Source organism: Barbus barbus, assembly GCF_936440315.1.
Source record: "Barbus barbus genome assembly, chromosome: 5".
Lineage (NCBI taxonomy): Eukaryota > Metazoa > Chordata > Actinopteri > Cypriniformes > Cyprinidae > Barbus > Barbus barbus.
This window is the reverse complement of record NC_136733.1, coordinates 1,860,382-1,990,623: the sequence shown is the minus strand read 5'-3', so window position 1 is coordinate 1,990,623 and position 130,242 is coordinate 1,860,382. Positions and strand designations below refer to the sequence as shown.

Here is a 130,242-nt window from a genome sequence, read left to right as displayed (position 1 = left end):
TGTGATGCATAATTGTCAGTCATGTATATAAATGAAACAAGAATGAGATTACTGCATTTTAAATAAACAATAAACATTATATATTTATCATCAGAAAATTTATCATACTTTCGTGTAAGCCAATCTCTTATATCTTAATTAATTAAATCTGGTTGTTATACATTTAGCCATATATAAATATGTTCAGACTTTTTAACTGATTAAATTTCATTGTTTTCACAAGTGACCCTTTTATGCTGATTCTATGGAATTTGAATAAATACAGACTTGAAATATGATTTAAATAAATTGAAATAGAGGCAAATACTTAAAGGAATAGTTCACCCAAAAATGAAAATTTGCTGAAAACGTGCTCACCCTCAGGCCATCCATGATGTAGATGAATTTGTTTCTTCATCAGATTTGGAGAAATGTGTCATTCCATCACTTGCTCATCAATGGATGCTCTGCAGTGAATGGGTGCCGTCAGAATGAGAGTCCAAACATCTGATAAAAACATCATAATAATCCACACCACTCCAGTCCATCAGTTAACATCTGGAGAAGACAAAAGCTGTGTGTTTGTAAAAAAACAAATCCCTCAAGAGAAAAAGTCCATCTCCTGTTGTCTCTCACATCAAAATACAGCCACATATTGGTTTTGGCTTGTAAACGCTGCTTGATCTGTGCAGGTCTTCTCTCCTGATTCAGAACACTTTTTCACTGGAGGAAGCATTATTATGGATTTTAGTTAAAAATGTCTTAATGATGGATTTGTTTTTTACAAACACACACCTTTTTTTGTAATTTGCTGAAGTTTTCTAAATCGCTCACACCATGAATCTGGACTCATGGGAAGCAGACAGCTCTGACAGTAGCTAATATTTTGATCTTTTTTTATTTTTCCCTGTGATGTAATTCATGTAATTTGAGGACACTGAAATAAGAAAAAAAGGATGAATTATTATTTCACGAAGAAGTTACGTAATCCAGGAACTAGTGTGATATCTGGATTCACGGAATGTCCTGGAATATAACACTATTTCCTGGATTAAGACTTTCCTTTTGTGTAGTTATTGGATATTTAGTATATTTTTGTTTCCTGATTTGGCATAATCTGATGTTTCATAAACACTGAAATATAATCAATTCACATGTACAGTAGTTTTCATTGTAAAATGAAAAAATATTTACCGTACAAAGAAATGGCAAGTAACACAATGAATTAGAGGTGAAATTTTGAAGTAGAAAGACATAGAATATTTCTTGTAAACCATACAACTATAGTGTATTAGTACCAACTATTTCAGATATCTACCTGATATCTGAGTCTAAACCTGTTTCGACTTTTTATTTCACAAATCAGATTTTTTTCTTGCAATTTTGAGAAAAAAAAGTCATGATTTTTTTTCTTGCAATACAAAAAAAAGTCAATTGTGAGATATAAACTCAGAATTCTGTCTTTCTTTCTTACAATTCTGAGTTTAAATTTCACAGTTCTATTTTTTTTCATAGTTCTAAGTTTACATCTTGCATTTTTCTTTGTTTTGTTTCCGCCACAAAATAAAATAAAAGTAACTGTGATTTCTGAATCGCCAAATTCAGACTTTCTCACAATTCTGAGTTTATTCAATTCAATTCAATTCAAGTTTATTTGTATAGCGTTTTTTACGATACAAATCGTTGCAAAGCAGCTCTACAGGAATATAAGTTTCCACAATATTTTTATATATTGCAGAACCTTAATATTTTTTATAATTTTATAATATAATTTAATAGTTTATGTACAGTATATTACAATTCAGACTTCGCACTTCTGAGAAAAAAAACTATCAATTCGGAATTCTGACTTTTTTTCTTTCTTTTTTTTTCTGAGTTTACATCTCGCAATGCTGTTTTTTGTTTCCACCACAAAATAAAAAATAAAAAAGGTCATTAAAAAAAGGTATCTCTTGCAATTCCAAGTTTATATTTGTATTTATATTTTTATCTAAATGCTTAGAATTTCTTTTGTAACTTTTTATAGAAAAAAAGGTCAGAATAAATGTCTGAATTGTGAGATAAAAAGTCACAATTAGCTTTTTTTATTTTGATGTCCTTTGGTGGAACCAACGATATCTGCCTATATAGGATTACAAAGACACCACAAACTATGATTGGCCGTCAGTCAGACAGTCTTGTTTTTAGTTTGTACTGCAATTATACTAAAAGTGAACTTATAGGTATACTTACTAATTAAATACTGCAAGTATACTCGTAATTTACTTTAAGTGAACTTTACATCATGCTTTAAGTATACTGCTATGTCCCAATTTAGACAATAATTGGTATATATTTTGCTATATGAATATCTGAACATACAAAATATCAAAAGAAAGAACAGGGTAAACAAAACATTTTATTCTAGCTTCATGCATGTTTTTTTTTTATTTTTATAAACACTTGGATGTAGGTAAGTTTCATAAATAAAATACGTTTTTATAGCATCAAATTACTAGCTAAAATCAACGAACTACTGAACATATATCATCTTAAATGACCAAACCATATTTCGGAAAATTGTATTATTATTGACTGAAGTCCCATTCGTTTACATGCAATTTAAAATAGAGAGAGCCGACCCAAGTAGCTGGAGTTTAAAGTTCAAATAAAAAAATAAAGGTAAAATAAAATTCATGTCTTATTGTGCTTCTTTGTTACTTTGACTTTCACGTAAACACTGTTAAATATACTGTATGTGTATATATATATATATATATATAATTTTTTTGGAATTGAATAAATAAAACAAAGATTACTAAAGAGTGTGTTTTATAGGAAAATACTATTGCATACACAATTTCATGTTTAATTCACTTGCTTGCTGATTATTTGTGACATTTACTAGCAATTGTTGCAGCGCCAATTATAATATTTCCCGCAGTAGTAAAGACAATTTTTGTCAAATAGCTTGTTATTTTGTTATACTGTTCAGGATTAAATCTGTATTATTCTGCAATGTGAAAATGACCTGACTGCATAAACTGCGACTTGTGCGCTTATTGTTTAGACATGTTTTCTCTGACACTACATTTTTTAACGCAAAAGCTTTTATAATACTTAAGGACTCATCTGTTTGTTCAGGGTGTTACTGGATCGGTGTGTCTGTTGTTTAGTCAGTATTCAGGTTGTGGGAACATTGCTTCAGGGTGACAGTATAGCTTTCCATCATTACGTTCTCATACAGATCTCTCTCACACCGCATTAACTACTGTACATAAACTGGAGATGTACATTAATAAAAAATCACACATTCAACTAGTCTTTGCTGACAGCATGAACATGGAAAGGACAAGTCCACTGCAGTAAACCACTCAATTATCAGAAAGATGCTTTGATTTGATGAAGTCCTACTGAAATCTCACAGCCTTCTCGTGTGTTTGAAGGTCAACTTGTGTAAGATTCTCAGTGTCTTCTCATGCGTTATATAACAGTCACATGCACAGATATGCATGTCATGAATCCACACGTTCCAGAATCCCGTGGACTTTTATCCCGTGGACACACGGTTCATTTTTATATCTATACTGTAGGTCTAGTGAAGTGTTACATCCCTGGTTAGAGAAGCTTTGGTGAATCACGATGACACGCTGGTTTGAATAGATATTAGATGGCTGACAGTATGTCTGTCAATTCTGTATTTTTTATTTGTTTTATTTTTTATTTTTAGACAGAATTGTATGTTCTGTATTTTACACGAAAATTGTCAATAAATAATGATAGCATGCAGGGTCATTCCATGTCAAACCAGCCAAATTTCACTTGGCTTAAATTTTTGATTTTGTTAAAAAAAAAAAATTCTGTGGAAAGATAAACATGTACAGTGATGAAAGCAATATATTAAATCTCACAGATACGGAATAATCCACTATTTTGTAGAGGGTGTGACAATTTTCACCTGAGATTTTGAGCCAAATTATATAAAAAATGACTTTAGAAAGATCATTATATTATTTTACACAGAGATTGACAGGTCTATTAGTAAAATCTGTTGACTTTAGCAATCTTTGTAGCATTATGTGTCAATTCAAATATGGGGAAAAAGCACTCTTCGAGTTTTTTCTCCTCAGTTTGCATGCCTGTAACTCGTTAAGTATTAAGATATCTTAATATCCTTTTAGATTTTGGGTCTTGACAAACTTTCCATTTGGCATGTTCATTTTTATGGCCCTGTATGGTTCAGTACCAGAGATATTGGGATCTAAATAAGGCTTCAAGACTAAATTGATAAATTGACTAAATTTTCAGTGGTCAAAACCCAAATGCGGGTCACTTTGCATACAGATGATACTTCTTTTATTTTAAAGAGGCATGTCTGAAGAACATATAACATTGAAATTAGAAATGTATCTTGCTTCCCCCTATCAAAACAATAGCACAGAACATACCTGTCTGAGTGCCATATATATTTGTTTCCCAAAGTGTGCATGCCTGTAAGTCAAGAAGTATTAAATATATTCATTTTCAATTCTGATTATTAAACTTTTTTTAAGGCCCTATATAATTCAGTCCCAGAGACATGGGATGTCAGCACCATATTCAGATTGTTGAATAATACCCATTTTCAGTGATTGAAAACCAAATGTGGGTCACTTTGACTGTTTATAAAGAGGAAAATCTGAGGAATAAATATAAATATTTTTCCTTCTATCCTTCTATTAGATCAAACATGTCTGAGTAAAATTTATTAATAATGTATAATACTTCAACCAGAGAATAGTCATATTTTTTTTCTTAATTTGACTTTCTTTCAAGGACTTTTTATTTATTTATTTTTACTACATTTATAGCAGTTTCTACTAAATTGTAGCTATGATTATGTTCAGAATAGCATACTACTCCTATAGCAGTATGTACTATATACTATGCCAGTATGGGTATTTTTTGTATGCATTGGAGAAAATGTGCAGAATGTATCCCAGAATGCATTGTGTTTGACCTTCTATCTCCAGTGTAATGAATGAACCAATTGTGATTTTTAGCAATGCTTTCCTGTTTAATTGCTTGTATTAAAAAATTGGAAATGCAAACTTAATATTTTTCTGAGATGATAAATGGATTATATATGCAACGTAATGAAGTCATGTGGCAACAATGTAGCATAATACTGCATGAAATGCATATTGGTAATGATGCATACTGTTTCACTTCATATTTTTAGGCCAATCTCCTATTGTGCTTTTAACCTTGAATATGATGTCAGATATTTGTATTTCACAGCATATCCAGTGCACCTGTGATCTTGAAGTGCAGCAGATGCTTGTGTTTCTGTCGTGTCAGACTCTCTCTGGGTGGTTCACACAAATAAAGGAGCGGATTAGAAAGGAAGGGACTCAAGTGTCCTGGAATGAAGACGTGTACAGTATGTGAGATCACAGCCTGAAGCTGCAGGATCATCCGTCACGAGGCTTTTGTTGGACTCCATGGATGAATTGATAGCAATTACTGAAAGTGTAGCAGCTCCAGTTTGCCAGCGAGGATCATGTTGTAGCTTCTGGGTTTTATGATTGAGAATGAAGTATCAAAACAACACAAATATATGCATTTGGCTACGTTCTGCTGACAGTTTGAAGATATAGTGTCAAGTATTATTCTTGCAAATCTTTTTTTAAGTTTTTCGAAACTCTAGTATGAGCTATAATATGAGAAATATATAAACTAATCTGATATAATACAAATTATACATTTTAATCTCTAAAAGTTTATAATTTAAATACAAAGTTGATTGCTGAACCTAAAAACCATCAAAGAATCGACTTCTGATTTTTATTTAAAGGAGGTTTGGGAGAAATTGTTTTAGGTTAATAGGGATTTATTTTGTCATCTTGGTAATATTAAAAGTAATGAGAGTAAGTATAATTTATGAATAAAAGCTATTACTCTGATAATAATGAGAATAAACATTATTTGTTATGGGGCGAACGAGACGTGAGACAAAGTCCATGTGCAAAGTTTTATTATTAAGAGACGTGATCATGAAACAGGCATGGATTCAATAATGGCAAACAGGTACAACACAGGCAAGACAAAGAGTAATCCTAGGACAAGCGTGGGTCTTCGATCACCGAACAATATTAGATAAATATGGATAATAATGAGAATACACATTATTAATAAATATGGTCCAATTAGATGTATTAATTCTGATAATTATGGATAATGAAGTGAATAAATAGTATTAAATATTACCTGCCTGTAAGAATTTATTTAGATAATTATGGAAGGAAACACGATGCATTAAGAGCCGGGGGGTGAAAACTTTTTGAATTTGAAGATCAAGGTAAATTATACTTCATTTGTCTTCCAGGAAACATGCAAGTATCTTCTGTCGCGTCAGAAGGGCAGTACTAAATGGAAAAATATGATATTTCAACAAAATAAGAAAAATTTGGACATCTTTATCCTGTTCAAAAGTTTTCACCCCCCAGCTCTTAATGCATCGTGTTTCCTTCAGGAGCATCAGTGGATGTTTGAACCTTTTTTAATTGTTGTGTTTGAGTCCCTCAATCATCCTCAGCGTGAAAAGGTGGATCTCAAAATCATACAGTTACTGCTGGAAAGGGTTCAAATATGCAAAAGATGCTGGAAAACTGAAGATTCTGCAGGACCTGGAGGATTTTTCTGAAGAACAGCGCTCAGTTGAACTGTTCAGAACAAACAAGGGACTCATGAACAACCATCACAAAACAAAAAAACAGTCGTAGATCATCCAGGTAACCACACACAGTATTAAGAACCAAGGGTTCACAAACTTTTGAATGTGGTTATTTTAATAATTTCAGCTATTTTTTTGTCTTGTGGACTATATGTAAACATCTTTTATGGAAAATATCTTACTCAGGACAGTACTAAATAAAAAATAACATGCATTTTGTATGATCTCTCTTATTTTGGTAAAATTATCCACATTTTCACAGATTCTGCAAGGGGTTCACAAACTTTCGATCCCCACTGTAAATATTTTTAAATATATTAAATTACAAGCATTTATTTAGATGATAATGTGAATAAATATTATTAATAAATATTGTCTAATTAGAAGTATTTATTCTGATAATTATGGGTAATAATGAAAATAAATATTATGAGATAGATATTTTCAGTTTAGAATATTCTAAATAAATTCTGATGACTATTACTATGAATCATTATAATTATTTATTAATCACTCTTTAAGATCATTGCCTCACAAGTTACTGTCCAATAAAAATAATGATATAAATATTTGAAAACAAAATAGACACAATTCATGGCTCTCAGTCATTCATTATCTTTCCCAAGGCCTAATTCTGTCAGAAAACCCTGCAGAGTAAAAGGGGTTTTAATGTGGGTGAATCCTAATGTTTCTCCATAGAGGAACAGAACAGTACTGACAGTCTCTCTATGTACATGTTCTTTGTTGTTGACTGACACGTGTGTTCCTGTAGGTCCTGTAATACAGATTCATTTTCCTGGGAATGCTCGTCAACCTCCTCTTTTTCTAATAAAGCTTCCTCTTTCCTTTTCTTTCTTTCTTTTGTGTTTTTTTTCTCGTATCATTCTCCTACTCCTTGTTATTATCCATCAGGTTTCTATGCTTTATTTGTTATTTTGCTCTTCCTCTGTTGTTTTTGGGAACACCTTAATCTTATGACTTATTTGCTTAATTATGTGTTTTTTGTGACAAATGAATAGTTTGCAAAAAAAAAAAAAAAGACAGAGAGAGAGAGAGAGAAAAAAAAGGAATTACTATGTAAACCGAAATCGAATGCTCTGGCATCATACTCAACAATAAACCAAGACTTCTAAAACAGTTGTAATATATTTTATTGCTAACACTTTACAATAATGTCTCATTTTTTAACATTATGCATTAACTAACATGAACTAACAATGAACAATATATTTTTTACAGCATTTATTAACCTTTGTTGGTTAAAATTGCTCATGTTATTGCAATGCATAAACTAATGAAACCTTATTGTAAAGTGTTACCCTTTTATTATGCATAAGGTCACTGTTTAAAAAAAAATAGAGATACAGTATTCTCGTGACCAAATTAATTTAAAATATTAAGAAAAATGCACATTTTAATATTCCTCATTTAAATTTTTTTTAATTAAATATATATTAATTATAGAACAAGTCCCAAAAATAGATACATTGTGGTGATCAAATTAATAAAAAATATTAATTAATTAATTTAATGATAAATATATATATTTATCATTAAAAGGTCAGTGTGGAGAAAAAGACCAAAAACATTAAAGAAATCCCAAGTGACCCAATTATTTGAAAATAAAAGGAAAAATGTGCAAAGCAGAAAATTCCTGATTTTAATACTTTTAAAATATATATTCATTATAGATTAAAAGGTCAGTGTTAAGAATATGCCACAAAAAAATTTAAATATTTCTGGTGACCAAATTAATTTAAATATAAGGGGGACAACTGCAAGACAGAGTTTAATTTTATTTTATTTTTTAAGTTCTTTTTTGTACTTTTATCATGTATATTTATTATTGATTAAAATGTCAAATATTCAATCAATCAATCAATCAAACTTTATTTATATAGCACTTTAAAAACACCTAAGTGGACCAAAGTGCTGAACAGTACTGAAAATAAACAAGCATAAAATACAATTAAAACAACATTAAGAGGAGAAAAAAATAAATTAAAAATTAAAAGGCCAAGGAAAAAATATATGTTTTAAGAGACGTTTTAAATAAAGACAATGAAGAGGCAAATCATTCCATAATTTAGGAGCTGCCACAGCAAAGGCACGGTCCCCTCTAAGCTTACGCTTTGTTTTTGGCACATTCAGGAACAACTGATCAGCTGACCCGAGAGAACGGGTGCGCATGTAAGGGTGTAGCTCAGAAATATAAGGTGGGGCAAGCCCATTTAGGGATTTAAAAACAAATAGAAGAATTTTAATCCTACAATATTAGGAAAAAGTACAAATCAGAACAATTTTTAGAATATATTTTAGAATATTTGAACACACATGTATTATAGATTAAAAGGTTAGTGTATAGAACAAGCCCAAACACAGAGGAAGTTTTGCAAATAGCACCTTTTAACACTTTAAAAAATTAGGAAAGTTGCACTAAATTATAAAATATTGAATTATTATCAATAATGTTTTTTGTTTTTTTTAAATCCCCTAAAATGATGAACTAGTCAAGCGTGCAAACACGGGTGTTGTACTGTCGCCGGGTGTCCAGCAGCGGTCGCTGTGTCCTCAGTGAATCTCTGGTGTCCAGAGCCGCAGCCGGACATTGATGTGGTGCAACAGAAGCAACTGGTGCTTAAGACGCCTTTACATCGACAACAGCAAACAACGAGTAATATCGCGCTGACGCGGTTTCTAGAGGATTAATGCGAGTTTAAACGCGTCTTGCGGAGGTTTCCAGTGGAACTGAGCAATATATGAAGCGCATCTTGAAGTTTTCCTGAGGAGGAAGGTCAGTGTTTATATCCCGCTCGTTTATTCTCTCATTAAAGTCTCTGTGGAGATCTTGACACGCGTCTGAGAAGAGACTTATACTGTAGCGTGACACTTCAATGTTTTGTTTTAGGGACACACGATACATAGTATCATAGAGTTTGTATCATCGCGCTTTTGTATCTTTGTATCACCGCGTCTGTGTCATTGTATCACTGTGACTGTGTGTTTGTTCAAACCAATAACAGATTTCTGAGGGACAGAGTGGCTTTGGTGTTTTCTGTGATATATTGGTGAGATTCAGCATGTATGTGTGTGTGTGTGTGTGTGTGTGTGTGTGTGTGTGTAAAAGGAAATGAGTTGTCAGTTGTCTTGGAATATGCCTTCATGACGCCAAATATATTTACAGAAAAGTCTCTTTATACACACCCAGTCAAAAGTTTTGACACACTTGTTTCTCAAAACCCTTTAATATACAAGTTTATGCCTAAATATTTGAAATAGGTTTCTAAATAAAAACATTTTGCTGCAAATAAAAATTTGCATCACGTTTTGATCACTACATCATTACCATATTTACATTTGTGTTATTTTATTGACTTTATTATTATTATTATAAAACTTTGAAATGAAATATAACCGGATGTGTTCAAACTTTTGACTGTCAGAGTAGTTTATTTAGCATGTTTAGTTATGCTTGTTCAGACAAGGGCAGTATTGGTGCATTCTTCTTGAAAGTTGGTCACGAGCTGTCACTTTGGTCAGAGCAAGATTCAGATGTTTTTCTACAAAGAAAAAAAAAATTATTTTTATGTCTTGTGCAGTTTATGAAGAAATACTTGTGTATGTTTTTTTATATCAATATATTATTTTTTAACATTTATTTTAAATAAAAAAAAATCTTTTTTTTTATTAAAATTCAATTTACGAAGTAAACTGGATTGTTATATTATTCTATCGTAATTGTACACTACTGTCATATTTTGTACATGCAACTTGCTAGATCTATTGTAACTGAAAAATATCTATAATTTTAATAATTGCATCAAATTTACCATGAATACAGACTCTGCATCTATTTTGTCTGCAATGTTTTCTCAGTGACATGCCACAAACTCAGGAATTGGAGACTTAATGAAAGTTTAGAGTTTCCTATAATTCTGACTTTGTGATGACGTTTATGTAGGGTGATCATAAGTCTTTTTTGCCGGATATGTTCCTTCTGGGATTTCTAAATTGCCTATAATGTCCAGATTTTGGCTTGGTTTTCCTATTGTTTTCACATTTGCTGAAGGCAATGATGACATGCGAGAAGGTGGAATCTAGAGAGAACGATCAAAGCAATGCAAATTCACATGCATATGAGGAGGACTGTGGAGAGACTCTCTATAGGAAAACAAAGCTTGAAATCCTGTCTGGGAAAAAGACCATGTATGGTCATTCTAGTTGATGTGCGTAAATACGATCTTTCTGACTACTTTGACTTGAGTGCACTATATTTCCTGAGCTCTTCAGTGACTGATTGCATTGTGTATCAGTTTGTTTGTAAAGATGGTGCATGTGATCATAACAGCAGTGTTGGGGGAAACAATTACAAGTTACGTAATCAGATTACTTTTCCAAGTAACTAGTAAAGTTGTGCATTACTTTTAAATTTACCTGAGTTACTTCAAATACTCAGATACTTCAAATAAGTAATGCCAGTTACGCTACTTTGTTGTCCCATTTATTGACTGACAGACTCCATGTTGCGAGAAATCAGGAGTAAGTGCAGAGGCGTTGTGTGCGCTGTAGAATCACGATGTTACTGTAGTTCTAGAATACATGCCAACATGTATTTACTCATCTCACCTGCACAAATACAGATTCAGTATTCCTCAAAATGAATAAAAACTGTGAAAAGCAAACGCAGAATATGATGCAAACCTGCAATAATTAAATATGTTAAATAACACAAATATCCTTTATGTATTTAATCCAATTTTATTAACCAATGTCTTTGCTGCTGACCTTCGATGATCCAATGCAACCATATTAATTGATCTTATATAGAAATTAGTAAAAAATTTTTATTACTGAAGAGAGTTGAGCTTTCCTCTCCTGCGTTCTATTCTTCATGGAATCCAGAATGGCAGCACAGTTGAAAAGTTTGTTTGAGCTGCTGTATGAACAGCTCTACTACAGATGTGAATTTACATTTCCTTAAGCCTGAAGCTTATTCGTTTCACTTTTGATGTGAAAAGGCTTTTACGTTTGCCAAAAATATAACAATTTTTATATTAAAAACAAACAAGCCCAGCCCAGATGAGAAAAAGTAACACAAAATAATGTAATGCATTCCATAAAAAGTGACCAAGTAACATGATTAGTTACTTTTTTAGGGAGTAGTGCAATATTGTAATGCATTACTTTTAAAAGTAACTTTTCCCAACACTGCATAACAGCTTTCTGAATCTTTCTGTCGGCATGCTGATAATCATCTTTCATCTCTGCTCTTTTCAGCTGGCATGTTGGATTGTGTGTGCATGCTGTCTGCTGTATAACATCGTCATTTTCATCCCACCTGCATGCTACTTCTGTGTGTCCACCATTAACACCATCATGGGTGAAAACTGTGATAACCCCCCGATTCTCTCCTCTAAGAAGCACTGCAGCTGCAAGCGTGATTCCGGCTCCAATCCGTGCCGTGACGTGGAGCGTATCCGCGCGGCGTTAGAGGTGGAGCGCAGCCGCAACCATCAGGCCCACCGGCACTTCTCTCTGGAGCTGCGGAGGCAACGGGAGGAGGCGCACGAAGAGCGGGAGCGAGCGCTGAGGGAGCTGACCTACCGACACGAGCAGCAGAAGACGCTGGAGCTGCTGAGGCAGCGGGAAGCTCTTGGCCGGGAGCGTGCAGCGGAGGTCCGGCGTTTGTTACGCTGGCGGAGTCAGGAGTTGAAACGTACAGAGAACTTGACACTCAGGCAAACCCAAGAAGTGCATCGTCAGCTAGCAGATGAGATCGCCGGTGGATCTGCGTTTCAAGCTCTCAAACCTGGATGTAAAGGCAACGGGGCGGCGTATCGCAAACTTGAGGAAGTCTTAAAGACGCTGCTTGCTCAGTCAGATGGACGGCAGGTCGCAGTCCTTCAGCGTCTCCAACAGGAAGTGGAATTAGAGAAGAGCTACTTCCTGTGCCACCTACTGGAAGCCCATAGCGGGGCGTCCTGCGTGGTGAAGCGATCCAGACCGAGGTCGAAGAGTTGCGTGCATCTTCTCCCGCAAGGCCAAAACCACCCAGACTCCTGTAAGGAAGGAAAACTCACTCTATTCCGGTCTCGTTCGCTATCTCAGACGTCCCGAAGCGATTCTTCTCAACCAATGAAGAAGAAAAAGAAGCAGGATTGCAAAATGTCTCCCCTCAGCTCATCTCCAACCGAGGATGGAGATCTTCTAGAGGATTTACCTGAGCCTTGTTCATCTGATGAGGGATTGGAGAAGTGCTCACCATCCAGATGTTCAGAGGACAATATGGATGATCTGGTAAGAACTTTATGGATTTTTGTTGTTTTCTTCTTCAGGGTTGCCCTGAATGTTCTTCTAAGTACTCAAGCTGGATTTCATGCATTGCTCATTGGGTTCACTTGCTTAGTTCCAGGATAAACATGGGTTTTGTTCAATTAACCAAGCTTGACATTTATCCAGCTAAATTGGATAATCCAATTATTGCAATTCCTGAAAACTAAATATGCTCAGTATTGTTTTGGTTTGGTTTTACACAGACACACACACACACTTTATTATTTTATTTGGATCCAAAAGACAAGCAACGAAAACAGAATCCAAATACCCTGGGAAGTCATCTTGCAAGATGAAAGGTATACATGGCCCACATACATTCACAAGCCCTTATATTTCTAACATGTAACACTAAAGGATAGACAAAAATCTTTGTTTCCATATTTGCATGCATACAGTATATATACACACACACACTCTCTCTCTCTCTCTCTCTCTCGCTCTCTCTTTCTACCATTTAAAAGTTTGAGGTTTTTTTTTTTTTATTCTTTGAATAGAAAGTAAAAAAAAACGGATTTTTAAAAAAAAAAAAAATCTTTATATTATAATTAAAAATGTCTTTACAGTCACTTTTGATCAATTTAATGCATCTTTTCTGAATTAAAAAAGAAACATTAATTTTTTTTGTTTTTATATTACTGACTCCAAATTTTTGAATGCTAGTGTATTTTGTATTTTTGAACCACAAATTGTTTGTGTGAAAGTGAGTTATGAGAGCTTGTATGGTTGTGTCCTTCCACAGATTTTTATCAGCTCGCACGTCCTGCAAACAAAATAAGCCTTAATTAGATTCCGCATATAAAGGCACCTCTTAAAAAGAATCCCTTGGCACATTTCGGCAGAGCTGCTGAGTCTTTAACCTTCTTTAGATGTGATCGATTTTGACAGTGAACGCAATCAGTCAGGAAGTGTTCCCTAAACAGTCAAGTCAACTTTACTGCATTTCAGCCCACATGCTACTTTTTAGTTACTAGATTCTTTAATGTTCCCTTGGTCTTTAAAGAAATAGTTCACCTAAAAATGAAAATTAGCTGAAAATGTACTCACCCTCAGGCCATCCAAGATGTAGATGAGTTTTCTTCATCAGATTTGGAGAAATGTAGCATTGCATCAGTGTCTCAGCAATAGATGCTCTGCAGTGAATGGGTGCCGTCAGAATGAGAGTCCAAACAGCTGATAAAAACATCACAATAATCCACACCACTCCAGTCCATCAGTTAACATCTGGAGAAGACAAAAGCTGTGTGTTTGTAAAAAAACAAATCCATCTTTAGGATATTTTTAACGTCATAATATTGCTTTCTCCATTGATTTTAATAGAGGAAGAAAAATACATTTTTGTGACACAGATATTGTTTTCATCAGTAGTTTCTTTGCTAAGAAATACATCACTATTGATTTTGCTCATGCACATTGTTTTAAAGTTCACAGTGAATTTTAGAGTCTTCAGAATATGCAAAAAAATTAATAAATCTAGTTTTATTGTCTAATGCAAACCATGAGGAGAGAGTGAATGAATGTGGTCTGCTGGTGCTATGAATAATTCAGAAGTACAGAGAATAACTGTGTGAAACTGCAGACTAAACTGTGTTGTTCAGTCCTCAGAATTGATGTTTTTTTTGTGCCCTGTGCTTGGAGAGAAATGGATTGTGGCTAAAAGTTGAACCTTTGTACATTGGCATTGTGTTTATGCACTGAACATTTTTGCAAGGGCTCTTATGATGTTTAAGCTCTGGATTATGGGATCTTGGTTCAATGAAAGCACCAATTCTTTCTGCATCTATTTCTCAGTTGGCTTGATTACCTCACTTACAATGATTTAGCTCAATTTATTTGTTTTCATCTTATATAATGATGATTATGTGCACATTTCAGGTCTAGAGATTTGATATCTGATTGCAAATGCACAGTCATACGAATCAGAAAGATATCTGTTAGCTTGTCAGTCCTTGTTTAATGAGACAATAGCTCTAATAAACAAAAGTATAATTATTGTGTAAATATTTGAGGGCAAAGAGTTGCCATTTCTGTATTTTAGTATCATTGATATTAATATTTTAAATTAATTTTAGTTTCTATTTCCAATTAAAGTTTTAGTAATTTTAGTAGCTTTTGTCATTTTTTGTCAAATCAACTCAGAATTGTGGGGTATAAACTCAAAATGGTCCGATTAAAAACTAAGATTTGCGAGAGATAAACCTGTAGGTCCATACCTATTATACTAATGCATCAGTTTATGAATTATTGTCTGTAAGAGTTTGGCCTGTAGAGCTTTCAGTGTTAAATAAATCTCTGATGTCCTCTGAAGGATGCTGGTTCCTGAGCTTTGTAGGAAGTGCGAATCCATGTTAACCATGTTGTCCACTGACCTTTCTGACCTGGAAGCAAACTGCAGTGGCTCCAGTGAGGTGAAACAGTAATGACTCAGAAATCTGCATGAAAACTGAGTTTAGAAATGCTTTGTGTTATCGCTCTGAGGTCTTGCTTGATAGCTTTATGACAAGGCTTGGCACAGATCAGACCACTAATTTCTGCTTTTAATATGTAGGCGGCTTCATTTGAGTCCTTCAGTGTTTCTTGCAGTTCCAGTTCTTGCAGTAAACATAATCAGCTACTAATGAATTCTTTAGGATAATGTGTATAATCGTGTCTATGTTTGTGGGAGTGAGCGATCGACTGAACGACTGTTTAAATGAGTTGGAAGTTTATAGTCATTTAATTTGAAACCGTTAATGGCACGTCTGTCAGAGAAACTGAAGGACGCAGCCACACAAGTGAATCACATTACAGGAGACAGCTGATATTTAATTAGATCGTTTTTGGTCACTAATGTCTCTAATTGTATACTGCCTACTGTTTAGAGAAATAGCATGTGAAGTAGCATGCAATAAGCAATGATAAACATTTGAAACAGTAGTATGCTTCTTCTTCGTCACTTGACCTCACAATGTTGTTTGTTTAATTCAGCATTTAATTTAGATTTTTATGCAATTTTGTGGGAAAACAACAATCAAATTATTGTCATAAGATCTAATATCACATCTGGTTCATGAAAATGAAAGGTCAGATTCAGTGCATTGACTGCACTTTTAGCGAATGTAGTAGCTCATTTGAATATTTCATATTTTCATAAAGTATACATGCATATATTTAATTGTGCATGCTTTAATATTTTCAATATGCAATTGTGCATAGGTATGCATACTGTATTTCGCTTCTATTAAAAGTAGTGGTGTGATATTACATATAAACTGTGTTTTGGTGCTACGAATCTCAGTGACCAGATCAAAACAAATAACAATTCTTGTGTGCATTATGTTCTTGCATTTAGCATCTTGTACACGTATTTGTTTTGAAACAGCAGCGTGATTTAATATCGTTTGACATAAACAGACAGCATTATGTTATATTCTGATCTGTTTAAGAAAGACTTTAAATAGCTTTGAATAAACTATGGTATTATAGGTATGCAGTGCAGCTGGTGGGATAGAAGAAGCCACTGGCATGTGGTGGGTGTGTGTTTATTTTAAGAAATATACACTACTGTTCAAATGTTTGGTAAGATTTTTTTTAAGTATTTTGGAAATAAGTCTTTTCTGCTCACTAAGGCTGTATTACTTTGATTAAAATACAGTGAAAACAGGAAAATTGTGAAAATTTATATTCCTGTGATCTGCAGCTGTATTTTCAGCATCATTACTCCAGTCTTCAGTGTCACATGATCTTCAGAAATCATTCTAATATACTGATTTGCTGCTCAAGAAACATTTCTGAATATGATCGATATTGAAAACAGTTGTGCTGCTTCATATTTTTGTGAAAACTATGATTCATTGTATTTTTCAAGATTCTTTGATGAATGGAAAGTTCAAAAGAACAGCATTTATTTGAATTAGAAATCTTTTGTAACATTATAAATGTTTTACTGTCAGTTTTGATACATGTCATGCATCCTTGCAGAATAAAAGTATTAATTTCTGTAGTTTGTATTAGATTCAGATATGTTTTTCCTTTTCCTTTGTCCTTCACAGATCTCTTTGACGCAACAATACATTTGATTAAATATTCATGAATCTATATACTGTTAAGTTATATATGTTTGGAACAGTTTCACCAGCACAAGTCTACTTTTTGTTTTCAATATTTTTGGTCAGTATCACCCACCCTTACTTCCAACCATATACATTTTGGTTGTCACTGAAATGTAGTGCGAGAGATTGTTGTTTTGAGGTAGTGTGTTGCTTATGTTTTATTTTGAGCTAATAGAGTCGCTGGGGTCTTTTTTTGGCATAACTGGGTCACCCCCTCCCAAAACTGGTGCGAGGTTACACAGAGCAGCTCTGAATTATTGATATTAGCTTGAGATCAACCCAAACAGCAGTGTGACAGCGGCAGACGCACGTTCATGACCCGACAGAGCATTCATGTGTCTCAAGCTTTTTCATGCTGGAGAAAATAAAGCCGCTCTGTGTCTGGAAGACCTGCTTCTGAACTTCATGTCTCTTTTGTGAGTTTGTTGTCTAGTTTTTGGTTTCATGAACTGGTTTCGCGGAATCATCTTACTCTGTTTTTGCCTCATTCTTTCTCATGTTTTTCTCCCCTGTGTAACATTGGGTCTTTGAAGTCAAATTTTATGAATCAAGAAAAAATGTGTACAGATTAAAAGACTAAATATTATCGACATTAAAAAAACAAAACAAAAGCCAATAAAAATGTCAAAAACACAAAAAATTACTAAAACTTTTACTTAAATTAAAATGAAAACAGAAAATCTTAAAATAAAAACCAATCCAAAATATTACTAACTATAGTAGTATCTCAATCATACTAAAGTAACACTGGTGTAATCCAAATGTCTCGTTTTTATTTATTTTATTACATTTTTTTTCATATAATTTATTTTAATTTGTTGAATACATTTACATTTTTATTTTATTTTACTCATTTAATATTTTGTTTCAAATGCAATATTTTTCCTTTCTCTCCTCTCTTCTCACCACATCACATTCATTGGTCTCTCCAAACAATTCTGAGTTAAATTTGTTCATTATGTTGTATATATGTCCAAAACGTTGTCACATTTATTTGTATAATGCTTTTCACAATTTTGTCCATAGCAGCTTCACAGAAGATAATGGTGTCAATGTTTATAAAATCCCAATATCTTCATGCCTTATAGTCATATTTATCAGATTAGAGCTGGGCGATAATATACATTATGTGACAACACATGCAATCAAACAGTTGCTATATAGTATATTGCCTTACGTGAGCGCACTGTAATTATGTGGAAAAAGTTGGATATATTATATGTGACCCTGGAGCACAAAACCAGTCTTAAGTCGCTGGGGTATATTTATAGTAATAGCCAAAAATACACTGTATGGGTCAAAATTATCCATTTTTCTTTTATTCCAAAAATCATTAGGATATGAAGTAAAGATCATGTTCCATGAAGATATTTTGTAAATTTATTGCTGTAAATATATCAAACTTAATTTTTGACTAGTAATATGCATTGCTAAGAACTTAATTTGAACAACTTTAAAGGAGATTTTTTTGCTCCCTCAGATTCCAGATTTTAAAATAGTTGTATCTCAGCCAAATATTGTCCTATCATAACAAACCATACATCAATGGAAAGATTATTTATTCAGCTTTCAGATGATGTATACATCTCAATTTCACAAAATTGACACTTAAGACTGGTTTTGTGGTCCAGGGTCACATGTCCATATATTTGTATCTCTCTGTATGGTACATGAGTCAGCTTGTTTAGACTATTTGGCAAACATTCACTGCTGATCTCATTTTCCTCCCTGCTTAAGCCAAGACACTGATGATAAATCTCATTTATATATTGAAAAGAAAAGCAAAACCTCTGCTGTCTGTGCTTTTGCTCTTGGTTTTGCATTGAAGCTCTAAATTAGGACGAGTCCATCCTTTATGCTGTTCAGTGCCTGAACTTCCAATTAGGAAAATGGTTTCAAAAACTTAAAAGCAATTGCGATTCAGTTGGGATGTCTAATGAATTCCCTCAATAGTTTTTCATTGCATGAGATGTACCTCCCGAGCAGTACAATCCATCTGAATATAAACTCGTTGTAATTGACGAGGCAGCCATGAGCACCGCAACCACCCCATGAAATTGTGTCTCTTTGTGTGAAGACCTGACGTCTAATGAGATGTTAATGGAGCGTGTGTTTTACCTCAGACACACACGCACGGGGGGGGTTCATCGGCCTGAGTTGGGTTCTCCTCCCCGTGAGGGTTACACTCTATCTCTGTGTGTGTTTGCTCTGTGGAGAGGCAATTAGCGCAGCGTTTTTCCATATGAGAGCGAGCCAGTTGAACTCCACAGAGGTGGATAGCATTGCAGGATAATTAGATTTGAAACCACTGGGGTTTTCAGTGCGTTTAATCTGCTTCTGTATGTATTTGTCTGTCTGTCATCAAATTACATGACTTCCATAATTATAGTTTTTATTAATATTTTGAATCATTTCTTATTTTTAGATTTTCTGTTTTCATTTTTATTTTAGTTAAATATAATTTAATTAAATATAATAAGTTTTACTATTTTGTTTTGTTTTTGTCACTTTTAGTTTTTTGTTTTTTATATATATATGGCTATATGGCAATTAGATAATACCAATTTCGGGCAAACAATTACCAAGCAATGCTTAATTTTGTTCAGTCTGTGGTGTAAAAAGGTTGCATGAGCAAAATATAAAGTGTCTGAATAGTGTTTGGTCTGTACGCAGAATTTTGGGTACAATATGTCACAGTTTACTTTATTTTGCTATCCTCACCCACTGTTAAAAAAATATAAAAAATTATATCTGGTGTGTGAATAATTTGACTATGTATGTATGAATAGTATACTAGGGATGGGACGATACACCTACCTCCCAATTCGATACAATCACGATACTTGGGTGCCGATACGATATGTATTGCGTGTTTTTTTTTGTTTTTTTTTAAGAATTTCGATTCTACAAGTATTGCGATTCGATGTTGCGATATTGCTTATGATTTTTGTTTTTAACTCTAGACCATGGGGAAAAAGTTTTTTATTGCGATTCGATATTACAATTTGTGATTTGTGTTTGCTTATTAAGACTAGACAATGGAAAATAGTTGATTATTCCCTTAAAAGAGACTGTATATGAGTCATATTAACGAAAACAATGCATCACATCTTTCTAAACTTTTATTTCAGGAGCATAAACATACACAGTGTATATTTAAACTACCAAAACCCTGAACTTGCACATGAATATAGTCAAATGTTCAACAAAATGAGCAGAAAAAAATACTTTCTGAAATCAAATAAAGTGCTATGTTACTTTGCATACCATTTTAGTCATGTTTTCCCGGCAGCTGGGATTCAAAATGTGAAGGTGCAAAAATAATTGTGGAAGAGGTTTGATCCTCTGCCTCCGTCATTGTTTTGCTTTCATGTGCCGGCTTTAAACGTTTATGACATCATCTTCTACAGCGGCACTCAGATCGATCGGTGAATGACATCAAAGCACCGCATGCTTTCGAATCGCTCTCGCGGTACTTTGATGTCATGCGCTGATCGTCTGCGCGGTGCTGCTCCAAGTCGAACACACCTATACGTTTTGCCCTCTGTTGGAATTACAAAGCACTAACTAATATATAATAATATATAATATATTATTTCAGTTAATATTTATTTTATTTCAAGGAACAAATGTTTTTTTTTTATGGTTTTAATTTTAGTTTTAGTTAACTATAATAAAACTGAAATATAGCTGCGAGCAGCGATGACGGGCCCAAGCCGTCAGCATACGCCACCCCGGTGGCATCGATAAAACGGTGCCCAGCGAGCACAAGCATCACAGTAACCCTCTGGCAGTTTGGTTTTAAGGGATACGGCAATTAAAGGGTTAATCCAAACCATCAACTCAGTGAAACACACACACACAGAACAACATATAAAACTTTAAATTCTGTGAAAATATATTTTTCATTGGTAGTTGATGTTAGTTAATGCATTTACTAATGCTAACAAATGAGAAATTATTATAGTTACCAAAGGTTTTAATGATTTATAAGCTTTTTTTAATGATTTATTTTTCCATTAACTAACATGAATAATTTTTTCTAACACAAATTAATAAAGTAAAAAATATATTGTTAATATTTAATGTTATTTGTGAATTAACCAATGTTAAAAAACAACATTATTTAACTGTTGTTAATTTACATCATTAATAAATATATACCATTTAATGTTTATCAAAATCAATTCCAAAATGTGTTAATATATTATTACATTTTAAAGTTTTATTTTTTGAACATGACTATTTTTCTAATATTAAAAATATTTTGTTCATTGTTAGTTCATTGTAAGTTCATACTATCAATGAAGAATTAACATGCTGTAAAAAATATATTTTTCATTGTTAGTTCATGTTAATTAATGCATTCCCTACTGTTAACAAATGAGACTTAATTATAAAGTGTTATCAAAACCTTTAATGCTTTATAAGCATTTTTTAAGGATTTTATTGAGAAGTTTAAACAGACCCTCTCTCTCTCTCTCTCTCTCTCTCTCTCTCTCTCTCTCTCTCTCTCTCTCTCTCTCTCTCTCCCTCCACACTCACTGAACTCACACACCCAGTCACCTACCGCACACATTAGAAGCACAGAGACAGGAGAACTCTGATAAGTTTGAAAATGTTCTCCTCTGTATAGTGTATTGTAAATTCATGGAATTAATAACATATCCTCAGACTGTATTGTTCTGTGTATTTAATTTTTTATGAAGTGTTTTGAAGCTGCTCTTAAAAGATAAAAAAAAAGAAAAGTGTTATTTTTTACTGTGACTTTAATAAATTGCCATTAAATCACCGTTCAAGATATCCTAAATCCGTCCGCAATGTAGTATCTTCAGTATCTTGGAAGCATGTGAAAAAATGTTTGGTGTGAATTGTTGGTTTCTGCTTGGGAGGAGTATGAATTTGTTTACGGCCCGTTTAAAAAAAAAAAAAACACATAAAAAAAAAAAATAGCCGATTTCCTGTTGGTCGTAGCTAATGACTGTAAATTAGAAAGTTGTCCGGATTAATAAGAACAATTTATGTACCGAGTTTGGTGTCTGTAGCTATCATTATATATATATAATCATTAATAATTATATACCATTTAATGTTGATGAATATTAATTCCAAAATGTGTTTATATATTATTACATTTTAAAGTTAATCTTTTGAACATGATTATTTTTCTAACATTAAAAAGATTAATAAATGCTTTAAAAAAAAAGTTCTTTGTTAGTTCATACTATCATGGAAGAATTAACATGCTGTAAAAATATATTTTTCATTGTTAGTTCACGTTAATTATTGCATTTCCTAATGTTAAGAATTGAGACCTTATTATAAAGTGTTATCAAAATCTTTAATGATTTATAAGGATTTTTTAAAGATTTTAAAAAAACAGACCCTCTCTCTCTCTTTCTCTCTCTCACCCACTGCCTCAATCCACACAGTCACTCACACAGTCACTCACAGCCCACCCCACCCCCACCCCTCACTCAGCTGCAGGCTGACAGGACCTCTCACTCAGAAGCATTATATCAACTCTCTGATAGTTTTTAAATTTTCTCCTAAGCATAGTGTATTGTAAATTCATGAAATTAATCACATATCCTCAGACTGTATTGTTCTGTGTATGTAATTTTTTATGAAGTGTTTGGAAGCTGCTCTTAAAAGATAAAAAAAAATAAAAATTATCTTTTTTATTGTAACTTTAATAAATTGCCATTAAATCATCGTTCAAGATATCCTAAATCCGTCCGCAATTTAGCATCTTCAGTATTTTGGCATCAAGATAAAAAATGTTTCGTGTGATTTCCGTGTTTCTGCTTGGAGGAGTATTAATTTGTTTACAGCCCGTTTTTAAAAAAAACCCACATTAAAATAAATATAGCCGACTTCCTGTTGGTCGTAGCTAATGACTGTAAATTAGAAAGTTGTCCGGATTAATAAGAACAATTTATGTACCAAGTTTGGTGTCTGTAGCTAAAACTAACCCCCCATTTTTGACAAAAGGTGGCGCTATAGAGTGCCTCTTCCACGCCCGTTTATGAGCTTTTTCCAGTGTCTAACTGTCATTAATACTCATATGTGTGTTGAGTTTCATGACATTCTAAACATGTTATCTGCCTCAAAATCACCAGAAACGAATTTTCAACTTTGACACGTTGCCATGGCAACATAAGTTTAGATATCAATATTGCCTTCACAGTTTTACATCGGCCGTGTTTTGACATTATTCTGGTGAAGTTTGAAGCAAATCGAGTAAAAATAAGATGCTGAATTCAAAGCATTTTGAAAACGACACACTTCCTGCAGCCAGTTGGTGGCGCTATAACTTTCAGTCATTATAGTCACATCTATCCGATCGGCATCATACAACGAACAAATCACTGAAGTTTGATCAACATCATACAATGTATGTGGACGTTATTAGGCATTTCCTGGGTCTCATTTTTCGCCATAACTTCATCGCCTCGCCACGGGCAAACCGTTCGACATATCAAAAATATCTTCGCAATTTAGCGTCCCCAATGTCTTGAGATCATGTTCACCGAGTTTGGTGGCAATCGTATGGAAATCCTCAGAGGAGTATATCAAATTCCAGAGCATGCGCTTTTTAAACAGCCCTGAATAGCCGACTTCCTGTTGGGCGGAGCCTATGACATGCTGCGCGGAAGTTGTTCAGCTCAATGAGTTCTATATGTGTACCGAGTTTCATATGAATACGTGCAAGTATGTGTGAGCTATACATCAAGTTTTCTGACAATTTTCCAGGGGGCGCCGTAGAGCCCCTGTGCCACGCCCGGGTCCCAGCCTCAGCGGCGTCCTAATGGCCGCAGGTTCCAATGTGCGTGCCAATTTTCGAGAGTTTTCGGGCACGTTAAGGCCCCCAAAAGTGCCCGGATGATTGAAATAAAAAAAAAAAAAAAAAAAAAAAAAAAAAAAATATAGCTGCGAGCAGCGATGACGGGCCCAAGCCGCCAGTGCATACGCCACCCCGGTGGCATCGAAAAACGGTGCCCAGCGAGCACACACAATACAGTAACCCTCTGGCAGTTTGGTTTTAAGGGATACGGCAATTAAAGGGTTAATCCAAACCATCAACTCTGTGAAACACAGACACACAGAACAACATATAAAACTTTAAATTCTGTCAAAATATATTTTTCATTGGTAGTTGATGTTAGTTAATGCATTTACTAATGTTAACAAATGAGAAATTATTAGTTACCAAAGCTTTTAATGATTTATAAGCATTTTTTAATGATTTATTTTTCCATTAACAAACATGAATAATTTTTACTAACACAAATAAATAAAGTAAAAAATATATTGTTAATATTTAATGTTATTTGTGAATTAACCAATGTTAAAAAACAACATTATTTAACTGTTGTTAATTTACATCATTAATAATTATATACCATTTAATGGTGATCAATATTAAAAAAAATTAAAGTTTTATCTTTTGAGCATGACTATTTTTCTAATATTAAAAATATTTTGTTCATTGTTAGTTCATTGTAAGTTCATACTATCAATGAAGAATTAACATGCTGTAAAAAATATATTTCTCATTGTTAGTTCATGTTAATTAATGCATTCCCTACTGTTAACAATTGAGACTTCATTATAAAGTGTTATCAAAACCTGTAATGCTTTATAAGCATTTTTTAAGGATTTTATTGAGAAGTTTAAACAGACTCACTCTCTCTCTCTCTCTCTCTATCTCTCTCTCTCTCTCTCTCTCCCCCCCTCCACACTCACTGAACTCACACAGTCAGTCACCCACCCAGTCACCTACCGCACACATTAGAAGTACAGTGACAGGAGATCTCTAAGTTTTAAATTTTTCTCCTAAGCATAGTGTATTGTAAATTCATGAAATTAAGCACATATCCTTACACTGTATTGTTCTGTGTATGTAATTTTTTATGAAGTGTTTGGAAGCTGCTCTTAAAAGATAAAAAAAAAAAGTTTTCTCTTTTTTCTGTAACTTTAATAAATTGCCATTAAAACACCGTTAAAGATATCCTAAATCCGTCCGCAATTTAGCATCTTCAGTATTTTGGCATCATGAGAAAAAATGTTTGGTGTGATTTCCGTGTTTCTGTTTGGAGGAGTATGAATTTGTTTACAGCTCGTTTTTTAAAAAAAAACACATTAAAATAAATATAGCCGACTTCCTGTTGGTCGTAGCTAATGACTGTAAATTAGAAAGTTGTCCGGATTAATAAGAACAATTTATGTACCGAGTTTGGTGTCTGTAGCTATCATTTTATATATATATATATATATATATATATATATATAATCATTAATAATTATATACCATTTAATGTTGATCAATATTAATTCCAAAATGTGTTAATATATTATTAAATTTTAAAGTTTATCTTTTGAACATGACTATTTTTCTAACATTAAAAAGATTAATAAATGCTTTTAAAAAAAAATGTTCTTTGTTAGTTCATACTATCATGGAAGAATTAACATGCTGTAAAAATATATTTTTCATTGTTAGTTCATGTTAAATAATGCATTTCCTAATGTTAAGAAATGAGACCTTATTATAAAGTGTTATCAAAATCTTTAATGATTTATAAGCATTTTTTTAAGATTTTAAAAAACAGACCCTCTCTCTCTCTTTCTCTCTCTCACCCACTGGCTCAATCCACACAGTCACTCACACAGTCACTGACAGCCCACCCCACCCCCACCCCTCACTCAGCTGCAGTGACAGGGAGCTCTCAATCAGAAGCAGCTCTGATAGTTTAAAAATTTTCTCCTCTGCATAGTGTATTGTAAATTCATGAAATTAATCACATATCGTCAGACTGTATTGTTCTGTGTATGTAATTTTTTATGAAGTGTTTGAAAGCTGCTCTTAAAAAAAAAAAAAAAAAAAAAGAATTCTCTTTTTTACTGTAACTTTAATAAATTGCCATTAAATCATCGTTCAAGATATCCTAAATCCGTCCGCAATTTAGCATCTTCAGTATTTTGGCATCATGAGAAAAAATGTTTGGTGTGATTTCCGTGTTTCTGTTTGGAGGAGTATGAATTTGTTTACAGCCTGTTTTTTAAAAAAACCCACATTAAAATAAATATAGCCGACTTCCTGTTGGTCGTAGCTAATGACTGTAAATTAGAAAGTTGTCCGGATTAATAAGAACAATTTATGTACCGAGTTTGGTGTCTGTAGCTAAAACTAACCCCCCCATTTTTGACAAAAGGTGGCGCTATAGAGTGCCTCTTCCACGCCCGTTTATGAGCTTTTTCCAGTGTCTAACTATCATTAATACTCATATGTGTGTTGAGTTTCATGACATTCTAAACATGTTATCTGCCTCAAAATCACCAGAAACGAATTTTCAACTTTGACACGTTGCCATGGCAACATAATTTTAGATATCAATATTCCCTTCACAGTTTTACATCGGCCGTGTTTTGACATTATTCTGGTGAAGTTTGAAGCAAATCGAGTAAAAATAAGATGCTGAATTCAAAGCATTTTGAAAACGACACACTTCCTGCAGCCAGTTGGTGGCGCTATAACTTTCAGTCATAATAGTCACATCTATCCGATCGGCATCATACCACGAACAAATCACTGAAGTTTGATCTACATCATACAATGTATGTGGACGTTATTAGGCATTTCCTGGGTCTCATTTTTCGCCATAACTTCATCGCCTCGCCACGGGCAAACCGTTCGACATATCAAAAATATCTTCGCAATTTAGCGTCCCCAATGTCTTGAGATCATGTTCATCGAGTTTGGTGGCAATCGTATGGAAATCCTCAGAGGAGTATATCAAATTCCAGAGCATGCGCTTTTTAAACAGCCCTGAATAGCCGACTTCCTGTTGGGCGGAGCCTAAGACATGCAGCGTGAAAGTTGTTCGGCTCAATGAGTTCTATATGTGTACCGAGTTTCATATGAATACGTGCAAGTATGTGTGAGCTATACATCGTGTTTTCTGACAATTTTCCAGGGGGCGCCGTAGAGCCCCTGTGCCACGCCCGGGTCCCAGCCTCAGCGGCGTCCTAATGGCCGCAGGTTCCAATGTGCGTGCCAATTTTCGAGAGTTTTCGGGCACGTTAAGGCCCCCAAAAGTGCCCGGATGATTGAAATAAAAAATAAAAAAAAAAAAAAAAAAAATAATAATCCTTAGAAGAACAATAGGGCCCTGCGCCTTACTGGCTTGGGCCCTAAAAATAATAATCCTTAGAAGAACAATAGGGCCCTGCTGCGCCTTACTGGCTTGGGCCCTAATGATGCACCTATATTGGTGCATGTATTATTTGCAATTATTATTATTTGCTATTCCTATTATAGTTTTTATTGAACATTTAGATTCACTTTTATTTTTATAAGTTTTAATTTCAGTGTAGTTATTGTTATTTTATTATTATTACTTGTAAATATTACTATTTAGGTTTAATTTAATTTTATTTCAGTTTGTTGCCATTTTTTTTTAAATAATTTCAATTAACAATTTTTTTTTTATTGAATTTTTTTTGTTAGTTTTAGTTATAGTTAATGATAATAACCCTGGTCTGTATTTATCTGTATTTATTTATTTATTTGTCATCTATTATGGCTGTAACCTTTACTAGATAGTAACACTTTACAATAAGATCCCATTAGTTATCATTGGTTAATGTATTACCTAACATTAACTAACCATAAGCAGTACATTTGTTACTGTATTTATTAATCTTTGATGATAACATTAGTTTATTTTAAAAAGTTATAAAAACTTTTTATTGTTAGTTCGTATCCATTAACTAATATTAACAACTTTGGATGTATAAATAAATGTTGAAATTACCATTTGCTAAGATTACCAAATGCCTTAGATTTTCATTAGTATTTTATGTTAACTAATGTAACCTTATTGTAAAGTGTTACCATTTTAACTATTGGCAAGATATTAGAGGTGTCATTACTTACAACAGCAGAATATCAACTACCAATGACTGAACAGCTGATTGATCATTGTTTAACATTAACTAATACTGACATCAGTCTTTTCTGAGGCAGAACAAATTGTTTAATTTAAGATTTTGAAGACATGCATTTGATAAATAGTTCACTGTAAGACCAGCAGCATGCATTAATAGAGTAAACAGGGTCACTGTTGATTTCAGTGACAGAATCCCTAGTAATAATGCTTTGCGGTTGTGTATTTTGATATTTCCACACTCTCCTGTTTGATTCCACATTCCAGGCACTGTACGTCATCACTACCTTTGTCTCTCAATGCTAATATTGGAGAAAGCGCGTGTGGCCATCCTTTGGTCTTTTCCGTCGAGCAGCGCTGCCTCTTTGACGATCAATAGAGCGACATCATTCCAGCGTCATCTCCATGGAAACCATCCTGCTCTGCCACCGGGATTGGCTCCTTCCCAGAGCCTGCTTGAGTGTAATTGGAGGACCCCCCCTCCCACCTCTCTCTCTCTCCCCCTCTGCCTCGCTCACTCGCTCAGCCACACGCTCTCCTCCTCTTCATCTTAATGTTGTTATCTTCCCAAACACACATTTAGGCAGAGCACCAAGATCCAGCGTGACCGCTGAAGCATCACTGAAAACCAGGATCGCTCCTTCATGAACTGGCACATCCGAGCTGAGGAGATAAGGATGAGAGGACGGCGCAATGAGCCGAGTGCAAATCCAGACCGTGGAGAGAGAGGAAATTAAGAGACCTGTTAGAAAATAAGACGTCACCTTCTGCGTTGGCTTCAAACTGTTTTTTTATACAAACCGGATGTCTCTTTTTCTCAGTCGTTGAGTCTTTTGTATCAACAGCAGGAGGTCGAGTAATATATGGATGACGGCAACACGCTGGGACTAAACATCATCAGAGCTTCGTCTCTCCATCTAGGATTTCATTTTGTACTGGAAATGCATTTTTTTACAAAACATTTCTGCGTTTTATATAATGGGGGAGTTATTTTGAGAGCGATACACTTGATTTGAGGTACTTGAGCTTGGTAATGTTTCTTTAAGAATTTGCAACAGCTGTGCTGATTTTTTGCATTTTCACTTGCATTCATGAATTGTTTTGGGTCGTTGATAAGCGTCTTATTGCTGTGCATTTTACAGGCTGGACCAGAAGAGCTTTTAACTCTAGATGAAGCGTTTCTTCAAGGCTTGGAAGATTGTTGTTTTTCCTCCATGTCTTTAGTTGCGAACATACCCTTCTCGAGACATCCTTGAAAACCCATCTTTGCACTCAGAAACGGAGTAATGCATGACTTATGTACTAGGCCAGACCCCCCCGAACCACCTCAGCACAGTTCATCCACGCCAGAGATGAGTAGCGGTGAACCCGAGCCTCCGGCTGGACCCGGGCATCCCGACAGAGCGAAGCCAGAGGAGCGAGCGTCAGCGTCAGATGCATTGAGCGGGATGAACCTGGGATCCTCCACCACGACTAATGGAAACGGCAGCGTGACGGTGCCGTCAGCCGTTCTGTGCAAACGGCATCATTCTCTCTACGAAGGGCTTAACGGATGCGAGGCGGGAGGCTTCGGAAAGGTGCGTTTTGCTGGCCGAAAATATTTTCTGTGTGCAGATTTTGAGGGCCTCTTACAGTCTTTCTGTTATACAACCAGTTGGACCCATTTGATATTATCTATTCTTTTTTAGGCCATTGAGTCTTTTTTTAAGCCTTGATTAATGTAGTGTTGCATTACCTTGTTCCATATTTCACTCTTTTAATACTTGTATCCTTTATTAGCAATTAATCTTGGGTATTTAGGTTTGAGATTTCACATTGTGCATCTGTAAACCCTGAGCTGACGTTCTTGATGTTGCATATTTATGATGTTAATAAGTAATTGTGCAAGTATAATGTGCATTTATTATGCAATATATGAGTTTATGTGGAAATGTCACAATTCAGATCTTAATGTGTGTCTGTGTGAGTCCTTTTAATGGTTTGAATGCATTTTTAACCGAAAGCTGAAACTAAACCCACTGTGGGAAAGTTTCTGTACTAAGCTAATGAATATGTAATGAGGAAAGCATCTATGCAATTAATGATTGGTTGACTGTTCTGGAACTCTCTGTAGTGCGGCATTGTTTCAGACTTTTTTACCAAGGGTTAAAAGCAGTGCGAACCCACTTTTAACATGTAAAATGTGGCTTGACCCAGGGTTAAATCTTTCCATTATTCAGGGTTAACCCAGGTGTGAAAATCCCTGTAGTATTTCACCCGGTTGTTACTCTATTCATTTGCTGTTCAGTGTCAGAGTTCAAGGTCTAGTCGAATCGGAAACACATCCAGAAATCAATCGTGTGAATCCCGAACACATGCAGAATAGTAAGTGTTTACTGAGCTGTCGGTTTGATGCATGCATCTTGTCTGCAATGTGTTGGACAGCAGCTAAATTCAGATGCAGCGAGTGACCTCAACCCATATTCACCGCTGCTGCTGCTGCAGACTTAATGTGGGACAGCGCAGGATTCTCTTAATGCGGCCTCATTGAAAATCAATAGCAGCGCTGCAGATTGTTTTGTGCCTGTTACTGACCTCAGTGATCATTATGAAGGTGTGAAGGCGTGGCTTAAGTGACCTTGACCTGCACACGTGTGCTCTTTTCTCATGTGGGGCAGCAACTAGTTAATCTAGTAGTGTTTAACTGGACTCCAGTAATGAGCCACAAGTAGCAGCATAGCATGACAAAACATGACATTACTGACTTTTTTGTCACATCGTAATTTGCACCGTATTCAGCGAGCTGAATAATTAAATGATTAATCTTATTGCATATATGTTCATTAGAATGATTCATGCACCAATTCAGTTAAAAATGATTCACACTGGGTTTTTATTAGTAAAATATTTAAATGTTTAAATGTCCAAATCTGATGAAGAAACAATGTCATCTATATCTCAGATGGCCTGAGGGTGAGGATTTTTTAACAAATGTTAATTTTTGGGTAAACTATTCCGTCAAAACGAGTCACTGGTTAAGGGAAAAATCAGTGCACAACCAGACACTTTCTAGCGAATAGAGCTTGGTTGTGCTGTGTTTTTGGTCAAGTTCTCAAAAGTCTGGAAGATTAGTGTTTTCCTGTGCATTGAAAAATTTGTAAATGTTTCCAATTAGAAGAAATAGTTCACCAATTTTTTTCTCATTTACTCACCTCATGTCTTTTCAAATACAAACCATACAGTAAATAAAAATCATAATTCATTACTTTTATCATCCTTTTTTGTGCCATTTGAAGCTTGACAGATGTGACCGATTTGCAATGTCATTCTTCAAAAATCTTCTATTTGTGTTCTGACAACATGACAGTGAGTAAATGAATTTTGGTTGAACTATTCCTTTAAAGGGCTACGAATTCTAAAGGCTGGAGCTGCAGGGCCAGAAATAGAAATGAGGGTTGAGAGGAAGAGGTGCTCCCATGGGAAGCTGGGATGGATAGATGAATAGAAAGATGGATTTTGGCTCATGCATGATTGAATTGGTGGCAGGGATGTGGTGTGGTGCCCTTATGTCGTCCTGACTGATTTGTGACATGCTCTCCAGCCCTGCGGGGGGCAGACACAGTTGAGACACTGTCTGGTATTTAAAAGGCCTTTCAGAGGACGTCCAAATTATCATCCTGTCTCAGTCCAGTGTGGATCTACACCAGCTATTTGATGCTGCGTTCTTTGTTATTCTCATGTGTACCTACTAATTTGGTGGCGTTCTCTCTTTAGGGGTTTCCTTCAAATGTTAGTTCACTTCTTATTGAACACCACTAGTTTCTTGATGGTTATTGTTTGCTCCTCCGATACAGACCACAGTGAGGTGAATTTGTGTGTTTTTGTTCATTTGCAGTGAGTTGAATAAATATTCTGTTTAGCAGTTTGTGATTAGCATGTACATTTTGCTTTGTTGCAGTGTCATTTCAAGCTCCAAAAAAGACCAACAGCCCGATTAAAGCAACATAATGTTAGGTTTGTCTGTGAGCCACTGAAGTTTATGTGCACGTTCTTCTTCTTTGGTATTGTGATGTTTCTAAATGTATGCAAATAAATAAGTTCAGATATATATTCATTTCTCCTGGATAATTAGCATGTTCATGATTTAAGTGTTCATGTTGAATTTTTCTGCACATTCATCAGAACCAATGTGTCTGTTGTCCTTCTGTTGTGTTTTTGAATACATGTAAATACATATGTATTTAATTCATGTTTTAAAGGCACCAGATTTCAACCAAAGAATGTTTTCAGCTAAAGCGATTTTCAGCAAAAGCATGCATTTGACTCTGTTCTTTGCACAACACTGTTGCATGACATTAGAAGACCATGAATATAGTGAACCGTTGCATGAGCAACTTTTATGGTGGTTTTGCATCATTGTTGGAGCTTGACCACCTGGCTACTATCTGCTTTGTCATGCATTCTCATATAGGCACAGCAATGTTAAATGTATAAACATATTGAAGAAAACATTGTGTTTTAGAACAGGCTGCATAATCTGCACTGACATTCCGAGCAGATTCACTTGAACAAAAAATCTATCCTAATTATGATTCAATCAAAGGTTGATTCATTGTGGGCATTGACTCGTGGACTATTCTATTCATTTCAGTATTTAATCTCCGTAGGAATGAAGATTCACTTCCATTTCATGCTCAAATCACTTTTTGTTGAACTGGTGGCTCAATACTGAAATTGTAGGACTGAAATTGAAATACGCACTGGTTTGAATCCTTTCTGAATTCACATAGTTTTCCCCAGGAACTGCAAGAACTGATAGAAATGCATATAGTTTGAATGCAATGCAAGTCGCTTTGCTAAATGCATGAATGCAAACCTGATTCTGTTGCTGTAAAGCGTTAATGGGAAATCACAGAAAAACAACATCATTGATGCAGGCCATGTTAGCAGATATAATTGTGGCTCTTGAATGTTTCTGACAGTATGAATAAGTTCATCTATTGTAGTGAAATGGAGTTTGCTGGTTATATACAAGCATGTTTTAAGAGGGTTGATATGATGTTATGAGGCTGTAAGAATATCTAACATTACGCCCCAGGACACGCATGAACAAAACACATATGTTTTCTCTCTCTCATCGTGTTTTGGTTTGTCTTCAGACTATTAATCTTCCTCCTGCACAGACGGGTGGTCTCTGAAGATATCCCCCTCTCCATGTTTGCTGTCTTCTCCTTTAAATCTCTCACTTTATTACATGCCGAGTCTGCTGTTTCTCCTTTTGTCGCTCAATCCCTCACATCCTGTTTTATTCCTCTCACATTTCTTCACTGAATTTTGCTTAAAAGGCTGTTGTTAACTGTTATTTTTGGCTTTGTGTCCCATCTGTCATGGGCTGAATCAGTTTTTGGATGACAGACAAAGCACTCATCAACTGATTAGGGTGTATTTCATTTAGCAGATTTAAAGTGAGTGCACTTATTTCAGATACAAACCACTAGAGTAACCTGAAGTTCAGTGAGTTATTCAAGGACACAGTGCTGGTAGTTCATGACTCTCTTCATATATAAATAAGAGACCATCTGATTTTTGTGGATTCCATTTCAATTAGATTTTAGTAATCGAAAAGCATATCTACTTAATTAAAATCATGAAGCTTACATTTTTTATTTTATTAAAAGTTTAATGAAAATTAAATTAAGGCCCTATGAAATACATTAAATTTTTTCCAATTTATTTTTTTATCAAACACTGTGATTCTGTTTTTTTTTTTTCTGTGCAGATTTGTTAGGGCATTTGCTTATGTTAAACGTATGCTGTATCAGACCAGGCGTGAAACACTCACACTCTCACTCGTCGACACACACAGCACCTGTCAGATTGCCAAACACCCGCTGTCTGCACGGGGTGGCCAAGGTGACACTTTAGCACAGTAAATCTCTGACTGAGAGCAGATCTGACATCTACAGTCCCGTCTCACACTGCAGCCTCCACCACTGTGACATCCAGTGTCACACTTAAAACACATTTATCCTGCACTTTTGTGTTTTTGTTTTTTACGGTTGTTGTTTATATGATTATTCAAGGTTTCTTTCTTTCAAAGTCAGTCATACTTTAGTTCTTCATGATCCTTTTCCATGCAGGCTGTTTTTGCTGCTGTACCTTTAAAGTGTGTGTGTGTGTTTGTATATTCTTTAACAATTTAATAATTTATTATAATTTTTTACAATAATTAGGTCCTAAGATTTTTTTAATATAATTTTTTTTTTAATAATATATTTTCATTTTCTATGTCGTATAATGCTGATTTATATGCTATTACTTGCACATGCATATTCAAATAAGTTTGTCAAAGCCAATACAGAAGTCTTAAAGGTATATGTAAATATGTTAATGAGCATGTGGTTGTGATCAGGGTTATTATTGTTAACTAAAACTAAAACCATAAAATAGAATTACAGGAAGTACATAAACTGAAATTATATATAAAAAAACTGTAACTGAAGTATAAAAACTTTATAATTTTAATTTTTATATATTTTTGTATTATTTATAAAAAAAAACAAAATCTGTTAGTAGCCAAGGCAATATTTCTCAATTTTGTTTAGTATGTTAAAGTAGTAAAATAACTAAAAGTAAATAAACTAAAACAAAACTGCATGAAATCTATAAAAACATATAAAAAAAACAAAAAAAAACAAAGACTACACACACACACACACACACAAACAAACAATACATTAACTAAAATTAAAACAAAAAACAGAATATAAAAATTCAAGTTCAGAATATCAACATAAACTATAATAGTATATCACTGGTTGTGATGTTAATATGCTATTTTTGATTTTTTTTCTTTTCCACATTGCATTAATGTGATATTTCCTAAAAATAGGCTTCATTTTTTTAATATAAAATATTCTTTATTTCCTTGTTTAGTTTTAGAAGTAAAATATGACCTGCGCATGTTGTTGTCCGGTTCAAAGTTATTCTGTCACAAATCCTGTTTGCAATGATAAAAGCCTGTTATAACCTGTAATTCTGGCAAATTTTCTTTAGTGTCTATTGCTGTCGTAAAAGATCTACAATATCAGAATGGATAGATCCCTTTGACAACATGAGCAATCATGTTATCAGATTAATAGCGCTGAGCTGTAAGACACCTCTGGGAAGACTGTGTGTGTAAGGGGGTTTTGAAGGAGATTCGACCCCTTTATATATCGATCCGGATTCTCCCATTCTGTGCTTCTCTGCTGGAGCTCTCGGAGAAGATTGATTTCAGCTTTTCCAAAACTAGTAGATGCTCCTTCAGTCTGACATCACAAGAGAGAGGTTTTCTTTCAAAGAGTCCTTGAGTGATCTTGATAGCTGGACGTTTTCAGCTCCGTTTAGAGCCAGAGAACAAATAACCACTTTAAAACCAGCAGATAGTCCTTTCCTTCTCTATTATCTTAATTTTCACCCTAAATGAGCCGTTTTCTCATGGATCAGGCTGAGTTTAGTTCAGGACAATGTCATTTGACATCTGAACAGGACGATGGTTGGTAATGAGTCGTGTTTAAGGTCGTATTGAGTTTCTGCTCACATTATTATAGGCAGTTTCTTACTATTTTGGTCTGTGCTGTGGGATGTTACATGACAAGAGATCCGTTACACGGATATTTGAGGCTTGTGTCCTGGTTTTTAGCTAAAACTAAATGGCCTCAGTCTTTAAACCTCTTTTAATGTGGCATTTTTAAGTTATGTAAAAAATCTCTGACTTAACATTTAGCTGATTTCTTGTTCACAAGCGATGAATTACATTTGAAAAAAGTATAACTGTAAAAAAGTTAAATCTTTACAAAAGAAGACTGTAAAACATGCTACAGTAAAAACCTGTGAAATTTACTGTAAAATACTGCTTTTTGGAAGTAAAACTAAAAAACTGAAACCTAACACAAATTCTATACTGTAGACATTTAAAAAAAGCTTTGAAAAAAAATGAAAAAAGCCTGGTAAAAGATTTATGTAAATTTACAAAAACAAATACTGTATGTTTTTGGATTTAGAAGCTATGAATTACCATAATTTCACAGTGAAAAACTGTAAAAGGACAATCATGTATGATTATATTTTATTTAAATAGATTTATATATTCATATTTTTATCATCAGTATTTTATGGACACTAATGATGATTCACCACACGGGTTTCTATTTTTCCACATGTATTATTAGGTGCAAAGCAGATTTTGATATCAGTTCAGGTAGATTGGTATATTACCATTAGGCCTATATAACTTAATTTAGTATGCAGTTATAAGTTTTAAAATATACAGGCATCAATATGCCATCTAGTAATACCTAAGGCATTGGCACTACGAGTTTCTTGGCTGTCATTTTTAACTGTTTAACTAAAATTGTTTTGAGTTGTTTTGATGAGTTAAACTAATGGAAAATCTATTGATCATGTCTCGTTTTACAGTGTAAATGAGCTAATAATTATTTAGGCCTATGTCAAATTGTCCAGTGTATTCTGGTTTTGGAGCTGGTAATCCTACCCTTAAGTCAACATGTAGCACTGTTCTCATGCTATTTTACGTTCAAACTGATGTATTTTGTTTTTGATGGTGAAAGTGGGTGTTTCATATCCGAATGTAGGCTGGTTTGTTACATTTGTGTCTGTGTGGTGTGGTTTTTTTTTTTTTTTCAAGCTCTTCTGCTGCAGTGAGGAACGGCATTGACCCAGTTCTCTAGCATGACAGTAGAGAGAAAAGTGGAGCGATGCTTCACAGCTCCCTGCTTTCATCCAGGTGTGTGTGTGTGTTATCTTCAGTCTCTGGTTCTGCTGTGCTGCCAATCAGAGCTGTGTGCTGCTGTGAGTGTGTTCAGTCTGGCAGCGAGTCGTGTCAATCAAAGCTCAGTGGCTTCCACAGCCACTCACACACACACACACACACACAAACCTGAAGAACCGCGGTTACCCCTGTTTCTGATCCCCCTCAAAGGGGCCTTTGGGACTTTGGGAGCGGAACTGTCAAAGCAGATGTGAGCGTGACCCGAGCGATCACACCGGGTGCTCTGATGTGCTTTGAAAGGACGCTTGTCAGCTGATTCTGACTGCAGACCAGTCCACATTTTCATCGGATTGAAGTGGAGTCCAAATATCTCCTCCCAGAACGCTTTAAAAACACATCCAGAGCAAAACAAAGAGAATTCTGATTAACTAGACACGCCAAGAACCAGGGTTGATATAGTTAACTAAAACTGTAAAAAATACCTTGAATCAAAATAAACTTTAACTGAAAATAAAATAAAAATAATAAATTAAAAACTATATTGGCATTAAAAAAGTAATAAAAATTAACAAAATTGCTAAAACTTGAACTCAAATTAAAATGAAATTAAAAAGAAAATAAAACAATTTAAAATATTCAGAAATAATTAGTGATACTAAAAATATCAACATTGTGTAACAAAATACACCAAAATTATATTTAGAATAAGGGCAATGACTACTTTGGGAACTATTATGACTGTGACAATAATTCTTTATAAAAATTAAGCAAGTTTTCCTTCAAAACTACAGTATCATTATTATAATCTCATTTTCAAAACTCTGTAGGGAAAAAACATGTAGTTTATAAATTATAAAATACATCCTGATAATGTCTCATCACTGGATGATTTTTTTTGTAGTATTTATACTGAATTTATTTAAATTTATTTTGTTTAAAATTTTATTTAATGGCTTATTTTATTTAAAAATAATAATAAATGTCTCATTACTGGATGTTTTTTTTATTAATTTATCTATTAATCATCTATTAATTTAATTGATTTATTTCTTTGCATTATAGTCATTATAATTTAGGAGGAAAATTCATGAATATAATTTCACAATACAAAATAATAATTATAGCCTTAATTTTCTTTATGCAAAATACTGTGGTCGCTCTGAGGCTCGCTTACATTTTTGGTGCAGTTCCAGTCATGATCCAGTTATGACATTATGATGCATAAGTGTTGCTATGCGTATTGTATCATAACACAGGATAGTTGATGATACCCTAGTGCACCCACTCATTAGACACTATGAGCTCATCTCATTATTGTAAAATTCACACAGCCTAATACTTTTCAGAAAAGATCAAAAGACTGGCAGCATTATTTATTTATGTGCCGCATCAGAATTCAGCTGTATGAATATTAACGACGCCTCGCTGTGCTGTCTCTCTTTCTCTCTTTTCTATCATCCAGGCAGCTGAAATGTCTGACATGATATTTGTCTGGTTGGAAACATCACATTTGATGGGTGGAAATGCTTTGAACAGCACGAGGGAATGAAACGGCACTGAGCTTATTGTGTGTGTGTGTGTGTGCGTGTGTGTGTGTGGCCAAATGCGCTTGTCACTTATCTTTTGAGTGTTTAATCTCATTCTTTACACACAGAGTTCAGGTATTTACTGGAATGACAACAATATTGTGAAAACTTCAGGTGATGATGATTGGTTTCTCGTCAAATTTGTGTCGTGTGTGCCGTAACCAAACTATGAAAGCTTGTTTCCTCCATTTTTTCTTGTGGTTCTTGTGAGATCATTCGGAATTGCAAGATATAAAGTCAGAATTGCAATTGTGAGGGAAAAGTTTTAAAAATTGTGAGAGAAAAGTTAGTTACCTTTTTTTATTTTTCATTCTGTGGCAGAAAAAAAGGAGTTGTGAGATTTCAACTCATAATTCTGAGAAAAAAAGTCTGAATTGTCAGTTGAAAAAGTTAGTTACCAATTTTATTTTTTTATTCTATGGTGAAAAAAAACAAAAAACATAATTACAAAATGTAAACAGTTATATAGATATAAGATCAGAATTGCAAAATATAGGCCTAAAGTCAGAATTGCAAAATATAGGCCTAAAGTCAGAATTGCAAAATATAAAGTCAGAATTGTGAGATAAAAAGTTATAGTTACCACTTTTTATTTTTTAATTCCGTGGTGAAAAACGAACGAACAAACAAACAATCATAAAAAACAGAATTACAATATATAAAGAGTTTTACTCATAATTCTGAGAAAAAAAGTCAGAATTGCAAGATATAAAATCAGAATTGTACGAAAAAAAGGTGCGATTACCTTTATTTTATCCCATGGCGGAACCAAGATTTTATTCCAAGCGGATCCAAATAGCTAGTTCTTTGTCACATTCTTTCTAACGCTTTTGAGGAGTCTCATGGAGAAGGTCACATTCATCCTTCAGACCATCTTCATGTATCCCAATGATGCTGCTGCTTTTTCTTTCTTTTTTTGCATAATAATTAGCTATTTTTGCTGTGTTTATTAAATTACCAGCATTAAATTACTGTTAACTAGTGACAAGATTTTAGCTGTTGGTTAACATGAACTAATATGTTGTGTAGTCTAGATGAACATGAAGCAACTATTACATTTTGATAAAAATCATGACAGCATCCACCTTTAGAATATCATGCAGTGATAAATCATTCACAAAACATGTTGCTGGTTTTATTAAGAATGCAAATAGAGGCAGTTTTGATTTGATGTTGACTTCAGTGTGTAGGCAGAGAATGTGAACACAGATAAAGCCTGTTATCGGATCTGTCTACCCTCTCGTGGGAAGTGTGCAGCTTCTGAATCTGTTGTCTCTTCAGAGCATGTCCTGCATTTTGCTGTGTGTTTGCGTCATTATTTGTCATTTTACAGGGATTCATGGAACGACACCTGAGCTCTGACTGACATTCAACACAAAGTATTGAATAAAACCACATCTAGGATGCAACGATACCATTTTTTCCGATCCAGAAAATTGGGAGTATCGGCCAATTCCGAGCCGATACCAGCGCAATTAAAATAAAAATAAAATCAATGTAGAATTTCTACACTTCTATGTGTTGACCTGATCATCACTCTTGTGTGTTAAACACAATCTACTAAATATAGACAACTTAATTTGAATGAAAAATAACAAATGAAAAATATATAATCATAAACTGACAAAAATACTATTATAAACTAGGTTAGTGGATAATTTAGCAGCAAAAGTTATTCTAGAAAAATCATGAGTGCACAATTTTATAAAATCTAAACATTTAGTGAAATAATATTATTTAGAGGGGAACAAATAAAAGTGAGCAAGTGTAGGACTAAATCTGGTAAAATGTTACACATTGCTCTTTGTATTGTTGTAAAATACATTAAAGGGGTCATCGGATGCAAAAAACCCAGTGTTTTTTTTTTTAAATCCCCGAATCAGGCTGTTATGAGATTCCTGTCAGAATGACGTAGTTCTGCGCAGGCCGCTCCCACGATAGCTGATTGACAAGACCGTCTTACCTTAGACCCGCACTGAGTTGTTTTGTTGTTGGATGTAATAATGAATATAGCAGTTGTCATTTACTCCTGACTTCTGAGCCGCTGAGGACGCAGAGGATTACGTTAGGGAATGCGCCCCCTGATCTACCTAAATGTGTCTATGTTCGCACGAATCATTCGTAATCCAGCCTCACCTACAGAAGAATTGAGTATTAGGGTTTTTAATGAATCTTTCCTAATAATGTGCTAATTAGCAAGTTTCGCGATGAATGCGGCTAAAGTAAACAGTCCCTCAGAGAGCGGCTCGGAAGAGAGGGGCGGGGTCAGCAGAACTCATTAATATTTAAAGGGAAATGCTACAAAACTGCTTGCTCTGACAAGAGCTGTTTTTGACAGATTTAAAAAGGTGTTTTTACACTACCAGTGAGAAATTTTAACCAAACTATGTTACAGACTTTTCATTAAGACCCTAAAGATTCATATCAACTTGTGGAAAATGGGCATCCGATGACCCCTTTAATGAAAACAAGTATGTATTTATATATAAATATAAACTATAAAATTAAGAGATATTTCTTTTTAAATAGAGTCCTATCTATCATATGTTGCTGCATCCATTACTGTGCTATATATTAGATTATTAATAGTCTTTCTTTTTCTGTCCTATCATAGGACAGAACAAGAAACGCTATAAATAATCTTTCATTGCGCAAAAATATTATAATAAGAAAAGCTGAAATACAGAGTGACACAGAATGATGCGCTTGAAGCAGCACAGAGTCACAGCACGCGGCTGTCCTGCATAAAGAAGTTCAAAGCACAAAGGAAAGAGAGATAGTTTATTAAATCTGTGCGATAGTTTGAGCCTTTTCTTTTAACAGTGTTAAATCTCAGTTATTGAGCGCTCTTGGAGAGAGTTTCATCGTTTTGACTGTCGTAACTGAATGTGACACGCAGTTTGAATGCTGAATGGAAGATGACAGACAGACGCAGCGGAGAGAAGAGTTAAAACGAACTTCAATATTCATCTGTACCTCACATTAAACTGAAACGGCTTCAGAACACTTGGACTTTGATTTTATGGTGCTTTATAATGTTTTTGCGCTTTCGTGGAGCTTAACAATAACACAGATTTGGATTTGGATCGGTCTGTGAGATCCCCGATCCGCAGAAAATGCCTGTATCGGAGCCGATACTGAGTATCGGATCGATGCATCCCTAATGATGCTTTAATCTTATATTTTAGGTGCAATGACTGAAAACTGAAAGCAGTTGTCTTTGTAAGCTACAGTGAGAAGCGTGTGTTTAAATGAACATTTGGGGTTTCCAACAATTTTATGCTCATGTTGTTCAAGCACTCATTAAATCTATACAAAAATTGTGTTTTTAATCAGTAATGTTGTCTAGATCATACTGTTAGTGGTGGAATTTTTATTTTGGTGCATGCACTTTGTGTTATTTTAGTTTATTGAGGTGCAATTGTAGTTTTTATTAATATTTAGAATTTTTGTTATCATTTTTATTTTTTTCTGTTTTGTCATTTAGTATTTTTTAAACGTCTATATATAGTTTTATTATTTTATTTCAGTTTCATTCTTAATTGTTTTAATACATTATATTTTAACGTTTTTATTACATTTTATTTCTATTTCTAATGCATTTGTTGTAATTATTTTATGATTATTTTATATCCTCTTTATGTAAAGCACTTTGAATTACCTTAGCGTATTAAATGTGCTATATAATTAAACTTGCCTTAAAACTAATTTTAGTTCAATTTATTATTTATTAAAATTTAGTATATCAAGATACTGTTAAGTAATGACAGCAAGAAACTTTGCCTTACCTACTATAGTTTTGTGGCTATATTTTTGTAATTGAGTATTTGTATTTGTATTTTGCCTTCTTTTTTAAAAAAAAATTAGAAATTGAAATGATTTTCTGTGCTGATGAAGAGCATGTCACATGTTCTCTCTAGAGCTTGACTTATGAACCTGGACCGCTCCTTTAATTATATTCTTGGAAGGGGCGTGTCTTATGGTGCGGCTGTGAAGGGGGCGTGTCGATGATGGATCAGCTGACCTTTTGTGTTTGTCACTCTCATTTACTTTATTTCTCAACTCTGACCTTTACAGAAGCCTTCAGTATCCTTTCTAGACAGAAGACCCTGACCAGCACACACACATTCATATCAAACGATGAATAGCATTAGGAAAACAGGATCAGCGACAGATCGCGTCCTCTGAAAAATGTGCCCTGTCTCTGACCGTCCTTGGATATTAATTCTGGTCAGACGTGGACCATCTCGCTGACTTTAGTGTCAAGGTCTCGCAGCAGCTGCCGTGTCCTTGGGTGTGTTTGAAATACTTCACAACCGTACTGCTATTTTTGTATTGTGTATTCCTGACATGTTCAGATAACCTACATTGCCTCATGAAATTACAGCAAATAAGGTTTGGGAGACTTATATCAGTGTAACTTCTGATTGTTTGTTCATATAGCAATTTTAGGCCTTGTACGCGGTCAACTTTTTTTAATAGCATTTTATACTTGCAGTACTGATAGTTTCAAAGCAGCTTTATAATAATAAACATGAAGTTTTAAAATTATGAAACAAATTAAACTTATTAAAGACAATAGTGTCATTATTCAGCTTGATTTAAATCAATGTTGAATCAGTTCAGTTTAATAAGTGTGCCAGTGTTGCAAATTTAATCAATTATGAAACAAACTCAAAAAGTCACTCAACAGAAGACAATTATTCTGCTTAGTGTCGTTATTCAGCTCCTCAGTTCAGTGTTGATTCAATTCAGTTTAATAACAATCGTAAAATTCTTGACTCCCAATTAATATTCTAGTAAAAAATAACCCATTTTTGCAAAAAAACAAGACACATGCACCACAGTGCAATGCAGCATATGAAGTTTTTTTCATAGGCTGTATCTAGTATATACTGCGCAAGTATATAGACTGGTGTGTTTGAGTCTTAATTTAACATCATCAGATGTCACTGGTCAGCTCACTTGGGGTTAATTAAAGCTGATTGGTGGGTGATGGGGTGGAAGTTGATGAGGACTCGCATTGATCTGATCTGTTATGGCCGCAGTGAGATCATGTGATGGGTCTAGAGATCTTACCAGAGCAGATCAGATCTGCTGTTTTTCCCTCAGACTTACAGAATGTGTAATGTGGTTCATAGCTTTGTGTCTGTTGGTTGGCACAGTGCTGCTTTCTCTCTATCTCTCTCTCTCACTCTCTCACTCGCTCACTCGCTCACTCTCTCACTCTCTCACTCGCTCACTCTCTCACTCGCTCACTCTCTCTCTCACTCTCTCTCACTCTCACTTTCTCTCACTTTTGCGGCCTGATGGGTAAGATGAAGTGGTTAAACATTTTACTCATTTGTAGAGTTATTCACACAGACCCGGTTTAGTTTTAACCCTATAAATCCCACTGAATCATATTTGTATATCATATTTATAGGGCGTCTAAAAGATCAAAACTTGTTGCACACAATCTACTCTACGCCTTCTGTCGTCTGATTTATAGCTTAGTTTAAAAGTCCTTTAAGTTTAATTGTACAAACGTCCACCTTCAGCTGGTGCTTCACGTGTCTTTTTGCTGTGAAATATTTACTGATTTTTATAACATAAATATAAGAGTAACTTTGATTTTGATAGTACTATTTCTAGATGAACACTTACTGAATTGAAACAGCTTCGCTTTACTGATTATCATATATAATTTTTTTAGAAAATCGGTGTGAATCAAATCTGATCATCAGGCTTTTGAGGAACGTTTGTTCATTTCTCAATCATCATTGCATTGCATTATATGTTTTATCAACGAACTAAGCATTTAATCACCTTTCTAATACAAAAACACTTTCACAGACTTTTTCATGAACTGTTCCCATCTGGTGGAATGACCTGCCCAATTCAATCCCAGAAGCCAAATCCTTACCCATCTTCAAGAAACGGCTAAAAACTCATCTGTTCCATCTTTACTTGACCCTCTAACTCTAGCACGCTCTATTCTAATTCAATTTTATCTATATGTCTTTTTATTAAAAAAAATGTACTGCGTTAGGCTAACCAAGACTTGTAATAGCACTTGCACGTTGTTGCTCTTTTGTTGGTTTTGATTGCTTCTTATGTCCTCATTTGTAAGTCGCTTTGGATAAAAGCGTCTGCTAAATGAATAAATAAATAAATATAATACAGATTTTTGAGATATAGAGTGATGACTGATATTTATATCAATTTATCGAAGTATCTGATACTGTTATGAAGATCTCATTGTTTTACATTACAGGCATAATCAGCTTTTACATTGTTCTTATATGTTATGCTTCATTACTGACACTTTACGGCATCTTAACAAATTTCCAGAGCTGTTTTTAAGAGATAAATACTGAATATGTGAAAACACCTCATGCCTTTGTCTCATTCTGTCCCTCTCTCTCTGATGTGGCTCATTAGCGGCTCGTTTAACCCCTCATCAGTCCAGACTGTGCTGCTGGGACTCCCACAATGCATTAGTATTCTGTAAACATTCCTCACATTGGCGCTGAGACAGACACATCTGTATTGACTGCGTTCACTGTGTTCACCCTCGTCCCTCTGGGATGTTTGGGTGACAGACACATGCAGGTAATCGCCAATAATCAACTTCTCAGTGGGAATTTCACCAGTCAGAGACGCGAGGAGGATGCAGATGGTCACTGATTGGGTTGGGATCGTTTCTGATGACTCAATTTAGGGCCTTTGGTCAAACGCTTGGTGACAAAAATATTGGAGTATACACCGCTCGCAAATATGACTGTAACCTCTAGCAGAAATGTGGCTCGTCTGTTTTGGGTGTTGTTTTTTTTTTGTAATTAACATCACACATGCTGTTTGATGACAGAGTTTGAATTTCCAAGCATTTTTCATTTTAGTTTGATTTACTTTTCTTCTAATTACTAATGTGTGTGTGTGTGTGTGTGTTTCACTGGTGTTAGTATTGCCCTGCTGTAATGTACTGAGTTGGAGGTTGGAGACACTGGTTGGAAACACAGTAATTCACTCCTGACATGATGAAAGAGCCATTGTGAGTTGCACCATGAAATGCATTTGAATTGAACAGATGAATTAATGCATTGCTCTCTGATGTACTGCAGCTGAAGAACACATGCCTGTCTGCTGGGAAATGGAAATCACTTTCCCTTGTGTGTGTAATTAAAACTGGCAGTGGAATTTGAAGGCCTCTAGGCTTTTCTGTCTCTGTCTCGGTCTCTCTGCTCTGGTGATGATGAGGGACAGTCCTTTATACCGAGTCTGTATTGTTCTTTTACTACTTGGAAAAGCATCTACAAAAATGCATCCTTATCTAGCATCGATTTACTCGAAGTGAAAAATGACCAAATTCTCCAACTGTTTGCTAAATGGGAGAGAAAGTTCAGACATTATACCTTCTATGGAGTCTGTTTGTATTGCATCATTGAGATGCTTAAATGCAAGAGTTTGGTTAAATAATCAAATCACGGGTGTATCCATCAATCCCTCAAGCAGTGTTGGAGGACCGGTTGAGCATTATAAATGTAAATGCATCAGTGGTTGAAGAGTGGCACTCTTATCGTTTGACCGTGATGGAGTGGGCGGTGTGTTTTGACAGCTCTGAGGGTGCCTCAGACGAGGTCAGCTGATCCGCTGAGAGCTGATGACACCCCGCTGTGTTAATGGAGCTATTTATGCAATTTTGTTTTATTATGGTTCATTTGGGGTCTGCTGCGTAAGCGTAGTGCACTGAATGTGTGTCTGCACATATTGAGGATCCATCTGTCTGTGGGAAACCCTGACTGTAAGGACTAGATCTTCTAGGGGAAGGTTGGCACTTTATGCATTCGTTTATAATAATGTTTTAATAGAGTATAAATGTCTACTTTTCTGTGAAGTTTGTTTTAGAGGTGTTTCTCTGATTAATTTGTTTCCCCATAGGTATTTTAATGTGTTTGTGAATGATTCATAAGCCACAGACTTTGATTAGAAACAAAAAAGGGACAAAATGACAAAGATAAAAGACTTGATGACTTTACTGAGGGAAAGGACTGCAGTCTCATGAAGCAATATAGAAAATACAAAGAAATATAGAACTATTAATTAAAAAATGTTTAAAAGGTTATATTTAATATGTAAGAGCATCTCTCTGATTAGTTAGTTTTCTTTGTAGAATCATGGGTAAGTTTTACACCACAAATTCTGCTGTTAAACATGATTATTTAGAAAATAAGTTGAAATAATGCAAACTGATGGCTTCAACAAAGCATATACCATTGATTTTATAACCTAGGAGGTTAAACATCAATTTTCAATGAAGAAAATTAAGGGATTTTTTTTTTACCCCTGAACTGACTCTTAAATACTATTTTGCCTTTTTTGTAAAATTTTATTATAGGGACCAATTCTCACTATTAGTTAGTTGTTTATTAGCATACCTATTATTAACATATTGGCTGTTTTTAGTGCTTATTATGCACATGTTCTGCATGACCATATTCTACATCCCTAACCCTGCCTAATACCTAAACTTAACAACTACCTTCCTAACTATTAATAAGCAGCAAACTAGGGGACAAAAGTCGTAGTTAATGGTTTGTTAATAGCGAGAATTGGACCTTAAAATAAAGTGTGACCAATTGTTTTATGAAAATAAGTTATTTGAGGTTGTGCTGCTGCATGGCATGCTTAAATCCTGATTGTATTAAGAATACAACACAACTTCCCAGGCTTTATTGCTTAAATGAGTCGCATTATTTAATGAGGTTTGTTGTGGTGTAGTGTAGGTCTGTTTGTATTGCATTATTGAGATTAAATTGTTAAATAATCAAATCACGGGTGTATCCATCAATCCCTCAAGCAGTGTTGGAGGACAGGTTGAGCATTATAAATGTAAATGCATCAGCGGAGATGAGATTAAATTAACACTTTTTTTCATTGCCAAAGCGTCTGACATCTCGGATCCCTTTTCTTTTACACCATTCTCCAACTATTTACCTCTGTTTTGGTATATTATGCCCAGTTAATTTTTTGTTTTTTTTAGTATTTTCTCATTGAACATCACATTGAAAAATGGGTTAAGGGGTCAACTATTTCATGTTTACTTTAAGAGGAACTGAACCTGTTAGCTCTGTAAGACACTTTGGATAACCATCTATTAAATAAGTGATTATTAATTCATAAGGTGGTATAATAAAATGGGATGGAAGACTAAAAATGGTAATTGAGACTTTTTATCGCATAATTCTTGTTTTTCTTCTAAGTTTATATCTCATAATACAGGCTTTTTTCTCACAATTTTGGAATATGAACTCAGAATTGCTTGAGAAGAAAATGTCAGTCGCAATTGCCTTTATTTTTATTTTTCTTATTGTTATTCTTTTATTTTTATTTGGCGTAAACAAGAAAACATAATTGCAATATGTAGCTTAAACTGAGAATTTCCTTCTCTCAATTTTTCTTTCTCATTTTTTCTTTCTCTCTCGCAATTCTTAGTTTACATGTTACAATTCCGACTGTTTTAAATTAATTCTAAATTTCCATCTTGTAGTTTTTTTCCACAGAATAAAAAAATAAAAAGGTAATTGCAACTTTGACATTTTTTCTCAGAATTGCAAGTCTGTATCATGCAATTTTGGATTTATATCTCGCAATTCTCAAAATTGTGAGGGTAAAAAGTCCGTATTGTGAGATATAAACTCACTATTGCAAGAAAATAGTCAGAATTATGAGATAAAAAGTTGCAATTACCTTTTAATTCATCTCATTGCAGAAACAAGCTTTCATAGTTTAATGATTGATTATTCATAGTTTAATGATTTCAGTTCTCTTTACAGAGAATTTCTGTATGCATACAGTATGTGTGTGTCTTGATGCTTTAGGCCACTTCCATAAATATCCTCAGTATCCTGCTGTGAAAGTGATATTAGCCTCTCAATGTGAGGCGATGTTCAAGTTCAAGTTTATTTCTATAGCGCTTTTTACGATACAAATCGTTGCAAAGCAGCTCTACAGGAAATTAAGTTTCCACAATATATTTATATATTGCAGAACCTTAATAGATTTAACTTATGGCAAAATTGGTGGTTGGCATTATCTTTTCTCAGGTGTTCGGTCATCTCAGATCATTTAAGGGTTGGATCCAGACTGAAGCTTCTGTCATTCCTAGTTACCAGAAACAGAGAAACGAATAGAGACATAATTAGTGTAGCTGCTGTTTCATCTAAGCAAAAATGATTTGTTAAACCCAAGCTAAAGAATAATAATAATGCACATTATAAGTACAAGATTATAAGATGCATTATGTGAATGTTTGGCTAAAGAGATGTGTCTTTAATCTAGATTTAAACAGATAGAGTGTGTCTGAACCCCGAACGTTATCAGGAAGGCTATTCCAGAGTTTGGGAGCCAAATGTGAAAAAGCTCTACCTCCTTTAGTGGACTTTGCTATCCTAGCTACTACCAAAAGTCCAGAGTTTTGCGACCTTAGAGAGCGGGTTGGATTGTAGCGTGGTAGAAGACAAGTTAGGTACGCAGGAGCTAAACCATTTAGGGCCTTATAGGCAAGTAATAATATTTTGTAAATGATACGGAACTGAATAGGTAGCCGGTGCAGAGACTGTAAAATTGGGGTAATATGATCATATTTTCTTGATCTGGTTAAAGACTCTAGCAGCTATATTTTGACTATCTGTAGCTTGTTTATTGAAGATGCAGGACAACCAGCTAGCAGTGCATTACAATAGTCCAGTCTAGAGGTCATGAATGCATGGACTAGCTTTTCTGCATCAGAAACAGGTAGCATGTTTCGAAGCTTGGCAATGTTTCTGAGATGGAAGAATGCTGTTTTTGTAACATGGGAAATATGATTTTCAAAGGACAATTTGCTGTCTAATATAACACCCAGATTTTTGACTTTAGAGGACGTAACAGTGCATCCGTCTAGTTGCTAATTGTAATCCAAAAGATTCTGTGTACTGTTTTTTGGTCCAATAAGTAATATCTCTGTCTTATCTGAATTTAATAGGAGGAAATTATTGGTCATCCAATCTTTTAAATTTTTTACACAATCTATTAGCTTAGATAGTTTAGAAGTTTCATCTGGTCTTGTTGGGATATATAGTTGAGTATCATCAGCATAACAATGAAAACTAATCCCGTATTTTCTAATATTATCAAGGGGCAACACCTATATTGAAAATAGCAGAGGACCTAGGACAGATCCTTGTGGTACTCCATACTTTACTGGTGATAATTGAGATGACTCCCCATTTAAATGAACAAAGTGGTAGCGATCGGACAGGTAGGATCTAAACCATCTTAAAGCCTGCCCTTGAATACCAATATATTTTTGTAATCGATCTATGAGTATATTATGGTCTATAGTGTCGAACGCAGCACTAAGATCAAGTAATACTAGCAATGAGATGCAGTCTTGGTCTGAAGCAAGAAGCAAGTCATTTGTAATTTTAACAAGTGCAGTTTCTGTACTATGGTGAGGCCTGATACCTGACTGAAATTCTTCATAGAGATCATGTTTTTGCAAGAAGGAGCACAATTGAGCAGACACAACTTTTTCTAAAATTTTAGACATAAACGGAAGATTTGAAATGGGTCTGTAATTTGCCAGTTCATTAGAATCTAGTTGTGGTTTCTTAATAAGAGGCTTAATAACCGCCAGCTTGAATGGTTTTGGGACGTGACCTAAAGATAACGATGAGTTAATAATATTGAGAAGCGGTTCTTCTGCTACAGGTAACAACTCTTTCAGTAGTTTAGTGGGTACAGGATCTAATAAACATGTTGTTGGTTTAGATGCACTGATAAGTTTATTTAGCTCTTCCTGTCCTATAGTTGTAAAGCACTGCAGTTTTTCTTTGGGTGCGATGAGTGAAGCTGAAATACTAGACGCAGTAGAATCTACATTTGATATTGTATTTCTGATGTTATCTATTTTATCAGTAAAGAAATTCATAAAGTCAGTTCTAGTGCACAGGGTGTGTGCAGAGAAACACACGGAGTAGAGGTGGTGGGCGTGGAGTTTGTAGTGCTGTATGAAACACATGACGAGATTAAGGGCTTATGTGCGTTTGAAGCAGTCGGGGTCTGGGCCCGTTTGGGGGTGATGGGATTAGACGGCAAATACAACCCCCGTTCTTAAACAAGAAACTAGACCCAATTACTGACCCGCTGTGAAATACATGCCATAATCTGATGACTGCGGCTTTTGCATGCTTGATATCTAACGCAGGAGTCACAGCTGCGCTCTGTAATTGTGTTGTTGAAGCAGCAATTATTTGGAGTTAGTCGTTGGAGATTTCCATGGAGTTCTTGATTATGATGAAGTCTTGTGATTTTATGATTTTTGTATGTGTGTGTTGAACATCTGTGAGAGTGTGAGTTTGTTGCAAATCCAAGAGGATAGCCTAAATGACGGGTTTTGGTGAGCAAAACTGATTTATGTCCCATCATTTTCACCATTTAGTCTCTTCTGCTCAAGGCTACTTTTATATGATCAAAAATACTGTAAACATGGTAATATTGTGAAATATTATTACAATTTAAAATATAAAAATATTTTAAAATGCAATATACTTCTGTGATTAAAAGATGAGTTTTCAGCATCCAGTCTTTGGTGTCATATGGTCCTTCAGAAATCATTCTAATATGCTGATTTGCTGCTCAAGAAACATTTCTGGTTATTATCAATGCTGAAAACAGATGTGCTGCTTCTTATTTTTGTGGAAACTGTGATGCATTTTATTTTTCAGTGTTCTTTGATTTCATAGAAAATTCAGAATAACTGCATTTATTTGAAATAGAAATCTTTTGTAACATTAAAAATGCCTTTACTGTCACTTTTGATCAATTTAATGCATCACTGCTGTATAAAACAAGTAATTTCTTTCAAAAAATGTTTACTGACACCAAAGTTTTGAACCGTAGTGTTTCCATGCAAATTTTTATGTGAAAGGATAAAAACAGATTGTGAATAAATTAGCAGGGTTTTTTTGTATGTGCATCTAGTCATCAATTCAGTAAATGTTTATGCACATGTCCTCTGACTGAATAAAAAATCTACCTCCGTGAAGTTTTTTTTTTAATGCACATTTTATCATTAGTATGTTATTTGCATAAAATATTGTCGTTTTGATCTGGTAAAAGGTGTATCTTGTATACATTAATTGCACAAAAGGTTCTTTATAGTGGAAAAAGGTTCTTTAGATTTTTAAAATTTTCTTCACATTAAAAAAAAATATTTAAGAACTGTTCGCTGAGAGGTTCCTTGGGGAACTAAAAATAGTTCTTCTATGGCATCACTGTGAAAACACACTTTTGGAATCTTTATTTTTAAAAGTGTTGAATGCAATGCAAGTCGGTTTGGATAAAAGTGTAATGTTGAATATATTAACTGTTGAGATGTCAGAGTTTGATTGATCTGAAAGCTCTCAAAAATCTAGTACACACTAAGCAACCTATTGAGATAAGAAAACAACAGACCAACAAATGAACCAAACTCTAACATCAAGCACACTTGGCAACAGTGGTGTAGGGCGCAGTTATATGAATTCAGGTTCCCCTGTTGGGGTGTGTGTGTGTAGTTGTGTGCTGAAATCAGCCTATAGGTTGATCAATATTTAAGTGGTGACCCTGGTATTTGCTTTATATTAGCATGCGATTACGAGCAGTATGAGGCAGGGACAGGGCTAATAATTGCATTGAAGATCTGCTGTGTTTGCTGCTTTTGAATTATTCCTTACTGATGGGGTCATGTTTCATTATCATAACATGGACTACTACAAGGTTTTAAGGGCTCAGAGGGGAAAACTCATGAAAATGAAGCCCGTTTACAGTGAGTTGCTGGTTTGCAGCATTTCAGTAGCCACACCAGTAGTTCCTTTTGTTTGAGTGTGTTTTTTATAAAGAATTCTTTTAGTCGGCAAGGATGCATTAAATTGCCCAGAAGTGACAGCAAAAATAATGTTATAAAAGATTTCTATTTCAAATAGTGCTGTTCTTTTAAACTTTCTATTCATCAAAGAATCATAAAAGCATGTATCAGGGTTTCCAAAGCAAAAATATTAGGTAGCAGATGTTTTCAACATTGATAATAATCAGAAATGTTTCCTGAGCAGCAAATCAGCATATTAGAAAGATTTCTGAAGACTGGAGTAATGATTCTGAAAATTCAGCTTTGCATCATAGGAATAAATGACATTTTATAATATATTCACACAAAAAAACACATTTAAAATTTTAATAACATTTCACCATTTTATAGTTTTTACAGTGTTTTTGATCAAATAAATGCAGCCTTTGTGAACAGAAAAGGCTTCTTAACATTAAATCTTACCAACCCCAAACGCTGTATGAATAAAGAAAATGTATATATTTATTTATTTTGCAGATAAAGATCTGTTTTCCATGAGTCTACACCTCCTGCTCTTAAAATGTCAGGCCTGAAGTGATTTGCCTTTTGGATAATTTCTGCACTGAGCGCTTGGCTTGCTAAGGATTTATTACAGAGGCTGCAGATGGATAAATTCTCAGTTTGATGCTGCTAGTCAATAACCAAAACACTTTGTTAGCACCAAAGAGACCTTTAGTCCCAAACTGCAGCTTATCATTGATGTGCTGTGGATGCTGAGATACAGAAACTCATTTCCCTCGCAGAACAGAAGTGGCTGTTGTCTAATTCAGTCAATAAATGTGACCGAAGGAATAGTATTTGTCTTTCATTTGCTGTTTTGTTCATTCTAGCCACATGCAAACTACATATTTTTTTTAAACTGCATGAATGACTAGTCAGCTAATTGCTCTTGTATATAAATCTACCTATGCATGTGTGGACAGAATGCCTGGAAACTCTCATTGTCTTCTAGATTCAAGGACAGGGATGAGTTTGACCTGCAGCGGAGGATTTCTGTGACTTATTATCAACATCTCCAGCTATACAGTGGCAGTCAAGACCTTTTTTTAAGTGTGTGTGTGTGTGTGTCAAAGCACATAACGTGCACCTGGGGGCTTGTCCATTTTACCCTCTTCAATGCAAACCGCCTGGAGCAGACAACAGATAGAAGGCATGTGGGTAAATGCCGGTGGCAGATAGAAATGTTAGCGTGTGTGCTGTAAAAAATGGATGAAACTGGATGAAGAAACCTGAGGTGATTTTAGTGTTGCTGATGTCTGCATACTTCATGAAACCCCCAATACACACACACACACACACACCAATCCATCACCGTCAGTATCCGCGACAAATCACGTGAGGGAAGCAAACGGCACGTAAGGGGCTCTCTTATGACTTATAAATGAGTTTGGGGGGGTTGAGGCTCGTATTATCGCCCTTAGTGCCACCATAACCTCTGCCTCAATATTGCACGGGTTTCATTTTGTTTTTATCGCTCTTTTCCAAAACCTAGTGAGCTACATATGCAGCATTATAAGGCAACATATTTGCAAATAAATAGTTTTATTTCATTCAGTATCAAAAAACATTAATGGTAATGTACTATTTTACCCGATATTTGCGTGCACGTGTGTTTATGTTCTTTATTATGCATTTTACGTTGCACTGTTAAATATTTAGTCATTTTTTGCCTGTATAATTTTATTATTTAGAATTTCAGTTTTAGTTATTTTAGTGCATCAAGTTAAATTAAATTAAAATGAGAAGTTATTTTTCAGTTATTTTTATTTTATTGTATTTAAAGAAACAATTATTTTTTATTTTTTTACTTTTTCATTTTATTTCAGATATCATTTTATTATATCTGATTTGTTGGCTGACCCAAACCATACAGTTATAGAAGAGCACAGGACCGACTCAATAGCAGCAGAGTAAAACTGTGTCATGTGCGCCTGTGGCAGGTTGAACTTTTTCAGTTGACGAAGAAAGTACAATCTCTGCTGAGCCTTTTTCACAATGGAGTCGATGTGAGTATCCCACTTCAGGCTCTGGGAGATGGTGGTGCCCAGGATCCAGCAAGGGACCAGTAAAGTCCTTCAGGTGAGCCAACACGAGCCTCTCAAATGACTTCATCACCACAGACGTTAAAGAAACAGGTCTGTAGTGTTGTGTGTAAATAATAATAAAAAAAATACAGATACTTGTTAGTATGTTCATAGTGGGTTGCTTAGAAGTCAGCTGCCTATGTAGGCTGACAGTATACTAGCGAGCAGAGCTATTGTGTTTCTCCTTGTAAAGGGATCAGAGAAGACCTCGTCCTCATCCTTTTTATTTTTCCCGTGTGCTGCTCATTTAGGATTAGAGTCGACCACACTGGTCTGGGTTTTCAATTAAATGCACAGGCGTTAATCACAGCTCAGAGGAGACGTGAAAGCATGTGGTAAAGCGGTCAATATTATAATCTTATTTTTTGTAATATGTGCTGATGTGAAGATCAGGAAGGCAATAACAGAGACATGCGGTGTGGGAGTGTTTAATCATACCGGCGGTGGGTGTGTGAGAGCGTGTCTGGCTTTGTTCAGCTCCGCAGACAGACGTGAGCTAAATAAAGGTGCAGTTTCCACGCAGACTATAGATTCACACTTGCAGTTTTTGTAAATTAATCTTGCAGATGTGGATCACATGCTAAAATTATGACATTGTAACTGAAGACAAAGTAAGAAGTTGTTCCTGACTTCTTCTTGTTGACTTCTGTAGGCCAAAATATCAGATGTTGTGCAGAATGTTCTGGCTGCTCTGTTCCATTGTGCAGATGCCATAGGACTATATTTATGATTCTGTTTCTGTTCCAGTCAGATTCAAACCTGCGTCTCCCATATGAGCACTGCATTTCAGTTCATGAAGACTTATGAAAATGGATGTTAAAAATAAAAAGATGACATGAAAACATGAACACATGATTAGATTATGATTATGATGCAGCAGTGTTAATAAAAAAGAAGCATCTAAAAACAAATAGCTGCCTGAGGTGAAGCTGACTTTGTCAATAAACTGAAACCCGTTCTATAACACTTCCTAGTATATTATTCAGATAACTTAGATACCAACATAGACGTAACATTACAACTTGTATCTTCACAAAGGATGCATATGCCAATCTCTCAACATTTGTTTTCCTCTTTTGGAAAGTCATAAATTCTATTGTGGATTTCTGTCGCTGTTGGAACAAATAGGACTATATTTGTTGTAGATTCCATTAACCACCGTAGAAGCTTAGCCAACTATGATGAATGAAAGTATGAATGAGGACATGCAGTAGTTTTCAGGTTGCTTTACCTCCTCCTCTCGACCAGCTGCTATAGCCCTTCCTGAATCAGTCAACACACTCAGTGTTTTTCTCATGAGTAAGCATTATATAAAAGACTAAAGCTCCTCACACACAGATTCACAAAGTAGATGAGAGAACAATAGCTTGTTTTTGCTTGTGTTTATGGCATCAACATTAAAATATGACAAGCTCTTTCTCAGAAAAATGGTAAAAAAAAAAAAGGTTATTACAAACTAAATTCTGCTTGCTGTTGGTGCACGAAGACCTTGATAGAAGTGGAGTAGAATAATGAAATGCTCCAAAAGGGTAGAATATGATCTGCACAAGTGTGGAAAATATGATGGCATGGCTCAGACTCTGAGAGAACGAGCTCTGAATCAAACAGCACATGGTGCTCAGGCAGCGAGGAAAAAACACCACTTTAACCGCTAAAACTTCAGGAATTTGAAGCACTGCGTTGAGAGGAGCTGAGCACAGATACGCGTCCGTTTGCAGTCAGATGAAAGGCAGCAAAGAATATTAATGTAGTCGTTTATGACTCTAGGTTGCATGCAGTGAATTTAGGCTGATAGGAGTACTTTTTAACTTATATAGGGTAAACATCCCTATTAAGCTCACGTACCCATTAAGCACACTTCCATTTTTGAGCTCAGATTATAAAAAGAAAAAAATAACTATTATCCTACTTGATGTCTTAACCAATTGGTGTGTTTGTTACTATATACCTCCTGTAATTTGAAGTCAGTCAGATCATTGCGCACTGAGCTATGAGTCTCCATGTGTTCTCTCTGTCTGACAGATATTTAGAAAGCTGTCTAAAAACTTTCCCCAAAAGAGGAGCCCCTTAAATGTGTGTTTTTTAGATGTTTAAGCCCTTATTTTAGGTAAGTTTCACTACTTATTGTAAAACTAAGAGAATAATGTTCAGACTTTTGCATATCATAACCTGGAACATGGATGTGGGAAATAATTACATTAGATCCAAAAGCTAGTTTTAGCAACACAGCACAGATGCTACAGAACACAGTTAGCTGACTAGCTGTATAAGATTGTGTGCTACGCTAATATATTACTGCACAGGCATTACTGGCTTGTACTTATACATCCATAATATTATAAATTGACAGTTTATTGCTGGTCTGTGGTTTTACAGTGCTGTTATTTTTAAAGATTTCATTGTTTTAAGGTGAGCTTAAAGGGTGCACTACTATGAAAAGTAGTCTTAGCCTACTTACATAAATTAATGATGACCTGCAGCCAATGAGAGAGCAAGATACAGGGCAGCGGAAAGTTCAGGGAGGAGTTATAGACCACAATATCAGCAACTCTCTTTGCAGAATGCACAATCCTTGCTCCCCACGTCTCCCCAACCATTTCCTCCTCCATAATCTTTTTTTCTTTTTCGCCCTTTCGCTGCAAATCAACACATAGTTTGCGGATCAGACAGAGTTGTCGGCGATTCTTCCTATTGTAAAGTCATGCACTGTGTAACTTCCTGTCTCCGATACATGGTGCAATGTGAACACAGCAGCGACTGAATGCTACCCCAGATAGTCGTGCGGTGGGAAAACAACGGGGATCTGACGTCTTTGAAAATCATGCAGTGTGAACTCGGCATAACTTGTTGACTTTTAACATTGTGCTAATGTTTTGAATGAAACCTTCACTGGAACAATCCCTGTCTGTGAATTACACAAATCAAATTATGAAATCGCATAATGTGGTTTCGATTGGTTTTGTAAGCATTTGATTTCATGTAACTTTGTTGCACAGAACAGTTCTGAATTCCTTATTTGTAAAAATCTGATTCATATAGAGCAGCATTAATATTTGATATCATGTTAAGATAATTTAACACAGGAAGAACAGGTTAAATGGAGAATTAAATAGTTTTTTGTTTCTGATTGGCCTGATTTTGTTGTGAGCTTTAGTTTCACTGTATCATCAGGGTGAAGTACTAACAAGGTGTGCTTGTATTTCTGTATGATGACACTGAAAGGTTTCCAACAGTTGTGGATGTTTCTGGAAGCTCTTTTTAAAGCAGGTGAAGGTTTCTCCTAAATTAAATTCTTCTCAGTCCAGACAGTCGCCATTTTTAAGACGATTATTGCATCGTGCCAAAGGCTTTTCCCTCTGCTCAGGTCGGAAATCACATCTCGCCCATCACATCCACTCCAAAGCCAGACGACGCACATCCAGATCCAATTTAGATGGTGAAATGAAATTTCCCTGCATTCCAAAAAATTCCGACAGCGATGATATGGAATTCTTAGTATAACAGGAATTCCCTTGAGGGAGAATTTTTTTAATTAAAAAAAAAAAATTCCATGATGATGATGATGGTGGGTCAAAACACGAGCGGCGTCTCATTGTTATGCAGATGCGGCGATTGTTCACAGAAGCAGGTTTTTGCACCGCAGATGCTAATATCCAATTCTAATTTATATTCTGACACTTTAGACAAATGCGGCCCGTTTTCTTTTGAATGGAAACAAATCACAGGATGTATGATTGTATTTGATTGAATGAGACGGGAGAAGGGATGAATGTAATGAGCTTTATTGTCTGGTTACGGGAGTATATTTTAGGACGCAGACGCTCTTATCACAGCCGTACACAGCAGCATCTCTGAGCTGTCAGTCATATATCAGCATTGAGTTTATTATTGAATGTTAGGTTAACTAAAGCTCCTTCTCATGGAGTTAATGGCCTCCCAGCGCTTATTTAATGAGCGACCTCTCGTACGCACACTTATTTAATGTCGCTCCAGCAGTCTTTAGCTAAAGCACCTGACGGTGTTACTCACAGACCTGCAGAGATGCTGATATTCAGTTATTTAACTCATAATAGAGTATTTTAATAATACACACTGAACTCAATGCAGTGTGACCACACTCACATTGTAAAAAGGGGCATAATAGGTGCCCTTTAAGTGATGAATGCATTCTAGTATGTGTGTTTAGAGTTCAACTTTCATATTTTGAGATAGAAACTGTGCAAGATTTTTTATGCACCCAAATATAATGCTTAATGTTTGGGGTTTGTTTATGATCATTCATACTAGTGATGCTTGTCATAGCAAGCACGACTCACTAATTCTCCAGGTCTCTTCTTTATTAAGGAAAATTCATTAGTTGAAAGTACAGTTATTAATGTCCCTGCTGAATACTGAAGTGAGCTATTCAATCCGTTTTAAACATGCATTGTAATACACTCACAGCATTAGACATTTGTCTCTTGCAGACGTCTGGTGTGTGTCTCTCTGTAGGGTACACACACACACACACACACGTTTATTATTGTGTTGCTCATAACAGACAGTCTGCTCGTGGTTTCTCGTCTCTGGGGGTTTGTTGATGGTAAAATGCTGATGTCTGTGTTTTCATTTGACCTGCGAGAGGCAGATTTGGTCATGTGCTTCTTTACAGTAATTTAAGAAGGGAAGTTCACTGTTATTTTACCAGAAGTATGGATACACTCATACAAATAAAGGTTCTTTATAGGCCTCGATGGTTCCGTGAAGAACCTTTAAAGGGGTTGCAAAATTCACTTTTACATGGTGTTTGAATATAAATGTTTGGTGGTTGTGTACACGCACTGCAATGATAAAAATCAGTCCATTTCTTTCTTTTTTTTTTAAATCCCTCAAAATAATAACCCCTTTCTCAAATCAAGCCATTCACAGATTCTGGCCTGATGTACGTCACACAGACCCCTCCCACGATTGTTGATTGACACTGGTGTTTTAGCACAGACCCATCTTAAATTAGCTGTAAACAGTCCGCCATTGTTTCGACGCCAGAGCAGATGTTGACAAAAATGTCTCCCAAGCGATTGAGGTGTTTTGTTGTTGGATGTAAAAATGAACACAGCAGTCGTCATTTACTCCTGACATCTGAGCCGCTGAAGACGCAGAGGATTACGTTTGTTTTTGATGCATCTATGTTTGCGCGAATCGTTCATGATCCAGAATCTTTGCAAATCACGTTTCCTAATAATGTGCTAGTTAGTAAGTTCCGCGGCTAAAGTTAACAGTCTCATGAGAACGGCTCATCACCCCACAGAAGAGAGGGGCAGGGTGAGCAGACCACATTATCATTTAAAGAGACATGCGCTGAAACGACTTGCTGTGAACAGAGCTGTTTTTGACAAGGTAAAAAGGGTGTTGTTTTACACTACCATTGCAAAATTTTTACCAAAGTATGGTATAGACTTTTCATGAAGACCCTAAAGAATCATACCAACTTGTGGGGCATCTGATGTCCCCTTTAACACCCATAGAACCTTTTTACTGCAGGGCTAAGTGAGAAATGTTACTTAGGCAACTTGCTGAATTAAAAAAAAGTCAGTTTATTATTTTTAATAATAATAATAATTCATTACATTTTATATAGCACTTTTCCGGGTACTCAAAGCACTTTACATGAAACCCATTTAAAATTTTATTCAAGTTAACATTTATTTTAATGAAAGTTTATTTTTCTGGTTTTAGTTAACTATAATAACCCTAGTCACAGTCAGTCTCTGTTTCTTTGTGACATTGTGAATTTTTTCTCGTATTTTTGTTTTCTGGAGACAAAAATAGACTAGTATATACTTCTGATATTCCACTTTAATGATGTTAGATGTGTAAAGATTCACAACAGATGTTTCTTTCATGGATTCTTTGTATCGCTTTGATTTACAGTTTTTAAGAAGTGACAAATTAACTCGCCATCCTCGTTTGTCTCTCTCTGTTTATCTCTGCCTTCCTTTTTTCACTCCATTCCTTCAGCTTTCATGAGTGTAAGTGTGTGTGTGTGTGTGTGTGTCAGGATGTTTTTATGCTGCTCTGAAAATGATTAGATGTGTCATCTGTCTGTCTGTCTATTTATCTGTCTCTCACTCTCACCCAAACTGAATATGTTTAAAAATCCCACTCCAGTTCTAGACAGTGTATCTAGTCGAGTGTTTCTGAGATGTCACAGTATGACTGCCACATCAAAACTGATGTCCTGACATATTCTGGACTTATTATTCGCTTCTCGCTGCTGGAGTTTAACGGCACTGTAGAGTCACTTTTGAGAGTTTTTAAGTGATAATTCACCTGCCGTTATTTACTCACCATCATGTCTTTCCAACCCTTTATCTCAGTACTTTTACAGTACTATTTAAGACTATATATCTTTTGTAGAGTAGAGCCCTTTTATTTTTCCCAAATTCCATTTTATTTTTTTCCAAATTTAATTAAATAGTTTTTTTGTTGTTGTTGTTGTTTTTTGTCCTTGTTTTAGTTTTTCTGGACTCTATTTTAATGTTTAAATTAAATGTTAGTGATAAAAAACATTTCTAATGAATTAAAATCATGAAACTTATACAATTTAACAACAATTTATTAAAAGTGTAACAAACATTAAGTGTTTAAAGCCCTTGTCTTGGGTTTAAATTTGAATAAAATTGTAATAAAAACATGTCTAAAACTTTAACTACTTAATTATGATTTTATACAAAAATTGTATTGTGAAAAAAAAAAAAATTAATACACAAAACATGAACAATAAGTCTTTTAATATGCAGTAAATTTAAGAATAAACAATGCCTTTTAATTTTTTGGCAAACAAATTGCTGCACAACAAATGTTTGGAGTTAAAACTCAAACATGGAGGAAAAATGGTCATTATTCCTTAAATGTATAATTACTACTATTATTATTACTACGACTTTGAAAAGTACACTCCACTGTACAATAGGATGTTAAACCAAACTTTTTTTAATGAGTTGTATTGAAGTTTCTGTGTGTAAGTGATACAATGATAGATTTTCTCAAATGAAATCATAGGGCTCTAGCAAAGTTACAATAAATGCAGGCAGTGATGAGGACTTTCATTTATCTGAAGTGACTTGGCAAGGATGCAAAAGCAACAGAAAAATATGCAAATCGTGCTTCTACGATAGATTTAATTTGCTGCATTTGTTTAATGGAAGAAATGACATTAAGATGAGTAAATGATGACAGAATTCAGGCAAACTATTCCTTTAACTCATTCAAAGTTTTAACAAACCATTATTATATTTGTTCACTGCCTAATCTCGTTGCATTTATGTACTGTTCTCCAGTTCTAAATTTATTCCATACATAAATTTAATGAACAGTGATGTTCAAATTCATTGCATTTCTCCATCTTTTTCCTTTCAAGGTCAGTTAGTCACCCACAATATGGCACAATTTACTCCGGCAGACCTTTGTTAGATGGGCTTTTTTCTCTTTGCTGAGTTCGCTCTGATTAATTGACTTCCCGTGGAGCTCTTGGCTGAAATGGCCAAATTTGTTAAAGGCGAGTCTTTGTGCTGGTAACCCAGGGGCCACCGCACTTCTTGAAAGAGCCCTGAAACATTTGCGTGTAGACAATTGTGTCGTCACTGAGCTGAGAACAGCTCCACCTGTGTCTCTCCTCGCACGCAGGGGTCGCCACCTGCGCTTCATTCATTATGTGTTTGTTAAAGTTATTTCCCCGGAGTAACAAACTCGGTGGCCTTCAGCAGAAACGGCTGATGGAGCGCTTGCTTAAAAGCGGCATTGCCATGGAAACCGCCTCCAGACTCGTCACCGGGTCAGCATGTGTTTGAAAGCGGCACGCAGCCTTCAATTATCTCTGTTTGTATCTGCGTTGATTAGAGAGGAAGAGAGAGAGGGGCATGATGGGAACTCCAGCAGACAGTCTTTTCTCCGCCTGAATCTTCCCACACCTGCAGTGTGTTTGTCTATGCAGATGGCCAGCAGTCCTCAGGAGGAGTGATTAAAGGAATATTTCACCCAAACTTGGCAATATGTTTTTAAACAACAACTGTTTTATGTTTCAGAATTATTACATTTAAAATAAGTGAAGTTGAAGTATTTCTGAAAAAATTCTGAGAAAACTTGCAATTGCGATTCATAAACTCACAGCTGCAAGTTAATAATTGCAAGATGAAAATTCAGAATTGCAAGAAATGCACTTGCAATTTCAGAATTTTTTTCATAATTGCAAGCTATATCTCAATTATACACATTATCGGCCGATTCTGATATCAGTCTGATAATATCGTGCATCCCTAATTGAGAGACGCAAACTTGGAGATGAGGAAAAAGGACAAAATTGCAAGATGTGAACTTGTAATTTCTTACTTTTTTCTCTGAATTGCGAGCTTAGTTCATAATCAAAATAAGTTATTAATTTGCAATATGTAAACTCAGAATTCTGTTAAAAAAGTAGGAATTGTGAGATGTGCAATTATAAAAACTCAATTTGTGTTTTTTGCAATTGCAAGTTATTAATTGCGAGATGTAAACTCAGAATTCTGATTTGAAGTCCTAGATGTAAACTAGCAGTTTTTGATTTATAAATTGCAATTTCTGACTTTTTTTTTTTTCTCTGAATTGTGAATTTATACCTAACAATTGCAAGTTAATAATTGCGAGATGTAAGGTCAGAATCCTGATGAAAATAAGTCCGAATTGCGAGAAGTGAACTCGAGAAGTAAATAGAAAATTGTGAGAAGTGAGTTAAGTGCAAGTTATAAATTCTGAATTCTGAAAAATGTCTGAAATGTGAGATGAAAAAGTCGCAATTACGTTTTAATATTTTTATTTCTGTGTCGGAAATAAGCTATATAGGTTCATTAGGTTGTGATAGAAATGCCAATGCAAAATAAATAGAAATGTATATTAAAACTTGTGAATTTTCAATTATAATAAATCAATAATAATATAATAAAAATGAGAAAAAAATATTATCATGATCTGATATTAAAATTGTAATATAATAAATACAATAATGATATTAATTTCAACCATCCTATTTTAATGTAAACATTAAAGTTTTCATTCTTGATGGTTATTGAAAGGTTGGAACATTACTTAATTTCTCACAGGGGATGTAAAGTAAATCATTTAATTTAAGAGAATAGAATCCAGCAGCATATGGTGTGTCATAGTTAAATGCTAGTTAAGACAAAATATTCTCATAATTAATCGCTCCAATAGGTCGTCAAGAGATATTTACTGTAAAACATTAATGAGAGGTATAATAGTGAGAGTAAACTCCTATGTGTGTGTGTGTGTGTGTGTGTGTGTGTGTGTGTGTGTGTGTGTGTGTGAAGGAGAACAAGAGATGAATAAGGAATGATATATGACATCTGTGTAAAATTAATGACATGCGGCTAATGAGTGTTTTCCTTCTCATTTATGTCTCGTATAACCTGAAAATCTGTCTAATAGAATGATGCACATTATAAATCTTAAATCATTGTGTTTTAAGGGAATTGAGCATTAAATTTACATTAAGAACTTGTACAGTGACTTTATCCTTACATTCATTCAGATACTAAAGATATGGTTATATTAAAAAATATTCTATTTTATTTTGCAAAAAGGAAATAAAGCCTCTTATATAACCATAACTTTTTTTGCATTTTACATTATTTTAGGACTATTAAGTGCATTTGCCTGATGTGCATAGACATTTTATTTATTCCTTTTTTTTGTAACTCATTTCTCATTCTTTCTGAATGTGATTCTCATTAGATTAACATTACTATAATATAGTATTTTAGAATGAGTTGTCTTCATAATGTCAAAATGCAGCTGGCTGATACACATTATAAATCATAAATCACATTCAGTCTGATATTATAGATATGATAAAAATAAGAGATTATGCTTTGCATAATGAAAATGCATTTTTGGGACTATTAAACAAATTTCCCTAAAGTATATATGTTTTATTTATTTATTTTATAGTTTGTATTTTATTATTATTTTTTTGTTTTTGTTTTTGTAATTCTCATTCTTTCTTAATGTTACTCGCATTAGATTATCATTACTATAATATATTATTTTAGAGTGAATTGTCATGGAAATAATGTCAAAATGCTAAACTTTTCATTGTACTAAAATAAGCCTTATATTTTATTAATTTCAGTCATTAATCTCAAAATGTAATTTCCTCTGTGTTTTTGAGTTTTAGGTTGAACTATCTAGTCATTTTGTTGGGAATTGATCAGGGAATGCTGCCGGATGTGGACTTGCGCGAGTGTTTTCTCTTCCTTCGAGCAGAAAGCCCATCTGTGCGCGAACAGGAACCCCTGTCGACTCCATTATGCTGCTAATGGAGGTCTGTGTTTTAATGGAGATGAGCTTTGCTCCAAGACCCTTCGCATCGGAGATGCAACTATTAATGTAGAGCGGCGCGACCCATCCATAATCAGAACAAAAGGATGGTCTTGCCGTCCAGCGCAGATGCCTCTGTAACGAGCAGGCATCTATCATATCCCAACAGCCCTGGCGGGAGACACGAGCGCTCGGATAAGAGTCACGCGTAAGTGCGCCAGCCAATCACAGCTGATTTAGACAGGATCGCTTTCACACATGATTGACAGGGCTTTTAAACATTACTTAAAGTGTATTAAGATAATGACAAACCTCTATGACTACAAAATGACTCTCATGAATATTATAATTCAGCAGTGGAGGTTTTAGGGGTTGTGGCTCCTATTGGGGTCTTGTATTGTTTCTAATTAAGATATTGTTATTTTTTGGTGAAAAATAAAAGAAGACATTGTTAGAATGTTCATCCAGCTCCTTTACATACAAATTTAACTATTTATTTTTGGGTCTGTTCCTCACAGTTCCTCTGTCACTCACAGTTCAGATGCCTTAAGAAGAAATTCAGTGTACTTTATAAATACTTTTTTTGTTGATTTATTTTTTTGCAGTAAAAATACAATAATAAATTCAGCCATATACAGTAAAGTACAGTAGAAACAGTTATATTGTGCAACATTTCTATAATTTAAAATAACTGTTTTGTATTTGGATATATTTTAAAATGTAATGTATTAATGTGATGCAGTTTATGCCTTTTATGGTGTTTTTGGAGCTGTAAAATATTAATAGGGATGCAACGATACAATTTTTTCAGAACCGATCTGATCCGATCCTGAGTATCTGCCGATACCGATCCAATCCGATACCGATTTTTTTTTTTAAATCGATGTAGAATTTCTATATGTCTGTGTATGTTACTCTTCTCTGTGTTAAACACAATCTACTACATATCGATAACTTAATTTGAATGAAAAATAACAAATGAAAAATTATATAATCATAATCTATGACAAAAATACTATTATAAACTTAGTTTATAATACAGCAAAAGATACTCTAGAAAAATCATGGGTGCACAATAATTTTATAAAACCTAATGAAACATTTTTATTTACAAATAAAAGTGAATAAGTGTAGGACTAAATCTGGTGAAATTATACACATTGCTCTTTGAATTGTTGTAAAACAAATTCATGAAAAAACAAGCAAATATATAAATATATAGGCTACTATAAAATTAAAATGCATTTCTTTTAAATCTATAGCACAGTAATGAAGGCAGCAACATATGATAGATAGGACAGAACAAGAAAGACTGTTAATAATCTTTCATTGCGCAAAAGTAAGGCACCAATATAGAGCAGCAGAAATCCCGTTCGCAGAATGATCCGCTTGAAGCGACACGGAGTCACAGCGCGCAGCCCTCGGAGTCCGCATAGAAACGTTCAAAGTACAAAGGGAAGAGATATTGATGCGTAGTGTATTAAATCTGTGCGTAAGTTTATTAAGCCTTTTCTTTTAACAGTTTTAAACCTCAGTGCGCTCTTGAAGAGAGTTTGACTGTAGAAACCGAACGTGACACAGTTTGATTGCTGAATGGAGGATGACAGACAGCCGCGGCGGAGAGAAGAGTTTACCTGAACTTGAATTTAAAGACTATTCATCTGTACCTCAGATTAAACTATGGAACAGCTTCAGAACACTTATAGTGCACGGAAACTTTATGGTGCTTTATAATGTTTTTGTGCCTTTCGTGGGGCTCAACAATAAGACAGAATAGTATGCGCACAATATCGGATTTGAATCGGTCTCCTCTGACCGATACCCGATCCGGAGAAAATGCCCGTATCGGCGCCGATACCGATCATGAGTATCGGATCGATGCATCCCTAAATATTAATAGATAATAGGGCTGCACAATTTTCAAAATAAAACTGAAATTATGATTTGGCTTAGTGTGATTATCAAATCACACAGGCTGTGATTTCATTAGAAAAATGTAATTAAAAAAATTATTTATTTATTTATTCATTCCACTTAATAATAATAAACAGAGAAAAATACCCGAACCGCCTTGGTCTACGTGAGGAAAAAAATAATTAAAATAGTAAAAGTAAAATATTATTATTATTATTATTAATAATAATAATAATTCTGATTCAGCAGCCAAAAAGAAAATGTAATTTATTTTTTTATTTAATTTTTTTCACGTTAACAAACAGAAACAAATACCAGAACCACCTCAAACTAGACTGAGGTACAATAAAATAAACAACAACATTAATAATACTAGTAACAATTAGTCATATTGCGCTATAATCATATAATCACAACATTTTGGCCAAATTATGCAGCCATACAAACCTGGATTAAAATTTTTGAATTGCACTAAATTGCAGTTTTTATCAGAAAAAAATCTCTTTTTCCACAAACATGCAGCCCTAATAGATAGTAACCAATAGTCCTGTTACTGTAACTAAAAGTAAGAATTCAGATGTAAGAGTAACAGTTAAGCCCCCAATCTGGTGTAGTAAAGCAGGCCATTCTTTCAAAGCAATTAAAATGATGATCCCAAATGCTGGATGCTGAACTACCTGCCCGTCTGGCATCTGGACGTCCTGGCAGCAGGTGAGTCTCTTTAGACTCTCAAGTTTGGCAGGAGATTTGAGCAGGACCTGAGCTGTAGTCTGGTTTAGGTTCGGTCATTAGAGGAGAAAGAGAGAGTGGCAGATGCTGTTACTGACTTCTCTCTCAGAAGAACAACATTTATTCCTGGATGGAGAACTGCATTGCAGTCTTATGCATGTTAATATGTATGAATTCAGAGCTGTTGCTGTATGACTTGCGTAGGCCTGCATTGTGGATGAAGATAGCATCTTTTCTCGGGTTGTTTGTGGACTCTTTACTCTAAATATGATCATGCATATTGACTCTAGAGCGATTGCATCCCAGTTGCACTCAGCAGACGTCTGGATTGGCATCCGTACAGTCAGAATCAGCAGTAGGATGAGCAGCTGGTTTGTATTTCATCTGATGTAATAGCAAAACCTAGTCGACACCAACAAAGGCAGTGTGTTGGGATTCAACTAAATCAGATGAACTGTGAAGCTGTGTGTAAGTTGCAAAGGCATCAAGATAGAGTGAAGTTGATTTGTAATTGGAGCACTGTAGTTTTGATGCTTTGTGATATGCTTTTTGCTTTCAGTGATTATAAAATAAGACAAACTCGAATTATCCATGAACTCAGAAGTGGTTCTGCCTAGTGTGATTTTGTGTGCGTAATGTGTATTTACACATTTTAAATTCAAAATGTTGTGTATATATTGTATTATTTAGCCTACTATTATTAAAATGTATTATACTACCGTTTGGGGTCGGTTTATTTTTTTTAAAGAAATCTCTTCTGCTCAACAAGGTTGCATTTATTTTATCAAGAATATAGTAAAAAATATATAAAATATTAAAATTTAAAATGGCTGTTTTCTATGTGAATATATTGTAAAGTGTTATATCTGTGATCAAACTGAATTTTCAGCATAATTTCTTAAGTCTTCAGTGTCACATGATCCTTCAGAAATCGTTCTGATTGAAACATTTCTGATTATTATCAATGTTGAAAACAGTGGATAGTGGAAACTGTGATATGTTTTTTTTTTTTTTTTAGGAATAAAAAAAAAAAAAAACAGCATTTATTTGAAATAGAAATCTTTTGTGACATTAGAAGTGTCTTTACGGTCATTTCAGATCAAATGAATGTGTCCTTGCTGAATAAAATGATTAATTTCTTGAATAAAATGCTAAAATCGTGTATGCTGTGTACAGTACTCTGTATTTACATCTCCCTTTGAGTCTGAACATCTCTGTGTGGCTTTACATTCAGTGAAAACACCCTCCACCCTAAAATGACACCAGTTCCAGCTGGCATGACATGAACAAAACACACACGCTCTGCTGAAATCAAAGCTGTCACCCTTCAGATTCGCCAGCGGGCAAAACCAGGAAAAAAAGCACAGAGGGAGGAGCACTGATGGAGCATTTCTGACGTTTTGGTCCATTTTCTCATAATGCTGAGTTCTTGAATTATTTGTTGTTTATTGGTGTTTTTAATCATATTTAGTGGGTTTTTCAGTGGAGAGACTTAAGCTGTTAATTAGAGAGCTGATACAATATACAGAATTACCACAATTAAAGTTTTGTCCATTTGGTTTAATACTAAAAAAAAAAAATCTTTAATATGGTAAAATCACTGTATGCAGGCCTTGAGTGGTTTATGACTTTGTTTTTCTGTATTTTCTGTTTTTTGCATCACAGGAAGGATACTGTGTGCACATTTCTGACATTTTGGTCAAATTTATGATGATTTCACAATCGCTTTGGTGATTTTAAAATCATATTTATTGGGTTTTTCAGTGGACAAGCTGAAACCATTAACTAAAGACCAGCATCGTGGCTGTCGTATGCTGATTTACCACAATTCAAGTATTTTCCACTTTAGTACCTAAAAACACCGCTTTAACACCTTAAACTACCACCTTGAGTGGTTTATGGTGTTATTTTGCTGTATTTTCTGCTCTTTGCGTCACAGGGTTTGTCTTCTGTATCTGCTCCTCTCTTTATTTGTTTCTTTCTCAGCTGTGACGGATGAATTAAGCTGGACGGATTGAGTGTCCACAGCTCAGATGTGTGTGTCAGTGTGTCTGGCTGTCCTCCAGACGCTTTAGAGATCTTCATGCTAGCGCTCAAACTGATCTTCTTGTGTGTTTGCTCTCCTCAGAATGGCAGGGACTACGGGTTCCTGGTGCGGCAGAACTCGGAGCTGCTGCGGGCGCTGGAGGAGATGGAGAAATCATGCAACGCTCTCAGAGAGGACAACAGGATACTGGTGAGACCTCATCAGCTCGTAGGAGTCCTGCAGATCATCTGAGTGTTCAAACATCTCCACCGAATTGATTTGCATTTGTATTTTAAGTGATTCGTTTGTTCAGTATATTCATTGAAAATGTAGAATTTGTATTTGAGCATTTTTTAAATTTTTATACACACATAGTTTTTACTTTTTAACTGAAACTAATTAAATATTAAAAATATTTCATTTTGTTTAGTTCCACATAAGTACTACAATAACTAAAATTAATAAATAGACATTGATTGAGACATAAAAAAAAAAAAAAAAATTATTACTTTAAAATAAGTGAAAACAAAATATGAAAATTTAATATAATTCAAAAGTTATAGTAGTATATCAGTGATATACTGCCATATAACGTAAATTATTATTTCATTTTTTCCTAACATTTTCTATTCTTAAACATTTTCTATATTTCAAGCATTCATGCTCAAATCAATATTGCAAACAGAATATATAAAAATTAATTACATTTAAAATAATCGCTCAAAAAATAATAGCATATCAGTGATACTTAAATAGCACTTCCTTATAATGTTAATCATAATTTAGTTTTTTATTAGCATTTTCTATCCGTAAATGTGCTGTTTTGCAATAATTTTTGCGCAAATCAATATTGCATGTGCTAGTATTTATTTATTTGGAAAATAGCATTGCAGCACTTAATATTCATTGTGCATGGGTTTATTTTGTGGAAATGATTGGTTGACTGCACATTTATCCCTTATGTAGCACATTCAAATATTTGATCTCAAAAGACCAAGGAAAATTCTCTTAATATAAACCCTTCACATTTTTCATCATTTTTCATATTTAATCCCATTTTAGCTTGCTTGCAGTTCTCAAACTGTTGTGGTGTGACACGATTTGTTTTAAATATCCCATTTTTAAATACACACTCTGCATTATTAGGCCTGAATCTGTTATTTATATTTCACCCCTTTGAACATATTTGATATTGCTTTCAGTCTCTCAGATTCTCTCTTTATTCTCCAATACTAATTCACAAATATCCGTGTTTCATCAGAGGAAGAGCAGTTCTCCAGAGACGGAGGAGAAAGCGAAGAGGTTAAGGAAGAAGAACACCGAACTCGCCGTCATCGCCAAACGCTTGGAGGAGAGAGCGAGAAAACTACAGGAAGCCAACCTGAAAGTGGTGCGTGCACAATTATACAGCTTCATATGATTTAGTGTCTAGAGTTGATTGCACCACAGCATGAGTTTTAGCATTTGAAGTAAAACACTTCAGGCAAAACTGTTGTTTTTTTTTCATGCATGGATACATTTTCTGGCTGTTTTGCTTCAATAACTTGTCTTCTTTTAGATTAGTGGAAAGAAAACAATCCAAATGCACATTTAAGTGTTTATTTCATTACACTTTATGTCTTTGCTACAGTAGATTTAAATTCCTTTAAAGATTTTTCTTTTTTTCAGCATTTAGAATAAACTTTACAGTTCTATTCCAATCTATATTCTGAAGGGTTTTTAGAGAATTCATATGTCATTTTCACTGATTTATGTAACGTATTTTTTCCTAAAAACTTTTTTTTTTTTGGTTGTTTACCGTATTTTCTTATTGATGAAGTGATAAAAAGAGAAATGTAAAATCATCCCTGTAAAAAAACTTGAACTCTAATATGTCAACAAATTAAACATGAATTGTGAACCTGACTTTAATTAGTGTTTAGATTTCTGTTATTTAATTGCATTTGCATATTTCAACATTTCAGAAAACTTGTAATACAACACAACAGCACAACTAAATGTACAGTGATTAATCAACTTAAGATTCATTTATATGTATTATTAATAATTTTTTTGCCCTATACACCTGTTGTGTTTTGCATAAAATGCATTTCAGTTATCAATGCAAAAGTACAATATTTTAGTTTTTTCTTGTAAGTCTGAATATGAAGGCATTACATTGATTTTAAACTTTTAATGCGAAAGACGATGGGTAAATGATTGGAAAATATGTTTTTGATGGAACTATTCATTTATTTTATTACTGGATTTTTGAATGTGGTATTATCTGCCCTTCTGCCTTTGGTGGAAATTAAATCCTGTTATTTAGCGTCTTTTGAACTGAATGATACAATATAGAGCAGCTGACCTGACCAACCTGTCCAGTTTTTACTAATCAAACACTCATGGCTCATTCAGTGCTCTCTTTTGTCTCAAATATAAAACGCCAAACCACAGATTGAGCTTTTATTGACTTTTCTTGCTGTTGAATTTGTTCTGAATGACTGTGACTAGTTAAATACATTACAGCATGTTCTTAAACAAGCTTCTGTTTTACAGTGACTTTGAGCTTTTGATGTAGAGCAACAATACTGGTTACATAAGACAAGACGAAACTGCACACAATACTTTGAATGTCACTTTGAATACTGCAGTAGAGGAGTGAATGATGACGTGTGTGTGTGTGTGTATGAGAAAGTTTCACCCCTCTGTATGTCTGGTACACTGTAACTCTAGTCCACATGTATGGCCCACCTGTCAGCTCCCAGGTGCTCATGGGTAATGACTGACACTCACAGCACAACACCTGTTACTTGCTTGCATCAGTCCTGTCTCTCCCTCACATGCCCTTTGTTCCTAGTTCAGCTAATTTTGTCTTTTAGTCTGTGTTATTTTAAATAATTTACTTAGATGTGTTTTACAGTGTTTCCAGAAGAGTATTGCATTAATTTCCCCCAAACATTTTACACTGAAAATCTACTTGACTTTATTATATTGTACTAAAGTTTATCTTGTTTTATTGTCATTTATTTTGCAGTTGAAATATATTATTATTATTATTATTATTAATTAATTAAGTTTAGTTAATTTAGCTAATTTAGTTAAAAAACAAATACGACCTCACGTTGTGTCAATCACGTTTACACACTGCCTCTGAAACTTTCGTCCGTCATAAAAAAAATCGGATCAGGTTCGATTTTCTGCGTTTTCGCATCCGTAGCATGCATTTTGATAGGAAATGATGAGGAATACGAAAAAAACTGAAAAACGAACACGAAAATTTCAGTCTCATTGTGCAATGACCTTTACACTTTATATTAAAATAAAGAAAGTGTGGAAATGTCCTATTGATTTAAAGTCCACCAACAACAAAAAAACTATAACTATAATATCATCTACACAGATGGATAATAAAATGCTGTTATTGTTATAGTTGTGGTGATTTCACTGTCCAGTGATTATTAAAACTGATTGTCCTTGGTGTGACGGGCCCTTTAAATTCATGTGATTTCAATTTAAATTGTGATGACAACATTTGTGAACTGTGATTGGTCTTTATTCTTGCATTTATTGCAAGCACTGACATTTCCTTTTTCAAATGCAAATCCAAGAATAGCATGTGATTGGCTGCTTTATCTGAAGGCGTGTCCTCTGTGTGCTTTCTGATTGGTGGAATGCTGTGATTGACAGCTGGAGTAATTCATAACACTGATTGTAGTTGTTGTAGATGATTTCTATATAAACTCCTGCTTTTTGTTTCCAGGTAAATAGTCCGATGCCAGTGAAAGCAGGCGCTGTGGAGCAGTACAAGCGTGCGTTTGCCCGTCAGAGAGCCAGAGACCTGGCGCAGCACGCAGACACGCTGCTGTGTAAAGACAAACAGATCGCAGCACTGCAGCAGGAGTGCAGACAGCTGGAGACACGGCTGGGACAGGGGAAGGTATCTCCCTCACTGAAACCATAAGGCATCTTTAATAAGTGGTGTTTGCCAAGTCAAGCATCACTAGTACTGGTGCTTAAAGAATGACTGATTTGCATCAGAATCTCAGTGGATCTGGGGCCGGTTGCATAAACTGCTTAGACTAGTCTTAAAAAGTTAACCATCTAATTTGTTTTCATGTAGACTGGTCATAACTGTTTACAGTTACAAATATGTAGATTGACCCAATTTTAATCAGAAAAGTGAGACTGATTATCTCTTGGCCAACTGGTAGTTTTTCAAACTAGTTCTTAAGATACAGTCATAGTATCTATGTTTATGCAACTGGCCCCTGGTAATTTTTTTTTTTTGTAGTTCAGCATTTTAGTCTACCATAGTCTTATTTTATTTTTATTTTAATTTTGGCATTTATTTTTCTTTTTTTTTTGCATTAGAATCATTTTATTTTATTTAGATCTCATATGTTTTTTTTTTAATCAAGAACTATCTGACCAACTTGTTGATTGTAATAATTACTAAATTTCTAACATGATTTCTGTGCAGTTGCTCGTGTATTTCAGTTCTCAGTTCCCTCATGCATTTTCATTATTGTGACTTCTGTTGCCACCTGCTGGAGATGTCATATACTGCACATAGTCAGCATTTACTGAACACATGCTTTTAGTACATGGACATAAATTTGAAGTCTGAACCTGGAACATAACTTAATTTGTCACACCGCAGGACTATAACTGCTCCTAAAGCTGTGAATGTCATTGAGATGATGGATCACGTCTCTCTCTCAGGGTCCTGTGGGAATCAGTGAGTTTGAACGTCTCCTGAAGGAGTCTCAGAAGGAGGTGTTGCGTCTGCAGAGGCAGCTGTCTGTCACCTCCTCCAGAGACCAGAGCAGTGCCACGACAGAAAACCCTTCAGAGACACAGGACCAAGATAGGGTGAGAGCAAAAACAAGCCCATGTTTCCCAACACTGAGCAAACACATTCGCTCTCTGATGCAACACAGGAATGCTTATTTTATATAATATATTATTTATTTAGCAAAAAATATGAATTATTTAAATGGGCCAGTGGTAGTGTTATTTTAGTATTATTGAGATGTTGTATTTTTAATTAATATTTTGGAGTAGTTTTTTTTTTGTGTATTTTGCATTTTTATTTTATCTTAAGTTTTAGTAATTTTGTTGTGTTTTTGAGATTTTTAGTTTTTTTATTAGATTTTTTATTTTTCATTATTTTTTTATTTAAATGTTTATTTTTTTTTTTATGGTTTTATGGTCAAATTTTAAATATTCATATTCAGCCCTCAATGTACATATTATTCTTTTAATTTTGCAGTTCTTGGTTTGATTTTAAGGGAATTTGTGTTAAATTTTGTGTAGTTTATTTTCAAAAATGCATTTTAGTCAAAATGGATATATTGTTTTCTTTTTTTTATCGGGTGCTAAAAATTTCTGACTATTTGTAATCATTTCAAAATATAAAATATTTTCTTTGTACTTTTGCTCATGTTTCAGCTCTATTACCTCTTAATAGGTTTTTTTCCCCAACAAAGGTTTAGTCAGCTTTATTTTACTTTATTTACATATTACATTCTATTCTTTTAAACATGCAGTTCTTGGTTTAAATTTAACATTTTTATAAAATTTTCTGCAATAATTTGTCATTTTAGAGGTCGGTCACCTCGTGTAAAATCTGGGTCGTGATTCTTGTGAAGCAAAACCAGTTGAAACCCGCTGGCCTGCATCATGCTGACCAGTGTGGCGTAATCCTCTCAATCCACTGGTGAACTGTTGTAATGCTGTTATTGCTCGTCCGTTTCTCTGCGCTCTGAAGTGTCATTGATATAAACGGATATCTAGAGGATTCTTCCTGAACCTCTGTGAAATCGGCCGGTCAGGAGTCGGATTATATTGTGTGTGTGTGTGTGTGTGTGTTGTGATGTGTCTGTTCCTGTGGGGTTTTTCAGGGCTTATTTTGTGTTTACACTCAAATGAATGTTGTTTCTGCTCTTATGTAATGGACTACACCATAATCTGTAATACTAGCTAATGAGCAACTCTATATACTGAAACCTGTGTGTGTGTGTGTTCCCATATACCAATTTAATCAGGTGCAGTAGACATGTTTAATTAGCTAAATGTATGGCTGTTTTTCCAGTTTAGTTTTTCCAGTGCTGCAAAAATGTACAGTAGATGAGTTTGTTTCTTCATCAGATTTGGAGAAATGTAGCATTTCATCACTTGCTCAGCAATGGATCCTCTGCAGTGAATGGGTGCCGTCAGAATAAGAGTCCAAACAGCTGATAAAAACATCACAATAATCCACACCACTCCAGTCCATCAGTTAACATCTGGAGAAGACAAAAGCTGCATGTTTGGAAAAACAAATCCATCATTAACTTCAAACTGCTGCCTTAGGCTAAAATCTAGAGTCCAAAATCCATAATAATGTTTCCTGTAGTGACAAAATGGTCTGATCTGAATCAGGAGAGGAATCTGCACAGATCAAGCACTACTTACAAGCCAAAACAATCCAGAACAGCTCTAAACAAACATGTAGCTGGATATTGATGTGAGAGACAACAGGAGATTGACTTTTTCTCTGCATAATGGACTCATCAAAATTATGGATTTTGTCTAGAAGCAATGGTTTAAAGTTAATAAATCTTACTGATGGATTTGTTTCCTACAAACATACTTGTGGATTATTGTGAGGTTTTATTTTCTGTTTGGACTCTCGTTCTGACGGCACCCATTCACTGCAGAGGATCCATTGCTGAGCAAGTGATGTAATGCTACATTTGACCAAATCTGATTAAAAAAACACTCATCTATATCTTGGATGGCCTGAGGCTTAATAAATCTTCAGCAAAGTTTTATTTTTGGGTGAACTATTCCTGTAAGTCTTAATCAGGTTGATTAAATCATTCTTTCTCATCAATATGTACTTTGTGTGCATACTGTATGTGTGCAAAAGTCTTCTATCTAAATGCTTGAAGTTAGTGAAATGGCCAAACTTTAAACTGCTTGTCTATGTTGGACTCACTTTACTGACCATTTGAAGTTTCAATCTCAGCTGTCCTCACCGTCTCTGTAAAGCCTGGAGGAGAATGGCGGTACAGGGTAATCTGGTCATTTGCGACACACACACACACAGAAAGAAAGGGGCCATGTTGTGTGCACTCTAATCCCCTTTGACAGCAGAATGGTACGGTCCCATAATCCTCTGGCAGTTGCCTTGGTAGCGTTGAGAGGGTTTTGGATGGTAGGTACGACTTCAAAGCGAACCAAAGATTCCTGCAGCCGTCCCAAACACGGACACTTTGCTTTCCATCGGCTCACAGGACAGGGGTAGGTTACTTTTACCTGTAGTGACGTGTTCATACATTGAGCTGTTGCAGAGAAGAGAGCATCCTGTAGCCGTGATAATTGCATGAATGCTGTAATGATGTAACATGCATGTGTTATATGAGATTGAAGAGTGTGTGTGCGCGTGCCGTCAGCACAGGAGCGATTATAACACTCACCTGTCCTCATCAGCAGACGAGCGCTGGCGTCTGATTACGGCCCTGCCAGCTTCTCAGAACTCACTTGCACAGTTGTCTTTGCATGCATAAAGTACGTGCATTATTGTGCATGATAGAATAGCTACAGAAGAGGCACTTTTAGGCCTAGTTTGGGTGATGCATAACAAAATTTGGTGTTTTACAACAATTCGGCTCAGCCAGACGTGACAGTTTGAATATGCAAACAGATGGCAGTAGCAAAACGCATGAAGACAGTCAATGCATTTAATGCATGTGCTATAAAAGCAAACCAGCGGCAGGCAGGCCAATCCATTAAGGTGCTTTTTAAAGAAGTGATCTAGTTACCCGTTTCAGTAGTCCACGGGGATTACAGCAATGTGCTTATAGCGAACGGAGGCCAGCGTATGGGGTCGAATAGCCTTAACGCAAATAAAATAAGGCCGTAGGTTCGGTTTCGGATCAGTTTATTTGACTTTGAGTTTTCAGTCTTAAAGGTGCAGCTGAATAGGATGGTGAGCAAGTGTTAGCTTTAGCCGCCAGGAGGCCTGTGCATGAGGACTCAATATAACGCAGTTTAACCCATAAAGTATGTAATTTGAGGATTAGTTTTGCATTTAATTTAGAATAAAGACGAATACTCTCATTACTGTTTGTCTGTGCAGATCTCTTATAATCAGAATGGGAGTTTTTGGCATGTTAGCTTTACTGCTAACATGCTAGTGTTTTACTAAGTTGACAAACTTTTTTGAGATATGCACATTTGAACTTCTAGGACAATGGAAAATATTGAACATCTTGTTCAGTACAAGTTTTTGCCTAATAAAGCACTCTCTAGATTGAGACCTCTCCATAATAGCAATTAGCATGTTGTGGTTAATGATGACTAGGTGCTAGTTTAAAATTTAGCATAATCACAAAACAGAATACTGCCATTTATAAGGTCATTGATATTAGATATAAGTTGCTCTGTGTACATGCATTATCACTGTTGTATTTGGTGTCTTTTCGGGGTTATATGAACACAGACATGCACATAAACACAGACCTGTTCATAACTTCAATGCAGTGTTCGTGAGAATCGTTCATACATCAGCTATTTAAGGCAAGATGCTACAAGCAAATCATTGGTTATTTTTCATGCACTAGTCAAATGTAAAGCTATTTTGCTTCTGTAGCATTCACTAGTGTAACCAAAACATCAAAAATACACATTTAAGCATTACGTTTATTACACTTTATCCTATTACATCTGTAGATTTCAGTTCCTTTACATCTTTTTAAAGGCCATGAGTTTTTCTCCACGTCAGCAGCACTTACACACCATCTATATATTAGTCATATATTGTCAGATGTCATTCGCCTGAAACTTTTTAAACATTTAATTTAAAAAAACATGGTGAAAATGTATTAATTTCTGACTTTTGACAGTATTTCCCGATTTATGAAGTGATAGTAAAATCCTCTATAGAAGCTAATGTGTCAACAAAATGAAACATATAATTTTCAGAAAACTTGTCATACAAAACCATTGTCTTAACGTACACTGATTAATCTTTGATTAGTGTATTTTAATGTATGATCTTTAATTAATGTATTTTGATTGAGAGAGAGTTTAGCCAAACATTTTATTCTGTAATAATTTATCCTCAAGTTGTTCAAAACCTCCATGAGTTTCTTTTTTCTGTTGAACATAAAGATGTTTTGACTTCCATAGTTTGGCGACCATCAGCTGTTTGGTTACACACATTCTTCAAAATATCTCTGTTTTCAGTAGAATGTATCCAGGTTTGGAACAACTTGAGGATGAGCAAATGATGACACAATTTTTCAGACAGAAATTTTTGGGTGAACTGTCCCTTAAAGATGTGCTTTTGAACGTCCACCCAGCATTTCCCAACTGTTAGATAATGCAGTTGCATGTGTCTGACAGTTTAATTAAAAGTGCACGCACAAATCTGTCATTATACGGGTGTTTCGGGGACACTGGAGTGTGAGCCTGTTCAACTGGCTAGATGCCACTCCTGCGCTTTTACTCCTGTCCTTTAAACGCCAGATGATTTCATGCATTATAAAGATCAAATGACAAAAACAAAAAGGCAGATGCTCAATCAAGAGGTTCAACTCAAATCTTACACTTTAGAAGAAAAGTGCAGCACTGCAAATATTTCTTTATATTTCTTCATTGAACTAAATTGAGCTGAATAATGATACTGTTGTATTTTTAGAGCTGCTTTACAGCAGAAATCATATTTGTTTCATAGCTGAAGAACATTAATAATGTTGTTTTCTTGTTTATCACTGTGGAGCTGCTTTGAAACAGTCTGTATTATATAAAGCGCTATAGAAATAAATGTGACTTGACTATAAACGTTTCAGCCAACTTCATGACCTTCAGACAATCAACATGATCTGATTAGGTTTATAAGGAATATTTGTAACACTTTACTTAAAGCCTTTATATATAATGCTTTATAAAAGTATATTAATGCATTAATTATGCCTTGTAATGCACCTTATGATGCATTGTATAATCTCATGAATAATTGTAACCACGGTTATAATACATTATAATACTTACCTATTTATTGTTACACCTTTAAAAAGTATAGTGCATGTCAAACAAACCTTCTAATGCATTTTCATTTTGGTTACAGTTATTTATGAACATATATAATAATGCATTACAGTGTGCATTATGAATACCTTTTAAAGCTTTAAATGTTAACAGAATGTTATGTCTTCTGGCAGATTTGCTAAATTGTCAACATTTGTGCAATTGTGAAACATTTGTTATTCTATTCACTACAGAATTTTTGAGTTTTGCGCATTTCAAATAAGAAATGCATGCTTATTCAGTGTTGTCTGTTCTTGACATTAACAAAAGGAGTTGCTGAATTACTAAATTTGGTGTTGAAATAATTTTCATAATTTTCACAATTAATTACAAAGAAGCGGCAAGCAACACATTGAAGACTGAAATAGTATTTTCTTGTAAAACACATTTCAGTCATCTTTATTTACAACTTAAAAAAAAACATTTTCTACAGTGTGCTAATAAAAAATAAGATCAGAAGACAGAATTAGTTGCTCAGTCCTGCTTGGTTAATTCATCACGTGAACCATTTTGGTTATTCAGATTTCAGCCGAATAGCGTGTGATAAGCCTTCAATTTGAGCTGATGAGGGTTTTTATGCTGCTGATTGTGAGTGGTTTAGGCAGATTTATCATTTTGCATTGCTATGTAACCTTTTTTGCATGCTACTGTTGCTTAGATTATGTAATAAAGAGCAACAGCCACTTCTTCAGCAGCCTTGTTTCCAGAACTATTTTCCCGTTCATTTTCTCCATTAGAAATTAGAAAAATTTGATATGATGGAATGATCAACTCATCCTATGAATCATTCGATGATTACACCGGCCTGAATGAAATCCAATGCTCATTTCTTAAAAAACATGACAAAGACGAAATTCCTGTCTGAATCTGAGCAAGATTGCAACTATTTGCTCAATTCTCAGCCCATTTTCAGTCCGAGAAAATGCAAACATGATCCAGATGCATCCACACAGTCACAGAAAATGACAGATTTTGAGAAAAAAACTAATTTTGCTTATTTAATAAAGTTCTTTGTAATTAAATAGAGTATTTAAAAAAAAAAAAAAAGTCCACTCCTTTGCAGAATCTAAATAAAATAATGCATTATGAATGCTTCTTTTTGTCATTAAAACTGAAAGATTTGCTATTTTGTCTTTTTTTTTTTTTTTTTTTTTGGAGAAGTGCATTAAAGCTAAAATAAAACAAATAATATGAAAAATATTGATTCTTATTTTGTGAGAAATAAAAACTTTTTTATATATATTTCTGAGCTCAGCATCATCAAATTAGGTAATATTAGGCCTTTTTTTTTTGCAAATCAACAGAATTAAAAGACGCAGGGCTATAAGTAGTAAAAGAACAGTATTTTTAAGTTCATTGCGAAATAAACATGCATTTAAAACTTTAAGCAACTAGCTTGATTTCAATATCTTATTCCATGGTAGGTTTTTCTTTGAAAGGTTTATGCTTTATTATTCAATTTCTCTTTGGTGAGTATGAATGGGATTTTAACTTCCTGAAACCGACTGCAGCGCTGAATCATTATAGTGTGATAAAATCACACTCACTATCAGACTAAATATTCCTCTCATTATGAATCTCCCTTGGTAGAATATGACTTGTATAACTGCTGAAGTGTGGTCTGTGGGGCAGTAAGTGAGAGTGTGTGATGTTAATAAGTCTGAATGCTGACGGATGGCTCCTCGTCCGCTTGTGCTGCGTTGGGCTGTTTGATCCTGTTACCAGGTCGTGGCTTTGGCCGCAGTGGAATAGTTCCACTTAGAGCATAAGTAGGTATGGTCACTAAAATTAGCCGCTAAGGCATTTGACCCTTAACCCGCCGAGTAAAGACGAGCTGTGACCAAATGTCAAATTCTCCCATGACTGGTGCTTTCTACTAAACTAGCTAAATGGACTTTATGAATGCAATGACGGTAAAGTGAGAATCTCTCCATAACTGGTAATTAATAACAAGAAATGTCCATGTTTTTATTGCATTTTTTCTTTAAATATGCAGTTTTACTCAGAAATAGGTCATATTATGGATGTTAAAGGGGAAAGGGAAGTGGTGTGTGGCCAAGTATGGTGACCCATACTCTGAATTTGTGCTCTGCATTTAACCCATCCAAGTGTACACACAGTAGTGAACAGCAGTGGGCAGCCAATGATGCGGCGCCCGGGGAGCAGTTGGGGGTTCGGTGCCTTGCTCAAGGGTCTCACCTCAGTCGTGGTATTGAGGATGGAGAGAGTGTTGGTTATTCACTCCCCCACCTACAATCCCTGCCGGCCCTGAGACTCGAACCCATGACCTTCAGGTTACAAGTCCTGCCCCCAAAAGATTGAATTTCACATTGACTTTAAGACCATTAAGATTTTTTGCTTTATGCTTATTTTAATGAAAAATTACAACACATCCCTGAATTATTAGTAATGTACTGTAATGTGAAAAAATCTCATTCTCACTATTTTTACTTATACTATCAAATTTCAGAAATTGCTGGTTAATTTCACACACAATAATAAAGAAATGGCAAGTAACAATGAATTAGACATGACATTTTGAAGCTGTAAAACTGAAATAGTATTTTATTTTAAAAATGTATGTTAATAATCTGCTTTATTTACAAAAATCTTTTTTATAGTGTACAATTGTAAATATCATGGCAGTGTGAGTTTCATTGATTTATTCTTTCCTGGTTTTAATACAAAAATGTCATTGAATCTGAAAAGGATGATTTTCATTTCTCTATTATGACAATTAGATATTTTTGATTTAAAGAAATGTACTTCAATTTTTAAATGCAAAATCTGATTGAGTCTTTTTGAGTGAAATTTTTCCCAGTAGCTTGTTGTCATTCGCATATACATTATCATATGGTAAAGTGTTTGTGACCCTCTGCTGCTGCATGTTTGGTTACAGTTTGTAAGTGTTTGGTTTTTTTCAGGTTGCGTTTGAAACCCCGCCTGCAGTAGTAGATGAGGCCCCTGTTAAGGGGGAGGAGACTCCTGCAAAGGGGGAGGAGCCAGGGACGCAAGTGAAGCCCCAACAGGGCACAGGCTCCACCCACCAGGAAGAGCAGACCACAGAAGATCGTCTTCAGTTGCTGGTAAGAGTCACATGATCACAGATATATATACAGTCATGGCCAAAAATATTGGCACCCTTGGTAAATATGATCAAAGACGGCTGTGAAAATTAATCTGCATTGTTAATCCTTTTGATCTTTTATTTAAAAAATTCACAAAAATCTAACCTTTCATTGGATAAGAATTTAAAATGTTATGAAATAAATGTTTTTCTCAAATACATGTTGGACACAACGTGTATTTGTGTATTTGACAAATTTGTGTGTGTTTGTGTGTGTACATTCACCCTGACATCAAATCTATACACTGGCATCAGCTCTTTTATAAGTACATGTTTTGCACTCCAAGTAACAAACCACCCTAAAAAAATCATGGGAGTCTTCAAAAATCCTTAAAAACCTTTATGGATGTATAATTTTCTAGTTTTGTTCAGCTGTGAAATATTCAGTTTTATATTTTAGAAATATCCCTTTCCTAATTTGTTTGTTTGTTTGTTTTTTGTCTTTCAAACTTGCAGTCTTTACTATTTAAATCATTATTATTTATTATTATTATTAGGGCTGTCAATCGATTAAAATATTGAATCGTGATTAATCGCATGATCTCGTGATTAATCGAAACTTATTCGCACATTTTTATTTGTTCTAAATGTATCTTAAATGAATACTTTTCACGTTTTTAATACTCTAATCAACATGGGCATGGACAAATATGGATGCTTTATGCAAATGTATGTTTATTATTATTGAAACCATAGTCAACATATAGCATGAAGTGTAGATATGTTTCAAAGGTCATAGATGTTTTTCAAAGAACTTGTCTATTAGACATGAAAAAAGAAATACCAGGTTCCCATTACTTCTCTTTCTTTGCACTGAGCAATTTACTTACAAACCTGTTTTAATACTTTGACCTTAAAACTGCATAACCAGCTCCCTTCCAAGATGTTAATCTGCACAAAAATCCGTCGTCTGATGAAATCCACATAAGATAATGGCAATAGCTGTGCTGGGATTTCGGCTATACTTGCATGTAAAATTAGAGAAGCTACATAATATCTGTGTTTAACCGAAAGCGCTCGCTGAACAGAGCAGACGCACAGAGAGAGAGGTATGTGTGTGCGCTGGGACAGAAAGACCTCGTGGCAGTACCGGCGAGTCTCAGAAACTAAATAATGTTTGGGCAAACGCTAAAGATTTGTCGCTAGCCGCTTTTTTGTAGAGGGGGGGGAAAGTCGCTAAGTTGGCAGCACTGTGCATCTCCATTTCTCCAACTACGGGCTAGGGCACGGGTCAAACACAAAAGCGCGCTGCGTTAATCGTGAGTTCTGTTAAAATGAATTTGGGTTAACGCATTATTAACGTGTTTATTATTATTTATTGTTTATTACAAATTTATTTATTAAATATGTTCATTATTGTTCATTTTTGAATCTGTGACAAATTGCTTATGTTGGATAAAAGCGATTGCTAAATGAATGGAAGTAAATGCCAAAAAAGTAAATTCTCTGATTCTGAGCCTATTAAACTAGTTGATCATTTGATGATTAATGTAATTAATTAATGTACATAGCACGTTGCCTTGTACCTACATGTGCAATGACAATAAATTGAATCCAATCCAATCCAAATAGTTTTAAATTACAGTAGTCAATTTAAATTTTTAAGACATTTAAGTTTTTTTTTAATTAATGTTTAAAATTGTAAATCCCTTAGTAGATATAGAATTTTTCTAGGGTTGTTTAGCTGTAAAATATTGAATATATATTCTGAATTATATATAAAAAAGATTATTATTATAATATTCTAATTATTATTATATGAATGAATTAATATATTATGAATGACTGCAAAAGTCATGAGGTTCTCTTTTCCTTTGATGAATTTATCGATGTTTCTGAACATGTTCTTTGATGTTTCTGCAGGAAAGTGAGTTGGGCAAGAAGAGGAAAGAATGTGAAGTTCTTGAGCATGAGGTGCGGAAGAGACAGAAACGATGTCTCGATTTGGTGAGTGTTTGCTTTATTTTAATGCTTACAGTTCATGATCACCTGCATGTCAGGCTGAAAAACATACTGTGTGTGTGTGTGTGTTCACAGGAGAACCAGCTAGTGGACGAGCGCAGCAGAAATGAGCACTTAGTGGAGGAGACAGAACTCCTCAGGAGAAAGGCTCAGCTGCTCGACCAGGTGAAACGATGTCAAAAATTTAAGTTAGATTAAAAATTATTAAAACAGGAAAATTTGCCAAAATGTGCTCACCCTCAGGCCATCCAAAATGTAGATGAGTTTGTTTCTTCATCAGATTTGGAGAAATGTGTCATTCCATCACTTGCTCACCAATGGATGCTCTGCAGTGAATGGGTGCCGTCAGAGTCCAAACAGCTGATAAAAACATCACAATAATCCACACCACTCCAGTCCATCAGTTAAAGGCTTGTGAAGCCAAAAGACACAAATCCATCATTGAGATGTTTTTAACTTCAAACCGTCAAGTCCTCTGTCCATAATATTGCTTTCTCCAGTCATCTGGTCTGGATCAGAAGAGAAATCTGCACAGATCAAGTACCATTTGCAAGCCTAAACAGTCCAAAACAGGAGATATACTTTTTCACTGGAGGAAGTGTTATTATGGATTATGGATGTATATTTTAGCCATAAGCGATGGTTTAAGGTTAAAACATCTTAATGATGGGTTTGTTTCTTACAAACACTCAGCTTTTGTCCTCTCAAGATGTTAACTTACTTGTGGATTTCTGTGATGTTTTCATCTACTGTTGGACTCTCATTCTGACGGCACCCATTCACTGCAGAGGATCCATTGATGAGCAAGTGATGGTGTGTTTATGCTCCCTCTGGGTGTTAAAGGTCAGTGTAAACTCTGTGTTTCTGTAGTCGCAGGCTGAAAATGAGGAGCTAAAGGAACAGCTCTGTGTTTTGAACGCTCAGCATAGTTCAGTTCTGGAGGAGAACCAGCGACTCCGTGCAAAGCTGGAGAACCTAGAGCAGGTCCTAAAGGTAATACACTCACATTCAGTCTGTTTCTCAACATGTTCACATTGCGTTCGGTGTGGAAACGGTTTGTTTATTTGTGTTGTGTGTGTGTTTGTGTGATGGCAGCACATGCGAGAGGTCGCCGAGCGCAGGCAGCAGCTGGAATTGGAGCATGAGCAGGCACTGGCTATCCTCAAGTTCAAACAGGATGAAATCAAGCGACTCCAGCGGGTCAGTTTCACATTATCACAGTAATTCTGCTTTTAATTGGAATTTATGTAGGAATAAGTCTAATGTTTGTGCTTCATATTCCTGAATGCAAACCCTGATGATCTGTTGACATAGGTTGTAATCAAGGGTTATGTGATAAATCACATTTCTGCATGTTCATATATAATTCAACATATTATGCCTGGTTAGACCAGAGTGTCAAAGTTTTTGATAATGCTGGTATTGAACCAATAATATTCCTTTAAAATGTTAGGAGAAAAGCAGATGTATGTGGTAGTTATTCAGTCTTTACATTCAGCCTCTCGCTGTCACGGCATCATAAACTTGTTATTATTTGCTAAAATTGTATTATCAAATTTTGATTAATATTTATAGTGTTGGCTCTGTGACAAATTGCTTATGTTAGACATATTGCATCTGGTAAAGTAATGCATGTAAATGTATAATTTAAATGTTTATTTATTTTTTATTAAATTACTATTTATTAAAAGATAAATTTGTATTTATTAAATCTTTCATTTATTATTTATTGTTGATTTTGTGGCAAATTGCTTATGTTTCTCATTTGTCACTATGGATAAAAGCATCTGCATACATTTTTATTTTTACTCCAACTTTCCTAAAAGATTTCAGTTTGATTTTTAATTTAGTTGTGCAGGTCATAGTTTACATTAAAGGTGGAAAAAGTTCTGAAATCATTTATCTTGGTCTCATTTTTTTACATCACAGAAACCTGGCATTTTAACAGGGGTGTGTAGACGTTTTATATCCACTGTGTGTGTATATATATACATATATATATGATGAATGAGACAATTATATGTGTGATTTTGTGTTAATGAGTGTGCTCTGCTTCCACAGGCTCAGTTATTTGCTAAAAGAGAACATGAAGGTGTCGTGCAGATGCTGGAGGTGAGCTTTACATCTCATTGCTTTGCTTTTGTTTTTATCATGATTGTTTCTTGTTAAATTAAACATTTGAATTACATTAAAGAGCTGTGATGAGTGGATGATAGAAAATGTCTGTGTTATGATGCTTGGGGTTTTAATGACTGTGCATTTGTGTGTTGTTTAACTGAGTTGTGTCTTTCTCAGGATCTGGTGCAGCTCGTATTGCACAGAGAGCTGGTAGAGTACAGCGTGTGCACTTCCTGTTTGATGTGTTGCATTTCCTGTTTCTCTCTTTAAACTGCATCACTGATGATTGTATGTGTAACCTGCAGAGGGCTCTGTTTACCTACTAGTCCAATTTGTGATTTTTTTAAAGTATTTTGAGTTGTTTTACATACAATGTTGCCAAAACATCCATTTCAATTTTAATCAAATTAAATAATTGTAAAAAAATAAATAAATAAACAATATGCAACAAATTAAAATTCAATACAATTAAGTATTACTTCAGCAAGGTGTGAATGAGCATTAAGATTGTTTAGAGAGCTCTTTAATATGGTGTACACAAACCAGTACAAACCAGTAATTTTATCCAAAGTAACTCATATTGTATTTGACCTTTATCAAACCCTTGATCTTGATGCTGCAAGCAGGTTCCTGATTGGTTTCTGAGTGCGTGTAGCCCAAATTTCTTCCTTGACTGTCCTTGCATTTGATCTAGACAAATATAGTATGAAGCATTTCACTCCTAGTACCTCAAAACTGAAAAATAACTGAATAATACTTTGTTTTTGTGCATTTTGAGTCTTGGATGCATTCAACACTGATGCAGTTCAACAGGTCCTGGACTGCAGCGTTAATCATCTAATCTAATATCTGCTCTGACTGCTTCTGAAATGCATGATGTTTTCTCTCTCTCTTTCTGTCCTATACTTTGTGTTTTGTGGCCGCTAAACAGAATACACTGGACTGCATGCAGGTATCAGACCCGTTCAAAACACATGCATTTGGCCCAAAACCCCCTTTTTTGCTTTAGTTTCTAGCGCTTGTGTGTGTGGTTTGTGCAAGCTGTTTTTTGTGCAAGGTTTTAGCACTCAAGTGCAACAGAAACACTCCTAAAAGTGTAGTTTTATTAGTTGGTGCCGATCAGCTTTTTGTGTTGCAATAAGCAAATACATTTTGCTAACTATTTTCTATGTAATGTCTTAACGTTAAATGCGACTCTTAAATTTCTGAATGTGACACAGACTTTTGAGGTGAGAGTTTTACAGGAAACTTTATTTTTAGAGTTTAAGCATTCACTGAACAAGTGACAGTCAGCCAGTTTGTGTGTGTGTGTGTGTGTGTGTGTGTGTGTGTGTGTGTGTGTGTGTGTGTGTGTGTGTGTGTGTGAGCGTGAGCGTGAGCGTGTGTTTTTGAGCCTTGTGCTCTCAGTGTGCCAGGAAGCTGAACCTCAGAGCCGGAAGTGAAACTAGCTCACCGTACTCTCACGAACATCTTTTTAATGCTTTTACTACATGTTTGTGTTTTACACTCAGCAAAATGGCTTTAACCCCTTTCATTTGTCCTGTTTACCTCCATTTTACTCACTGCTGTATTTATGAAGCTTTATTGTATTGCAAGATGCTTTTTAATTAAGATTGGCATATATCATGTGGTGATTATAGCAGACTCAGTGTGTTGATGTAGTTATCTAGAAAAGCTACACACCACGTTTTTATTTAATTATTTTGTTTGTTTCTTTTTTAGGTTTCAGTAACACAAATCTTAACATATGTAAGAACTAAAATAGCCTGTATACATAATTAGCACTTATAGTTTGTGATTTTAACAAACTCCAAACAATAAGGAATAAATGTCAGTGAGTAATTTTCTTTAATTGATATTATCTCTCAAACTTACGATATTCAACTATTGGTTGATAAATTATATACACACACATACATATATACACACTCACCGGCCACTTTATTAGGTACACCTGTTCAGTTGCTTGGTAACACAAATTGCTAATCAGCCAATCACATGGCAGCAACTCCATGCATTTAGGCATCTAGACGTGGTGAAGACGACTTGCTGAAGTTCAAACCGAGCATCAGAATGGGGAAGAAAGGGGATTTAAGTGACTTTGAACGTGGAATGGTTGTTGGTGCCAGACGGGCTGGTCGGAGTATTTCAAAAACTGCTGATCTACTGGGATTTTCACACACAACCATCTCTAGAGTTTACAGAGAATGGTCCGAAAATATCCAGTGAGCGGCAGTTGTGTCACAAAAATGCCTTGTTGATGTCAGAGGTCAGAGGAGAATGGGCAGACTGGTTAGAGGTGATAGAAAGGCAACAGTAACTCAAATAACCACTCGTTACAACCAAGGTATGCAGAAGACCATCTCTGAACGCACAACACGTCGAACCATGAAGCAGATGGGCTACAGCAGCAGAAGACCACACCGGGTGCCGCTCCTGTCAGCTAAGAACAGGAAACGGAGGCTACAATTCACACAGGCTCACCAAAATTGGACAATAGAAGATTGGAAAAACGTTGCCTGGTCTGATGAGTCTCGATTTCTGCTGCAACATTCAGATGTAGGGTCAGAATTTGGCGTAAAGAACATGAAAGCATGGATCCATCCTGCCTTGTCTCAACGGTTCAGGCTGCTGGTGGTGGTGTAATGGTGTGGGGGATATTTTCTTGGCACACTTTGGGCTCCTTAGTACCAATTGAGCATCGTTTAAACTCCACAGCCTACCTGAGTATTGTTGCTGACCATGTCCATCCCTTTATGACTACAGTGTACCCATCTTCTGATGGCTACTTCCAGCAGGATAATGCACCATGTCACAAAGCTCAAATCATCTCAGACTGGTTTCTTGAACATGACAATGAGTTGACTTTACTCAAATGGCCTCCACAGTCACCAGATCTCAATCCAAGTCACCAGATCTCAATCCAATAGAGCACCTTTGGGATGTGGTGGAACGGGAGATTCGCATCATGGATGTGCAGCCGACAAATCTGCAGCAACTGCGTGATGCTATCATGTCAGTATGGACCAAAATCTCTGAGGAATGTTTCCAACACCTTGTTGAATCTTTGCCATGAAGAATTAAGGCAGTTCTGAAGGCAAAAGGGGGTCCAACCCGGGACTAGCAATGTGTATTTAATAAAGTGGCCAGTGAGTGTATACATGTAAGAATATGTATAAATGTATGTGTATATGTCTTGAAAAATGCTTTTTATAAAGACTGTGCATGTTTCATATAATTACAGCTGACATAATGCATTAATATTATCTACACACCAGGTTTTTATGATTTTCTAGGTTTTAAGTTTCGTTAACACAAATATTAACATATGTAAGAACCATTCAAATTAATGAAAATTATGCCAAATAGCCATATATTTTGAGGAGGTATGTGCTATTACTGATCAGACTTATTATACATTTGAAAAAAAAATTTTTCTTTGTTTATGAACCTTTATCGTCTTGAAATGATGCTTTCATAAAAAGCAACTTGCAAGACTGTGCATATTAATGTTATATATGTTGTGTTAATATTGTTATCTAGAAAACCTACACACCAGGTTTAACATTAAAATATTCCAAAATAATTAGCGCTTATGGTTAATGTTTTGAACAGACCACAAAAATTCACAATAAACTTCAGACTTGTGAACATCTTCCATAAGATGTTTTCTTAAAATATTTTACAATAATAATTTTTATAGTCTCAAACTCATTTATGGTTAGGTTTATTTTTTAGGTTAAGTTTTTAGAGCACTTTCCACTGAGATTAATATCCTGAAGTTCACAATAATGTCTTGAAAACCAAAATAATTGATAGCTCAGATTGACTTCTTAGTTATATATTTTCGTTTAGAGGATTAATCTATAATTTGTCACAAGAGACTTGCCCAATTGTAGATGATGTCATCATCATCACATCATCTCATGCTCTGATTGGCTAATCCCACATGTGCAAGGGCATCATTCATTGCTTTGTCTGACTTAATAGCATCTGCATTTCCTCATCAGACAAGCTGATATGTTTAACATATTAATGCCCCTCATGAATATTAAGTAATATCTGCATATTAATGTCGACCCTGTGTGCAGGTAAAAGTTCGGGAGCTGGAGGAGAAATGCCGCAGTCAGAGCGAGCAGTTCGGGATGCTGTCACAGGAACTGGACAAATTCAGGGTTCAGGCCTCAAAGATCGACCTGACGAGCCCCAGCCTGACCCAGCTGACCAATGGGGTCGGCCTGTCCGGTGAGAGCGGTACGCTTTTGTGTCCTTTCAGAATTAAATAAGGGTTTTGCATCAAATCAAAGTTTGCAGTGCTGTTGAGTTATTTCACAGCTGATTGGTTTGGTTCGAGGCTGTTTATTGAAGAATTGTGGGCGATAACTGAGTTCTTGTCTCGTCGATTCCTGTTGTAAATGTAGACCAAAACAAAAGCGATGGTCTTCCTTTTAGCTCTGTACCTCGAGATGAAATTCTGCAAAACCAGCTGTTGTTTTACATCCTCAAGAGTAGTTTGTTGTGATTGCTTACAGAGTTTGGTCATGTGCATTGGTCCGCTGATGTGAGATAAAACAGTAGCCTAAAGCCTAGTGAGCTCGCTGTCTACACAGGCATCAGTCTCGGCATCCTATACGAAATGCAGCTAGTTATGTGAATGATTTGAAACACTCAGCAGCACTTTTATATGTGAAGTGCACAGACACTTGATTCCAGTGGCGGTTTGATATTATTATTAGTAGTGCTGGGCAATGATTAATCGCATCCAAAATAAAAGCTTTTGTGTAATTAATATATGTGTGTGTACTGTGTATATTTATTTGTATGTGTGTGAGTTGAAGTCAAAACTTTACATACACCTTTCAGAATCTGCAAAATGTTAATTATTTTACCTAAATAAGAGGGATCATACAAAATGCATGTTATTGTTTATTTAGTACTGACCTGAATAAGATTTCACATAAAAGATGTTTACATATAGTCCAATAATAGTTGAATTTATAAAAATGACCCCGTTCAAAAGTTTACATACACTTGATTCTTAATACTGTGATGTTACCTGAACGATCCAAAGCTGTGTTTTTTTTTTTTGTTTTGTGATAGTTGTTCATGAGTCCCTTGTTTGTCCTGAACAGTTAAACTATCTGCTGTCAAAAAGGCTCTTAATGCATGGCTTTTCCTTCTGGAGCATCAGTGAGCGTTTGAACCTTCTGTAATAGTTGCATAGGAGTCCCTCAGTTGTCCTCAGCATAGAAAGATGAATCTCAAAATCATACAGTCATTGTTGGAAAGGGTTCAAATACACAAGAAAAAAGAATTTGTGGGACCTGAAGGATTTTTCTGAAGAACAGCAGGCAGTTTAACTGTTCAGGACAAACAAGGGACTCGTGAACAACTATCACTAAACAAAAAAACACAGCTTTGGATCGTTCAGGTAACAACATAATGTATGTAAAGTTTTGGCTTCAACTGCATATACACTGTATTGCCAAAAGTGTTGGGTCACCCCCTTCTAATGAACAGGTTTGACTACTTTAGTAATTTCCATGAGTACAAATCTTAATGTTTAAGCATGTAATGATATTCTAGGGAATTGTGTGCTTCTAATTTTATTGTAACAGTTTGGACAGAACCCTTTTCTAGTCTAACATGACAGTGCCTCTGTGTATAAGGCAAGGTTCAGAAACAAATTATTGATTCGGTCAGTGTGGAAGAACTTGACTGGTCTGCAGAAAGACAAGTCCTAATCTCAGCTGAACACCTCTGGTGTGACTTTAAATACAGACCTTGAGCCGAAAACTCATCACCAAACACTTTTTCACACAGGGCCATTTAGTTTTCCCTTCATAAAAAAACCCTTCATTTAAAAACTGCATGTTGTGTTTACTTGTGATATCTTTGATTTAATATTTAAATTTGTTTGATTTAATGAAACATTAAAGTGTGACAAACATGCAAAAAAAATAAAAAATCAGGAAGGGGGCCAACACTTTTTCACATCACTGTATATTATGTAAACAAAAACTTTTAAACACAATTAATCGTTACCTTGCACTAACTATTAGTTTCTAGGTTAATAATGCTCATACTTTTATTATTATTTTATTTATTTATATTATATTCAATACTCAAGATAGGGTATAAGTTTGGGGTCAGTATGATTTTATTTGTTAAAGAAATACTTTTATTCAGCAAGGATGCATTAAATTGATCAAAAGTGACAGTAAAAACTTTTATAATGTTGCAGAAGATTTGTTTCAAATAAATACTGTTCTTTTATACTTTCTATTCATCAAAGAATACTGAAAAAATAAATGTATCATTGTTACCACAAAAATATTGTGCAGCACAACTGTTTTCAACATTGATAATAATCAGAAATGTTTCTTGAGCAGTAAATCAGTATATTAGAATGATTTCTGAAGATCATGTGACACTGAAGACTGGAGTAATGATGCTGAAAATTCAGCTTTGATCACAGAAATAAATTAGTTTACAAATATTACAATAGAAAACAGTTATTTTAAATTGTAATATTTCACAATACTATAGCCTTCACTCTATTTTTTATCAAATAAATGCAGTCATGGTGAGCAGAAGAGTCTTTTTTAAAAACATTTAAAAATCTTACCGACCCCAAAATTTTGAACAGTTGTGTATCTGTAATTATAGATTTCTCTTGATTTTTTCTGTAAGTGTGCATTCTGGGTTTCTGTACACACTATAGTATGTTGCCATAGAATTAGGCCAAAACCAGATGTCTTTTAAGGTAACTTAGTATTGTTGCTAACTTTTGGGCCAGCTTTAGAGTCGGGTCACACCTATGATGCTTTATCATGTCTAGGTTGGCAGCTCACTAGGTTTTGGAGCACAGTGTCTGAGATCCATAAGTGGGTTGCGTCTGCATTATCCCCTCTTTTTCCAGGCACAAATGCCTCATGGGAAGACATCGCGTTCTGGAGTTTGGAGGGTAATGAAGCCCTCTGTGACGCCTCTGAGCCTGGTACTATTGAATTCAGTTTGGTTCTAGGCTGTGACGTCACGTGTCCGCCTGCATGAATAACACATGGAGTGTGACCGTGTGGTGAGCAATGGGCAGCAGTGGTCACATCCATGAAGAGTTTAATATGTGTATTCCTGAACTAGAGCTGGGCGATATGACAATATATAGCGTGAGAAACCAGTCGATCATAACGCCCACCCCTATCCTGAACCATAAAATAAAGCGTTTTGTTATTTAGTTGATGTCCTATGTGTTGATTGTCGTACTGTTTGCAGATCTCACCTTGTTAACATGGGTTTAGTTTTGTTTTTGTCATATGAAAATGATTTGTTTTTTGTCATATGATCACTTATGCAATTGGTAGGACATTGCATGTCTCTCAGCTTTGTGATGATATGATTGGCTGCTTTATTCTGATGGACCAATCAGAATTCATCATGTGATTGGTGCTTAATGAAAGCTACTGCTTGACTATGTTCACAATGGTTTACAAGTATATTACTTATTACATCACTTATTAATTTTGCAGTAATGCTTATTTATACATACAGTATCTCACAGAAGTGAGTACACCCCTCACATTTTTGTAAATATTTAATTATATCTTTTCATGTGATAACACTGACGAAATGACACTTTGCTACAATGTAAAGTAGTGAGTGTACAGCTTGTATAACAGTGTAAATTAGCTGTCCCCTCAAAATAACTCAACACACAGACATTAATGTCTAAACCGCTGGCCACAAAAGTGAGTACACCTTTAAGTGAAAATGTCCAAATTGGGCCCAAAGTGTCAATATTTTCCAGCACTGCCTTAACCCTCTTGGACATGGAGTTCACCAGAGCTTCACAGGTTGCCACTGGGGTCCTCTTCCACTCCTCCATGATGACATCACGGAGCTGGTGGATGTTAGAGACCTTGCGCTCCTCCACCTTCCGTTTGAGGATGCCCCACAGATGCTCAATAGGGTTTAGGTCTGAAGACATGCTTAGCCAGTCCATCACCTTTACCCTCAGCTTCTTTAGCAAGGCAGTGGTCGTCTTGGAGGTGTGTTTGGGGTCGTTATCATGTTGGAATACTGCCCTGCGGCCCAGTCTCTGCTTCAGTATGTCACAGTACATGTTGGCATTCATGGTTCCCTCAATGAACTGTAGCTCCCCAGTGCCGGCAGCACTCATGCAGCCCCAGACCATGATACTCCCACCACCATGCTTGACTGTAGGCAAGACACACTTGTTTTTGTACTCCTCACCTGGTTGCTGCCACACAAACGCTTGACACCATCTGAACCAAATAAGTTTATCTTGGTCTCATCAGACCACAGAACATGGTTCCAGTAATCCATGTCCTTAGTCTGCTTGTCTTCAGCAAACTGTTTGCGGGCTTTCTTGTGCATTATCTTTAGAAGAGGCTTCCTTCTGGGACGACAGACATGCAGACCAATTTGATGCAGTGTGCAGCATATGATCTGAGCACTGACAGGCTGACCCCCCACCCCTTCAACCTCTGCAGCAATGCTGGCAGCACTCATACGTCTATTTCCCAAACACAACCTCTGGATATGACGCTGAGCACGTGCACTCAACTTTTTTGGTCAACCATGGCGATGCCTGTTCTGAGTGGAACCTGTCCTGTTAAACCACTTTATGTGCTGCAGCTCAGTTTCAGGGTCTTGGTAATCTTCTTATAGCCTACGCCATCTTTATGTAGAGCAACAATTCTTTTTTTCAGATCCTCAGAGAGTTCTTTGCCATGAGGTGCCATGTTGAACTTCCAGTGACCAGTATGAGAGAGTGAGGGCGATAGCACCAAATATAACACACCTGCTCCCCATTCACACCTGAGACCTTGTAACACTAACGAGTCACATGACACCGGGGAACGAAAATGGCTAATTGGGCCCAATTTGGACATTTTCATTTAGGGGTGTACTCACTTTTGTGGCCAGCGGTTTAGACATTAATGGCTGTTTGTTGAGTTATTTTGAGGGGACAGCAATTTTACACTGTTATACAAGCAGTACACTCACTACTTTACATTGTAGCAAAGTGTCATTTCTTCAGTGTTGTCACATGAAAAGATATAATAAAATATTTACAAAAATGTGAGGGGTGTACTCACTTCTGTGAGATACTGTACACTACTGGCCAAAAGTCTGTAATAATTAAAACATTTTTTAAATGTTTTTGAAAGAAGTCTCTTATGCTCATAAAGGCTGCATTTATTTGATCAAAAAACAGTGAAGTATTATTACAATTTAAAATAACTATTTTCTATGTGAATATATTGTCAAATGTAATTTATTCCTGTGATCAAAGCCGAATTATAAACATTATAAATGTATTTGGATCACTTTAATGCATCCTTGCTGAATATGTAAAATAATTGCTGTCCGTTTGAACTTTATATTCATTATACAATCCTGAAAACAAATGTTTCACTGTTTCCACACAAATATTAAGCAGCAAAAATTTTTTTAACATTGATTATAATAAGAACCATTAAATAATAATAACTGAGCAGTAACTAATGTTTGTTAAAAATTCAGCTTTCTTGTCACATGAATACATTTCACAATATTGCTTTTTTTCTGTATTTTTTTATTTTTTTTTAAAAAGCAATTATTCCAAATATATGGCTGGTAGTGTAAATAAACAAAGAACATTTTTATATGCATGAAATTCCTGAAGGATCTACTTTAAAAAAAATTAGCAGCATGCAAAAGAGCAATTTATCATACAATGCAATTCACTCAACTAATGAACTAAAGTAATATCAGCTGTCATTTGTGACATTTTGACTCATTATTTAATCAGACTGCCAAAAGTGACGTTTTTGCATTAAATTGGATTAGAATGTAAAGTAACTGAATATTTCTAAGATGATAATTGCTAATTGCTAATTAAATTAAACTTAACCTAAATTAAACTTGCAACCTATTAAGGTCAAAGTGTGGCGTAGTGCATCACTGCTTCATGTTCTACTTTTACACAGTAGAACTGAATGCAGTATGTACTGTTTGCTGATAGTACTCCATTCTGAACATAGTTCTGATCTTTAGGTCTGGATGCAGTATTAGGTTTAGCACACAAATAACGGCATGTTTAAATGTTAACATGCACTTTTTGTGTTTTTATTTGCTTTTTCTAATTCATTCTCTGCAATATAATGAATTCTGTTAAAGCTGCAGGTGAAAATTCTCAATGAAAATGACATTTTATAGCAGGCAAACAATGCATGAATGTGAGCAGAGGGAGGAGATGAAGGTCAAAGAATGATTTCTACTGTAGTCTTAGTGACAGGGGTCGTGACCCTTATGAAAGCAGATGGTTTTCATTTAATCAGCCCTGATTCTAACCTGTAGATCACAGGGGTCAACTAGACACATGAACACATGCATGTAAACCGCAGCTCAAAGCATTATCCCACATCTGTGCACACACACATATGCATGTTTAGCTCACTGTCTCATTGAGGACATACTAGGGATGCACCGATACTAAATTTTCCTGCCGATAACCAATTATTCAGAATGACATCTGCCGATACCGATAGTTTAGTTTTCCTAAAGGAAAACAAAATCTCTCCGAATTAATGCTGTAAAATATACAGAGAGCCTAATCCGATTCAATGATCTATGCTAAGCTAAGCTAAAAGTGCTACCGCCAGACCCGGAGATCGGCTGAATGGATTCAAAAGCGGTAAAACTCAACTGTTTAACTCTAGGGGAGTTGTAAAATGAGCCTATTTTCAAAAAAAGTGGAGTGTTACTTTAACACCTTCTGATGTTCATTCATGTATATTTCATGATATAACTTATATTAAAGTGTAAGAGACTTACGCTCTGCACTTCCTCGAGCTAAAATGGTCATCTGATCATCTATCACGCCGCATTTATAAACGTTAAAACAACATTTATTGTTGAATTTGTGATCAAATGGACATTCTTTGAGAGCTGAGACTTTGATTGGTAGTGCTGATAATTGCTTTTTATTAGCCGATATTGATTATTAGCCGATATATCAGTGCATCCTTAGGACATCTCAATATCATATAAAATTTACAATCAGCATTATTTTAAATTGTATTTCTCTGCAATCGTTGCATGTTAGATGTGGCTGAGGTTTTGCGGACAGGCTCCACTCCACACGCAGCTGAACTGTCTCGTCCCGAACGTTCACCGACCGTCAAACACAGAGAGCTGCCTGCCATCAGCGTGAAGTCCGGCTCCACATCCAGCCCTACACCATCCAGATCTGAGACCACTCACCTCTCACCCAAATCTGCTGGATCTCACCCAGCCAGCCCCCGAAAGGCCAGCCCTACACATGAGGTGAGAGGAGCTACCAGTGTTTACACGGATGCATTTAGCAGACGCAAAAAGAAACAATATTTGTAATATACAGTGCTAGGTTTGTTAGACAGCTGGAGTAGTTTTGTTATCGTTAACCTTAAACTATATATATATAAAAAACATTATGGTAATTTAAAGAACTGTTAAGTCAAATAAAATAAAAAAAACTTAAATAAAAAAGTTAAAGAACTAAAACTACTAAAACAACTTAAAAACTAAAAAGCCATAAAGTAATAAAAATGACAAACGACAGAATGACTAAAACTGAAGTAAAAATGTTATCAAATAAAAAATATAAGAAAGGGGAGGGGGGGTAAAAATGAATTCAAAATATAACAAAAAAAAAAAAAAACTGTAACAGTACATTTATACTATTGCAATTAAAGTCCATGTGTCTAGTGCAGGGGTCAGCAAACTTTTAGATTTTTTTTTATTTATTACAAAAAATCACAAAAACAAAAACTGAAATAAAAATGAGTAAAAACTAAATAGACATTAATAAAAAAAATATTGCTAGTTCAATCATTGATGTATAATATGAAATATATAAATAGACGTTATAAAAAAGAAAAAAATATAAATAAATAAATAGACATTTAAAAAAGATAAAAATGACAAAATGAGACGGATCAAACTTTAAAATTAAAATATAAAAAAACAATGGAGAATAAAATGCAATTCAAAATATAAGAATTACTTCAATAGCAATGTTATTTTAAAAATACTGCTTATAAGTACATGTGTCTAGTGCAGGGGTCTGTACATGTTTTTTTGACATGAACTAGGACTACAAAATGTCTTTAACAACTAAAAAAAGAAGAAGTTACAAATGTAGACACATGCAGAGCTGCTTGTTTTGCTGCACTATTTTTATGTCGAATCATCTAGAATGCCCGTCATTTGTTGGTTCTGTCTGGGTTAGATTTCATGAATGAGTTTACCTTGAAGTGTTTTTTTTAGCTTTATCTGTGAAGTTTAAAAACTGTTCCTGGGTCAGAGTGCAGGCGCTCTCAGCGCGTGTGCAGCTGTCTAAAGCTGATTTTCAGTGAGATAATCCTGAGCAGTACTGCTGGATTATGAAGGTTGTAGTAGTTGTAAGTGATTATCCATAAAAGGGTTTTACCCTTGAGCTATAAATACTGCTTGCATGCCTTCATTTACTTCTTACTCACAGAAGCACTATATTTAGATGATTTCAGCAGCTGACTCTGCAAATATATTAAACCACAGACCTGTTATTATTATTGAAAAATGGACATTCTGCATGTGCTGCATTATGTGAGATAAATGAGCACAATGCATGCATAGTAGTTATTGTTTTTTTTGTGATTTAGTCAAATGTTTTTGAGTTTTGCTCATGGTTTTTGAATATGAGGGCATCATGCAATCTGTCCATGCAAACATCTTTTGGAATTAGAATCATGTCATAGTTTGATTGGAAATACAACAACAAAACATCAGGAAAGCGTTTCTCCTTTCCATTAAATGTTTTTCAGCCTATTGATTTTACTATCCTATGTAGAGCCCTGCACGGGCCTCAAATTTAGGCCCCAGTCCAGCCCTGGCCTGAGACGCTCAGGCCCTAGCCCGGCCCGTGTCCGACAGCTTATCAGAATTACCAGCCCGAGTCCGAACCAAGCACGTCTTTTTTTTTTCCCACTTCTCCCAAAACGGCTCATGTCTAAAATATAAAAATAAGGAGAAGCCTAAAACAAGAGAACCCGGCCCGCGTCTGAACTACGTACTATTGGCCCGAAGCCTGGCCCTAGGGACGTATAAAACTCGGGGCCCGCTGGGCCCGGGCCAAAATGCAGGCCTCTAATCCTACGTGTTCAATATTCTGAATGTGTGTTTCAGGTGGACACTGCTAGTGAAGTTGAGGAGCTGGATATTGATGTTTCTCCGGCGCCGTATTCGGTCAGTAAAGGAGCAGCGAAACTCCAGGTCTTCATCGCACGGTACAGGTAAACAGCATTTAACTTCATTTATTGATTTCTGCTTACAAGCTTACAACATGTGCTAAACTGCCATGATCATCAACAGTGTCATGGAGAAAATCAACCTGTGAATGGTTTACTTAAATGATACAGTTGTCTCTGCATGTTAAACTGGGTAAAGTATCTTAACATCGATCAAATAACACACTTTAAATGGAGGCTGGTTTTATTTTTTAAATGCAGTTACAATCCCTATGATGGTCCTAATGATAACCCAGAGGTCGAATTGCCCCTCACAGCAGGAGAGTACATTTACGTCTATGGAGACATGGATGATGATGGCTTTTATGAGGGTGAGTTTATTTATTACAATTTTTTTAATAGTTTTTTTACCATTTCAATACTTTATTATTCTTTTATTAAAAAAAAGGGAATTGTTGCACTCAAATGAGACCAGTATATAGAAAAAATAAAATATTTAAATTCCCAGAAAGATGCTGTACGCACAAAATAAAAACAAGACCGCAGAATTTTATCAGAAATATGTATTTATTTTTAATTATCATAGTTAAAAACATTGAGCAGACATTTTAGCTTGTAGCTTTCTTTTATATTCAGTATGCGGACCGCATCTGTCTTTACATGAATAAATTAAATAATTAATGAATAAAGGAATAATTAAATATATTCATTACAAATTCTGTATTTATATATATTTTATACATTTTTGTTTTTACATTTTTTAGTTTTTTTTTAAATAATTGATTTATGTAATGAATAGTAAAAGTTTTTTTTTTTCATAAATGCCAAATATGTTTATATATGTTTATATAGATATAATATAGATATTTGGAGTGGTCAAAGTCCGAACTTAAATCCAATTGAGATACTGTGGCATGACCTTCAACAGTCATGCTCAAAAACCCTCCAATGTGGCTGAATTAAAACAATTCTGCAAAAAAGAGTGGGACAAAATTTCTCCACAGTGATGTGAAAGACTTACCAGTTATCGCAAACACTTGATTGCAGTTGTTGCTGCAAAGGGTGGCACAACCAGTTATTAGATTTAGGGGGCAATTACTTTGTCACGTAGTGCCAGGCTGGTTTGGACCGCTTTTTTCCCTTAATAAATGAAATCATTATTTCAAAACTGCATTTTGTATTTACTTGGGTTATCTTTGTGTAATATTAAAATTTGTTTGATGATCTGAATCTTTTAAGTGGGACAAATATGCAAAAAACTAAAAAAACAGGAAGGGGGCAAAAACTTTTTCACGGCACTGTACATTAAATATTTATGCGTGTGTGTGTACTTCTCATCACACTTTTGCCCAGAAAATGTAAAAATCTAATTCAGTTCTCACTTCTTAACTTCTAAAAATGTCGGCAGCCATATCACCCTGCAGCCCAAGTCTGGTTGCCCTTTGAAGCTAAGCAGGGTTGAGCTGGTCAGTACCTGGATGGGAGACCTCCTGGGAAAACTAGGTTGCTGCTGGAAGAGGTGTTAGTGAGGCCAGCAGGGGGTGCTCACCCTGCAGTCTGCTTGGGTCCTAATGCCCCAGTATATTGACGGGGACACTATACTGTCAAAAGCACCTTCTTTTGGATGAGACGTTAAACCGAGGTCCTGACTCTCTGTGGTCATTAAAAATCCCATTGGCCTCTGACCATCATGGCCTCCTAGTCATCCCCATACACTGATTGGCTGCATCACTCTGTCTCCTCTCCACCAATAAGCTAGTGTGTGGTGGGCGTTCTGGCGCAATATGGCTGCCGTCGCAACATCCAGGTGGATCTACGCCCATGGTTTCCCCACCTTCCATGTAAAGCGCTTTGAGTACCCAGAAAAGCACTATATAAATGTAACAAATTATTATAATTATAAAAATGTAGTTTAAATTTCCTTCAACAACACTTCTTATAACTAACACTATTGTGTTACACCATCTTTCTGTCACCCTTTGTAGGTGAGCTGATGGATGGCAGAAGAGGCCTCGTTCCCTCCAACTTTGTGGAGCGTGTGTCGGACGATGACTTCATGAGCTCGCACCCTCACCAGGCTGGCGATACGTCCCACAATTCCTTCCAGGAGAGCAGCTTCCACAGCGGCAGTGAGCGGCTGCACCAACACAACTTACGCTTCGCCCACAGCGCCTCTGAGAGGACGGAGACCTCCACGACAGCCTCGGCTCCCGGTGACAATGCCAAAGCTAACCCCGCTAACCCTGCCCTGGCCGTCCCACTCACTAACGGCTTAGACTTAGATTTAGAGGAGGTTGGGGTGGACACTGTGCCTTACCCCCGCAAGCTAGCGCTAATCAAGCAGTTAGCCAAGAGTGTCATCATTGGCTGGGAGTCTCCGCTGGTCCCGGCTGGCTGGGGTTCTGTGTTTAGCTATAACGTCTACGTGGACCACGAGTTGCGACTCAACGTGCCATTTGGTACCCAAACGAAGGCCGTTCTGGAAAGGCTGGATTTGGCGCAGAAGGCGTATCGGATTGCGGTACAGTGCCTGACGGAGCGAGGCAACTCGGATCAGCTGCGTTGCAGTATCCTAGTCGGACGGGACGTGAGCGTGGCACCGACACATCTGCGCGTTGAACGCATAACGGCTACCTCAGCCACCCTAACCTGGCTGCCTAGCAACAGTAACTATGTGCACATTGTGTCTTTGAACGACGAGGAGTGTGAGCTGGTAAAGGCGGGATGCTATTCACTGTGCCTCAGCAACCTCATAACCAACATGCAATATAACGTTAAAGTGGAGGCCAGGCCGCACCGCACAGCCTGGGAACTACCACCGGAGTGCCGAGAACGCAAAACCGCAGTAACCTCTTTCACAACCCTGACTGCAGGTGAGATGCAAAGATTCACTGATGATGTTCACAACAAGAATAGGATCATGTATTAAGAGCAGTGTTAGGGGTAACGCGTTACGTAATCAATTACTTTAAGTAACTAATAAAGTAACACATTACTTTTTAATTTAGAAGGAAATGTCGGTTACTTTTTCAAACAAGTGACGGCAGTAACTGTCTTGACTGACAGCTCTCGTGTTGCCGTGTTGAGAGAAATCACGAGTAAGTGCAGAGGCATTGTGTGCGCTGTGTGAACATGATGCTTACTGTAGTTCTTGACTAAAGATGAACATGTTTACTCATCTCACCTGCACAAAACCAGATTCAGTATTCCTCAAAATGAATAAAAACAATGTTACCACATAGGGCTGCATGACATATTGCATGCGATTTTCTTGCGCATCTCGTCAATAAAGCCGGTTCCGTGATTAGTCGTAAATCTCCATCACTGACAAGCTACTCAATGTCACGTTCATTATCGCAGGCGATTCATTATGAGTGATTATGAGTGCAAATTGCGTAGCTTGTCAGTGAACTACGGCTCTGTGTAGTAAATGCTGCTACATCTGAAAGCAGGTGATGGAGATTTACAACTAATCACGGAACCGGCTTTACTGACGAGATGCACATGACAATCGTATGCAATATATCGTGCAGCCCTACTACCATACAACCATACTAAGCAAATTGACACATTTGTGTTTTATTTTTGTTATTGCTAAATAGTGTTGAACTTTCTTCTCCTGCGTCATATTCTTCATGCAATTTGTTTGAGCTGCGCCCTCTACTGTACAGACGTGAATCTACACCTTCAGTCTGAGGCATATTCATTTCACTTTAGTTGTGAGAAGGGTTTACATTTGTAAAAGAAGAACTTTTTATATTAAAACTCAAAAGTAACAAAATGCATTACTTTCCATAAAAATTCACTTAGTAACGTAATTAGTTACTTTTTTAGGGAGTAACGCAATATTGTAATACATTACTATTAAAGGTGGGGTAAGTGATTTCTGGTAGCCAATGTTGATATTTGAAATCACCAAAACAAACACGCGCCTACCCCAAAAGGGTCTCACCCCTATTTTGATAGCTCCACCCTACACATCCGTATGCAACCCAGGCAACGATTAGTTCTGTGAAACAAAGCAAAACCAATGTTATTCACCGATCAAGAAGAAACAAAGAAACCTCGGCGTCCGATCGCAGGCCTTCCCACTCCTCGAGTTCTCTCCAGCCCTGGAAAGCTGATACGATATTTACACGGGTCCTACTTTTTGCTTGTTACTTTCATGTAACACCGTGTCTACACTGGACGCGAGCGGCAAAGCACTATAGAACTCATTATAATCACTAATAATACTGTCTACACTGGATGCTGACATTAAACTGCTGCCGCGTTCTATTTTTGACACACATTTTAAATGATTTTCAGTGGTCGCTTTGTTGCGTCCAGTGTAGACAGACTTTAGCTGTTGCGGCGTGGAGAGTGCTCTCTCCCGCGTCATGAGTAGACACGCCTCTTACTGCTGATTGGCTACAAGTTTGTTTTGGTACTCGGCCCCGACTCGTTTTCTAAAGCATTTTTGAAAAAATACATACCCCACCTTTAAAAGTAACTTTCCCCAACACTGTAAGAGTCCTTTTTGATCTAATGTTAACTTCAACATCCTTTGGTTTGACCTTTACCCTTGTCCTCCAGGTCCTCCTGATGCTCCTCTGGATGTGCAGTTGGAGCAGGGCCCATCTCCAGGAATAGCTCAGATCAGCTGGCTTCCCGTTACTATAGATGCTGCTGGGACATCCAATGGTGTACGAGTCACTGGCTACACCATCTACGCTGACAAGAAGAAGGTGAACCAGAGAATTCTTCTGAAAAGTCCACTTTATATTATAATTTCTACTAGAGCTGCATGATTAATCGAAATGAAACCGCAATCACGATTAGGCAAAAGCTTCGTTTTTTTTTTTTTTTATGTGCAGCTTGTCAGTGGAGCAGGGTGATCAGTAGTAAATACTGCTCCATCCGAAGGCCAGAGGGCGCTTCTTGCACTGAAACTCCAAATATGCCCCGCAGAAGAAAGGTGAAGCACCTTGTTCCAGGAAATCCCTATAGCTGTAGCTGAATAAACAGAATATTGAACTGCTTTCATTGATTCAACGTGATGACACGACTATGACTATATGTGGTTTATCTGAGTTCTTTGTATTATAATTTTCATTATAATAAATGCCAATCGACATTAGAATATCGACATAGAATACTATGAAATAATAAGTTGCATGCCCTTTCTGTGTAATAAGCCACATCATCTCACAGAAGGATTTTATTTCAAACTCTCGACTAATGTTATGAAGCGAGTTTGGAGTAACATTGTTTATAAATGTGGTATTTTGTTGTACAATAGGGTCATAAATGCTTCTCATGTCTGGAAAGATGTTTGACGCGTTACAGCATTTACTACTGATCACAGAGTTCACTGACAAACTGCGCATAACAGCTTTCATAATCGCAAACAGATTTCATAATTGCAATAAACCAGACGATTTAATAGCAATTTCGACCCCAATTTTGATTAATCATGCACCCCTAATTTCTACAATAAATGTGCATGTAAAACTCTCTCACCTCTGTCTGCAGGTATTAGAGGTGTCGTCACCCACAGCAGGCAGCGCTCTGATTGGTCCATCCCAGATCCAAACATTACAGGCGGCCCGTGAGCTCACTGTGCGGACCATGTCAGCTTTTGGGGAGTCGGTGGACTCATTGGCGGTGAATGTGCCCGCCAAATTGCCTGCCATCATGTCTGGTGCTTCATTGCCTCAATGCCAGTCTGTGCCAGCCACCGTCAGTGTCCTCGCGGCCAGTGCCAACCCAGATCCTGCTGTCTGTGCCACATCTCTCTCTGCTGCCAAAACGCCCATTCTGCCACACACTGCTACACTGGACGAACACACCACTGGTCCTGTTTGGGGAGTCTACATCAATACACCCAATGCAACCACTCGTGAGGCATCTCCATCTCCTGCTTCCTATGTAGAAGCCTGGGCAAACCCAACATCAGCTGCACCCATGCTAGCACAGGAGGCACTGTCACTATGTGCCTCACATACTAACTCAATGGTGAGTTTAAACTAAAAATCTACTTGTCTACAGTTTTAGTCACTACTGTATGTGCAAATAATAAGTAATTAGCATATATGCTTTAAGAGTCAAAAATTAAAACGTCATCGTTTGCCCACGTTTTGTTCCAGTTTCTTTATTCAGTATAATGCAAAAGAAGATGTTTAATAGAATGTCCACGCTGCTCTTTTCCATATTGTGAAAATTAATGGGGATTTATGCTATCGAGATCCATAAATGATTAATAGGACTGATAAAAGTATTGTAACAGTGTTCTGTATGACTAGATCGCAAACAGTAGTGTTTCATAATGGACAGACAACTATTCACTGTAAATAGCCCTCTGCTTGTAACCTTGGGGCATCTCTTTGTGCCGTATTTAAAAATACTCTAACATGAGATTTTATAACTGCAGTGGATGTTAAATTTTAATCTGTTCCTCACACAAAATTATTGTATGTCTTCATAAAATATGTAATATAGCCTTCCCATTTAATGTTTTTGTTTAGAAAACACCCATGACTTTTCACTAAAATTTAGATCTTTCAATTTTGGCCTAGGACCAGTAAACCTCTGTTGTAACCTTAATTTTTTTTGCTTTACCCTATCCTTATTCCTATTATAGAATTGTTTTTTTTCTTGATTTGGCTGAGATACATTGTCGGTGTGCAGAGATCTGGGATGTATGGGTTCTGTTTAATATTGGAAATTGGTTGGGGAATAAGTATTGTGATTAATCTGATTGAGTAGTCATTTTTGTAAGCTAATAAAGCATCTCCATCAACAGGTGAGTGTATCTACGCCCATGGTTACACCTGCACCCGTGGTCGTGCCTGTGCCTGTTGCTACACCAACATCCATGGCCGTACCTACTCCCTTGACCACACCAAGACCCATGCCCACACCAGTGTCCATTACAGTGCCAGGTCCTGTAGTTGTACCGGCACCAACCACCATGCCTGTACCCATGTCTGCGCCCATACCTGCACCTATTGTTGTACCTGCATCAGTGCCAGCGCAGTCCAGTGTGGCTCCTGCTGTGCAAAACCCAAGCAGAGAGACAGACAGCCCAGGAGGCCTGCGTCCTGTTGCCTCCCTCTCCGACTTCTTGGAGGACCCACGTGCCAAACTTCTCACACCACCACCACCCAGTTCCACCTGCCCCAAAGTCAATATCCCAGGAAAGGACCCTCTCGATATCCCAGATACGCACCCACTGAGGCCTTCCAATCCGTCACCTTTTGAGTCAGAGCCCGAGGAGGACAGGGAAAACACCAGGCTCGTATCCATAGAGGAGTTCCTGCGGCCTGTGCCTCAACCTCGAATAAAGGCCAGTTTCCAAACCAGATCTGGAGACCATGTGTGTCCCTGTGCAGTTCTTATCATTTTGGACTGCACTCATTTTATTATCTTACCATTGCTCTCAGAGCTAATCTTCCTTCCTTTATATATTAATTTAATCCAGCAGAGAAACACCTTAATTATTTGAAACATTGTGTTGTCCTAGTGCAGGGGTGCCCAGTCCTGCTCCTGGAGTGCACTGTTTTACAAAGTTTAGCTCCAACCTCAGTTAAATACACTTGAACCAGCTAATCAAGGTGTTTGGAATTGCTAGAAACTTCCAGACAGGTGTATTGGGGCAAGTTGCAACTTAATTCTTCAGGAGAAGGATTGGACACCCCTGTCCTATAGTCTCAGAAAACTGTGTTGAAGTTGTTGTTTTTGTGGTATGCTATCAGGTCTATGCTGGTGGTCTTATGGACCCTCCCCCAGACTACCACGGGGAGAGCAGTCGGTCTGATCTGTCTGATATACTGGAAGAAGAGGAAGAAGATCTGTACTCTGAGCCTATTACTGACGTCTCCAGAGGTTACAGTACAGCTCCTACGGGCAGGGTATGTACAGGCACATGAATGTTGTAGTGTTCCTCAGTGAACCTTTGGAGAAAAAGTTGAGTCCTATTGCAATGTGTTAAGACTTTTTGTTGGTATTGCACCAGGTAATCATGCTCACAGTGAAATGTCACAGGTTTAATATCCTGCTCAAGATAATGAGATATTAAACATCTAGCAGGTTCTGATTGGCTGTAATTGTCCTAACAAGTGGAAACTTGTTGGGACTCAGTGTTAGCCATACTTGCCATTTACGTTCTTGTGTTCTTATATTTCCTCTGTTGCATTTTAATTTTCTTGTTTCTTTTCCTTGTTTTGTTCTATTTTCCACTTTTGACACCAATCAAACCTTTGCCTCCTCTGTATGTTCTCGATCTTTCACCTTGCTCATTTCCTACTCTGGTAAATCCCAATGCTCCCCTAAAACAACCCTAGTATGAAATGTGGGAACCTGACAGCGATGAAGAAATTTTGGAGAGGATTATAAAGCTCCCCCCTCAAGCCTACCATGACAAGCAGCTCTTTAGCATCCCAGAAGTCACGGATGAAGAAGACAACAGCGAATCTGAACCCCACACTAGGCCTTCCTCTGGCCGGGCTGCTTCTGGCAAGGGCCGCCAGAGTGGACATGAGGGTCGTCGACATTCCCCCCACCATCACAATCATGGACAAAAAATGGAATCTGATTCACCTGTAGTGAGGTACAAAGGGACTGTACCAGTCAGGACTAGACCCAGAGTGCACTACGCTGACACGGTGGACACCATCAACTATCTGGATGAGGAGGAGGAGGAGGAGGTGGAGTTGGACTCTGACAGTAGCCTGTACGCTGGGCCTAGTTCTGTAAGTGTGGCTGCACGTCGTACACCACACAAAGGCCATGGCGACCGACTCAGGAGAGAGGCCTTGCTCCGTAGCCAGATGACTTCTGGAACAGGGCAGGGACCGTATTTACTTAGCAAGACTATACACCGTGTGAAGTCGCCCACTGGAGCCTCAACAGAGATTGACGTAGAGTATGGAACCGATAACGACGAGGAGCCTCAGCTGTTTCATCCTGGAGAAGTGGTGTTAGAACAAATGAGCTCAGAGTGGTGGGTGGAAGGCGGTAACAATGAGTACCACCACTTGCCCCCGACATGCAGACCCCAGCCAGAGCTTCCCCAAAGCAGCCGCTCATGGGTGGGTTGTCCTCTGTCCATCTGTCTCCTGTTGTACCACAGCCATCTATCCCTTGATAAGCTCTCTTTGAGAACCTGTCCATCCCTTTAGGAGATGGCTAAAACCTTTTGCGTCCTAAAAGCAAAAATAACCAAGTTTGCACCCAAATCAGTTGCTATACGTATCGGTTCACTGTAGCTTAATTTGTCTGACTTGTTGTATAATAGTTGGAAGGTTTAGAACTGGGAGTCTCAACTCTGGCCCTCAATATCCACTTTATTGCAGAGTTTAGCTCCAACACTGATCAAACTCACTTGCCCGTAATCCTGAAGACCTTTATTAGGTGGTTCAAGTGTGTTTGATAGAGGTTGGAGCTAAGAGCTACAGGAAAGAGGACCTCGAGGGCCAGAGTTGAGAACCACCGGCTTAATGGTTATTGTTGGAGTTAACAATGACAATCTTTAGGAATTGAGCAATTCAGGTTCCAGTTCTACTTAACATTTTCATTTACAGTCCTTTTGAAATAGACAATATTATGGCATTCCTGTATGTATATTTTATGTTAAGTTGTCCAGGAAGAATGCAAATGTTCCAAAACTGTTAATAGAACTGAAAGACAAAAACAAAATATCAGTTTTAAATAAGAAGTGGTTCTCTACTGTACATGGAGCTAACATTTAAAATGCATTCATTTACCACATACAGTGGCTACTGGGCCATATGGGATTCCACCAAGTGCTCAGTGACTCTTTAACACTAATTTTATTGTGGATGCAAAAGGTTAAGCCTTGTGTACCTTACACCCTTTCTCTTAGTCTCTAGTCAAGGCTTCTTCGTATTTGTAGTTGTGTACCTGGCAGCACTGCTCTATGCATTTGTCATATGTCTTATTCTTCCCAGTGTTCAGTTAGAGCATTGCTGTTCTAAAACTGTGGCTGTGCATTATCGCTCAATAGGTTTTCTTGCGCTAGTGCATCTCCTTTCCTTGATACAAATGGGATGCTTCTTGACCTACATATTTTCAAGGTTGTCCAGAGACTGCTTTAGCAGTTAAAGTAGAGACTGGACAACACTGAAGTGCTGTTTGGAACTGTATGTTGTGCTTGCACAGGGATCTCCTCTTTGTTCCCATAAATCCACTGTTGCAATGAAGAACAACCCCAAGTGCTGCTTCTGTTGATCTGGAATCAAAAGTCGCTTGAGCAATGGCTTTTTTGACTTGTGTGTGTATTTTAGGGCTCCAGGCTAATTGCTATTTCAGTACAAAAGAGCTTGCAACAGTGATTTCAAATCTATTTGCAATCAGCCTAAGATGCCAGAACTTCATATCGTGTTGATATGTCGCTTCTTCGTATACCCTAGGAAGGTGCACAAACACAGATATTAATGTTTTGCCAATGCAATTGCAGTCCATTGTACATAGTTAGAAGCTCTTGAATATAGTTGACAGTGTTTCACGCATTTTGGTTAACAGGTAGCAAGTTAAGCAAAGTAAGCTGCAGACAGGAACATTGTGTACAGCAAATGTTCCAAATGCTAGCTTGGCAATTCATTTAATATGGACTGTTCTGATTGTGTAATTTGACAAAATTACAAAATGTTTTATTAGAAGCAAGTGACTCCTAAGCGATTGTTCTAGTCTGGGGCCCCTAGTGTCCATTAGTGGTATTACATGCAAATTTTGTGATGTTACAGTTGTTCCACTCTGATGTTATTAACATGTTAGATTAGGGAACACTATTCACTATTAACTAGTTGCTTATTTGCCTGCGTTTTACTCACATATTAGCTGTTTATTACTATTTATAAAGGACATATTAATGCCTTATTTTGCGTGACAATATTCTAGATCCCTTAATCCTAAACATAACTACTACAAACAACTTGCATACTATCAGTAAGCAGCAAATTAGAAGTCTATTGAGGGAAAACTCTTAGTTAATAGGGAATACGTGTTCACTGATCTGAAGTGTTACTGTGATGTTCGTGGCTGTATCCCACGTGTCATTATCTAACTGTTTGTTTCTCTCAAACCAGGAGGCAGGTGGAAGAGAAGCTTCGTTGGCAGATCCAGGTGCAATGTGGTGCGATGTTACTCCAAAATCGCCACGCTCTGAAATTAGACTACATAGAGGTGAGACTCTCTCACTTCCTTCTCTCTCTCTCAACTTGAACTGTGTTCAGCTCTTATTTAGATCACATCCTTTTCTCTCTCTCATTTATCCATTTCAGAGTCCTGCCCACCCACCCAACTTTAAACTGCCCTTAACTGTTCTTCTCCGAACTTAGTTTCAACCAAACCAACACATGTATCTAGCCTAGTCTAAATTGAGACTTCTGTCATGCTTAAAACTAATTAGGGTTATTCTGCTTATTTTTAGGTTTAGTGATTTGATCAAACCTGTTACGCAATGTATTAAAGTTTGGCACGTAATATATTCAGAACTGGCTTGTTGAGGACTGCTGTTACTTTTCTGAGTGATCAGACATATACTTTGTAGCCTAGTACCATTGCACATTTACAATAATAAAAAGGTAGTATATTTTGAATCGTTTTTTGTTTTCTTTGAGGCCAAGGTGGTTTTCCCAAAGGTAGCCCCTTTTTCTTCATATTTGCCCTCAAATATGACCCACAGAGGTTGTGAAATGTCCTCTTTTCTTTGCTCTGCCCTTGATTGTTGCTACAGATGGTCTTGATCCTCACTAATGAGATGAGCACATCTCACTGCTGGAGCTTAACACAAACATGACAGACACCTATTAGCACCACTGAATATACATCTCTGTTGTAGTCCTACACCCACCCTCTTCCAACCCATCTAGAAACAGGAAATTGATCCTGATGGCTTCAGAGTGCTGACCTTTGACCTGATAACCCTGACAGATGCTTGAGTGTTGCTGTCAGACTGCAGTGCACAGAACAGAACAGGAGTTTTATCTTGCATGCATGCCCAATAAATAGCACAGGAAAATTATGGGTGGTGTTTTGGGGCATTTGTTTGCTTTCCATTTATTTACACATGTAATTTTATCTGTGCAGTTGCATTGGCTATTTTAATATACATTTTCATCCATTTCTGACTTACAGTGATGCATTTTTATCAGATCATACAGTAATCGATTGTTCAGCGCAGTTGCTAAATTGTGAGACATGGTGCTAAATTGTGATTTTTTTTCTATGATAACACATTATGGGAAATATTAGCTTGACCCCTCAACATTGAGAACCAGAACTGGGTTGGTTTCATTGAATGTAAAATGGATCTTTTAGTGTTGTTTATATTATTTAGTTTTAATCTCTTCCATAACAACATTACTGAAAATCACAAAAGTTTTTTTTTTATTATCTAATTAGACATTTCTGTGTCTTTCTCTCTTCCTGTCGTTCTCATTCTGTACTGATGACTCATGAGCGCACGTTTCTGTAGCGGCTCATGGCGGCTTAGGATCAGGAGGTTTTAGTATGATTACCTCACTTAAGGACACGCCTGGGCTGCACCATTATAGTTTTCAGGCGGGGGAGACCACAAACATTAGTCTACTAACTGTAGCGTTTCACATGCATCATGGAAAGTCACATAAAATGTAACAAAACTTTGCACAACTTCAGCTTGTCAAAATGTGATCCAGGCATGACATGTCCAGATCAACCACCAGTGTGTTTTTGCATAAATACTGGAGGTGTTAGTCTCATGATATATCCTATGAAATAATTTCTTGACAAGTTTGTGTTTTCTCTTTGGTGTTGCAGAGCCCAGAGCATCTGGAGAAAATGAGGTGAGAGTTTTTGTTGCCCTCTTCCCATATGATCCTGCAGTCATGTCACCCAATCCTGATGCTACTGAAGAAGAGCTTCCCTTTAAAGAAGGCCAGATTATCAAGGTATGACTCAGTGGAATTTGAGGTTGCGATTTTCACACATTCGTTTGTCTTTCACCCTATAAAGTGTGACATGTGAAATAATAGTCAATAATAGACATGGAACAGTTTATATTAAGTTTGCATATATGTTTTATTTTTTGTATTATGTTTGATGCATTCAGCTTTTATGGCTCATATAGTCTAATTTAATAAGAACATTGAGGAAAAACAGCTCAAGTTTTATTCAGAAGCCCAAATTAAGCAGAAATATGCAATTCGGTGCAGATGCTGATATTTGTACGGGCAAAAAGTATGATATTCCTATGCATGTGCTGTAAATCAATGCATCAATGCAATAAAGAGTTCTTTATAACAGTATAGTAGATACTTACAAAAAATGATATAAATGTCAGTCATCACTCTGTATCTCTAATAATATGTTTTAGTAAGATTTAAATGATCCAAACATATACAGTATCTCACAGAAGTTCACCCGTCACATTTTTGTAAATATTTTATTATATCTTTTCATGTGACAACACTGAAGAAATGACACTTTGCTACAATGTAAAGTAGTGAGTGTACAGCTTGTATAACAGTGTAAATTTGCTAAAATAACGACGGGAAATAGACGTATGAGTGCTGCCAGCATTGCTGCAGAGGTTGAAGGGGTGGGGGGTCAGCCTGTCAGTGCTCAGATCATACGCCGCACACTGCATCAAATTGGTCTGCATGGCTGTCGTCCCAGAAGGAAGCCTCTTCTAAAGATGATGCACAAGAAACCCCGCTAACAGTTTGCTGAAGACAAGCAGACGAAGGACATGGATTACTGGAACCATGTCCTGTGGTCTGATGAGACCAAGATAAACTTATTTGGTTCAGATGGTGTCAAGCGTGTGTTTCAGCAACCAGGTGAGGAGTACAAAAACAAGTGTGTCTTGCCTACAGTCAAGCATGGTGGTGGGAGTGTCATGGTCTGGGGCTGCATGAGTGCTGCCGGCACTGGGGAGCTACAGTTCATTGAGGGAACTGAATGCCAACATGTATTGTGACATACTGAAGCAGAGACTGGGCCGCAGGGCAGTATTCCAACATGATAACGACCCCAAACACACCTCCAAGACGACCACTGCCTTGCTAAAAAAGCTGAGGGTAAAGGTGATGGACTGGCCAAGCATGTCTTCAGACCTAAACCCTATTGAGCATCTGTGGGGCATCCTCAAACGGAAGGTGGAGGAGCGCAAGGTCTCTAACATCCACCAGCTCCGTGATGTCGTCATGGAGGAGTGGAAGAGGACTCCAGTGGCAACCTGTGAAGCTCTGGTGAACTCCATGCCCAAGAGGGTTAAGGCAGTGCTGGAAAATAATGGTGGCCACACAAAATATTGACACTTTGGGCTCAATTTGGACATTTTCATTTAGGGGTGTACTCACTTTTGTGGCCAGCGGTTTAGACATTAATGGCTGTGTGTTGAGTTATTTTGAGGGGACAGAAAATTTACACCGTTATACAAGCAGTACACTCACTACTTTACATTGTAGCAAAGTGTACATTGTAGCAAAGACATTTGATAAAGTAGGTTTTATAGGGTTAAAACTACAAAGAAAGAAATGCTTAACTGTCAATTCTCACCCACATTAGCCTACAAAATGTTCATCTTCAGTGCTGCCTGCAAAACATTATTGCTTTCATTATAATTAGCAAATAATACCAAAACAATATCACTTTGCTGTACATAATGATTTCAGAATTTAACGGAGTTCCTGTAGAAATTTGATTGCAGTGTTACTTCTCTGCAGGTTTATGGGGACAAAGATGCAGATGGTTTCTACCGGGGCGATGTGGGTGGTCGTCGTGGCTATGTGCCGTGTAATATGGTTTCAGAGATCCAGGTTGACGATGAGGAGACCAGAGACCAGCTCCTGATGCAGGGCTTCCTCTCCACAGAGGCGTCGATGGAAAAGATAGGTGCGTTTATCAGCGCATGCATCAGACTTGCACATCTACACCTCAATGTCAGTTTTCACACCAACATATATCATGTTTCACAAAATATTTGTGTGTGCAATGTCCTTTTAGTTCTTATTTGATTCCTGAGCATATGCTAGCATTAAACTCTATTGAGATCAGCTGTAATCATTAAAAAGCATTAGCATAATGTCACTGCTTGGCTTCACATCAGGATCTTAAAATGCTGTCTTGATAGACAACTGACTAGGTTTTGGAGAAGAGCTGTGGTCTGACTGACTGATTTAAGGTCATATTTTGAACATGTTTCTAAAATAAAAATAAATCTCTTAACTCCCTGTAATCGTTCAAAGAAAAAGCCACAAAAATCCAGCCACAGCTGACAATTTAGCTTAGCTGGAATCATGCTTGTAGACACGAGCTTTAAAATAGACTTCAAGCTAACAACTTTGAGGAACTTGGGTTTCCCTTAAATTCAGGTTCTTAAAGTGATGGTGTTGCTGGTGATGTGATGCTTCTTTTTTTTGTAATCCGTTAAGATACATGTTGTAGTCTTTCTCTCATTTAAGGCAAGACACTAAAGGTAAAACCATTGCTTTTTGAGATTTTGGTTCCATAACATGACTTCTTTCAGACTTGTGGACAGAAAATATCCAAAATACACATTTAAGTGTTTATTACACTTTCTCTGTTTAGGTATGTAGATTTCAGTTACAACACACATCTTTATAGGCTGTAGTTTTTTTCTCCACTTCAGCAGCACATACACACACCAAACTTTACAGTTTTATTCTTATCTAAGGTATTTAAAGGGGATTTGTTTATATATTATTCACCTGATTTATATAACATAACATTTTATTCCTAAAAACATGGTGACAGTGTATGTTTTTCTGGCTTTTGACAGTATTGTATGATTTATGGAGTGATAAAATGAGATATCCTAAATCTCAACAATGTCAACAAAATGAAGCAAGAATTTTGAATTCAGATCTCTGTTCTGAAAATGAATACACAATTCTGCATATTTAATTAGATAATGTGCAATTTGCATATTTAAACATAACATTCAAAAAAACTTGTAACACAAAACAATTGTCTTAATGTACTCTTATTAATTATGGAAGTTAGTTTAGTGATATTTATTAGTTAAACATTTTTACCCTATTCACCGGCAGTGTCTTGCCTGCAGTGTTGCATGTGAAGAAATGAGTAGCACAAAATAAAGTAAAAAAAGCATGAGCCTGCTTAAGTTTTATTTTACCTGAAAAATCGATATCGCATAATCAACCAAATATTAATCACTTTTCATTATACTCTTAAAAATGATCATGGGTGACAGGTGAGAATAGCACATTTCTGCAAAGTCAGTACACCTTAATTCCACACTGCATTTTGTGAATCTGTTCTTGATTTAATCTGGTTTATGTGGAAACCTGTTTCCGCCACAGAATTAAAAAATTGCAACGTTTCTCTTAACTCTGTTTATATTTCACAATTATATCTCATAATTATATCACACAAATTTATAATTCACAATTCTGCAGTTCTGCTTATATCTCTCAATTTTTTTGTCTCTCAATTTCTGTTTCTATCTCAAAATTCTGACTTTTATTCTTTCTGTTGTGAGTTTGTCTCACAATTCTGTTTATCACAATTCTGAGTTTAGATTTTGACTTTATCTCAAAATTCTGCGATTTTCTCACAAATTGCGAATTTATATCTTACAGTTCTGTTTATATCTCACAATTTTAAGTTTTTATCTCAAAATTCTAACTTTTTTCTTGCAATTAAACGTTTATATCTCAATTCTGTTTATATCTCACAATTCTAATTTATCTCAGAATTCTGACGTTTTTCTTGCAAATTATGATTTTATATCTCGCAATTCTGTTTACAGTGGTGGCCAAAATTGTTAGAACACTTGACATATTTAAGAAGTTTCAGTTGTTTCTCTTGAATTGACCATTGCAATACCCATAAAATGAACTATTGCTGGAACGTCCTGCGACGGAAGGAATCTGCTGGAACATTGAAAATGATGGATTGGCCCCTCAAAGTCCGGACCTCAACACCATCGAGCAAATTTGGGGCGAGTTGGAAAACAAACTATACAGATCTATTGTGCATTCAATGGAAACCCCTTTGGCTTGAGTTGCAGAAGGCATGAGATAACATTAGTGTAGAGTTCTCAGGAACTACATTGACGCTATGCCAGAGAGATGTGCTGCTGTAATTGCTGCAAAAGGTGAACATACCAAATATTAAAGTTAAAAGTGGATAAAAACAGTACGACTCACTTCATCTGATATTTGTAGTGCTCAGAGCAACCATCTGCATGTTTCATGAACATTATGAAATTCAATCATGTTTTGGAGGCCAAAAAGGGTAATATTTTCAGACCTGTCAGGTGTTCTAACAATTTTGGCCACCAATGTATATCTGACATATATCACTGTTTATACGTTTTTTTTTTATCTCAAAATTCGGACTTTTTCTTTGCTATTGCAAGTTTATATCTCACAATTTTTAATTTTTCTCTCTCAATTCTGAGATTTCTCTAGCAAATTGCAAATTTATCTCACGATTCTGTTTATATTTCACAATTTTTCTCTCAAAATTCAGACTTTTTCCTTGCTGTTGCGAGTTTAGATCTCATGAGTCTGCTTTTTTCTCAGCATTACGAGAGAAAAGTCTAAATTGTGAGATAAAAAGTCACAATTACTTACAGAAACAAGCTTTTCATTGGTTTATGTTCCACAGTCTGCAGTTTAATTTCAGATCACAAAGCTTTGCTGTTTTTTCAAAAGTGCCAAAGTGCTGTTGTTGTTATGTGTGTTTTTGCGATCACTGTAAGCAGTTCAAAGAGCGACAGTGGACCTTGTTTCCCAGAATGCTTTGCTGCAGTGGTGGTTCAGCTCTTTCTTTCTCACTGTGATGCCTCATTGCTGATGCTAATGCTTATTCTTGTTTTCAGCTTGGTCCTTGTTTTGTGGTTTTGCTTTTCTTTTGGCTTCTCATTCATTCTTGTCTGCTACTTGTGTTTTTTTTCCCTCGTATCCTGTTTAAATTTCATAAAGACACCCGCTTACATGCACAGCTTCCACGCCGTCCCGCTGCACCGCCGAAACCTAGACGCTCCAAGAAAGGTGTGTGTCAGCGCTCGCTGTCTCGTCCTGTTCTCCGAGATTTCACCTGCGATTGGTTTGCTGAATTCACTCCCATCAGCTTTCTGCTTCTGCATCAGGAACTCTGACCAAAGGGGGACACGAACATTAGATATCCTTAGTTTTGTTATTTTAGTTTTGAACCACAGTCAGCATGAAATCAAAATTAACTTGAAGTTTTTTACCAAACAAATGTTCCTGGTCTTATTGTGCATGATTCAGTGCATGCTATTGTAATGAGAACGATGCATAAAACTCATAACATCTTTTCTGCTGATCTAGGAAAGGCTGTTTGGATGGAGAGAATCAGTATTAATTACAAGAATGGCCACTAAAAAGCAGAACACTTTCTGTGAAAAATGTTAAATGCAATGCATGTGCAAGCTTCGTGTTTACAGATCACGGCTGCATTTTCCAAAAGCAACGTAAGCTTAGGTAGATTGTAGAAACCACTGGCTTCCGATGCTTTTGGGAAATGCAACCGAAGTCAGTAAGTAAATCAGTCACACTTAGTCTCTGGTGAACATGTATGTTTATTGCATTACATTGTAAATGCATTAACTCTAACTTCTGTTTTATTTTTTTATAGGCAAAAAGAACCTGATAAAAATCAAACAAATGATAATAGAAATAGAATATATAGTATTAATTTACATTATGCCACAAGTGCTGTTTTTATTTATTTTTTTATTTTTTTAATGATGATATATAGTATTTTTGTGGTAATTGACATTATTGCACAAATTCTTTTTTTTTTAGATAAATAAGATGAAAAATTCTAAAATAAATAAGTGGTAAGTAGTAATTGACTTTCACAAATTATATTTTTCAAACCATAATAATTATAGTATATTAAAATAATTATATATGATAGGGGAAAAAATGTATATTAAAATAATAATATAAGTGGTAATTGACTAATAAATGCAAATGCAAAATAATAATCATAATTATATCTAATATAAAATAACAATAATTTACTTTAATTGACTTTATGCCATAAATGCTGTTTTTCTTTTTAGAGAAAAGAAGCTGAAAAATTTAATAATAATATATAAATAAATAATGATATATAAACATAGTTTTGTATTAAGTGACAGTGTCACAAATGCTGTCAAACTTAAATTTATATTGAACCTGGAATTATTTCTTTAAACCAGTGTTTTCTAATGTTTGGGCTCACAACCCCCTTTGGTCAACTCACCACCTCTCTGAATCTGACTGCCTGAAGTGTGTGTGTGTGTGTGTGATTGTGGCTCATAACCGCTTCACTCATATCCTCAAAGCGATGTGGCTCTTTTTGTTTGGTTTTGTTTAGTTTGATTTGTCTTTTTCCCCATGAGCCCGAGTGTCAATCAAGGTCAGACAGCCAATCAGATTGTGTCTAACCCTTCCCTCCCCGCCCACTTCTGTCCTTTTCCAGTGGAGACGGCTGCGGTGTGGGACGACACGTCCGCTATGGACTCCTCCAGTCAAGGTTTGAGCTCCTGTCCCGTTCTGTGTTTCTCTCTCATGTTTCCAGCTGCATGTAACTGACAGTTTAACTGCATGCTGATGCACTGATGCGACGCTGCATGCTGTTACCATGGAGATCACCGTCCACACGCCCTCCTCTCTGAACTAACCACTAATGATCTTTCAGTCTCTCATTGGACCGCTGAGCTTGTGTCTTCCGTGATTTGCTTCACTTCGCATGTGATTTCTGTCATATACTTTCAGTGTTTCTCTTGAAGAGTGTTATTAAGTGTCTTTTTCTACTGTTCAGTTGTTTATCATGCAGTAGGTTTACAATAATTAGTATTTCATTTTTTTTCAAATGGAGAATGAGTCACATGTATTCTCGATAGAGATAGATAATCAAATCATTATACAACAATGCATAACATGCATAGCATATGTATCTGACTTGCAGTAAAAACAGTAATAATGTGAAATATTATTTTCATTTTAAAAAGCTGTTTTCTATTTGAATATATTTTATTGTGTAATTAATCACTGTGATGCAAAACTGAATTTTCAAAAGCAATTAGAATCTTATGACAGAGAAGTCTGGAGTAATGATGCTGAATATTCAGCTTTGATCACAACAATAAATTACATTTTACAATATATTCAGATAGAAAAGTTATTTTAAATTTTAATAATATTCCGCAATATTACATATTTATTTTACACAGTAAGTTGTCCAAGCTTTTGACTGATATGTGTATATATACAAGTTTATGACATTATCAAAAATTATCTTTTTTTTTTAAGAATGGGCAGTTTTTGCAGATTGTTTTTTTTCCCCCTAACCATATAATTTCACAGCAAATAAATATTTCAATTAAATCAATGAATTGAAATACTGAAGTTCATAAAATCTGCAAATATTAACATAGTTGTAAATAATACATAAAATGCTAGAATACATCTGAAGTAGTAGTGTGTTAGATTAAGCCGTTTTTACTGTCAACCATCACAGTAGATTTAGATATAATTGTCATTTCATGTTTTGAGGTCGTTGAGAGCGTTTTCTTCACAGTCAAGCTCTGTAATGTCTGCAGAGACACCAAACCATCACCCGATAAACACATAATAGAGACTTCACTAATATATAAAATGTTAGATATCAAATAAATATGTATTTTCTGGCATTTCTCTCACTTTGTGTCATTTTCACCCTGAGCGCTGTTTCATTTCCGATTTTTGTTCACTGCATTTTTAAAGACGCTCGTTAAGATGTTGTGTTTGACTTGCAGACCTCAGTCGCTCCGCCGGCCCGATGGGAAGCTCCAGACCTCGCAGGATGGTGGCCATCTTTGACTACGACCCCAGAGAGAGCTCTCCTAATGCAGACATAGAGGTGACATTATTACTATGACAAAAAAGCTCCTTATACTAGTAAACAGTCTAAAGCATGAGTTTAATGTACTGTTTGTCCAGGCTGAACTGACCTTCAGTGCGGGCGACATCATCTATGTGTTCGGTGACATGGACGATGACGGCTTCTACTATGTGAGTTTCTTTCGTGCTTGTCTGTCTGTTAGTATATTCATAATAAATAGGAGTTTTGTGTGTGATACATTTGTGGCTGCACTACCATTGAAGTTATTTCCAAGGTGAATAATAAATTTTGGGAAGTAACTGCTTAATAATAACTGTATTTCGGTGCTGCAAAGATCTGAGCTGATCTTTGGGGGTAATGCATTACAAGTAATGCAAATAATGTAATCAGATTACATTTTCAGAAGTAACTCAAAAGTAATATATTGGCAAACTTTTTTTTTTTCTTTATTAAAAAACAAATAAGTAAGCCCAGCCTAGGTTACAAAAAGTAGCATGAAAGTAGCATGCATTACTTTCCATAAAAAAATTTAAATGCAATAACGTAATATTGTAATGCATTACTTTTTACATTACCCAAGTATTATTATTACCATTTTTATTACTATTTAGGTTTCATTTAATATTTTAGTTGTCTTAGTTGTAGGTGTTTCATCTAATATTTACATTTTATTTCAGATTTATTTAAATTAACAATTCAATTAGATAATAACTAAATAGTTATTGTATTTTATTCAGCTATTATGTGCATTGTAGAAAGTTAGCTCCCTCTCAGCACTAGTTGCTTTAGTTTACTGTAAATTCTAGTTCTTCAATGTTTCTTCTTTATTCGTCTCCTTCGTTATTCCTTTAATTTGACAAGAAACCTTTCGATAGTGATGTCTATGGCTGCTCTGTGCTCAAAATTTAAAGTGATAGTTCACCTAAAAATGAAAAATGTATTACTTACCTATTCAAATTTTGTCATTCCAAACCCAGATTATATTTTTAATTACATTTTTCTTGTTTACTTATGAAAAAGACTGAAGAAAGACTAGTTTTAAATCTATTGTTATTCAAGATTAAGATTGTTATCTAAGCTATTGTTATTAAATGGAGGTGCAAATGCGCATATGTAGATCAGGGGAATGAAAATATATCCCAGAACCGCTTAGTCTAAACCCTGTGTACGGCCATGAACACTGAATGACTGAGCAAAGCAGCAGTGCATGATGGGTCTGTGTGGTTTTCAGGGGGATCTCAATGGACACAAAGGCCTTGTGCCGTCCAACTTCCTACAAGCTTTTCCAGAGACAGAAGAAGATGCAGCGCGGACGGAGCACACAGTGACGGAGAGCCGCAGGGATTCACAGGTACGTACGTGTGTGTGTGTGTGTGTATTGCATGCATTAATGTTGATCATTGCATGTATTTTCCATTCTTTTCTGTCCATCACTGATTAACAGCATTAGTTTCTCCAGCTGTCTTTTGTTGTGCATGTCGTCTTATGTGTGTTTTTTTTTATTTTTGCATGGTTTTCAGAAGCACAGGAGAGGTGTTCACTTTAAACAGTGACCGTAAGTGTTTCATAGATCTGACCCGACCTGCAGCAAACCCTCTCTAGCGTCTCTAGATGTAATGACTCTGAACATTACACTGAGAGTCTGAAGATGAATTTTAGAATCAATGCACATGCTTTGAAATGTTAGTGTACCCAAAACATTCCATCATCACCTTCCTTTTCTCTAAACGTGTATGACTGACTTTCTCCTGTGAGGTTTTAGTGTTCAGTTTAAGTAAAGCTCAGAATAACAAAGAAAAACTCTCTAAAGAAGTACTGTAAAGTTTTAGAGATTCAGTCATTTTGAATCCAGAGTGTTTGCATTGAGAAAACCCAGCAAATTATTCCACACTTCACATAATAATTCTACATTTAAAGTGATAGTTTTGCTTTGTTTTTTTGTTTTTGTAAGGGTTAGGGATCAGTATTATTTATATACTATTATAGTTTTTATGAATATTTTGAATGACCTTTTATTTTCATATATCTTCAGGTTTCATTTTAATTTCTAGTTTTAGTTCTAATAATTTTACATGCTTTTGTCATTTTTATTTTTTATATTATTATTACAATTTTTTATTATTTTTTAGGTTTCATTTATTAGATGTAGCTTTTGTTTTAGTACTTTAACAGGATTTTTATTTTTAGGTGAACTATCCCTTTAAACTCATGGTGAGAGCCATGCCTTATAAGCTTTTGTAATTTAAGCTGAAGCATTTAAGATCATGAAGTCAGATGTTCAGAGTTGTAACTGCTGCTGTATTTTTTCTTCTGCTACGTTGGATTCCCACAACAATACCATTTCATACATACAGTATTTCATATATGCAGTATTAAAGCTCCTTCATCTTACATAATTTTAGTCTTTTTATTTTATTTTATTACTTATATAATTGATGAAAGTTAACTCTCTCTCTTAGCTCTTCTAAGGACTGGAATTTTTTAAATAAGAACTTGCCAGAAACAGTCTTAGAATTTTTATCATATGTACATTTAAACAGCTTGTGTTCTTTTAATCATATATTATTTTTTAATTTATTTTATTTTGTTATTTTATCTTGTAAATAATTACTGACATGGCATTCAAATCTCAACTACCTGCCTACCTTCATCTTTCCTCTGTTTTTCTCCCAGGTGAGCCAGACAGAAACGTCTGAGCGTCTTGATCCTGTGAGCTCCTCTCAGCTAGACCCAAATCCACCAACTCGGCCAGAACCGAACACCGAGTCGGACTCAGATCAGAAACCAACCCTGAGCTCGTCTCCACCCGCGACCCCTCCGTTCCCCGAAGCCTCCCTGCCTGAGAAGAAGAAGAAAAGTTTCTTCTCCAAGGGCAGGAAGCTCTTCAGAAAGCTGGGCTCCAGCAAGAAGGAGTAGCTGTGAGCCTGAAGATCTGCAGATTGCACTTTTTCTCGTGTGTCGTGTCAGTTTGAGTGTGTGTCCGTCCGATAGGAGAATCTTTCTCATTCTCTGATTTTTGCCATAATGCTGCAGATTTCGTCTGTCGGACTGTTTCTTTTTTTTCAAAAAAGCAAATAATCGCAATATTTGTGCAAATAGGGAAATGGGTTTGAACCCATTAAAGCTGTGACTAGAGCTCATGCCTGTTGAAAAGCTATAAAAATACTCATTTGAAGAGTTAAAAAGATTCTAAATAAACGCTTAACTTCAATATAACAGCATCTAGACTTGAATAACCATCTGCTAGTGTTCACAAACATAATCCACTTAAAGGCAGGGAACACTTAGAAGAGATATGTTGACGTGATATTTATTCCAGGAATTCTGGAAAATAAATCGAAGGAGTGTGGCAAAATAATTTTTGTCGCTATAAAAATATTTTGCACTACAAATAGGGTCCAAGACTGCAGAACTGTGTCTCTTCACCTGTTTTATGTTGCTGGTGTTATCCATTTAAAGCTAGAATAATACATACCGGTTAGTTAAACCAGTACAGACTGAGATGAACTCAAATCGTTACATATTAATTCATTCGTTTTTACTGGAGAAAATCTGAATGATCACCGACTGGCCGAAAGCTTTTTATATGTATATCACATAGTGTTTTATTATATTCTACACACTACTGCGTGGAAGCCCATTTGTGCCGCTGAATAAAAAAAAGGTCATTGCGATTTTTTTTTTTTTTTTTTTTTTTTTTTTTTTTTTTTTTTTATCTCACGATTTTGACTTTTTTTTTTCTCACAAATGCGAGTTTACATCTCACAGTTCTGACTCTTTTTCCTCAGATATAAACTTATTAAGACAGATTTGCAATATGTAAATTAGAAATTGTGAGAAATAAAGTCAGAATTGTGACAAACTCACAAATTTGACTTTTTTCTCACAATTCTGAATTTACTATAATTGTGTGTTTTGATCTCGCAGGCCTGTTTTTTTCCTCCCAATTCTGACTTCTTTTCTCAGAATTGTAAGATATAAACTTCCAGTTGGGAGTAATAAAGTCCAATTCTGAGGGGGAAAATAACTATCTTCTTAAAGTTTATATCTAGCAATTTGCGAAACTCACAATTGCGACTTTCCATCACACGATTCTGACTGTATTTCTCAGAATTGTGAGATACAAAGATATTTAAAAAAAAAAAAAAAAATATATATATATATATATATATATATATATATATATATATATATATATATATTTTTTTTTTTATTCAGTTGCGGAAACGGGCTTCCATACCCATGTGCTCATTTAGGCAATCAATGACATTCGCTTTTTTCCCCAATTGAACATTATGCTTGTATTTGCTCCAAAAACCCAACAATACATATTTATTATCATTTTCAACTTTATGATTTATGTTGTTTGCATGCTAAAATGGTATATTGAACCGGAAAATGTTGATCGTTTTCTGTAAATGTAATATTGTGCATCTGATGATGCACTGAAGCTTGTAATGAACTTTGTATTTAGTTCTGCTTCGCCTTTTCTCAAACTCATCGACATGGAACTCACTCTACAATAGCATCATTAATAATTCACGAAACAGAGAAACATAGGCTTCTTTCTGCATGAGCTCTGTTTTAACTCTTCTTCCTTAGTTCCTAATTTCTTTTCCTCCGTTTTAGGAGCGTCATGATACAGACACAGCATGTGAGCGTAACACCACACACCCTTCAACTTTACATTGCAGTATAATGCATTTGTTTTTCTAGCATCATCCGCTGGTTCTTGTGGTCTTACAGGGCTCAACGGGAAATCATTTCTTTGGTCGAACCGCTCATCAGTTTTGCGTCTTAAGTCAGCTCTTGCTCTTCTCAGGCGAGACTGTCCAAACCACACAATCTTGCCAAACCTTGATGTGCTCTGCACGTCACCACAGCGACCAATCACAGAACGCCAGGCGTTTGCAGGGGCGGAGCTAGAGCCCAAATGTCCTCACAGACAGGAAGTAGGTGAAAGTTTCAACCGTTTCTCGAACTGGCAGTACAGAATATATAAAGAAAGTTGTGCTTTAGCATTTTTGTAGATTGCGTGTGTCATCAAACAAGCATCCTTGGTCATTTCATGCGCTGTACAGCCCCTTAATATCAACTAGTCAGGTGATTTTCCCCTCACTGCACTATAATCCAGATGCATGCTGTGATTCCTGCCACGGTGAAGCTGAGGAACACACAGGCCGCAGATCTTACCATCGTAACCATCGCTACTGCAAGTAGGCGTATCCTAGGCCATAATAAAAACTAGCCTTATAAGACCTCGTTTAGTCTTAACTTCAAGTTTACTACAGCTGTGTTTGTAATGACTGCATGCATGATGGGTTTCCATCTATACTCAGCCTTATTTATTCTATTTATGTGTCGTAGTAGTTGCACGTAGTTTTGTTTGGCCGTACGCTGAGGCGGCGGCGTTGAGCCGATTTAAGGTATGATATTTTCATACAGCCAGAAGGAGACTCTATTCTTGTGTCTGTCCTGAAGGATGTTTTTTTTTGTACATTTTTGTAATGCATTTTTTGGAAACTCACCTGTAAATACAGCTTCTTTTGGTAAAGTATTTTTCAGGTTTCTTTTGTGCATGCCGAAACCATGTTTTTGGATAGTCACACAAGCTTCTTGCTCTGTGTGGAAAGTTGTAGTGATTTACTTGAAGTGAATGACAAGACTTGTTGCAATATGGACTTTTTACAGAAATAAAGTATATTTTCACATACAATGAGTTTCTGTTGTGATGGAGTATCATTCAGATTCTAGCATATTATTATATATTTTAGTATATTATTCTAAATATTATAGATATAGTTTTTATAATTTTTTTGAGGCCTTTTTTTATATTTGTATTTCAGTTATGCAATGTTTAGTAAAGTTTTTGTAATTTTTAGTAGTTTTGGGGGATTTTTATGTAGGCCTATGTCTGTATGGTTTGTAGTATTATATTTATTTCTTTAGTTGTAGTTTTAGTTATTTTAATAAGTCAAGTTAAACTAAATGAAAATTTAAAAAAAAAAAAAAAAAAACTTTAAAATTTTAATTTAATAAAATAAGTATAACATTAAATAACACTTATATAAATAACATAAAATAACGTTTATTTTGTTTCAAGTACCAAACATGCTTTTTTATGTTTAATAAATAAAATGTTTTTTATTTCAGGTAACAATTTTTTTTTTTATTTTAGTTTCAGTTTTCATTATCAGTAATGACCCTGATTCAAAGACAAATGTGTTTTATTTGTTTCTGTTTTATTGAAGTTTACATGCATCATACAAGACATTTTCAATGATTTTAAAGCAACAGCAATCAGAGAAACCTGGCTTTAGTTTCTGCAAGCGTGCCGCCGTCTCTCGTGGATGTGCATTGACACGATGAGACGTGCACGGCTTTACGAAACCAAGCCAGTTCCTCTTTTCTCTCTTTCCTGTTGTTCTGCATCGAGCGGCGTGAAGTTTCCCAGCAGCCAACAGTACACTCATCCATAAAGTAGGAAACACTACACTGTGGCGAGGGGTTTAGTAGTGCTTTCTACTTTATGGATGACTGCACTGTACATCCCAATGTCCAGGTGTCCACGTCTCCTCTGGAGAAACGCTGGAGATCTCAAACTCCTCCTTCACATAAACACACACACACATTTCCACTTCTGCACAGCTCATGAACCGCACCCAAAGTCTATACAGACTTGAAACTCTTAATGTTTGAGGAAACTGAGTTTGATTGATTGCAATTTGAACATACGACATGCAAAACAGAAATGTTTTGCAATTAATAATTCATTGAACTAAATTATTAGGTGCATTATGTATACCGCAACATATATTTTGTTGAATTATGTTAAAGTTTATACAGCAATTTTTGAAAATAAGTTGATTAAAATGTAAATTTTCTGAAAGAAAAATGCGTCATTCGCAAATGATAGCGGTGGCGACACAAACGTCTTCCTCACATCAGATGGCAGCCATTTTGATCAACATGAGTAAGCTTTTTATTACAGATATTTATTTAAAAAATATTTAATATAATTTTTTGGTTTTGCTGTTGTTTTGTGTGGGAAAAAAAGAAACTACAATAATACAAAAAGCTTATAATTTGTAGCACTCTTAGCATTTTTGTTGAACAGGAACTGGTGCATATACATTACCTTTAAAAATTGTTCTTCAAATTGTCAGTTAATAAATAATACTGAAATGCAATTGACAATCTATTGCATTCCAGAAACTGATCAAATATTTTTTTTAATTTTATAGATTCATCAATGGAGAGTCCGACATGATAATTTGCTCACAAACGTTACAGTGAAAAACTTGAAAATATTTATGCAGAACATTAATACATAAAGTCGTACATCATTATGTACATTAATGATGAAATAATAAAAAGTCCAAATGTACAAAAATAAATCGCTTCCTGTTTCCTGCAAATCCCAGTATAACCATAACCATACGTTACTCATCAGAACTTGTATTTTATGGCCCTATTACATCCATACCTCTGTAGATCAAGCCCAGTAGTGCCATATTTGCCTCTTTCTTCTTCTCCGGTGGTCTTAGCAGAGTTCTTCAGGCGTCTTCCTCTCCAGCCCAAGTAGAAATGGGCCTAAAACAGGAGAAGTGCTCGTATTTAACCTCGCTGCCAACCACGTGGTGCTCAACCACACAGGAAGAGGCATAACAGTCAGTGCCTCACGCCTCTCTTTCATTCGCTGCTCTTTTTGACCCCCGACTCATTTAAGCGTATGCTAATGTCCACATATACAGGATTCACACATTCGCATTTCCTTTGCTGTGACGTGTGTTTTGAAATCTGCATTTATTTTGCAGGTGCCGTTTCAATTGAGACAGACGCCTCGATAAATAGACATTAAAAACTCACATAAATGGATAGTTCATCCCAAAAAAATTATAATTTACTCACACTGAAGTTGTTCCAAACCTGTATGAGTTTCTGTGGATCATAAAAAGATATTTTGAAGAATGTTGGTAACTAAAAAGTTGTTGGTCCCTAGTGGGAAGTCAATGGGTACCGTCAACTGTTTGGTTTACCAGCATTCTTCAAAATATCTTATTTTATGTTCAGCAGAAGAACGAAACTCATACCGGTTTGGAGCAACTTGGTGGTGAGTAAATGACAAAATTTTCATTTTTCATTTTTGAGTGAACTATCCCTTTAAGAGTCTCAATTCTGGTTAATGCGAGTTTGTAGGAATAAATAGTGAGAACAGTAAAAAGCATGGTTTTTATTGTCAGTCACTGATGCCGGTTTCACTGATGTGCTGTTTTGCTCTATTCAAGGATTTATTTGTACATTTAGCAGACACTTTTATCCAAAGAAATGAGGAAAACAACAAACGATTCATCTTTCATCTTAAAATACAAGCAATGCATCTTAAAATACAAGCGATGCATCTTAAAATTCAAGCGATTCATCTTAAAATACAAGCGATTCATCATAAAATACAAGCGATGCATCTTAAAATTCAAGCGATTCATCTTAAAATACAAGCGATTCATCATAAAATACAAGCGATGCATCATAAAATACAAGCGATGCATCTTAAAATTCAAGCGATTCATCTTAAAATACAAGCGATGCATCTTAAAATTCAAGCGATTCATCTTAAAATTCAAGCGATTCATCTTAAAATACAAGCGATTCATCATAAAATACAAGCGATGCATCTTAAAATACAAGCGATTCATCATAAAATACAAGCGATGCATCTTAAAATTCAAGCGATGCATCTTAAAATTCAAGCGATTCATCTTAAAATTCAAGCGATTCATCTTAAAATACAAGCGATGCATCTTAAAGTTATTCGTGTTTAAATACAAATGAGTCATCTCTAAATAAAAATGATTCATCTTAAAGTACAAGTGATATATACAGAAGTGATTTAACTTAAAATACAAGCAATTTATATTAAAATACAAGCAATTCATCATAAACTACAAGCGATTCATCTTAAAATACAAGCGATGCATCTTAAAATTCAAGCAATTCATCTTAAAATACAAGCGATTCATCATAAAATACAAGCGATGCATCTTAAAATACAAGCGATTCATCTTAAAGTTATTCGTGTTTAAATACAAATGAGTCATCTCTAAATAAAAATGATTCATCTTAAAGTACAAGTGATATATACAGAAGTGATTTAACTTAAAATACAAGCAATTTATATTAAAATACAAGCAATTCATCATAAAATACAATCGATTCATCATAAAATACAAGTGATTCATCTTAAAATACAAGCAATGCGTTTTAAAATACAAGTAATTCGTGTTTAAATACAAATGAGTCATCTCTAAATAAAAATGATTCATCTTAAAGTACAAGTGATATATACAGAAGTGATTTAACTTAAAATACAAGCAATTTATATTAAAATACAAGCAATTCATCATAAAATACAAGTGATTCATCTCAAAT

At 35.7% G+C, this 130,242-nt stretch overlaps 1 protein-coding gene across 1 annotated transcript; it reads left to right on the top strand.

Annotated features, from left to right (window-relative positions):
• Positions 1-12,049: 12,049 nt before the first annotated feature.
• tspoap1 (TSPO associated protein 1) lies at positions 12,050-123,729 on the top strand (the record flags this gene model as incomplete). The annotated part of the gene is made up of 31 exons (XM_079417078.1): positions 12,050-12,970; positions 69,502-69,609; positions 70,661-70,789; positions 73,142-73,318; positions 74,104-74,253; positions 82,383-82,544; positions 84,449-84,532; positions 84,623-84,712; positions 85,418-85,540; positions 85,643-85,747; positions 86,609-86,659; positions 86,843-86,875; positions 90,757-90,910; positions 97,779-97,999; positions 99,878-99,984; positions 100,201-100,310; positions 101,925-102,812; positions 104,515-104,666; positions 105,454-105,936; positions 106,724-107,266; positions 107,676-107,831; positions 108,264-109,010; positions 111,027-111,123; positions 112,741-112,871; positions 114,651-114,819; positions 117,900-117,968; positions 119,410-119,463; positions 120,728-120,831; positions 120,912-120,983; positions 122,045-122,164; positions 123,487-123,729. 31 exons carry the CDS (start codon positions 12,050-12,052, stop codon positions 123,727-123,729), a joined length of 6,753 nt encoding a protein of 2,250 aa, XP_079273204.1.
• Between the last annotated feature and the right edge of the window lie 6,513 nt (positions 123,730-130,242).